We start from the raw sequence: 124,132 nt of genomic DNA, 5'->3' as shown, positions 1-124,132 counted from the left end.
TTAGCGAAGGCCAATTTCCATTAGCCTTCTTTACACTTTTCCAGCTTCTGAAACCTGCTGATGCAGGGCTCCTGTGGCCAGCCATCCCTGTCTCCCAGCCAGTTTGGTAATGCTCTGTGTCTTCTGCCAGAACACACTATCTCTTTTTGGGAGATAGGTATGCTTATCTTCAAGAAATGAACTGCAGTAGAATTAAGAGAGGGTTTGATTCTACAGTTGCAATGAAGATAATAAATATTGAACTCTGAAAGACAGAGGTGGATGTGAGGATGATAAAAGTGGTGTGCAAGACTGATGTAACAGGTGCTGAATACCTCATGAAGAGGATTCTGAGTTTTAGTAATGGCAATGAGAAATTTAATGTCTTGCATGAACTGTTCCCTGCAAACAGAGAATAAAGTCCCATCAGTTCCCCCTGGTATGAGCACAAAGAATAGCTCCCAGCAGTCTGTCACACTTGGGACAAATGCAGGATTAATATGTTGTGGTTTGTGTTGACCTTTATCGTTACCCTCCTCATTGTCCTCTGAACCTCCAGGGGATGGGAAGGTCTTATTAATTAATTCTCCTAATTCAAGCACCTGTGGCTGATTTATACTCAGTCTATGGCCTGATCCTGCAGGGCAATTATGAGGTGAACTGCTTTCCAAATCCCCAGCAGAGGGGAATTACTGGATCTTATGCTGCAGTGTAAGCAGCAAGAGTATTTGGAAAATGTCTGCTGGCTTTTGTCCAGTGTAGCTAAGGCATGGCATTTGCTGCCCATCAGTGCTGCAAATTCAACTGAGCCAAAATTCTCATTTTAGGGATGGATGTACGCTTGGTTTCGTCCATGGGTGACAGCATGATCTGGAAGAAGTGCAGAGAAAATTGCATCTGGAGAAGGGGATTTTGCTGCTTGAGGAGGCAAAGGATGAATCATCCCTCTTGCCAGGGTAGGCAGAGATGTGATCTTTTGGCAAACCTTTAGCTAGTCCCCACCAAATCTTTAATCTTGGTGTGCCCTTTCCCTAGATCCTCTGCAGTGACCAGCCCGCTTCTAATGCAGGAAACAGTTTGTCCTACCAAGGGCATGCATACCCATTTCATGGACAGGGGCTGACATCATGGTCTTGTTCCTTTCTTTTAGGTGGTACCACAGTGCAGGGCTACACCTGGGAAGCTGAGGGACCAAGCAGTGGACACACAAGTGGGGCCAGCAGCCAGGATTTGGTGGTCCCTGCCCTGTGCAGACAGTGAGGTTAAGTAGGTGTGATGGATAGGCCATTGAGTGGGTCATGGCACCTTTCTCACTCACAGCTGAATCACCAAAAAAATAAAGTACTCGAACAATACGGCAATATTTTAAAATGAATGGTTCCAATAAGCCCTTGTCCTGATGAAATCTCAACTTTTGGGCTCGTTCTGCTGCTTAACCTCTTTGCTGCTGATGGAGAACAGCCCATGTCCAGGCAGGGTCTCTCCACCCCTGCATGCACAGCTTTCCTGCAGGGATGACCATATGGTGCCTCTTCCACCCTGGGGCACAGTCCTTCCACAAGCAGGCTCAGCAAATCTCATCAAAGGCATTTAATGGAGAAGCTGGTCTCCCACTGCCCAGTTCCTTGAATCAGAGCAACACACCTTTGCCATGGCAGCTGTGCTCTGGGATGGATAGCAAAGTGCCCCTTGAACTCCTCAGGACAGTGGCTGAAGCAAATTAACACTTTTATTTATATTTGTTTGTCTAGTGTGTGAGATAGAGAAGTACAAACAGCCATGAAAATGACATTTACTTATTAGTACTAAAACTGACTTTTAAAAATGAAGAGAAATACTGCCAAGTCCCTCAAGTTGAAGGCTTATTCCTTGAAATGCACAGGGAAGTGGTTCAAGACTAATGCTCCTTTTGAATCTATATTGAATCTCTCTTCTTGTATCACAGAGATGCCAAAAAATTCCATGAAAGCCCTCAAATTAAATATTGCAGATAGATAAATTAAGAGATAACATATTTTTTTCTTTGGTAAAGAGGAAGAAAAATGTGCTTCTGGGGTTTTTACTCCCTCCCTGTAAATGTGATAGAAGTGTCTTTCCAGACAGGAGTCTTTTCTGCCAGGATGTATCTGGTGTGTATGTGTACATGCATGCATACATGTGGAGCTTTCTTTTGGCAAAAATAGGCAGTAATTCTCCCTGTCTCACTGCCCACCTCTAAAAATGCTGAAGGCACATATTTATGTCACAGCACCTTCACTCTGTGGTATGTCCCAAGTACTCCAAACATAAATGAGAAGCTTTAATGAATGATGAAAGCCTTGGCTACCTGTGTCCTGGGAATAGGAACCCTTCAGGCAAATATAGCAAGTGTCTTCTGTTGAAAGCCTCTCTCAGAAATGCCTTAGGAGAAGGCTGAAATGCAAGGGGAAGCTTTAAACATGGGTACCCATTAGCGTTGAAGAAAACAAGCCCACTATGCTAAGGGAGCCCTTTAGTGAGATGGATCCTCTTCAGGAAGGCAGAGGAGCACCAAGGATACCATTCCAGGCACTGTGTGCAGGCACAATTAGGGGTTGGGAGCCCACAGAGCTGCTGACACTCTTGGCAGCAGCAGGATTGGGTCACCAAGCCTGACAAACATAGGCAGAGAGTTTTAGTTAAAGACTACAGCTTACCTTCATCTACAGTGACTGTAGTTATTTTTGATAATCATCAAAAGAAACCGGGTGTAGGATTAAAGCAAAGAAATTATCTAGACACATGAATTATGAATTTTGCATCGTGAATTATTGCCTAAAATAGCATGATGCACCAAATACGTCTAGGGCAAGTCCTCTTTAGTTTTGAAGGGTTGGAAATGACACTAGCTTTGGGGAAAAGAAATAGTTTCTTTTTATATCTCAGAAAAAATTGGTTAACTTTCCTTTGTCTATTTGGCATCCTATAGTGATGCCTCTGGGTTTTGGCTGCTCATCTTGAAAGGCTTCACTGGGATTTGCTTTTCAGAAGGTCAGTGCTAAGCATTTGGTGAAACCCAGCTGTCATCAGGGAAGCAGAGAACCAAACACTGAGACACTCAAACCCAGATGGTTACTTTTGGGCAGGAATATGATTGTGTGTTTCCTACCTCTTCTCACTTTCTCACTGATAAATGTCCAGAAACTTGCAATATGATATCATTAAAATTTCTTCACCAACTTTCATGGTTTCCACATCAGAGCTTTGGGGAAGAAGACTTATGGGAGGACTGTCAAGAAATTTGGCTACAGAGAACTACAGAGGGTGAAAAGGGGAAAGGCTTGGGCAGTAGAACGCCAGTAAGACCCAGACACCCAGATCACTGAGTAGTTGCATAAATAACTTTATTAGCCTGACTAGGGCTCTCAGGCTTACCCTACATGGTGTTAACAACAGACATGCGGATGGGAAATCTTTTATAGACTGTGATCCACTTCTGCCCCAGCCCAAAAGAAACTTCGGTCTGCTGCCTGCGCTGCTCCTGATACAAAATGAAATTACCTATCTTGCACATTATCTTTTATCTGGCCTTTTACCAACACGACTGTTGCTGTATTGCTTGGAGGCAAAATTATTCAGACTCCCCACTGGGGATCTGCAGCGTCACCGCTGCAAGGAATGGAGCACACCCAGAGACTGCAAATAGAGATGTTTCCAATATGCATGGAATAGATTTGGGCATATTCAGCTATACAATTACTATCATTTCTGCTTCCTGAAAAACGTTTTTTGACATCTGATCATTGCTAAAAGGGACTGCTTGTTTGTGTTCAGTTCAGAGTCCGGAGACCTCCAGAATGTACCTGTTATCTTCCTTTGCTTTATGTGATGGGAATATAATGAAGAGTGACAGACTTGCTGCTGGGGTGTTTCCCACATTTTTGTGAGACCGAGAGAACTGCATTTTGCTTGGTCCCTAAAATGTATTTTAACTTACTTATCCTTCCAGAAGTGATGGAGAGGCTCCCTTTCCTTCAGGTGGTATAGTTCAGAGGGTGAAAGTCCCTCAGATCCCATTTTGTTATCTGTGCATAGTGTTAGAACAAGGTGTTTACTCAGATCTTTTCATTTTGAGAAACTACTCCAGTGAGGGGAAGGAGTTTTATTGGATGTTATTTAACACTCTCAAGCTTTGTTGCTAATTTATGTTGGTTGCTTTAAATATACATGAACGCTGAGGCTAAATGATGAATGGTGGTGAACAAGTAACAGGGAGAAAAAAATCCACAAATACTCCAGTGTTAATATGTTCTCTAAGTCAAGAAGATGGGGGAGATACTACTTCTGTGTCATGCTTCAGTAAAACCCTGACTTACACTCCTGATTCCTCCTGTTTCTTCTTATCCTCTGGTTGTACAGCAATCACCCTATATTATTTAGGCAAAGGAATGAGAATCCCTGCTGTGGTGACCAGCAACTTCATTTAAATACAAATTAAAAATTATATTTAAAAAAATAGAGGGGAAAAAAGGGGACAGGAAAGCCTGAACCATACTTTTTTGTGGCTGTGGTCATACCTGTGCAGATAAAGGGGATGGGTACAGCATCAGAAGGCTTAGAGTCCTTCATTTTGGAAGACAGATTGATTTGCAAGACAGAAGATTGCCTGGTCATTTTTCCTGAACAATTTATTTGGGTAGATTTTGCTAATGCCTATGCCTATATCCCTCATATTTAAATAACCCTGCACTGAGCATATATCAGGGTTTCAAAAGGATTCAATAACTCATTGAAATATATTACAGCTCTTTTTTATGCATCCAGAGCAAGAGCAGAAAGATGTAGGAATGGTATTATAAGACAGTGAACATTTATCTGAAATGCTATTTATATTTCATTGAATTGGCTGAAAAGGATTGTGGAAGGCCAATAATGAGGGAGGGAGGCAGTCAGCCATCCCATTGTGCACAAAGGATGGTGTCTTCATGGATGAGTTAATGGCTTGAACATGTATGGAGGGGCTGGAGATCTGGCAGAAATACTCGGTGGTCAGGGCACAGCTTGGGGGGAGGGGGGAAGGGGGGTGGGGAAAGCAATGTGGTGCCTGCTTTCTCCCTTGTTTAAAATTTGATGGTCCTTGTGCCACTGATTTTGATTCTCCTGGGGCCATTCTGCATAGTGAAGGCAAAAGTCATGCCTACCTTCTCCTGGTTTAAATCTCTTCTGGGATGAATTAATGTGTCAGATTAGCATCAAGCCCCAGCTGCTCACCTTACCACATCCCTCAAGAAGGGGCCTGAAAAAGCACTGTTGTGTTTAACTGAGTATTTTCCCTAACACTCTCATTTCAGGAATGGGCCAGAAAAAAAAAGAAAATACAGCTCTGAGTCTGAAGCTGAAAAGAGAGAAAGCTGAGGGATGCCCAGACAGGGTAAAGAAGCTGAAATGATGAAAGGTGTTCTGAATACAAAGCCATTTTTGGGAGGCATATTTCTGCTTTATGCTGAGGTGGCTATGAACAGTGGTAGATAAAAACTGCTCCCCATGTCATCTTCTCATATATATGCAAGGTTAAACCACTGTTGTCAGACATCAGCATAAAATCTGATGCAAGTAAAAAGACAGACAGGTGCAAATAAATTCTCCATGAATTTTCAGCAATAGAGCTAGGCAAATTGTGACCGGGGAGGTTTAAATTGGGTATTAGGAAAAATTTCTTCATGGAAAGAGTTGCCAAGCATTGGAACAGGCTGCCCAGGGAAGTGGTCACCATCCTGGGGGGGGTGGGGGGGGGTGGAGGGGGGGTGTATTTACAAGGCATGTGCATGATGTGATGCTTAGAGACATGGTTTAGTCATGGCAATGCTGGGTTAACAATTGGACTTCATTATCTTAAAGGTCTTTTCCACCCTAAATGATTCTATGATTCTGTGACCTGAAATGTGAAGTGTTAAAGCGCTGATCCCATGCCTGAGTTTGGCTTGTCTATATAAGACTAGGTCATCAACCTCAGCTTGTTGGGTTAGTGGCTGTATAGTCCTCCCAGTGCTTTGAGTTCTTTCATACAGCCTGAATTCTCCATAAAGCATGAAAACTCTGTACATTGCTGGCTGACCAGTGACTTAATTAATATTTGAAAAATCAGCCTGTGCTGCCTTTGCATATTCACCTATGGATGAGGGATGCTATACCTGCAGGGCCATTTTGCTGATAGAAACTGTGCAGCATACCTGCAGGTCTTTTGTCATCAAAGCGGATCAGTGAAAGGTCTCTTTAAAAAGAAAAAAATAAAAATTCCCATCCCGTTACTAAACTGCAAAGTGCCTCCACAGTGCATATGTTGTACAAGTATCATTTCTGAGTGCAAAGTCCCAGTATAAGCCTCAAACAATATGTTTAAATAATTCTGTGAACTTTAGTATGTGCTAAAAATATCTTCAATAACATTTACCACTTTTTCCTAGCTCAAACACTGGGAATAATTCTCTTTTATTGACCTATGTTTTGCATCAAGATCAAGAGGCTGTTGAGCTGCATTTCTTTTATTTGCGTTACTGGAGGAAAGATCAAATGGAAAAAATCATAATCAAACATTTATTTTTCTTCTTCTTTAATTTTGTGATGCTCCCCTTTTAAGCACTTATAACCTGATAGCGTCTGGGGCAAGCTGTCCCACCACCACTCCCTGCCACAGCTTCAATCAGCACTAAACCAGGAGCCTGATAAGGAGTTACATTTCTGACAAAAACCTGATGCAATCATGATAGCACTCCAGGGATCAATGCAGTAGACCGGATTCTGTCTTGCCTAGCAGGCTACTAGCTATTTATGGCAAAGGAATAATCACACTGAGTTGGTAATGCTGGGATCTTACTTCTTTGGGATTTAAATGAGTACCCAAACTGCAGGGCAGCACAGAGTCTGTCCCAGGCTTCTTGACTTGTATTTACAGCTGGCTCTTGTTGACTCTCTTATCTAAGGCCTCTAACAAGTCTTTCTAATTAGTGCTCTCTCAGTAATATTGCCACACTGCCTTGCTCCTTACTGTCAGGGGTTTTTGTCTAGATAAAAGCAAGAATTAGGTCTTCTTTAGATCTGAAATAGCCCACAGCTGTGCCCACACAACTCAAACTACAAAATCTATGTTGATAAGGTTACTTCTGGATTTGTAGTGTCATCTACACATAGTAAGACCACAACAGCCAGGTTTGTTTTTCTGCACTAATACCAAGCAACTAATCACAGAGTCAAAGAACCATTTAGTTTGGAAGAAACCGTTAAGACCATCAAGTTCAACTGTTAATGCAGCACTGCCAAGTCCACAACTAAACCATGTAAATCACTGTAGGGCTCCACATCGTCAGCAGTGAGAAATGCACTTTGAGGATGCAGTTCATCTGATCTCTGCTTTACAGAAAGGCATCTTTAGTAGAAAATCCAAAGTCACCTCTTTTTGCCAATCCTAACAGCTGGATCCTCTCAGAGATGCATAACCTGCTGTGCACAAGTGTGCAAGGTGATGCAGCTGTATTTTTCAAGGGTTCCCTGTTTGGAAGCCCTAAGGGTCTTGTTCCCACAAATTGTCATACCCAAACTGAAATAAGTCATGCCAGTGATTTACATTCTAAGAGCAGAGATATCAACAGCCCTTGCAAGCTGGGACAGTTAATTTCATTAAAGGTTGCAGAATAAAGGGTAATCATCTCAGCTACAGCTTGGCAATAGTTTGGAACAAATTTTTGGATGTAAGTGTAAGAAAATATTGGTTTAAATGCTTTCCCTGCAGCTTTGAATGACAATGAGATGGAGAGAGACTCTGAAACAGACACATAACTTGAACTGCAAGCAGCAACTGATAAGGAAACTGGGGCAGAGGGAATGACTCAGTTGGCTGTGGTGCAGTCGCAAATCCACATGGGGCTCTGGAAATGTTCAGCCGTGCCAGTGATAACACAGCAACCACAGAGATGATTATGACAGTCAGAGAAATTCGGAGAGCAGTAATGAAAAATAACCAATGCAATAAACCACTGGGAGCTTCAGAGTCAAAGGGCACAGAGGACAATGTCTTGAAAATAAAAAGGGAAAAAAGGGACTGAGAGGATCTTTGATCTAAAGGCTTCTTCCTGCAGGTTTTATCTCTCAAGACACAAAAATACAAGGCTTATGTCTATTCCCTTAAGAACTGAACAGCACGTCAAAGAGGAGAGGGAGAGAAAGCCTTCCAAGATAACATTTAATCATCATAAAAACACATGCATGAAAGTGACAAAGAGACAAAAAAAGCATATATCTTAAAAATCAATATGTAGCAGAAATCTAATCAAAGAGTGGGGAAAAACAGTGCAGTAATATGTGCAGCGACTTGGACAGAATAAGATAGACAAATATACCCTGCCAGCTGATCTCCTTTCATAAGATGACTATTTCGTATTTCTTTTTTCAACCAAATGGTCCCTAATCCTGTCAGATGACATATTAATTCTTACTTTTCCTGGTTTCAAGCTTCTTGCAAGTATTTTCCATTTACTCTTCTTTTTGATTTTTTTTTCTGTGTATTTGCTGTATACATTTACGAGACTTTAGGGACCCATTTTAGAAAGCAGTGTTGAGAATAACTCCAGCCTCCTATCTCATTTCATACTTCTAGTGGCAACCACATATTGTCCCCTATGGGAAAAGAGTGGCTCTTAAATTGTGTTTAAGACCTTATTCAGAATATCGGAAACCCTAACTCAGTTCCATTGCATCTCTGTCAGAGGCAGCAAAGGTAGAGGCTGAAACCTGTCACTTATTTGGCACCACCACCCAAGCCAATGTACATTAAGTGTCAGGAACTAATATGGAACACAAGAAATGGAAGAGTGTTGTGGATCAAACTCCAGCAGTAACACTCCTCTTCTTGGGAACAGCCTAAGCGATTGTATTTCTTCACTAGCTGTGCCTGTGTCCTCATGCTGTCTGGTCTGTCATCATGGAAATTCAGGCTTGGCTTTGCCTGCTTTGCCTCAGGTTTTTTGCAGCCACACCCATGTGCAGATTTCTCACAGCTCTGCTAAAACTGAGAGAGGCCTGAGGGTGTGGCTGGAGAGTGTGAGTTGGAAGTTACCAAGTGTGGCACATCATGGTGCATTAGCCCTGGAACGCCTTTGGTGGCTCCCAGCCAAAGTCCTGTATTATGTGGCGCGTCCCCCACACATCACACTTGCTACTGACCTGTATGTGGCAATATGGTAACTGACATTCAGCTCTGTGGACCCACATGTGTGGCAAAATTCCCCAAGAAACATAGACTGGATCAAGCTGAGTAAGATGAGCAAGCTCCTCGGTATGTCCTGACTTCCCGAGAGAAAATTGCAGAGTTACAGGACTTTCCTCCAGCTGATCATTTCGCTCTAACCCTGCAGAGGGTGCAGTGTACATCCCTCCTTGTCTGTGTGCTGAATGGAGGGAGCTGTGGGCACTCCCATTTCCTTGGTAAGAAGCAACAGTGTGTGGTCTGGTGTATATCATGGATATCTACACATGCATTTATTTATGTATTCATCATTGCTGGTCCAAATTCAACCTTGAAAATGTTCAACTGACCCCACATCTTCTGCCTTGCAGTGCATGAATGACCTGTGTGTCTGTGGAGCTGTGTCACTGCTGGGGCACTGAGGGTTTCCCATCTGTAAGAGGGGATGTTCTCACCACACCTCTGGCTCTACACAGTCCTTGCTTGCTCTTCAAAAGCCATGCATGGAGACCCAGAGAGAGACAAAACGCTGATTGCATTCTCAGCACTATTTAGGTGAGTAATGCTGCAGGTAAGTACTTAGTGGGGCTGCCAGGGGCATTTCTGCAGTTCATTCCTGCACCTGCCTGACTCTCATGGTCCCCAAAGGCAAGTGTAGGGGCTATGGGGCAGTCATGGGCCATAACAGCCCTGACAGCCCCACCAGAATCCCCACCCAGGCACCCTGAGTCCTGTTGAAGCATAGACCTGAGCACCCAGTCCCTACCTGAGCTCTTCCTCCTGGCTGGATCTGCTGCAAGCCCAGGTTGAAAACACATGAAAAAACAATAGAGCTGGGGAGACAGAAATGCTTGCAAACTGTAGGGGGGCTCTGCCAGACCTTTTGGGGCAAAGGACACTCCAAGCATCACCTCTCTGCCCTGGTGCTTTGCAGAGGGCAGAAGTCTGGTGTCCCATTGCTCCTGCTGCGATAGTCTTAGTTTCTAGGTAGGCAGCACCTGCTAAGTCACTCTTGTCCTAGGTCTGCTTCCCTGTGTTGTACAAAACGTAATGGAAACATTTATGATCAAATCCCTTCCTTTGGGACAGATCTAATGCGTTCTTTACCTCCTGTGAACATCATTCGTTCACTTACTGAGATTAAAAGGCGTCTTTGGCCTCCTTCACTCCTGCATCAACACAGCTTTAAGTCTTACTGTCTTAGGGACTTGGAAGTAATATAAAATCTGTTTGGCAAAAGGCAAGCCTTGCTATCTGGTTTGAGTGGGAAGGAGAAAGATTTCACACCGGAGGGTGCCACCTTCCCAGCTGGCCTCTAAATCTAAGCATGCAAATCCCTCATTTGTCTGGCCAGACTGCATATTTTTAAAGCTTTGGGACTTTTCTTTAATTGGTTTAAGAGCTTGGCTAATGCATAAGGTACAGGGCAAACCAGCTGTGTTACACACGATTCTGAGTTATCTCACCACTCTTTCCACAGCCTGAAATGAAAGAAAATAACACAACCTATTACAGGCTTCAGCTACATACTTTGCAGGTTTACATGCCTGGGAGCAGCTTGGAATCTATCTATATACTTTATAAGTGCTGTTGTTTAGATTTGTGTTTTCAACAGATATAAAGCAGAAACCATTCTGAAGACCTCTCTGCTAGGAAGATTTTACTTGCCTATTATTAGCACTCTGCTTTTGCAAGCAAGTGCTCATGAGCCAATATCCAGAGTTTTAAAGGACTTCAAAGTGTCATTGGGAATCAAGTGATATGTGTGTTAAAAAGGGTTTAATGGAGCTGCAGTTGCTGTAGCACAGTGTCTTTTTATAGCAAGTTTTTACAGCATTAAGAAAAACATCCTGCAGATTTCAGTAGGACTGGCATATGGATAAGGTACTTTGCACTACGATTATTGTTTATCTGCTGTTAAAAGAAAGAAAACCATCATTGCTAGCTATAGGAAGAATGATAAACAGGAAGAGTTCTGCAAAACTCAGGCAACAGCTATTATCCCTGTTTTGGTTTTTTTTTTCAAAGAAAAGCATATCTTTGAAAGCCAATAGCTTGGCTTAGAGAATGGAGATATGAAGTGATTTGTATTCATACTGAAGATTTTAAAGTTGGGGGGTTTTTTTCCCCAGAGCAACTGGATTATGTTATCATTAGCAAAAGGCAAATCCTGCTTGTCATAGTTAAGGCAAACTTTCTGGGACTGTCTTTAAAAAGTCATAACTCAGGCTCCCAAGCAAAGAATTGCTTTACAAAAAACATATTAAATACTAAAGTGGATATGATCCCTATGTGATCATGTTGATCTGTCGGGATTGGCAGGAATTTTAATAGAGCCTCCAGTTCTCCTTTTACAGCACCATTTATAAATCTCCTTTAATTATTCCTGGGAAGCATGTAGAGATACCAGGTGAGACAGGTTCCTCATTGTCCTTTAGCAAACCATGTCAACAGCCTGCCCATTTCCGAAAGAGCCAGGCAAGGAGTGGAAAGGAAACAAGTACCCGTGGCCCACTGGGAGGGTAAGAGACTTGCCCAGGGTTGTACAAAAAGACACAGTGTCTGGGATGTAGATGTTTGGACTTGTTCCACCTCTGAAGCAACGTCATTTAAACATGTTTTACTCTCTGCTTTTGCTTCAGGCTGGGGAGCAACTGATTTCTGCCTTATCTGAGAGACTGAAAAAAACAAAGAGTCACGGAAACCTTTAGAGGTTGTGACTGCTGAAGTAGGAGCAGCTCAGGATTTCTCAAGCCTTGCAGGCAGCTGGGGGCTGCAAGTGAATGTACTCAAAGCTGACGAGAACAGGGGTCAGGCCCCAATGCTGCCCTTACACTGGCAGCTCTTCCCCATCCCCATGGCTCAGTCCCAGCAGAACTAAAGCCCCGGCAAAACTCCAGCATGGCACCCCCGTCCCTCCTGCCCCTGTTGGTTTGGCTCGAGCAGCTTCTCATTTTTCACACCCAGTCCTCCCAAACGGAAACCCTGGTCAAAAATCTTACAGAAGCAGCCAGAGAGATGTTTTTTCTTGTCTGTGAAGGCAGGCACAGGAGCGACAGCGCAGGGGGGAAGGGTTTGCAGAGTTGGTTTCTTTTTTTTTTCTTTTTGCAACCCTAGTTGTTCAGGGGAGGAGTGTCTTGTGTTATTAATGCTGAGTGGCTCCCGCAGCTACTGCGGTTCAAGGTCGTTACTCATTCGCTGCTACTGCAGGAGACGTGACAGCGCCGAGCCAGAGCTGTGCATCCAACCCTCTTGGTCCTCCTAGGCCAGCAGGTTGGGAAGAGCTACACGTGGGACAGTGGGGTCGCGTGGGGGAGTGGAGACCAGCCATGGGGTCACCTCCCAGTTTGGTCACAGGGTGTCAGGGTGTGTGGGACTTGCTGGGCTTACTGGGTGGCAGGGCCTGAGAGGGGCTGAGGGGGCATGCAAAGAGGAGGGGTTGGGAGAGCATCTGTGATGTATGAGTGCAGGATCCTCCATGGACTCCCTGAGAGGGCAGAGTCTGTGTCCCCAGCTGGGAATCTGTCCCTGCTTTACTTACAGCTACACAGGCATGCAAGTCTCCTTTCACCTCAAGCTGCAGGAATGTAGGATGCTCCCTGAGCAAGGCCATGTGCACCCTTCCTGCCTGATTTCTTCCTTTTTTCCTTCCTTAGGATGAAGGGCCCCAGGCAAACATTCCGTAATTTATTCTGCATCCTCTGGCTCTTGCTTCTGCCGAAAGCTGCTTCTTCCTCCCCTCTACCCCATAAAAATGACCCACCACCCCCTTCGCTCCCCGTGGGGCTGTACAGAGGACAGACCTGCGTTGGTATGTATCCAGGTTTTGTCTGTCTGCTGGACTTGTTCATTTTTTACTCCACTGGTGAGCTGAGAATTGCTATGCACACCATAAATCCCTTCTTTATCTGTTTCAACAGCTGTACTGCAAAATACTTGTAGTCTTTGGTGAAACAATCACTGAAGATTTTGCAAGGCCATCATGGGGTCTGGAGTTATTTTATGATTTTGTTTTTGAGTGGCTACTTCCCAAAGTTCATGTTTTTCTCTGTGGGGAACAGCATCTGAAAAGCTGGGTTTGATGTCTGTGGGTCTAGGAGATAGAAACAGGATGTTATGAGGTCCTTGTATTTGTTAGGGTTCATGATGCATTTTCCATAACTGCAGGAAGGCAGATTCCCTTCAGACTTGCCCAGGGTCTCCTCACTGACTTCATTGCCTGGGAAACTATTCTTAAAAGTGGTTGGTCCATATATGGGCCAGAGAGCTTTGTGGTCTGGATGGTCATCTCTGAATAGTGAAGTTGCAAAGGCTGTTTCCTCACATTTCCTTTCCTTTTTGTGAGTGCACACATCTGCACAACCTGTACTAAGTGGGCAGCCCCCATCTCATGTGACTGTGGTGACTGAGGTGATCTCCATAATACCTATAGCTGGAGTTGTCCTCAGCTGGCTAAATGTTTCCCAAAACAAGTCTGGTGACACCATAATCAGTTTAAACTTTGCACCAGAAATGACTTTGGCATGGCACTCCTACAGAAAGGTGGGAGCTTATATCTTTTATGTGTGCAAATGTGAAAATATGGATGTATCTTATGCATTACAATAAAATTATTTTGTCTTCATTTGGACTTGTTGATCCTAGAGGGGTTTTCCAGCCTAAATAATTCCATGATATTTTTAGTTTCCCAGGGCACTTTTGTGCTGTAAATATAAACCCTGTCACAGCTCTCCATCCTTCAGAAGGAAATAGTTCTTTTCACTGTGGCTCAAGGAATACAATTAGAAATAATAATCCTAATCTTGATAAGAGCAGATTTTTGCCTTTCCTCTTAGCCATCCACAGTGCCCCTGAAAATTTTGGTGCCAGTGAGGCAGGGTGACCCAAAAGCAGAGTGAAGTCAGGGTGGTGAGGCTTGTGCAGCCCTTGGTGGGGGAAGAACAACTGCTGAAAAGCAGAAATTGCTGCCTTGTTTGGACTGGCAGCCATGCAAGCAGTGACCGAGCAGCTGCCAGAGTGAGGGGAAGTGGTGTGGTTTAATGGTGAGATCTTGTTGTTTAATGGTGAGATCTTTAGGCAGCTACGGTTTTGATGGCACAGGAAGGGCAGTGATCATGCTCGTTTGTGGGTTTTTTACATTGCTGTTTTTCAAATGTTAGGTGTGAGCGTTGTCTGCCCTTTTGATCCTGTTGACCCAGCAAAATTCTAAATTCCTAAACTGACTGCACATTGCATTGAAGTTGCCTTATGCAAGGTAACATGTCCTCTTTTCCCCCTCCTAAATGGATGAGACCTGTGCCAGCCCCATTGCTGGGACATCTCCCCTGCATCTTTGTTCAGTGAAGAGACATGACAAACACTGCCTCCCACACCAGTTTCTCTCTCTAAGGTGTCTCTTCAGCTAAAAACATCCTTGTGAGCTCAACTCAGGACCAAAACAGACTGTGCACACCTCTGTAAACTACAAGATAAAACTGAAGTGTGGAGAGTGTTAAAAGTGCATGGGCCATGCCTGGCAAGGAGAGCTGGTGGCTGCCGGCCCAGATGGCCACCACTGGACTTTTGCTCATTAGCTACTCTCTCAACTAAACTCTTGAAAGTACTGACTGTGTCCCTTTGTTATCTCAAGCAGGAAAGGGGAGGCACGGGGGAATGATGGTTGCACTTGCTGTGACTTAGATCTGGGGTAATATCAGTTCTTGCATCTGATTTGGTGACCAGCCCTCTTAGAAGCGGAAATTAAGCCACAATCAGCTTGTGATTTCCTTCCAACAGCTCAACCCCAGACCCTGTTAGCTTAGTTTGCCATCTGGGAAGACAGTATGAGAGAACCGTAAGAACTTCCTCTGCATCTTCTTGTCCTTATAGATCAAGGCAGAATTTTTCATAGAATCAGAGAGAATCACAGAATGGTTTGGGTTGAAAGGGACCTTAAAGATTATATAGTTCCAGCCTCGCTGCCATAGGCAGAGAATCTTCCAGTAGGCCAGGTTGCTCAAAGTCACATCCAGCCTGGCCTTAAACAGTGCCAGGGGTGGGGCATCCTGTTCCAGTGCCTTCTCACCCTCACAGTGAAGAATTTTTTAATAATACCTGATCTCATTTTTAATGTTAGAAGTGTCTGCTGCCAAACGTATAGGAGATTTGATTGAAGAAATGGGTTTTTTCATGCAAGTTAAATGTGTGGTTATGTGTCTAATCTTGCAAAGTTATCTGCCTTTCTTTTCTGAGGGAAATGAGGTGACTGTGCAACGAATAGTCATTTCTGATCACTCTTGTCTACCACCTGCATGATTGGGATTGCTATGTGAGTAGCCAAAGCCTGTCAGAAAATGGATGGCCTTCCACTAACAAAACTAAGAAAATATTTCCCATTAATCCTTTCCACTGAAACAATCACACTTCTTGAAGAAATACATAGAAATGATATGACAGGAGAGCAAAGTACAGCTCTGGTACCTCATTAAATATGGTACAACTTGGTTGTTTCCTCCTTCTGTTCTCCTTGCTAGCTACGTTGCCTGGGTAGGCACCAGCATCTGGCGCAGTATATTCTGGTCATACTGGCAAAGCAGTTGGATGCTTCAAGGGGCTCCCCTGCCCTTAGGAGATACTTGCCAATGCATTTTGTGTAGGCATCTGTATGCTGATATGGAATAGGGCTGGAGGAGAGGAGCGTATGCCTCCAATGAGGTGCCACAGCAGACTGCACAACTCAGACAACTCATAGTGAGAGGTTGGTCAAAACACATCTGCTTTCAGATGGTTACTTTTCTAAAAAAGGTGACTTTTTAGAGCAAAGTCGTATTAAAAAACATTTAGGCAGAATTTTAATCAAACTCAGTAACTGTAGAAAAAGTCATAATTTTTTTTGCATTTTGTTGCAAAATGTGGCTGCTTCATTTAGGGAAAGTCTTTTTGGTGTGCAAATAAAGCAACTGGAGTGTTCCTCCCTAAAAAGGTATTTAATACTACTGATTTTTTGAGTTATAGCAAAGAGAGGAAAAGCACCCAGTATAATCCTCCCAGCCACAGAAACAAGTGTAGTATACCTAAGGAGTTCCTAACCACCTAAGATAACTAGTCTATGGCAGTTTCTAACCATAACCAGATAAATGGTCTTTCTTTCTCCTTGTCATGAGAAAAACTTGCCAACATCTGACAGTCTGTTTTCAACATCGGTGTTTCCTGCCTCCCCAGGCTGGAAAAATGCCACCTTTTTACATTCTGTGAAATCAGCTCAGCCCTTCCTCTTGGCCTTTCGCATGCTCTGCATGTGATATATTCTTCTCTTTTTTCATTATGGTATATAAAAAGGCTTTTGTAAGTTTTCCTACATACAATCATAGAATCATAGAATCACAGAATATGCTGTGTTGGAAGGGACTGCAAAAGCCCATGAAGCTGTTTTTCTTCATGTAAAGATAGTGAGGTTTGCTCTGTGCACTGCTTTGGGAGCTGGAAGATGGGTCTGGCTTTCCTTTCTGAGTTTGTTACTGACGAACAGTACAGCCTAAGGGATTTATTCAGGATGAGACCTAGAAATTCTTTTGCTGAGTGCAGCCTGACTGTTTCAGTATGGCATCCTGAAAAAGATATTCTGTGTATTTTTCTCTCAAAATTTAAGCAAGAATGAACCCTTCAGATACTCAGGTCTTTGACATTCCCATGTGTTAAATAAGGGAAATACATTTCACAGTGCAAGCAAAGTTTTACTTAATGTTAAGGTACTCAAAGACATTAAAGTCCAACTGGTAATGACTGACACTGGTGTTAATATTTTGTCATACATGAGGTCATGTTCTTCATATTTCTACATTTTAAAAAATAATGTTTCTATTAATTTTAAAAGCTTTTATTCCCTATTGCCTACCACTCTGAGTTACAACAGAGCCCTTTAGGGGATTTTGCAAATTGTTATGTTCTCTAGCAAAGTTGACTGCATCCAGAGGTACCTGAAGCAACCTCAGGAAATGCAGAAGCTGCTCTGGAAGAAGGAGAAAGGGAAGGAGACGGTGAAAGACAGAAGGGAACTTTAGTACTCAGCTGTCTGCAACATAGCAAAGAAGAATTTTGGGGAATGGTAGGTTAGTCAGTTAAACATAAATTCCTAGAAAAAATACTGACATAGTTAATAAAACAATTAAAAAGCACCTTTCAAAAATAGTGTCAGATTAATCTTATTTTCTTTGCAATGAGATAATGGCATGTAGACACAGAGGAAGTAGTAGATATTATAGCTGGACTTTACTAAGGGTTTGGCACTACCTCAGCAGTAATCTTTTGGCTGAGAGGTATGTAACATTGATCAAGCCTCTACAGGGCAGAACAGAGCTAGTGGATAGCCTTGTTCAGAGAGTAATTACAAGTAGCTCACTCCCTAAGCAAAAGGATATACAAAATGATGTCTTCCTTGGATTTCTCTTTTAAACAAACTATCATTCCATATTTTCACTACCCAGGATAATGAAATTTTTGCTATTAAATTGACAGCTCATATAAAGCTGAAATTGTTTACAAGTACATTGAAGGGCAGAATTAAATTCAAAACAATCCTGACAACTTGGAGTACTTGCACCTGAAAAGGCAATTTCAATATGGGAACATTGAAGGCACTTCAGCACAATGACACATGTAGCAGATGAGGCAGGACTGGCTGGGTAGCATCCCTAGGGAAGATCATCTGGGCCTGTGGTGGCACAACGATGGCATGCTGTCATAGAGCACACACACACGGCACACACTAAGATGTGGGAACAGAAATTAGCTTGCAAGACATGTGAAGTAACCTGTTGCCTTTCTCAGCATTGACAAGGCCTCAGAGGAATTTCAGCCTTTCCTTTTGGGACTGTTCATCAAGAATGATGCACAGTGACAGAAGGTTTCAGAGAAAAACAAGCATAAGCTATAAAAAAGTGAATAAATTAGAGTTAATTAATCTAGAGAAGAAAAACTTGAGAAGAGACATATGTGTCCTTGAAAACATTAAAAGGGTGATCCATTCTTGAGTTCTTAACAGCTAGGGCAAGAAGTAACAGAAATGAGTGCCAGTGGGGACATTTAGGTAAGGAAGAAGATTTTCTAAGGACAGTGATAAGTGAGCACAGTCATTAGTTTCTGAGAAATCTGTAGAAGACCTCATTCGAGGCCGTATCTACCCTGCCCCTTTGAAATGGCCCAGATGGCATAGATCAACTGCTAGAGCAGAGGTTGTGTAAGAGGACTTCTTTCAGGCTGGTGTTTTGGGGGTTTGGTGCTGTGACTGCAAGAAACATTTGCAAATAGCAGCATTTATTTTTCTCCCCAGCATCCAGCTGCCCTGCTCTGCTGGCGATTAACTTTGGTTGCCCTTTTTGGAGCGAGGCAATTAGTCCGGGAGCACTCAATACAGCCAGACAGCAATGCTTTCCATCTCCTTTGCCAGCAAGCAGAGATCCTGTGGGTCAGCAGCCAGGGAAGCAAATTTCCCCATCTTTGTGCTCAATATAATACCATTCTCAGCAACCTTTGCAGGTCACTACTTCCATTCAGCCAGGAGCACGTAATTCCTAGCATATGAAGAAACATGTTTTTGAAACATATTTTCAGCTCTGATTGCATTATAGAAGGGATGTTTGTGTGCTACCAGCAGCGTAAAGCGCTCTACCTGTATTGATTTGCGTGGTAGTCATTGTCCCTAGCAGTTTGCCTCTGTCTAGCTGTGCATGAGTGCAGGGATGAAATATGCCCTGTGGAGTGGCAGCAGGACCAGTGGCATTTGGAGTTCCTGATAACTTCACACAATGGAACATGCCAAATGGAGTTGGAGGCTTTCAACAACTGTGCTCAGACAAAGTGGCTGTGCACATATTGTCTGGGGAAGCACCATGACAGAATGTATAATTTACAGCTCAATGACTTCTGTAAAAAGGCCATGCCCAGTATCAGTGTAACACCACAATGTATTTTACTCTGAAAGGCTGGGAATTGACTTCGATTACTGCTAAACCAGTGCCAAACCACAGCACCTCTGTTCAGTTCACCAACATTGCTCAGTTTACTCAGTGGCAAAATTTGGCCTGATGGTCAACAATAAATACAACATTTGACAATGACAATTTTTTCTTATGTTTATACTTAGATAGAAAAGAACAGGCATGGGAGTGATAAGTACAGTAGAGACACTAAAGCAACTATTCAACAACTCATGGTAAAAATGTCATTTCCAAAATTACCCCAAGTTTATGACCATAAAATGTAAATATATCTACTGATCACAACAAAAAGGTATGCTCAGCATGCCAACACATCTGCATTTATGTGTGTGCAAATACACAGTCACATCTGTGTGCATTTGTAGATATGTGTGATCGTGTACATTTGGATCACTCATGCTTGCCTTCAGTATAATTTTCTTTAATAATCTTATTTATTGATTGTCTATTTGGATGCTGATTGCTATGTGTGTGCCTCTCACTCTTTTTTGTATGTTAACTCTATACAGAACTTCTGCTTATCTTTAAGGCAATCATTTTTACTGGGTTTAGGAACTTATATATGAAACAAGCTTTGTGCATCCAGAATCCTAAAATGGTCAAACCTTTGTGACAGGATGAAGTTATCCACTTACATTAACCTCCCCTGCCAGCAATCAGGCTTCATTAAATTTTCAATACCCTTTCCTGATTTGGAAAAGAAAAATTTGTTAATGGCACACATACATACATGGGTTTCTCTCCTATTAATTGAGAAAACATTTCTATTGGAAATGCCTGGGGTTATAGATTTTTTTAAATAGGGCTCTTAAAAGTGTAATGTAGGAAACACTAGGGATACATTTGGCTGGCAGGTATGGTACTAAAGTCTTCCACTTGATGGAAACTGAATTTTCTGTACTGTCATACCTCTGTCAGAGTCTTTGTTGAATGGCTTAACAAAACAGTATTGAATGACTAAAGCTGTAAAGTTCAGGGGCCTGAGGTAGCTCACTGCTGTTGCATGAACAACAGAAATGCTAACTGGTATTCCAGGGTTTGCTGGTTTTGTTACTGATTTTGTTACAAATGTACTCAAAATACCACTGCATTGTTATTAATATTTTAAAAATTTCTTTAGCCAATATACTATACATTATTTTAATGCCCATTGGCAGGTTTGTTAATAGTGTACCATTAAGTACAGGATATTTTATAATACTTAGAAAATTAAGGGTGAAAGGGTCATGTATACACCAACATATTTGAATGGATACCTATAATTATATTCCATTACTTCGGTATGTCTATAAAATACATTAGCCCTGTAAATGAAATAGGAAGCAAAGTGTGAGTTAAAAACCTTTATCACTCAGAGCCATTTCTAAATTACCTTTCAAATAAATCCTCTGGCTATATATGGGAAGATAACTGTCCTAACTTTGCATATACAGTTATGTCATTTGAGCTGAGCATTTCCATGCTGGAATGAAATCTTGAAGTTACAAAGGGCTACCCTTTGAAAGTATCAGCTCAGTGCTGAGAAGCAGTGCAAAAAAAAAACAAAATAGAAATTGGAAACTACTAGGAAAAGAATATATAGTGAGTTAGATGCTGGAACAGGTTACCCAGAAAAGTTGTGGCTGTCCCATCCCTGGCAGTGTTCAAGGCCAGGGTGGATGGGACTTTGAGCAACATTGTCTAGTGGGAGGTGTCCCTGCCCATGGGAAGGAGGCTGTAAGTAGCTGGTCTTTAAGGTCCTTTCCAATCCAAACCATTCTATGATTCTATGAAAAAGAAAACTTTCTTGTATTGCAACTTTGCATAACCATGGTCTGCCTGCACCTGCATCTCACGTAAATGTTCCCATCTCAGAGGAGAAATCCTGATTTGTTATTAGCTTCCCAGGTGAATGCTCTTATTTCAAACAGGAATTTCTTGTCCCAGGTTGAACTGGAACTCGATGAGACGAATTTGTAAAGAGGTGTTTTTATGCCTAACCAACAGCATCTGCATGAGAAGTAGCAATATTGTCTTTTGCTGACAGACTGTGGATTCTCCTCACCTGTAGGCTTTAAAAGATGCCTTGGAGCTTAGGATCATCTATAAGTGGAAGAAGCAACACTGTGTTTTGGTAAAGTCTTCATCTTCTATATAAAGCCAGAAATGTGATAGATGGATTCATTTATACAGAGGCTTGCTGCTGCAGATAGATTTTTGAGGAAGAGCCTTTCTGCTTCACCAAGCAAGGCTCCAGCTCCTGCTTCACTGGGAGCAAACAGAGTGGCCACCACCTGACTGTCAGGCTTTGCAGAGAGCTATTTGTGTCCAAGGCTGCTTTTTTGTACTTACTTCCTCCTTGTGCTTTGTGGGTACATTCAATTTATGGCTGAGGAACAGTGATATGGCTGGAGGGGTGAGAAAGAAGTCCAGCACCCATAAATGTAGCAAAGCAAGGCAAAGAAGGATGTGTCAGGTGCAAGAAATCCAATTTAACAGAGAACCCACAAATCTGAAACTTAGAGAGGCAGCTCTCAGTACCCAGACGTTTTTTGACATCCCTGGGTATAATTCTAATTATAGAGCCTTTCAAACTTGTGCAGCAGAAGTGGATTAAGTTAAATAGTCTGCTCAAACTGCCAGAGGCTTCTCAGCTAAGAAATGAATTCCTCTAGCTTTGATTTTATTATTGGGGTATGATTTTTTTCCCCCGAGCTTATTGGAAATGTCATTTTATTATTACACACTACTTTCAAATACATGGAGAGAAGTACTTCCTGACATGTGAGTTTTCACCTCAGTGCTGCTGAGCAAAATGGTTATGGTCTTGTCTTATCTCTTCCGAAATTAATAGCAGATGGCACAAACTATAGCTAGAAGAGACAGGCACTTTATTAATACCAGAGTCTAGTTTCTGATGGCTGGTAGGTGTTGGAAGTTCTTCCAGAAAAAACATTCTTCAGCCTGTCAGGGTGTTGAAACCCATTATTGAAGTAAGACAGCAGAGTCAATTTATTGAAACTTGTTTCTAAAGAAAATCATGTGCGACTATAAAAAATTTAGAGCTTTTTTCAATGATGAAGCCTATTTACATTGGCTTATATCTACCCAGTTCATGATAAGAAACAAATCATAGCTAAATATCAAGTAAATTAAAAGCAAGCAATAGCTGTAATGATTGGCCAGCTCTGGACATGCTTTTCTACTGAAGCCATAGTACTAAAAAGCTTATATTATTGCACATATCATAAGTAATTAAAGCAGTGAGATTTTGACAGTCAAAGACATTGGATTTCCCCCTGCCCTTTTTAGCTAACTAATTATTTTCCATTTTTAGCCAGAAGAATTAAAACCCATTAAAAGATAGGATAACTGGTTACTATTTCTTTCCTGCCACTAAATCCAGAGGAAGATGATATATTTAATTAAAAAGAGAGCAGGCTTGTAGTAGGAGCGAGGATGATCTGAGTTAACTTGAATTTATAGACACTAATCTGTTGAAGTTTTACCTATAGCCCAGTACCTGAGGTAGCTTCCCCTAGAGGACAAATCAGAGTTACTGAGGGGGCATTTTTTTATCAAAAAAAAAAAAATGGGGAGTCTAGGTGGGTTAAGCTCCCTGGACCATAATTACCCTTAGACATTTCTCTTCTCTTCTCACAGGATTCAACCTTTTTCCCTGAATAGTTTACAGTCTCCAGCCCAAGAGCTGCTCCTGATGACATCACTCTAAATCAAAGGCTTTGGCACAGCTCATGGCAGGGCAAGAAGAGGTGCCAGCAGACCATGAGGAGTAAAGAGAGGTGGACCAAGGGCAGTTGATAAAAGCCCTGGTAGAGAGCAGATCAGCCAATGGCTCATGTTGGTGCCATGTGTTCCTGGGGAGCACCTTTTCCAGAAGAGGGCAGGGAGACTCCCAAATTCAGGTCCAGAGACTTAGCTGTGGTGTCTGAGGATGCCCCAGCTGGACCTGCAGACCCTTTTGAAATACTTTGTTTATCAGCTTGTCCCATGAAGTGCAGTGGGTTTTTGTCTGGAATAAATGCATTTGGGGGGAAGAGCATTTGAATAATCAGGGTGTGGTCTGCAGGTACCCAAGGTGGGGAAGGTGCAATAGCATGAACAGAAACATCCTCTCTGTGATAGTGAATGCAAGTTTATGAGAGCAAACATTCTGAAGTTCAGCTCTGTGGGTTTTCCCAAGTAGTCAGGCTATAATTATTGTTATTTGTATTCATATAGCATCTAGTAGCCCAAGGTACTGAGTTAAGTACTGCACAAACTCAGCGATGGCTCCGTTAATCCTTGTGTGAAGCAGTTCTCCCTTTGGGCCTGGTTCAATAGACACAAAGGTGTCTATCTGACTTAATCAACCTGAAAAATTTTCATCTAATTGCCAGGAGGCTGCTCTTTGAGTAGTGTTACCCACATGATTGTGTTTGTGATTAATAATTCTGTTTCTATTTGGCAAAACTGAACCAAAAATAGCCTTTTTGTTTCTCACTCCCTCTATGGTACTTTGATAAACATGAGAGAGAAACTCACATCTTCAATGGAGACCGTCTCCTTGTGTAACAGAGAAAATGGAAACACCAAGAATATTTTTATCCTCAGCCCAAGTTTTTTTTGATTGGAGCTGTTTGTCCATAAGCCCCTTTTTCTACAGACCCTGGATGAAGGTGCAGGAGCACCGGGTTACCCAGCACAGACAAAATGGGAGACACTTCCTTCTGCTGCAGTGGGTGAGACAGCTCCAGTCTAAACAATTCTATGACAAGGAGATCATTAGGTGAACGCCTGACCTTGCTGTGAGTAGAAAGGAAGGCACAGAAAGTTTTATGGTTGAGTCATCATTGAGGTAATTTTCTGAGCCTCCATCCTCATAAATAAAACAGACATAGAAGTCAGGGGAAGGGGAGTTTTTGTTGTTAATTATATAGCCTTATAAGAACTAAGTTATGTAATGCCTTTTAGACGTGTTACAGTGTGTCTCGAGGATGTGCCCTGCCATCTCAGTGCTACAGGATGGAGTCAGTCCAGCACGGCTATGCCCATGCTACCACAGCAAAGGAGCCAGGGTCTGTTTTCTGTCTCTGAAGCCAGTGCAGGGCATGGTTTGCACCCCAACAGCTGAAGTATCTTTCACTCCTCAGCTTCCCCCTTCTCCCCCAACTCACTGTCAACTCACTGAACTCATCAAAATGTGCTCTGGGGACTCTTCCTTAGCACAGGCACAAGCACCACCTGGGCACGGGATAGGACAAGGGGAATGGTTTTAAACTAAAAGAGGCTTACTTTAGATATGAGGAAGGAGTTTTTTACAATGAGAGTGGTAAAACACTGACACAGGTTGCCCAGAGAGTTGGTAGTTGTCCCACCCTTGGAAATATTGAAGGTCAGCTTGAACAGGGCTCTGAGCTACCCTATCTAGTTGAAGATGTCCCTGCTCATTGCAACAGGGTTTGGACTAGGTAAAGTTTGAAGGTCCATTCCAGCCCAAACAGTTTTGTGATTCTATGATAAGGCTGTGCTGAGGCACCTGCTAGTGGTTAAAACTGGTCCAGATGGTCTGGTTTTTGAGCCCAAGTCCTGAGCATGCTTTACCCTTCATCTTGGATGTCCTTTTATTTTTTGTTTAGGTCTTTATTATTGTACTCTTTTCTTTATGAGTTACTGTTTTCAGTGAGCTCTTAATTCCTTGGGCCAGTTAGCCTCTGGCTATTTGGAGGGGCAGGAGGTGAGGGTGGATAGAAAGGAGGGGGAGAGGGAAGAAAGAATTTCCTTGGTTTTTTCTGTCTCCATTTGTTCTCTTATTCTTTTAGTCTGACTGGGGGTAATGGCTCTTAGCATGCTTTATAAATCATTCTGCAGAAGATCTTGAATGAGTATTTTATTTAATAACTATGGAGAAGTGGGCTTTTATCCCTGCAAAAGAGGTGACAAGTTCACTGTAATTTCCACTGGATTACTGTATTTGAGGTAGAAGAAGTAATAGAAGACTCAAAAATACTGGTCTTACAGTGAGTTTCAATTGTACTACCTCCTCTTTTACTTGCTACTGGATCCACAGAAGCATCAAAGTTATTTATGTTGAAAAACAGCACTTTGATTTAATAGCATATAGCTGCTTGGATGGAATTTAAAAGCTTGCTTTGAAGAGTTGTGCCAGTCTGAAAATCTGAACATTCATGCTCTTGAGCTTTGGAAAAAGGTGTGTCTGCAGCCACATCAAATTGCTGCAGCTCACCTCCATTTCTGGACTGTGTCAGAGCAAATCTGAGAGCTGAGATTTCTTGCAGAAGAGAGAAAACAGACTTCAGCTACAGGGATTTCAAAAAGAAATCTTTATCCAGGCTGCTGGAAACTGGCATCCTATCTGCCTGGGATACCCTCCTGTCTCACACAGCCTCTGAGTCTAGGAAGGGACCTCACTCTGGCTGCCAGGTCTGATTACAGTGGGTAGACTTTGCATCACCAAAGCTGTCTTCCTCATAAAACCGTGAAGCCACTGCACAGAAAGCACAATGCTGGCCTTCAGCATTTTAAAACTGATTTGAAGTGAATGCTTATCATGTGGATTTTGAATGACTGTTGTGTGGGGATCACATGGAACATACTTAATCCCCAAAACAGCAGGAAAAGTGCTGCACATCTCAATAAACGCTTCACTAGAGCGCAATTTTGTGAGCCTCAACCATAGCTAGTCCAAGAAGAAATTAGGCTGTAGCCCTGTTCACACCCAGATTAGTGATGAGAAATAACCAGCTCTGTAAGTCATAGGAAGTGGCTTTTTTCCAACCACAGAATCAGAGCAGAATGAACTCTGAAGACATTTTGGCTTTAGCACATGTGTATCTGGGCCCAGAAGCTCTGTGTGTGCTGAGCACTGCTGAGCTCCAGAGGAAAGTCTGTGAAGAAATGATGCCATGGATGCTTTGTTGTGGTGAGCACATACATGTGTGGCATGATGTCTCTTCTGTAGGCAGTCACAACCACTTGTTTTCCAGTTTTGGTAGCTCTCTGTGTGGCTTGTGTGGAGCAGTATAAGAGTTCTATCAAGTACAGACCTGTGCCTTTTCACTTTTGAGAAATAACAAGAAAGCAGGTGGCCAAGCAGGCAGTTGAAACAGTGGCTGTCCCCCTGACTTCTTGATTTTCAGCCTTGAAAGAATGGAGTCGTTCTTCCAGGAGCACCACACAGTGCTGTAAAAAGCCAGGCTATTCTGTGTGCTCCTCTGGCATCAACATCCTCTGTCATAACTTGCAGGGTTTGCATTAAGACTGAAATTCACATTTTTTCCTCTTAAACACTTTCCTGTCATGGAGCATCTCAAGAAATGAAATGCCCAACAATGCCTGAAATAGTTTTGTGGCACAGGGTGCTTCATCACACTTCACAGATAACCGTATTCACTCTTTTTGTTTGTTTGTTTGTTTGTTTGTTTGAAGGATGCGTTCTTGTGGTGTCTGTAATTGAACAGCTTGCACAGTGGCACAACAGTACAGTCAAGGCAGCCATGGAGAGACTGTGCAACTACATACCTGGTAAGTACCAAGTATTGTGCCATGTGTTGGTGCTGCTGTATTTCTCTGTTAATAAAAAATTTGCATGTGAAGTCTGAAAAAAGTTTACCCACTTCTTGTGCAGCATCTCAGATGTATGTGACTGGGAGATAGGAAGTTGCTATTTACAGGAAAGTCAGTGGTGTGGCTTCACATGCTTACAGACCTGGGATTTTTTCCCAAAGTCTGAGTGAATGGGGCTGAATTAGGAACACACACATGTGAGCACCAACACATGCAGACCCCTTTCCTTTCTTTTTCTCCCCTTTGTCTCTTTATTGGGTGCTTAAGAATAGATTCACTGTATGCCCAAGTACTCCTTCTTGTTGATACGGGTCTTTATAACAACTGTGAAGCTGAAAATGTTTCCAGTGGATATAGGAAGCTCCTATTGCAAAATTTTAAATATGAGATGAAGTTGACAGGAATAAGATGTGAGCATTTGGTGTGCACTGAAAAGCTATTGAAGTGTAACTGGTGCTACAAATTAAAAAAGCAATAGCTATTCTATATGAATATATGTAAGACTCCTCTTTTTCTGTCCCTTATTTTATCTGCCCAAAGGAGCTTAGCTGTCCACATGCACACCCCTAAAAAGAGAACAGTTTGAATGCCAGGATAGCTTTCTGCCTCACAGATTAATCTTATAACTATTCAACTAAATAAATCTCACTTTGATGATATCTTTTTAACACTACGAATGTAAAAAGATGGCTCAGAATTCTTCATCAAAAAGTCATTTTTATAGGATTTCACGAATTGTATCTTTGCGAAACCATCTTGCTCTGTAAACCCTAGTTTTACAGGAGATGCGTGTAGAATATTAATTCCCTCCTTTCCAAGAGAGGATTTCCTGATGCAGAATGGAGCAGGGAGCTAATTGCTAGGATTCATTCATTGATAGAATGATGCTTATCTGATTTCTATTCCATAAGTCATATCCTCACTGTTCTAAATTACAGGCACACAACCATGAAGTTACAATTAGAAGCACTGATCCTGCAATTAAAATACAATTTTCTTTTTAAAATTATGACATGCTAGGTCTGTGTTCACAATTCACTCAGTGGACCTTGTTCTGCTGACATGTCAAGATATTTCTTTTCAGCTGCCATCCTTTGCTCACATAAAATCCTATTATCCCTTTAGTTGAATCTGTATAATCCAGTTACCTTCTATGAGATGCATGGATACATCCAATAGAAAATAGCTGACCCTGAACTTGAAAGGAGTGAAAAATCCTATGGATTGTGTGGGAGCTGCAGTGTAACTTGATTTATCCTCTCCTGGGAGGTGTACACTGGAGCCCAGCAGGAATCAACAGCTTCTTCTTGCTGCTTGAAACAGTTCATGAGGACCAAACCTACCAAAGCAGGTCATGCATTTCTCTTGCAGAAACAATTTCATTATTATGCACATGCCTACAATCGATTGCAAGAATAACAGCAACAAATTAAGGGCAGCCTGAGGCCAAAAAGGGAGTAAGAACTCATTTGGGTTTTTTAAGGACCTCCTCTAATTCTGATTACAATCCCGTCTGATTTGAATCAAGCCTTCAGTAAAGTTATACAATGCTCAACAAAAAATGCTTAGAGAAAAAGAGAGAGAAAATTTCAGTACCTGTCAATACCATTTGATCCCATAAGCTGTGTAAAAAACAGAACCACATCCTCATTTAGATGGAAATATTTGCAATTTGTGTATTCAAACGGCATGGCCAACAAAATTATGAAAATAAGAACAGAAATGTTATGAGTGAAGAAGATTCTTGAGCAGAGAGAAAGGCCAGGTCTGGGGAATGGGCAGAATTTACAGTGTAAGAAATGTTAGCAAGAATGTAAGTTTACCTGGATACTTACTGTCTGCTTGATAAAAGAGGTGTCTGATATGTGAATTGTGCTCTGAGACCCTCTGCCTCCTGCATTGCCTCTGAGTCATGCTCTGCTGCTGTGTTGGCCACTGTTGTGTAAACACCTTAGAGCTCAAGTGCAAATGGCAACATGATAATAGCATCTTTCTTGCAAATATTGATCCTCTGGGATTCAGCCAGAGCTGGTGTTTCTAGGACTATGAAGCTATAGATGAAAACCTTTGGGATTGTTTTTATGTAAGAACAAGGCCCATTAGGGGATCTTTTTTACCTGAAGCAGGGGAAAAACAAGTGTACTCTCTTTCTCTAAATTTTCCAGCATTTAGTTTGGTTTCAGCTCTTTCTTGCCCCTGAACACTCACAGTTATTCATCACTTTTTTTCTCTCTCTCTCTCTTCCCCTCATTTCTGATTTACACAACTTTTTCCTCACAGAGGAAATATCTCTGCAATATCTTCTCCACAGAGCTGTAGTTTTGTGAGCTCATGAGTGTAGACTGTTTCTGAGGGCAAGTCCTGTGAGCACTGCCTGTGGCTTTGATCTGTTTTTTTGATTCCAAAGCCTGAATGGCATCTGAATCTTCCAAGAGGACTCTATGTGCCCAACAATAATTTAATTATTAATAATTTATTACTATTCTTTTTACTTCCCATCCTTTGTTACACCATGGGCTAATTACATGTCAAGCTTCCTATATGCATGAGGAAACCAGTGCCTAGAAATCAGTGTGACCAACAAAAACTCTACATCAGCTCCCCAGAGCTGATGGGTAGCCAAATTCTCCTCTCCTCACAGCCACCAATACAGGTTACAGCAGCCACTTGGGTCCTCCAGGGCTAGAAATGTTGTGGAAACCACCTGGTTTGGGAAAACCATATGGAGATCATTGCCTGTGATGCACCAGGGAGGAGTTAGGGAAGACAGCCACCTTTGCCTGTGGGATACTACAGGGAGCCAAGTGCCCCATAGGCAAGCCTCATCAGAGGGTGTTATAATCAGCTATGATACCAAGCACAGGGTTATTGATGTCTGCGATGTCTTTCCTTTTAGGTGAAGAAGAATAAAGTCTAATTCTAGGCAGGAGACCAATTCATACTTGCAGATTGCTTCTAAAGAGCCAATAGAGAGGAGTTATGTGGCAAAGGAGGCAAAGAAATGAAGCTAATAACTTGATTGAAATAAAACACTTGTCATGGGATAAGAAAAATCAGCTATCATAGTTACAGAAGCTGCCTGCAACACTGAATGAGTAGGAGGGTGTTGGGAAAATTATCTCTTCATTCCCTGGTATGTCTTCCTGGTCCCAGTTCTCCTTTCTCAGGTACAGGTTGCCAGGATGCCTGCAGTCCTGTCAGGAGAGCAACTGAGCGAGAAAGAGCTCACCCATGCCCACCAATGGAGTCACTGCCACAGGGTTTTGTACTCTTCCCAGAGCAAAACTGCCCACTGTGTAGGCAGCAGACCCTTGTCCCTGGGCATGTCCAGCCTGATGCTGGTCAAAATTCAATATTTAGCCCAGAGCTGGAGGGAAGCAAATGCTTTGGGGGTTTCTATGGCTTTTCTTTGGGAAAGGTGAGGAGATGCAGTTCTTTTTACCCCAAGTACAGATAGTTATCTGTCTGGATAATGGAGGTGCAAGAGAAAATGGCAACTCTCAGGAATTTAAGAAGCTGCAAGTTTGTGGCCACTGTACTTGCATGAACCTTCCTGTTTCCACATTTCACAACATCACTCCTGCTGAAACTAGGCTGCCACCTCCTTTGCATGGTTAGCCAGCTCTAGTCTGTTCAGGTCAAGAAATAGAGAGTTTTTCTTTATGGGAACAGTCAGACCTTCTTGTACCCCAACCTCTCCCATAGTGTCTTCACTAAGGTGCAGGGGCCACCTTTTTTTTCAACTAAAGTACCTTAAAGAAATCACTGATGGACTGTTTTATTGAAGGCATGCTTCACCCAGATTAAAGAAAACTACCTGAGCCAGCATCCCAAAAAGGCAACTGTGACAGGAAGCCAAATGAAGTGTCAGGTATTTCTTTGAATGCGGTTACTCCTGCATAAGTCTTGCTCTACACAAAGCACATTCTCTCAAATGCACAAACCCCAAAAGCTTTGAGGCAGTTCTAGCAGTAGCATCAAGCCCAACATGACTTTCTGTTCTTTGATTTATCCATTTGTTCTCTTCCTTCTTGCAAACTTGCTGAGCTGTTTGTTTAAACTGCTTAGAAGATGCTGTGGCAAGTATGATTTCTTTTGACGTTTCCATGATGCCGCTCTCAAAACATTTAGCAATGCTAGTTATCCTTTCTATCCTTTATCATGTGGCTTGCCTAAAGCCAGAGGAGAATTTTAGGCAAGGTTAGAAATTCAAGTTTTCCCATTTTCTGGTGCTACATTGAGATCATAGGTTCACATGCCTTCCTCTACGGTAGATCAGCATTCACCTTAATGAACCAACTGCTTCTGTATTTTCACTGCTATAAAACCAGTTTTGCCATACTCAATTACTTAAAATAAATTATGTTTTCTAGAAAAACTGCAAGGTTTCTGTTACTTACTTGCTGAACTTTATGGATCACACATAGCTGAACTGTAAGTATTGCTGTGTCCTCTCAGATTTTTGCTTAATTTGTCTTTCACATGTGCAGATCTGCTGCCAGATTGAAGTGGAGGGATTTCATTCCTAAAATCACATTATTGTTAAAGAAGAGGTGCTTCAGAGTGATTCTAGTTTGGCATTTGGCACAGCTATTCCTGAGTGAATAAACACAGGCTGCAACCAGTAACCATTTTGATACTCCACTTAAATCTCGGATCAGGCCCACCAGATGTAATTGCCTTTTGAAATTCAGCTCATTTGGCTGAGGGAGGAATTTGAATAACCTGTATGTGAGACAGGTTCTATGGAGTCACACTGTTGTAGCTTGGCTCTTGCTTTCCACTCTACCTTTAATCAGGCTTTCTAATTGTCAACCCTAACATGCTCTCAAGCCCTGACCTTGATGCACACTCTTGGTGAAGCCTACTATTTAATGTAAGTGATTAAAAAAATAAAATGTAGGTCATTTTATTCGTCTTTGAAATTTCTTAGTTTAATTAACCGAGCTTTTGGTAGACCTTCCTCCTCCCTAGGGTTTTTATTTTTGTTTTTAAAACTAGCCAAGGGACTGAAAGTGTTCATAGGACTAAGAAATGCTATAATCAAACATTAAATTTAGTTCCTGATAGCCCAGAGGTGTGTCCCAAAATGAAAGAAGCAATCCTATCACTCATGCTTGGTGATTAAAGGTTAAGGATCTTTGAAGGATTTCTGGTTATTTTGTTGAGTTAATGATTGAACATTCATATGTACCAAATTGCATATGCATTAACTTTAACCTTTAAATCTTTGTCAGACTTATGATTGATTTAAAAACTAGTCATAATCTATTTGATTCAGGTGCTGCATATAAAGCATGGTGCTTTTTCGTCATCCTGGGATCCAATTTTAAATGCTGAGTAGGATGTCGTGGCAGAAAATCATTAGAACTCAACACTGTACTGAGCAGTGATAAGGGGTCACAGTGAAGTGAGCTGACATATTGTGTGATGCTGGGGAGATCTAGCTTCCCATGGAAATAGCTTCTACTTTCAAGTGCCCAGAAGAACACAATAATCTTTGTTTATGCACCATTTCCTTCAGCATAGCCAGGAAAATGAATGCTGATGTGGTTTGCCATTCCTTGAAGTTGTGTAAACAGGATCCAGGACAACCACTTTGTCATCTCTACCGTGCTCCAAAGGTGAGTTGGTTTTCCACTTTTTTTAAAACTACTGATTGTGGAATGTCTTTTAAGCAGAACTGAGTATTTCAGAGGCTGCCACTGCATGTGTATTGTCTCAACGTTTTGAGAATGGACAATTTAGAATGAAAAGTACATAACATGCAATAGTTGTGTGGAACATCCTCAGCAGCGTTGCTGCAGCATGAGAGTCACAAGGCCAAATTCTCTTGTACCAGTCTGGATCAGAGTAAGAAGAAGAGTAGAAAAAATAAAATCTCTCTTTCTCTAGACTTTATTGTTAAGCAGTACAATAACCCCAAACCAGATAGTCAGCTGAGTTTCGTCTCTATCACATTGCCTGATCTGCTGTGACAGCCTGTGTAGGAACAAGTTACCTGCTGCAAATGGAGAGCTATTAGCCTTGGAGTAGTCTGCAGTGCGAGAGGTTTAAGCTAATGTGCATGATCTTTTGCCACAGCCTGGAAACATACTTAATTACCACCGCTTCTTTGATGCACAGTTACTTGCTACAACGATGCATGTCCTTGATTGCATGTCCTAGACCTTTGCTATACTCACACACACACACACTCACACACACACACACACACACACACACACCATAGGTATCTAAACATATACCATTTGTTTTGGCATTATTTTGTTTATAGGTTTTTTCTTTCCAGTTATCATGCATGTCCTGTCACACTAAAACCTGTGAGTGATGGTGGTTGTTTGGCAGCTTTGGAAAGCAAGACATCCACACAGGCACCTATTTTTTGTAAATCTTATTCCCTGCATCTGGATGGAGAAAGGCATGTTTGATTCCTAAAGATTTTCATGAGATGTTGCACACAGGGCCTAATCCAACACTCACTGAAATCAGTGTCTTTTTATTGGCTTTGATGAGCTGTGGTTCATCTCCAAGACAGATTTAGTTCTGCCAATAGTAAGATCTGGAGAAACACTTGCCTTCCAAGAATGGCAGTAACATTTGTTTTATAGCAGGTGTGCATCCCATATGACTACTATGCTCCATGATACCCCAATAGAGGGATATAATGGTATGTAACCAGGCAAGGGTAAAAGAAGATGAGTGCAAGTAGCAAAGAGGGCCCACACTAACTTGATTAAACCAGGATGTCGCCCAAACTTCTTCAAACACGTTCCATGAGAAATCTCACATCTTAAACTGAGTGTCAGAAGTGCCAAATGCCTCTTGAAGTGAAAGAAGATGCAGGAAATGAACTGCACTTAGAGGAATGGACTCTCCATGGCTGCAGAGTGAGTTAGGCTAAAAGTCTGGAGAGAGAGGCTGGTTAAGTCAAGGTGACTCCTATGAAGAAATTAGAACACCTGTGTTGAAATTCTTTCTTGATCAACCAGAAGAGAAAGGATGCCACTCGTGGGAGTTGCTGTCACATCTTGGTTGGTTCTTACCCATCTCTCAGAGCAGGTGTAGGACAGAGGTGCTGGCTCTTTCCACCTTCAGCAACAGCTTCAGTGAGTGCACTTTCCCCAAGGAAAAAAAAGCGAATATGTTGGGGCTTTGGTCTGTTTTTTTAAACAAAATTTGGACTCTTGTTTTCATGGGTTGGAAACTATTCATCCAAGTGAGTGGCTCAAACAAATCCTCTCCCCTTCCAAATGGTAGTTAAATCCCTTTCTGTCAAAATGTATTTGCTTCTCATCAGAAATACGGGAACTTTACCAACAAAACCAATTTTTTTACACTGACTGTGCCCTTTTTTGGGGGCTTTTCTGGTGCACTGAGACAGCATGAGGACATAGGAGGAGAAGAGCAGTGCTTAGAGTTCATGCTCAAGTGGTTGATAAATTGCCCACAGTAACTCTGTGACAAGTCAGACTGAGTAAAGATGAATTATGGGTGAAAAAAATTAATACACAATCAGAGACACAGATGCATAAAATGCAGTTTACCTCACATTTGCTTCTTTCATTTGTAATTTGATTGATCACTTCAGTTTTATGAGCCTGCAAATGTTGGCGCAGTCCCCTGCTGAGTGTTTGAACAAGACTTTAATACTAATGACTGTTCTGTTCAACTCTATTGATTTTCAGGTACTTTGCTTATTCATTTAGACTTTTGGATGCCCATTTTCCCAGAATTAGTATCATATTTGTACTGGCAAAGGAAATAAAATAAATAGTTGCCTGTCTTTATAAGGCAGTATAATTTGCAGGTTTTAATTGCCTTTAAGGTAGAAAATATCAATGTGTAACTGATTTTTCAGTCAGTAGTTTATTTTTTTCTGTCTCTGTGGTGTTGTTTTAGTCAGATTGTGTGTCTTGAGGAAGGAAGGGCCTCTGCTTCAGAAACCTTGCAAACTATCTGCTTAATGGAGACACTGCAAGCTGTGTAAATGATATGTGCATCATACTACATACTTCCCTGGCCTATGACAAATTAGCCCAAATTCATTTTTCTTTTTCCAAGCTGCCTGGAGCCATTAGCACTCTGTGATTAATCTAGGAGACTTTTTCTCTAATTATGAATAAAAAATAGTACTCCATTTGCACAGAGCTCAATGCTCTCAGTGCAGACCTGAAGCATCCAATGTGGGCAAGGGCAGCCCTGTAGTGGGGACTCCCCGAGGTTTTGGACAAGGTGGGCTTTCCTGTTGGTGGGTAGTTTCAGAAGCAGACCCCTGATGTTGGTGGGGAAAAGTGGAAGGGGACTTTGTGGCTCCTGGATCACCAGCATGGCTGTGTGACCAGATGTCACTTGTAATGGGGTCCTGTGAGCCCAGTCTTGCCACAGTGGCTCATAGAGGGTAAGGGGTGGAAGTGCAGGTAGATTTTCTTGCATAGGCTTTCCCACTGCATGTTTCTTGCCCAATAAATGCCAACACTGGAGACTCCTTCAAGTAAAGAAACAAACTATTAGGGCATATCAGAATTGTCAAGGTAGCTGAACACTAGACAGTATCTAAAGTTACATCTGTAATATGCCTTGTGGTTTAAGCCACATCAACAGCAGATATTCTAATATGGGCTGCAGCATCACTCTAAAATGCTTTCAGAGGTACAGGCATCCAAGCTATCTGTTGTTGGATGACTGGTTAATGTTTTAGCCAAGAACATTTATCTGCTCAAATGGTGGAGGACTATTTGCACTAGGTCATGTAATGCAGGGATGTTCCTCTAGTGAGCAAAAAAGGCTGAAATCGGGTGAAGGGATTGAGGCACTGCCTACAAAGTTTCTCTATGGGAGCAGAAAGGTTTGCAGATTTTATTCTCAGCTGGTCTTTAAATTGTTTTAAGCCAGCTGGCCTGTTCAGTTAAATTGAACTGATTTTATTGGGGCCAGAGTAATGTTTTGACTTCAGCACTGTATTCCTGCTCTGACGATTTCTAAAATAGTCTGTGTTGGAACAAGCTTGTACTCTTCTTTCTGCCCTTCAGGGTGCCTCTTCTGTTCCCGTCACTTTTCTGCTCCAGATTATAAGAGACTATGTGGCTACATATTTTGGCTTAATTTACGTCAATAGGATTTTGATGGGAGTCATCTTACATCAGCAACAATACACATATTTATGCTATTGTTATTTTATCTTGCAGTCCCGTGGTGTAATGGTGAGCACTCCCGACTCTGATCACAAGGTCGTGAGTTCGAGTCTCAGTGGAGATCGTACCGGGCAGTTCAAAGCCTCCCTGCCATCCGATCCCGTCAGATCTCGGATGCTCAGCAGGGTCAGCCTCGGTTAGTACCGTGTGCTGTAGACAGTCCTGAGGATTTCACTGTCACTGTCCAAGCTCACTCGGCCGTGAGAGATGGACCTTGGGACTTAAAACGGTGGGGTCAGTTCTGCGCACGCTGAGCGTCACCTAAAATCCACTGCGTAGGCTGGAAGGGCACACCCCCACCTGGGGAGAGCCCTTCCCAAATCTTCGTTCGCGAAGTTTGGTCATACATACATACATACATACATATTTTATCTTACAAAAATAAGCACCATTGCCATAAGCACTCATGCTACTTCATGTGCCCTCTATCAGGTCTTTCACTGATTTTGTAAAAGGCAATAACTACATCCCTCATGGACATTATTGTGGCCAGCATGTCTTTGAACAAGTAGGACCCAAGCAGTTCCAGGTGGAAAAAAGAAACCCTTTGAGGTTTAATAAAATAAAACCACTCCTGCTGTTTTCTGTAATTCCTCTCTCTCAGTAAAAATGTGACCTGCTTCCTGGGAGGTGAGGCAGAACCAAACTCTAGGATGGGAGGTCTTCTGCAATCCTGGTAAGAACAGGAACTAGTCAAAGGCAGACCTTATGACTGAGACCTGTTTCCTTCCTTTGAGACAACAGACAGTAAAACAAGCAACTGGGAGGCAGGCAAGGTGCTGTGGAGCAAGATGCCCTCCTTTTAGCCTTTCTTCTTGGAAATAGCTAAAATGTGAGTTGTTTCTGCTGCAGTCAGAACTGAATCCTGAAGAAACTACCTATAGACAAGTGATAGCAGAAGGCACAATTTGAGCACTAGTTCCTCCTCTTTCACTTGTTTCTCAGAATTTCTTCTGCTCCTCTTCACTAGCAGAAAACAAAACAAAATTAACCCTGCCCCAATCAAAAAACCAAACAATCTCAAAAAGCCTAATCACACAACCCCAGCTTCTAACAAAATAAATACAAAGGAAATAGGGTGGCCTGGGATTTGCAGGGTGCTTCATGCAGCTGTGTCATGCCAATGTAGAATCTGTCTCAGGCAGGACCCCTGAAAACAAGTCTCGGGTGACTCAGGGACACAGGGATATTTTGGGTGGGAGGGTGGCAGACAAGAGTGTGAAGACAAGGAAGCATTGCTTGTGAACAAATCCCACCTTTGCTGCTTCACAAGCTGCACAGAATTTTGGTATCTTGGTACTCCTGGTAAAAGGATGATGAAAATGACTTCAAAAGGAAACTTAGAGTGTTTTGTAAATATCTACTCTCCTGGGAAAGAGCTGGCTAACAAGGGTGATGGATGAGGGAGAGTTAGAGTTGGCTCATGCATTTGTTCGCAAAAAAATATCATTGCTGAGAATGCAGCTGCAACTTCACCCATCAGCTGCTACAGCTTGGGGCGCCCCTCCTTGGTGGTGTTCTCACACCGTAGGAAAGAGAGGAGGCTCCTTGCAAGCTGAGATGCAGCAGGAGAGGTTATATGGGTTCTGTGGCCTTTGGTGACAGGCTTGACATGGTAGTGTTAGCCAGGGATTATAAGTGACCCATGAAAGCAGGAGTGTTTTCTCCCAGGTGGGTGTTTCAGCTGCCAGTCTTCCACAGCCCATCCTGGAGTCTTGGCTGAAGTAACTTGTGAAGTGAAAGAAGGTCTTATCCTTAGCACTTCAGAGAGAGACTTTTCTACATGCAGAGTCAATTCAGCCTTTCTTCCTTTGTTTTCTGCTTTCTGAGTGCAATATTGCTGTAGCTGTCTGAAGTGTGCATTTCTCATGTGCTGCTGCTGTGAACAAGCAAGGTCTCTCCCACCCTGCCTAGCAGAAAGGGGTTGATAAACCTCCACAAATTTTTCATCTATTATGCTCAATTTTAAACCATTTTCCTTATCTGTCTCTCAAGTTATTTTATTGTAGAAATGGCAGTAGCTGATATCATACAACATAACTATGGCAAATGTAGGATGCATGATTGGTTTTGGGGACAGCAGTTGACCAGGGGGAAGAAACTAGAAAACAGTGTCTTGTCTCAGTCCTCGCATCTCTCATCTATTTATGACATACCCTGATTTTTATAAGACTATAGACACCATGCATTAAACACATATTAAGTACATATATTAATGTGACACATATGTTAAACCCCAGTAACTTAGAAGTCTGTGTTCCTTGCTGCTTATGCTAATTCTTCCATATCCCTTGTATTGTTCACTATAAATTTTTGACCCTTGAATATCACAGTTAATTAATTTACTTTGATCACAGCCTAAATCAATTATAATGACATGATAAATTTTATCTCCAGTAAAAAAATATTGGTAATGATTACTTTAAATGCAAATATATTCTGCTTTAATATTCCAATCTGGCATGCCTGTTGTTCAGTAAGGTGCCATCAGTTGAGGGGTATTTTCTTTTTTTCCAAATGGTGTAATACTAGCACATGGTGAAGCATACTTTTTGCCTCCATGTTGAGTTGCTGTAACTCTATCCAGATGAATATAAACCTAGTTGGTGCTAAGCTGGAAGTTATTTCTTTAGGTTGGGCTGTAGGAGGGACTGATAGCAGGTCTTTGTTGGACAGAAGTTTGCCCTCACTAAAAATTTTGAGCAGACACTAGGTGTTAACATGTTTGTGATACTGGTTTTTTTCCATTAGAAACACTGTCAAAAGTAATTTATTTTTATGATTTTTTTGGTTGTTTTAGAGTTGTTTTCTTAATGATTCTCAAAGCCTACATAACACAAGTAATTATTCCTTCTGAAAGAGTGCAAAGAGGCAGTGTTTCTAGCCTTCTTCATGCTGAATACTGAGGGAAAGGACAGAAGCCATCGCATAGTTACTGCCTCACAGATATGACTGTTTTCAAAGGTGGCTTAATAAATGCAGGACAGCATATGGGAATTGTCATCACTGAGATACAAGAATGTTGTCCTAAACTGAAAATTGAGCAGCAGGGGGAAGCACACTGGTGTTACCCTGACCCTCACAGACTCCTGTGACCATTTTTTTCCTTCTTTTTCCCTTAACTGAAATTGTGAGATCTTCCTTTCCTATGGGAAGATGTGGCTGAAATTGGAAAGTGCCGTTCATTAGCGTTGTTAAACAGTTGCTAAGTATTTAGGACTACATGAGCATATCTGGGGCATCTCCTCACCTCCACGACTGGGAAGAATCCTTTTGACAGGAGAACCAGTGTGGTTCTTCTGCGCTGTGATGCAAGGCAAATTTCTTCAGGCTGGGCTCAACCTTTGAGAAGCTGGTGCTGAAACAGCCCCTGCTTACTCCCCATGGCTCGGCATTTAGCCAGGCAGAATTCAAGGCAGTGGACCAGGCAGGCTGCAAAAATGTATTGGTTGAGGTTTTTGCAATGGCAGAGCCTTGAGGAAGATTTTGAGAGCAGGACCATGGCAGTGTTGACAATTCCTGGCCATGGCAAGCATCCATCAGTGTGCATTTGACCACAGCCTTGCTGCCCCACACATGGCACATCCATTCTCCTGCTGCCAGCAGTCCTGGACCCTGGATGTTACCCACACTCATAGATGGTGCCCTTTGCACAAAATTCCTCTCCTCCTTTGAGGAGCATGTGTGTTAAGTGATTTGAGGAATTATTTGGGCATCACTAGTAGTTGACTCTTTCATAACCTGTGGCCTTATGATGGCCAACCTGATGATGCCTTTCCAAGGTATTTTCTTGCAATGTTTCTCCCACTTTTCCTTTCTAGGTAGGTATAAGTATCCTCATTATAGAGGTATCTCAAAATGCTTCTTCAGCACAAGCTGGCATGGACCCAATAGAAAAATTATCTTGCCACTGTCCGCAAGAACTTGTCTTCCAGGACAGGTATTTCCAGAATAAAAAGATAACCTTCCTAGATCCTAAGCAGGAGATTTTCTTCCAAACTCTATTTCCTGCTCTGTACCTTCTTGCATGCCAGATGTTCCCGTCTGGGATGAACCTCAGCTGAGTGTAACCCTTATCCATGCATGAACAAATGTTTCATCTGTAGCCTTCCACAGGAAATCAGACTGACATTACATGTATAACCCTCTTTTAGCCATCTAATGGATGACTCATTCTTTAGGAGGAGTCACTAAGTCTGTCCTCTGCAGCTCACACAGTGCAGTCAGGATATGAATTTCAGCTCTTCAGTTGATCTGGACTTTTCCTTAGGAAATAAATGGTGCCCCGGAGCAAAATAAATGAACTCCTGCAACTGGAGTTTCATAGAGGGTGACTGGATAATTGATTGTTAGTCCAATAAAAAGTAACTGATGAGGAGTTTGTGGGCTCATATATCATTTTGTGCTGTGACTGCTACATTAAAATAGGAAAAAAAGGTAGGAAATGGGAAGAAAAGTTGGTAAGATACTGTGAGGCTGATCTGGTTGTTTTTCATTTTGTTCTTGCTCCCCTAGGTGGGACTGAGTACGGCAATAAAAAAGGCAAGAAGAATTATGAAGACTTCCAAGGACCTGGTAAGAAATCAATGGCATTAGGGCATTTTACACTGTACTTGCATTTTATCAGGAGTGAGTTCTTGTTTATTTTGAATGACTGAGAATCCTTCTGAATTGAAAACTGACTCACTCCTACCTGGTACAGGATCTGCTCTATCAGGTGACACTGGGAAGAGGAAGAGGAAGAAATATAGAGAAAATATGAAAGTATGGGAAGATCAGAAAAAAACTCATTAAAACATAAGTTGTTCATAGAGTAGAGATGATCATCTATATCCATATCCATCTAAGACATAAATTTAAGTCTAAAATGCTTGTAGCAGCTGAACATCTCGTCTGTGTGCTCCATAATTTAGCTTCACACCGAGATGCTTTTTATTTTTACTAGCCCAACACAGGAATTTCCCACCCAGCTTTGCCCTGTGTTTTTCCATCCAGAGAAGTGTTCTTCCTTCTTTCCTTCCAACTTCTTGCAGTGTTCCTTATTGCCCCTTCTTGTCCCTTATCATCCCTGCCTTGGCCTTGTAGCTGTAAGTGGGTGCCTCATGAACTGAACCACTCCCTTGGAGCACAGCAACTGCATTTTAGGGCTACTGTCTGAAACTCGAGCAATGGCCTGAATGCAAATTCTGTATTCTTCCTCTATATGTGAAAGACTGGCTGTTAAACTTGAAAAGTGGGATTTCTTTCTGCCTCAAACAGTTTTCAGATTTGTAGAGGATGTCTAAAGGGTAGGAGAGATGAGAGGGGAAGCTTTTATTCTGCTGGATTCACTTAGGTGAGTCAGCTCAGACATAGAGTTTACTTCAAGTTGTCTTCAGGCACTTAATGCAGAGCAAATGTTTTAGCTGTTTGTGAAGAAATTATTGGTATTGGTTCTTCCTGAATCCTTACTGTGAGGCTGCTCACAAAAATGAAAATTGAGGGACCTAATTAGCCTTTGGGCAATTGCCAAATTACCCAGCCAGGGAAATAAACAAAGCACTGGAGAGACTGGTCTCAGCTCCCACAGAACAGAAACCAGCAGGATCTTATTCATTTTCCTTTCTATTCAGTGCTATGCTACTGATGGCCTGAGATTTCTGCTCAAATTACATTAAATTTCTAATCTCCTTTTCTTGGAGCAAGTTCCTGTGTTAACACCTGCAGTGAGATGCTCTGAGTCAAGCAGGTCCTCTCTGTTAGCCAGAGAGCAGCTGCAGGCACAGGGATGCTGGCCCTCAGGACACAGGGCTCCTTTGCTCCCTCTCACAAGATTTTGCCCTTGGCATATTGGGCTGCATCCCTTGCAAGGCCACATTTGGCCTTCACAAGCAGTGTCTGCCAGGTCCTTTCAGGCTCTCCTGGGTAGGGGGCAAGGTTGGCATCAATCCTTGAGTGCAATGGGCTCCCTTATTTTGCCTCTATTCTCCCATATCCTCAAAGCTGCTCAGTGCCCCAGTATCCCTCTCAATCTCCATCACAACCCCCTTGGCCCTTTCCTACTCCTTGCTGCCCATTTACCAGTGGGAAGGACAAGCAGACTGTGTCCCAACTAGAAGCAGCTAAGTAATGGTTTTCTCCAGTCAGTGTATTTATAAACCTCCATAGCTGCACAATACAAGGTCATCTCAAATTAAAAGAAGTATCATGTGCTTGCTTGAGCCTCTCCTGCAGTTATTCTTAGTGTGCTCCTTGTAATGACCCTGACTGAAACTTATTTTAAACCTGGAGAATTAAAAATATCCACATTTCTAGAGGCTTTACTGTACCTCCCAATTTCCCATTCACCCAGATGAAAGTTATTTTCAGATCCAAAAAAATGATGTAGTGAGAAACACAAAGGAGGATCTCTAGGAGAGAGCGCAGTCTGGATCATGCTTGCATAAGCCAAGTATCCCAGAGCAGTGTGCAATGAAACAGTAAGAAAATCACCTGTCCAGTCTGAACGCTGGCATATCATGGTCTGTTTACCTGCATAGGCAGATACACATGCCAGTGAGGTCTAAGCTGCTCTCACTGCCTGGGGAGAGGATCACCTGGCTGAATGTGTGTGTAAGGATCTAAAAAAACCCAGTCTGTGGTAGGACATCACTGCATCCACATCAGTGGAGAGAAAAAAGCATTCACCTGGCCTCTTTTATGGTCTGGCTCATGCTAGACCAAACCATCAAATTTTATCTGTTCAGTATTCCCATACCTGTTATTTTAGTTGCTTTTGCCCCATTGCATGGTTGGGTAAAGCCTTGCATGAAGAAGTTCATGCAAGTTAGTTGTCCTATCTTGGCTTAGCAGCTGTGTGTGACTGTGCATTAAAAAAAAAAGAGATGTGATTATGGATATTGGTAATGAGAATGGGAGGTATGTCTGGATCCCAGAATTTCATATTTACTTGGAATTTCTTAGGGTCATTGTGAGTTTGGAAAAAAAATATATATTTGCCAGATGTAGAGATGCAATGAAAGTGGCTGCAACCCCAAAATACTCTGATAAATGTCTCCATTCATTAACAAAAGAGAACCATCTGTAAGTGACTGGCTTAAACCAAACACAAACAAGCATTAGGGGCTCATTGTTATTCTTTCTAGTAAAACCAATTAAAATAATTACTGAAATGTCATTAGGGAAGGTTAACAGGCAATGAATAAAATATTAGTGTTATCAATCACTGTGAATGCCTCTAGCTCTAAATTTTCTTTTGGGTGGAGAAGATACTAAGGGGCATTTTTGAAGAATAGTGGTGAAAGAATGGTGAATGGAGTTGTGGCTGTAGCATTTAATGAGAGCAGGCGCCATGTATACAGCCCTGAGGTCCCTGCAAGACACAGCCTGGCAACAGGAGAAGTGGGAAGCCATAGAGGGAGCCAAAAGGAATTGCCAGGGAGAGAAGGGCAAAGGTTAATTTCGTACTCATCCACTCACATTACACAGGGGCAAGTAGTCCATCTTCTCTCAAAAACTCATACTGCAATCAGCTTGTCTCTGCTGGAAAGGGCGCTATAGTGTCTGCACATGCAAAGATTGTCTTTGTAAAACTTGTATTTCTTAATGCCTTTTGAGAGTAGCCCATGACACCCTCACAGAGCAGATGAGCCACTCTCCTGCATAACCACAAGCAGAGCCAAAGCATTACCTCCAGACATCACTGTCCCACCTGCAGACTGGGGAGTCAGAGGTTGCTATGCTCCAGAATACTGCTGCAGCTGGTCCTCAGCATCACCCACACCACTTCCAGGTCACCATCATGCAACCATTCTTACCAAAGTTAGGCAATCTCTGGGAATGCAGGATAGTCTTCCTTTGAAACTAATGGAGATCCAGTCAGCAGCAATTTTCAAATTTCTTGGGTGAGAAAAAGGCAGGAAAGATTTTATTCCACTTAGAGCAAAGAGTAGACTTTAAGTGCAGCCTGTGAGCAGAAGGGAAGATTTTATTTAGGTATTTATTTCTTGAAAACCCTGTAGTTTGTCTTTCTGGTGTGATTTTGACTCCAGGTGCTTTAACTTCAAAGGCTTTGCATACCGTGACTTAGGCTGAAGTGAAAAGCTGACAGCTCACATGAAGACACTGCAAATCTTAGCCTGATGGAAAGCTTTAACACACTCTAGTGTTTCAGCAGGCAGGATTAGTCCTGCATGGAGGAGGTGGGGGAAGTGGTTTCTTTCCTCTTTCCAGGAAGGTGTACATGGGTTTGCAAATCTATTTGAGAAAAGTTGTTATCCTGCTTGTGCTCCTCTCACGCTCTATGCCTACCTGACCCTGCACATGTACTCACAGACACAGAGCAAAAGGGAGGTCTGTGTCGCTGCCAAGCTGGAGGACATAACCCCAAAGCAGCCACTAGCTTGAATACAGAGGTGCAGAGGGATGGGGAAGAGCACAGAGTCACAGTGGTGGGATGAGGTTGGACTTTCAGCTCAAGAAGAGACCCCACTCTCTGGCTGCTTTTTGCTATTTCTCTCCATTTCTTCTGTGTTTCCTGGCTTCTCCTTTCCCTCCACCAACACCTCCTCACCCCCAAGTCAATGTGACTCAAGCTCTGTCATTTGAGTAGGTTGGGCAAAGCTTAAGAGAGTTAATCAGTGGGTTTCTTTCAGGTTTCTTGTGTCATCTCCCTAACTTTCCTCTTTTTCTTTTCCTTTAATTTCACTTTTGCATCCTTCAGAAAGTGCGCTGTTGCAGCTTCACCTCCATTGCAGATCTCTTCTCCATGTCCTTTTCAGTGGTAGCTGAAACAGGTACCACTCTCTTTCATCTTCATCTTGCTTCTTGGTCACTTCAGCCACCAGTGCAAATGTTTTCTACACTCGTATTAGTGGCTCTATCTACACTATCTACGCTATCTCTATCTTTGCTACCCCAGCCCTGCTCTCCACATTGAGATCCTGGCTGTGACACATTGCTGTGGCTGACCTCCTCCTCTGGGCAGCATGATACCCTCGTCTCTGCCACCCCTTGTTACCTGTCCAAGCAAACACCTTCCCTGGAGCTGGAAGGCAATTCCCTATGCACCATGGCCCACTGGTTCTCTGCCATGCAATGCTGCCTCAAAGTTCTCCTGTGTCACTCAGAGCTTTATACACTGGGGTTACTGCCCCTCATGGTGAGTACTTTCACTGTCCTCTCCTGAGCTGTATCCAACCTTTATCTTCTGTTTTACGTTGGATTCGAGTGGTAATGTCATTAGAGCAAGGACTATCTTACTCTTTATTTCTGTGTACATAAAGTATGCAACACAAGGCAGTTGGTCCAAGGACAGAGCTCTTAAGTGCTCTGTCTATATAAATAATATCCCTTCTTTGCATAAAGTTGTGATTATGCCCATCTGCTCATCTGCTCTGTATTTACATGCTAAATGTAGCCTTAGTGAATACAGTTAATTAGGTTGTGCACCACTAGCCCACTGTATTTATAGACCACTTGAGTGCACTCAGTGTTTAAAGACCACCTGAACATAGAGTGAAGCCACATGAGCAGCATGTTTGTGGGATTGATTGGCAATGCAAAGCAATGTTTCCGCTTATTAAGGTCTCTTTCAGCTTCTGAAGTTTCCTCTCTACTTGGAACATGAACTGGATTGGCCCATAGCAGTGATCTATTAATGCTGAAAGAGTTTTTCCAGCAATAGCTGTCTTCAACAGCTTCCAGATCTGGCCAAGATAAAGTATAGTTGTGATATTTTCAGGTCAAAATCTCATTAAAAATTCAAGGATATTCTATATGCATTCTGGATCATACAATTTTTTTTCTCTTTGAGGTTGTTGTCTTATCCATTCTTCCCTGAGCATGTAGAAACCAGCCTCATGGCTCACAATATTTATCAAACATGAGACCAGTATTTTTTTTCAAAGAATGAAAAAATAATTTTGATACATGAGAGGAGACAGTTTCACAGGAACTTTTTACTTCCTTTTTAGTTTTGTGGGTCTTTGAAAGAAAGAGTAGTTGGTTTGTCTAGATCTCCTGGCATGGAGCATCCTTAATGGCATCACTGGAGTTTTTAGATGTTTCTAGGGGAAAAGTACATGGTTTAGCTCTGTCATTTACTGACACTGTATATCCCAAGGTACACCAGCTCTGGGAACTAATGCACCCATCTTCTTTTATTTTTCTTCCTCTCCAGAAAAGCTTCATGGGGTTCTCAAGTATATGTGCATTTCCTCTTCTGGCTAACCTGTGTGAGAAGATTCAATAGTATGTATAAAATTTCAGTCCTTAACCACAGATTATGGTAGATTTGTTTCTTTCAAAAGTCATTCTTATTTGACAAAGCTTCCTACACTTTACTTGTGTTGCCTTCCTTCAAAAAAACACTGTCTAGATAGTATAGAGAGAGATTGCAGAAAGTTCAGGCAAGTAAGATTTCTCAGAGAGATCCCTGTGTTTTTTTCAGTACTTAAAGTCTTTGCTTTATTTTAGCATGTCTCAGAGGCCAAATATGTCACACACTCACAGATGTGACATTTCCAAGAGGGATCCACTTTTCTCTTGAGATTTTCTGAGTCCAAGAGACTTCTCCATTTCATTTGTTCACCCAATTGTGGTGCCCATGGCTCAGCACAAGAAGGCCACCAGCACCTAACTCTGTGAGGAACATTAATTTAAAGTCAGTTGTGAAGTGTAGAAGAATCCCAAGGTGTTTAAGAAAGTCAGGTGGATGGCAGTCAGGAAAAACAACTCGTGGCAGTGCTGACTTTGAGTCAGTTTCTGAGAAAGACCAAGGACATGAGCTGGGCTGTTACTCCTAAAGCATATTGTCCAATAAGGTGGAGGAAGAGTCATGCAAATCTAAGATTAAATTGGTATTATCAGCTGTACATTTGACTGATTCAACTGCCAAGACTAACTTGGTGCCTATTCACCTAACTCACCTATTTTTCTGCTCATTTAATTGAAACTGTAAATATCAGGAGTTTACTGGGAATGGGTTGATTGGTATGAAACACCTTGTAAGTGCCTTTGAAACGTTAGTCAGGACACATAAGCTGAGTTTGCGTCCTGTGAATTCACACAGTGGAAGCGGGAATCAACGTGTATCTCATATGTTGGATCAAATGTGTTCAACTCTTCTGACTTCTCCCTCTAGCACGCTCTCTCTCACTCTCTTTGGTTTTTTACTTTCCTCTTTCTGTAGCTACAAGAAAAAATGTTTGTCAGCTGGATTTTTTTTAGTGGTCTAGATTTGTGCCAGTTCCTTGCCATTGAACCTTACTTCAGAGAAGTAGCCCAAGCCATGCGTGGGAATTACTGATTACAGACACAATAAGGGTGACAATGACATCCACAAGTGCATGTCACCAGTCTCCTCGTTATCTTTTCTCATCCTGACACTTGTGCAGCTTGAGGAATCCACCTCCTTTGCACCTATTTGCTCTCTGAGCCAGGTTCAAAATCTCTTATGAGCCCAAAAGGTTGGGAAAACTTGGGAAGAAAGCTTTCCAAGGAAAGGCTAACTAGCATATTATTCTAAGAGTGCTGCCTGCTAGGCTAAATATGAAAGACTGCTCAATGCAAGTGTGTCCCACAGCCAAAGAGAGATGCCACACTTGGGCAGCACCATGTGAAAACAAGCACATGTCCAAGCTAAAATGGGAGGGGCACAGGGCTGACACCACCACTTTAAAACCTGTTTCAGGGACTGCTAAAACATACATGGTTGCTGGAAAGAAAAGTCACAATGGAAAACAAAAAGATGTAAATTTCAAAGGTTAATGTATGTATGTATGTATGTATGTATGGCCAAACTTCGCGAACGAAGATTTGGGAAGGGCTGTCCCCACGTGCCCTTCCAGCCTGCGCAGTGGATTTTAGGTGAGGCTCAGCGTGCGCAGAACTGGCCCCACCGTTTAAGTCCTGAGGTTCATCTGCCACGGCCGAGCGAGCTTGGACGGTGCCAGTGAAGTCCTCAGGACTAGAACCCACAGCACCCGGCATTTCCCAGGAGGTCTCCCATCCAAGTACTAATCCGGGGCTGACCCTGCTTAGCTTCCGAGATCTGACGGGATCGGATGTCAGGGAGGCATTTAGTCTCTATAAGCATAAGACCCATTCTGCAAATCTTTCCCAGGTAGAAGAAATTCCATTAGTATTTTCTATCTGGCAGGTTTGTAAGGTCTGCAAGGGATGAGTATTTATTTCTAAAGAATTATAGTCACTTTTGCCACCGATCTGATGACCTAGTTTGTTTTAGAGGCTGCAGGTTTTACTTTGCAGCCATACAGGAGTCCATCAGCTTCACCTCCAGAGCTCAGTCAGCAGATATTGAAAGAAATCAGAATTTGCAGTTTTGGACAGGATCACTTGCTTGTACTTGCTGAAGTACAAGCACAGAGCAAAAACTGAGTATGAAGCAGTGACTGACATGCCAGTTATTATCTAATCTGTATACTTCACTTTGTTTTTTGCTTTCTGAATAGATTCACTTCCATATGTTAACACTATGTTTGTTGGTTTTATTTTTTACAGCGTTTTGAGAAATAAACTGCCTTTTGAAGATTTTGATGGAGATAAATTTAGTACTTTCCCAGTAAGCAAAGCCTTTCCTTTGGTACAGTAATCTCTTGATAATGAGGATGTCTATGGGATTCCTCCTATTTTCTGCAAAGCCTTATCCATTCCTGTGAAAATAGGTATAGGAATAAAGTGAATGGAGGGGTTTGTTACCATAAAATGTGGGGCTTTTTCCTGGATGAAAAAGCAATCTTTCATTTATGCCACCTGGGGAGATGCAGACATAAAGCTGTGCTCCCTGTAGAAGCAAATTGCTCTGCTGCTGAGTGGTTTGTTTACTGAATTAATAAGAGGTGAAGCAAAGCCATAGTAAAAATAAATAAATAAAATGCCAACTTATCTTATTTCTGCACCAAAGTGTGCAAGGTATCATTTATTAAAGCTTAGGAAAGAGACTCTGAAATACAACCTGTTTACTGGGTTTTATTCCTACACCTTGAGTTAGATTCTCATTTTAGATATTTTAAATTAAAAGTGCAAAAGTAATAATGACTGCCCTATCTTGTGCTTCTCTTGGCCTTTAGACATTGAGGGGCTATCACTGGCGAGGCAGAGACTGCAATGACAAAAACACCACTGTGTACCCTGGCAGACGGTAAAGCTTTTAATTATTTTAAAGGCTTGCTAATAATTGTGGTTTCTTGAAGAATGAGCTCCAGAATTTATTTTAGCCATGCTCTAAGATGGCATATCATTACTTATTGCTTTATTTCACTGTGATGGAGAAAAGAGGGGATGATCCAAATCAGAGGTGGGGCATATTTGCAGAGTTGGTGCACAGGTTTCTTTCCTTTCTCTGAACTGACTGCAGCCAAAATTGGACAGAGCAAAGGTGGGGAGGGAACCATGCTGCTGAGGGTTATCCTACTTGAGCCTTACCCCACTTGAGCTAATGCAGGCTGTGCCTGTTTTAGAGAGCAGCAGGGTGGGTGTGCAAAACATTGGTGCTCATGGCTGGCTGCTGATCTCCAGCATCCAATCCTTGTGATATGTTGATGGAAATGTAGAGCTAAATATGTGTCCTTCTAAGTGAGTACCTTCTGGGTGAATATCTTCCAGCTGCCTGAGCATGGACTACTTCCATGCAGTCCTGGAACAGAGAACACAGCCAGTCCTGTCAGTGTGGCCTCACTCCCTTGCTTTTGCTATTTTACCTTTTCAGAAATAGAGCTCTCCGCTACCATGGGTTTGCTGAGAATTTGTTAACCAGGACTGGTTATAAAGTGTAGGCATTAACCATCTTGTGACTACATAAACTGAGATTAAGGATATGTGCCATCAGCCTGGACTGCACACTTGCATTAGAGGAAATGGACTTAGAGAATCCTGGATAGATGGATAATCAGGGACTGAGTAGATGGAGTTTTCCTGTAAAAGAGGCCTGAACTAATCATATTGTGTCATGGGCCAGAGCAAATCCTCATGACCCTCCACTGAATTTGGAGAGGGGTTCGGTGGATTTCAGTGAACACTTAAAAAGGCCAACTTTTCCAACACCCCCATTCACTTCAGCATATACAGTCTGAAAGATAAGTTTCATTCAGCAACTTCTACTATTAACTTTAATATTGCATTTTACTAGGAAAAATTGCCTCTCTTGGATTCAAAGAAGAAAAACCCCCACCCTTCCATGCAGAAAGGAATTCCTAATTGCTTCTTAGTGAAAAGTGGCACTAAGGATCTGATTTCATCAAAAGACCCCTTTACTTTATTTTCTCTTTATTTTACTTTATTTTCTCTTTATCCTTTTGTAACTGTTTTAGTCCTGATAACTGGGATGCGAAAAGTGACTCTAACTGCAATGGCATATGGGTAAGTAAATGAAGTTGCACCTTCTTGATTGCTGCTTCTCTTTTTTCCTCATTTTGAATTAGTCTGCAAATGTTTCTTTTTTATTTATTCTGGTTCATTAACTGATTTGGATTACTCCTATTTATTTACTGTCTTTGATATTCCAAATAATAGAACTATTAATTAAAATCTAAGCAAACAGGAGAAGTAGTTAAAAGTGAAGTTTGTTTATTGATGCTTATGACTATTTAAATTATAGCTATTATAATTAATTTAAATGTGCATATACTTATTAAAATAATATAATGTAAAGCATCGTTATTATGATGCAGTGCTTCCTGCAGGCAAATATTAAAGAAGAACTAAATTCTCACCCTCTGTTTTGCACTGCCATTCATCAGATGCTACACAGATAATATCATCTTCCCCTTCTCTCCTCCAACAGGGTGTGGATCCAAAAGATGGACTTCCCTATGAGGAGAAATTCTGCAAAGGTATGTCTTCAGAGTCAATACCAGAAAAATGTGCCTTTTGTGTTCATTTTATAAGTATTTTAATATTTTCACAGTCATTGACAAGGCAGGGAAAAGATAACCAGCTTTACAATGTCATGAGAAAGGCAAAATGGCAAAATTATTGAGGTTTTTAATCTTGAGGGTGAGCAAAGATGAATGTGAAAACCACTAGCTGCTGCTAATCTCCTGTTAGAAATCAGTTTGAAGTTGAATACAAAGATCAGGAACAGCAGCAGAGGTCACCTCTGCATCTTCTGTGGTTCCTGAAGCCTAACCCAGAGAACAGCCTTGGGACTTAGGGGAGCAGTTTAACATCTACATTTGTCCATGTGTGACTCATTGGCATAAATACATGCTGATCCTTTTCCAGAGAAGGTCTTAAAGGGATGCAGTGATGGCATCAGCTGATCTCCCAAAGGGGTGAAGTGATGGCATCAGCTGATCTCCCAAAGGGGTGCAGTGGTGGCATCAGCTGATCTCCCAAAGGGATGCAGTGATGGCATCAGCTGATCTCCCAAAGGGGTGCACTGGTGGCATCAGCTGATCTCCCAAAGGGGTGCACTGGTGGCATCAGCTGATGTCCCTGACTGCAAGGTGGGTGGGTGCCTGTGTGGACACTGTGCACAAATAACAGCCACACAAAACAGCCCTGACTGCAGCTGCCACTCATCTCACCTTACTATTTAAATTAATATCCTGGGAATGAACCATTGCCTGGCAAGACTTCTCAACATTTTTAGATGAAAAGCAATCTAAAATTGCTAAGTGACATTAATGATAAACCAGACAGATTGTTCTAGCAGAAATACTCATATGAGTAGCACATCCACCACACAGCTCTGTAATAAGGAGCTTTGAGCAATTTTCTGAGTAATCCGATTTCCCTAAATGTTTAAGTACTTTTTAATGCGTATTCTATGGATAGTAAAAATAAACATTGGCTGCGCAGCAGAACCTCTGCTGAAATAACATACAATTTGAATACAGCTAGGATTTTTTCTGATTAGCAAGACATCTCCCTGTTTTTCATGCCCAGTCCCCAGTTGTTTCTCTAGGGTCGATGGCAAATGCCTACTAGACAATTTTTACTGCAGATGGAGAGAAAATCCTTTCCCAGGGTCTGAACATTTAAGCCCCATAAAGAGGGGTGTAGCAGTCACCCTGTGACTCCATCAGCTGCCAATGCTGTTCCTCTTTAAGCTTTGCTCTCCATGCTCCATTTCAGTTTGCTGCTTCTGCTCATGTGACTAATGAAATGCATCAATTAGGTGCAGACTCGAAAGGGGTCGTGCTGTTGGGAGACTCGGCTGGTGCTCACTTCCACATCCCTCCTGAGTGGATGACCGTCACACAGATGTCAGCGGTGAGGAATCACATTCAGGTTGCCAAAACCACTATGCTGCTGGTTGCCATTTACTTTCTTCCTTGTGCTGCAGGTTGCCAATGGGAAACAAGTGCAAAATGCTTCATTGCACTGAAATTTATAGTTATGTTTCACGTGTATCAGTCTCCTCCCACATCTGCTCTTTTGAAGATAAACACAGCACTGTGCTACTGCTGCTCCTCTGACATCTGTGCAATTGGGTCAGGCAAGAGTTTGGCTGCAGTGGCCCAGTGCTGTGGCAGAGACACAAACCAGGACATCTGGCTTTCCATGCACATGCCTGCGACTTGAGGAGACCTGCGCTGTCTGTGGGATCAGTCCTGCCATTAGCAGGCTTGTTGGTATGGCTCCTTGCTGTGCAAGGTTGCAGAAGTGACCCTGCTGACAGTCTGGGAACTTCTGTTTTAGTCATCTGGCTATGAAATTCCATGCCCTGGGTTGTTGTCCCTCATCTATGGCATATGTGAAATAGATTTGGTAACTCCAGTTTTTAGGCTTTGAGGCTTGTTGAACAAATACATCAGCAGGTGTTTGAGGGTCATCCAGGGATTTATAATAGACTTGTCCTTAAGGGAAGAGTTTCTGTGACCGTCAAAGATTGCTACCACACTGATGTTTATCTCTGGGTGGTATCCCATCATATCCCATTTTCAAACAACAAAATGCAGCTGTCTGTGAATTATGTTGAGCTTGGGCTGTTGCAGTTCACTGTCATGTAATGAAATATTTGGGAAGAAAATATCATTCCAGCAAACTGCAGTCGTGGGGTGGAGATAAATGTGCAGGTATGCTTCTGACCTTCACTGTTGTTTTCTATCCTGAAATCTTGTCGCTCCTCTCTAGTGCCTTGTCCTTCTCTGCTCAAGAGCCTTTTTCACAGGGCTGAGCAGATAGATCATCATTGCCCACCTTTCCTGGTGAAACCCTGCTACTCCTCTGTTGGCCTTTGTAGAAGGATGTGAACATTTTCTGAAGAATAATTCTTATTCCAAAATGTTGGTAGTCACAGTGCTGTGGGAGGTCTGAGAGTTACGTGTATTTTTCCACTTTTGCTCTCAGTGCTGATTTAAATGTTGCAGATTAACAGTTGTTTTTCTTTGTTAAATGCTTATGAGTAGTGATTAGATGAATGACACTGATGACAGAGCTGATGAGGAACATAATAAATTAACACTAATGATAATTAAGATTATCTCATCTAATAAAGATGATAATAATACTGGTGGTGATGATGGTTCTAGCAGTAATGCTGGTGGCAGAGCCATGTAGGCAAGCACAGTTTTAGACTCTGTCAGCATTTTATTATCGCTGTAATGAAGATTTACAAATCATTTTTCCCACTTGAAGCTTGGTCCACTAGCTGGATGGGTCAAGGCCTGGTAAAGCATGACAAGGTAGAAGCTTCAAGGTTGGGAGCTAGAGTGCAGATTACAAAGTGAGTTTTGGTGGCTCCTTGTTACTGTCTGATGGGTGTAGAACAACTTAGATGGGAAGAGAAGTGGTGCTCTCTGTGTAAGGCCCAATGAACACATGCTTTTCCTTCTGACCAGAGTGTGGGGAAAGTCAAGGACTGCTTGGAAAGGGAGAAGTGGGCTACTTTTCTTTGCAGAAGGGGTGCCTCCATGTTAGAACTGATGCCTTGCACTGCAGCAAGAAGGGCAAAGAGAGATGTGTTCCCTCATTGGCCTTTTGTAGTCACTCCCGTGATGGCATGTAAAATAAAAGGAATTGGAGGAATTGGAATTGGAGAAGCTAAATACAATATATGAGTAGAGTATAAAAGAAGCCTGGATTTCACATGCAGACCCCATGCCACCTCAAGCCAGTTCCAGAAAGGGATGGATTAAAATACCACTTACTGGAACTCGCAGAGGAAGGTAAAAGAGGATAGTATAGATAAACCTGTGTACCTTCAGATGCTGGGTACCCTGAGCTGGGCAGTGTGAGACAGACCTCTGACAGGGGCACAGCATAATATTTGCAAGTTTACCTACCAATCTGACAAAAACACAGCAGTTAAATATTATGCAGAGACATAGATAGCTCAGTCATATTAAAAAAACTATTATCTGTGATTAAACTCTAGCAAAGGTAAAATGTTATTCAATTTGAAGTTCACCTTGAATAGGAAGGTTGTCACTTGATCACAAAAGTGATAGCAAAAATATTTCTGAGCTGATTCAGACTTTTCTTGCTTGTCCTTTCTGTCTTGCTTTCTCTGGGTAGAATGTCAATAGCAGCAATTCAACTGCCTTGGGGTTGTGAAGGTGCAATACTGTTGTCTCTTGATGTGTTGTATTAAATGCCACTGGCAAATATCCCTCGTTTGTAGGTTTAATTAACAAATTAATGGACTTCAGTGCTTATTCAGTGCAAGGCTTTCCTCAAGGAGATTTTCTAACCACATCCAGAAATGGTTTTCTGACCAGACACAGTGCAGAGAGTCTATGTACTAATCTCGCAGAAAACATCTTTAATCTGGGATGACAGCAAGAATTTGAAGTTAGGGCTTGGAGAGAAAGGAAAAGGCATTAGCTTCGTGTATCTGTGGTTCCCCTGTGCTGTCAAACTCAAGACACTTTGCTTTGATTCTGCGAAAATTTCTTTAATAAGACACATAAAAATATTAGTTTACCAAATGATTTTATCTACAGTCAATATTAGAGTCAGTTCAAAGCTTTAATTTCCATTTCAATGGAATCTCAAACCTCTATGAGATTCCAAATAGGACTTCCTTGCCCCTGTCCTGTCCAGGTTTTTTATCATGTGTAGGGGGAAAAGGTTGTGTGCCTGTTAATTCAGATTTATTCAACGTAGTATTTTAATACTTTAATGTTTTTCTATACTTTTACACATCCATTTAATATGCTTCATATATTTCACATATTTCTTATTTATATTTATCCTTTTACACATTTACATATGCAATTGTAAAGTAAAATTTACACTTGATAACAATGTTGTGAACCCACCTGTTAATCAACACCACACCAGTGGCAGCTGTTAGTTCGTGTTTTAAAACTAATTAGGTGCAGAAAAAATTCTTCAGGAAAGATGCTGAAAATGTCATCAAGAGGCTCTGCAGAATGGTTGTTTTCTCTGATTATGCTGCACATAGTCTACCATGCAAAGGAGAGGTTTGATGAGTAAGGGAAGAAAAAGAATGAGGAATTTCCTCACTGAAGCAGGCTCAGGATGTTGTTTGGGTAGCTGGATGGTGATCACCCAGGATTGATGAGTATTTGGGCTTTGGAATTCATATGTTTGTGCCATTGACTTGAAGATCATTGTTGGGAAGATGTTATGTGCTGGATTCTGGACTTCCTGATCTAATTAGGAACACATTGCCCCCTTAGCAGTGGCCTTGCAGGGTAATAACCTGCAGTGTAACCCAGGACAAGGGGACATGCTTTAGTTACATGCCCCATGTCATGGAATGCGTCAAGTTGTATCATTCACTTTTCCCATATCAAGTCCTCTAGTGACTTCTGGTCTTTATTTTCTTTAACCTGACCAAATATGGAGACCTGAATCATATTTCTGTACCCACACTGAAGGGTGGTTTGAGGGGCAAAATCCTGCAAGGACCTGAGCACCACCAGCGTGCCCACAGTGATGCAGCCCCAGGCACCCACTTGGTCTGTCACCAAGCTTGAGGCACATACTATATCAGTGGGGAGTCATGTCTTCCACTGTTATTTCCAAAGCCTTTACCTAGGACTCAGGCACAAATACAGTTATCATCCCTCCCAGAGAATGTTCTTCCCACAAAGAACATATGGAGACATTGCTTGTTGTGAAAAATATCCATTACAAGGTGGGCACATCTTTGAAACTTGTAGGCATGTTATTTTTCCAGTTAAACAAACAATCAAAAAACACCAAACAAACAAACAAAAAACCAACAAAAAACCCCCACCCTTCCCTGTGTAGCACTAGGGGGAGTCACACATACCTTAGAGGAAGAGAATTATACAGCTGTAAGAAGGGGATGAGTCAACTTTATTTCAGCTTTTTGCTTGTCTATAGCTTCTGGGTTTGCCAGACTTTTCTTTTAAAAGATTCAACAAGAATTGAGCTGAATGTTCATTCCTCTGACCTGAAAATTCAGACATTAAAAATGAGGTTGCACTTTATGAGGTTTAGTAAAGCAGAAGAAATACTGATGAGGTTTTTTTGGAGGTGGATGGGTTTTGTGGAAAGCTAATGTTGAAAACACTGGTGTGTCTAGCAATGGATATTGTGCTCCTGCTGCTCTGTCCATCTGCTTACAATTGACTTCCAAATAGCTACTAAATGCAGCATTTTTCTGGTATATATCTGGAATAGAAGCAACTTTTGTTTATCATTTTAGAGACAATTTTATATTGAGATAAAAGCACTATATATTTATAAATGTGCTGGAAATAATACCCTTTCTAGAAAGATGCATTTTAAAACTGTGGGATCTCTATTTCATGCTGAATAAAGGGAAAATAAACCTGCATTTATCCATAGTCCAGTAAATATCTATTTGCTTGCAAACTCAGGGGGTTCTTGGACTTCATTAAAGTAAATGTTTCATACTATTTATTTCGTCTTAGTAGAATTCATAATTTCTTAAAATGTGAATTCAGAATGTCCTGAACCCTTAACCCTTATCCCACTAACTTCCCTTTTTATTTTTCGTTGCACCAATGTAAAAAACAGGATCTTGATGTGTGAAATTCTTATTAAAAGCATTCTCTAGCTTCCCTCTAAATGCAGTGAAATGAAGGCAAGTTTGTATTGTGATGACTAAGTTGCTGCATTTTGTGGGAAATAAGGTAATAGTTTTGCTAATCTTAAACCTCTGACCCTTGCAGCTTTACAGATAGAAATGCTATTAATGCTTTTTTAAAAGATATATTTTTTTGTTTCTCAAGAGCTCTAAGGTTTTCTTATGTGTATATTTAGAATAAAAAAGTTGTCTGTGGTAGTTACTACTATCATGAGGATTTGAACACTATTGAAGTCATTATAAAATGAAATACCTAATTTTCCTTGAAGTTAAGGGATATTTCAATGATTTCAGGATTTTCAGGACTAATATTTCTAAAGGTTTGTGGAAGTGTTAGGTTTCCAGTGTCCTTTTGTGTTCTAACTTTGAAAATCTCTTGCCATAGCAACACTGAACCTTCTTCCATTTAATCACAGCTTGGCATGTGTGCATTTAGCATCAGCCATGGCTTTGGCTGCCCCGAATTTCAAGGCAGGACACATCTAGGAGGTGAGGACATCCATTGAAATGAGACCCATCAAGAGCATTCAAGGCTTTAAAGCTAAAATATGGCATTTGAAGCTAGACTGGAATAACTTTCTCCTGATTGTCTGCTAAAATCTGATGCGTAGGCTGAAGTAGGTTTCTCAGCCAGAATAGTCTAGAGAATGGTATTTAAACAAGGCTGTGCTCAAAAGAGTTTTATGCTAAAGGTCAACATAGTGTCACCTCCAGAGTGGGACACATTTGCATCTAAGACGAAGAGAAACACAGTCTGTCAGGCCGTACTTTCCAAACTACACTGCTGTAGAGTTTAAGGTCTAGAATTCTTCTGAAATTTCCATTAACAACTCATCTTCACCCTTTGGACCTGAAATATCTTCAAAAGTCTGGCCCTAAGTGCTTTGTTGGAACAGCATCAATGCTAAATGTATGTACAGTTTTCAAATGCAACTATAATTTTGAGCTCAAATGTTCCTTTCCAAACCAATTTGCAACTCAATTAGGTTTTGGCTAATTCATATTTGAACTAAGTTTGCAGGGGAAAAAAACCCAGGCAATTAAAGATTATTGGGAATTGTCCAATGAAGATGTTGTTTTGGAGTACCAACAGGAAATGAGAGAATTGGTCATAGAAGGATTTGTTTTAAAAATATTTAATATTCTTTATCTCTTTTTATACTCTCATATGCTGTGACTTATAAGAGAGATCATTTCTGCAGGTTTTTTTCTATGCTAAGTGACTTTTTCTGTTGCCTTTAACGCAAAGCTATGAGGAGGGAAATATTGCAAATGGCTAAGCCATACAGTATCCCTCTGCTTCTGCTCATAGCTGTGCCCTTGGATTAAGTGCTTGTTTGCACAGAAAACTGATATATTTGAAGAAGGAAGATTTGAAATTCCCTCCGGCCCTAAAAACTAAGAATTGTTTTATATACATGTATATGCACATATACACAAAGACACATATGTACGTGAGAGAGAAGGAGAGAACAAACTGAAAGATAATTAAGACAGGCCCATTTTCACCTTGGTAACTAATGCAGATCTACTGTAAGTAGGTCAAATGGGCTGTTACATGCTTTAAACTGGCATCTGCTGTGCATTAGACTGCTCAGAGCTTGGCTTCAGGATTTGTTCCCCCACAACCCCCCTTTACTCGGCTTTCCTCCTCTTACGGTCAAAACCCATAGGCACAGACTCAACCCATTTACTCAAGTACAGCTCCCATTCACCTAATCTATTATTTTCTGGGAATGAGAACTCGATGGGGACCACAAGATTTAGCTCTTCTGTGGCTGCTCAGTTACCTCTGACCCTCCAGGATAAAGAATTATCCACCTGCTTGTTGTTTATAGCAGTGAGGACTTAAGGAAACCCCACAATTGCTTGGAGAGAAAATGAAGTTAATAAATTATATTGATTAAACCAGCCTGTAAGTTCTCTGATTTTATGTTTTGACCTTCTTTTGGTTATTACCTTTTTCATCAGCAGTTTTTCCCATATGAGCACACTGGATTTATACATTTGTCTTTGCAAGCAATCCCAGACTAGGAGACACTGGAAATTTACTCCATGATCTCATCCTTCTTAGGTGGCAAAATTTATCAAGGGTATTTTTCTAACCTTTCATGATTTTGGAGTTGGTCAGAAATCAAATTGGAAAGGAACAGGACACTCTGTTTTGGATGTGCAACATGGCTTGCATCTGTAGAGGCTTTCACAGAGGCTGTCGCTTTAAAAGAGCACTGGAGACTAATATGGGCAAAAGCAGAGAGAAGTAAAGGATGCATGTATCTCTCAGGAAGGTTATGTCAGACAATGTATTTTTCTCCCTGGTCTCTTCCATGCTGAGGGGCCTTTCTGACTCTCTTGCTTTAGTGCTATCCCCAAAATCTGCAGTGAGGACCAGGCAGAGGTTTTTAGGGGACTGGATGCTTGCAGCTCATCCTGCTGGAGATGACAGGGGAGCTTTGAGTAAATTTGACATTTTACCTCTGCCATATGCTCTGGGAACATTACACTGTCATCTCTTCTTGAGTCCAAGGTTGATCCACCTTTGGACAGAATGGATGCTGTAGCAAAGAGCTGCTGCCTTGATGGTCTGCACCTGCAGTACATGCTCCACATTAGGAAGAGTTTTGGATTCTTCCAGACTTAAAGGGTGCCAGGAGTTGCAATTCAGATATCTCTCCTGCTTTTCTTTCCTCCATCTCTTGATATGCCTGTCTTACAAGAGTCAACTTTCTAAGCATATGGGTACATAATTACCGCTACTGGCTGTACTTACAATTGCTGCTGTCTGGCTAAAGCTCCAGCTAAGAAGTGTTCAGATTTGCTAAAAGGATTTTTTTGTCTGTGAGGGTCAAACTGTGTTGACTTAAAATATTTCTGTTTCAGAAATCATTTGCTAATCTCCCAATGGCTTTCAGTGATGAGCTTGACTGGCCTCAGTTCTCAGAGATCACTGGATTTCTGAACTCCACCATTGGGTAAGCCAGCAGACAGGGAGGGTGGCCAAGTCATAGCAAGAAAAAACCCCACAAAACAATGCTTTAAAGGAAAGATAAAAATGCTATCCAGCTCTGCTTCTGCTCTTTCTAAAATCAAGATTGACACTGGACTTAGGGGTTTTAAAAAATCTTTTATGTATATAAGCGGGTGTTCCTGAAATTCAGAGTAGGTTTTAGAACTGTTCAGATTGAAATCTAGGAGATAAACCCCAAAGAAATAGAAAATAAGCTTGTTTTTTACAGAATTCTGGGAAAAGGAAAAGAGTAGCATTGCCGAAACTAATAAAAATGAGCATTTCCCTTTTCTTATTTTTTTTTTCTTTCCCTCTTCCTCATGTTTCCTTTTCGCTGCTGAAACAGTGGAATAAGTGGTGACCCCAGGGTTATTTCATGGTGTTTCCTTTTTGGGGGAAAGTTTTCTCCTGCCCTTCCACATTGTTTTTTAACACATTTAGAGTGAAATAGTAAAAGAAGAATTTGGAAGAGTCTGTGACCTAATTTGCTGTGTTAGTTTGGCTCATGTGGATGAGGAAGGATGTAAGAATAGAAATCTCTGCCAGAAGGGAAGAAAAATAAAGCCCAAACACAAAACATCTTGAATTGCCTATAGTTTTAACTGTGAAATTTAAAACAAACAAAAAAAATCTTAATTTTATTAATCACCAATTGGGCCAGCATTAAGAGGCCTTTGAGTCCTGACAGAACTGTAGGATACAATCATTAACAGTGCCTGGTTAGACCTGAGTTTCAGACAATTTTTGTTTTATATGTCTAAGATAGGTCAGGAATACTGTTGAATGCCAAACCACGCATGAGTCAAGCCTAAAAAGGCTCTCTACCAACAGAATAAAATGTTGGCAGAATTATATTCTTTTTCAGGAAAAATATCTGTTGCACCATACAGTTTTTGCTTCCTTTTTCTCCTTGTGAAAGATCCAGGCTCCCAACCTCAGCTACATTCACACAGTGTCTGCTTTAAGAGGGTTTATTACTTGACAAGCCAACAAGGAACATCCGTGCAGGCTCCTCTATCAGACCAATAGCAAAACTGACCTTTAAAAATCTATTACAAGCTCCAGGCACTCAATACAAAGCATTTGTCTGGGCTCCAAAGAATCTGAAGTTCACAAGTGATCAGACCTTAGCACTGCCCCTGAACTTGCCACTGACAAGACTTGGTCCAGTGTTCAGCTTTTAATCTCTTTCACTCCTAAAAGAAATAAAACCCAAATAATTTTTTGGGACTTCAAGGTATCTTGAAGAGCAGCAGCTCAAAATCCCACAGCACAGTAAGTGTGGTGAAGACTGGCTGGCAATGTGCAGTGGGAGAATCCCAATTACTTTGAACCCTCCCAAGCAGAGATACAAACTGGTGCAGTCCATGCCCATCTTTGCCACTCCCTGATAGGCGAGCAGCGACTTCACTTTTTAACTAATAGCCTCTGAGTGAGAAGGTGTTTTTCCTTCTCTTCCTCTGCCTGCCTGCTGTGCAGAAAACCAAAGAGGTCAAGCATTTCTTGTGTAGCCCATTGAATGGTGACTGGCTGATTTACCACATTTTTCTACACAGGTTGTTTCTTTTTATTCCTAGTTTAAAACTCATCATTTTCCTCTGTATCTTTGTATTTATCCAAGTTTATTGTTCTTAAGCCATGATATTTAAGTTATCTGATTCTTATGGTTTCTCAGTTCAAACACAAAATGAGTAGCCCATATAGAGATGACCATGTGCTTGTGACTAGATGCTTGGTCTTCTCATCAACCTTTGGGCTGTTATCCTTTTCATTTGCTTTTTGAATTTTCTGAATAGTGCAAAGGAGAGAACTAATCACAATCAAGCATAACCTGTTTTCAGATTAATCTGTCCAAGATTTATGGTGTTGAGAAATTATTTCCCTGCCAATATTTCCTCTCTTTTACTTACTCTTCCATAACAACCAATCAAAAAGTCAATTTCTGAACAATCAACAGGATTGTTTTGATAAATGATGTATAACAAGAAGGTTTTTAAACACATTCTCTGAAAGACTAGGATAAAAGCATTGTTGCTGGATGGAACGATGTCAAAGAAACTCTCCATTGATTTATAGTTTCTAAGAAGATATCTTGGCTTTATTTTAGGCGACTCTGTTCAAGATTGAAAAGATTTATGACCACAAAAAGAGAGATATGGTAAAATAGAAGTATATACATAACTGGGGTACTGAGTTGTTCAGAGACAAGAGCATGCTTCATTTTTAATACCAACTGTATTTTCATCAATATTATATGAGCTTAACAGTTTGCATTTTCTCAATTTATTTCAGAGGCTGGACAGACTCTCTGTATCTACGTTTGCGCAAGAGAAATCGCTGCAATCACAGAGACTTACAGAATATTTCCCAAAATGGTATGTTAACTTTTTTCGTTTTCGGTCTGTTTATTTTCCTTTAACATTGCATGTGCTGATACTTGATGCTTCATTACTGAACATCTTTCAGAAACAAAGAGAAACCCCTTGCATGTATTTCTTATGGAAAAAGTAGAGAACAGCACCTACTTAACTCAGCACCTTTTCTTCTGGCTCCAGAGGCTGTGGTATGGTCCACACTTGCTTGCACCCCTCTGCTCTGTACTCCTGCAGAGAATGCTGGAAGACCCTTATGCTGCACCCCACGGTAGCCCAGGGGACTTGCAGGATGGCCACACCGGCCAGCAGAGTGGGCACAGAACAGTCATCAGTGTCATAGCAAGGTGTCTGTGACATCCCGAGACATTCTTTGGAGACAAACAAGCAGAGATCCTCCTGCAAAACTGGAGAGGTCAATGGCACTTCTCTTATCTACTCTTAGAACAGATGTTAAATAAGTAATCAAGGACACAAAAAAATTTAACACTGATGAGACAAAGGCGGGAAAAATCTCTGTTATATTTTAATCAATGATTTTGTGAGGTGGGCATAACACCTTATTTCTACATTCCCATATATATGTATGCATATAAATATGCAGAAGACCTGATCTACCTAGAACTGAGGAAAGTGTTTTGCATAGTATCTCAGTGTGCAGTGAAGAAGAGTAAGATTAATACAAGAAATGAGATGGGTAGAGAAACAGATAAGCAGGGAAGAGCAGCAGGTTTGAGAGAGATTCTGTGTCCCTTGTGCATCACTCCTGAGGCTAATGCAGCTTAACATTTGGAGTGGTGACCTTAGAGCAAAGACCAGGGTGCACACTTGACAGCTTCTGTGAATGATGCAAAATTGCAAAGTATTTACCATCCTAGAGCAGGACTCATCCTTACACAGGAATAATTTAGATGAGCTTGGGAACAGCAGTGACAGAAATTGCAGTATATACAACTGCACGAAATATGGATGACAGAACACATGGTGAGCTTTGGCTGTAAATTAGTGGCTCATCAACCAGAGGTGGTGGAGGGACAGAGGCACTGAAGTCCAAACGGAAATTCCAAGAAACCCTCAGGAGTGCAGGATCAACTGGAAAGAGACTAAGGAGGTTGCAAGATGCACCATGGATGGCATTTTCTCTAGAGACAGGGAGACAGTCCTTCCTCATACAAGACACTGATAAGACCTCAGAATTTGGTCCCCTTTGTCTCAGGAGGATTGACTTTGGCAGGTATAGATACAGAGAAGGACTTTGCGGAGGATTAGGGCAGTGGAGACTTCTGAAGGGATGATAAGACACCTTGGCATTTGAGCAAAGCAAAAATTAAAAGGCATTATGGTTTTGAATCTCTTTGAGGCATAAACACCACAGAATGGGAAGAAGGGTTTAAATGGCAGGATAGTTCTGGTACAAGAACTTGGGTTTTCATTAATCCTACCTCTGTTTGGAGAGGGAATTTTAAAGAAAGATTACTATGAAGGAGTGAAAACCTAGAATAACCATCAGAATAGAGGAATGAGGGCAAACAAGAAACCCTGAGTCAAAGAGGTGGTATGAAGGGGTAACAGCACTCTTCCTCAGAAACTGAGGTATATGATGTTAGCTTTTATGTCTTGTAATAGGTGATGTTCCCAGCAGCAGGTTTAAAAGACACTTGATTATGCTATGATTATCCCTTTGTGTTTCCATTGTATTTAATTAATTTTCATGCTTCAGAAAACTGGCTGCAGAATCCTCAGAAAATTTATTCTCCTTGGGTAGATAATTTGGCTTTATGGAAAGCTCTTCCTCTCCAACAGATGACTCATGTTGGCTGCAAGTGAGGAGTACTGCTACCACAAGAGCTACATAGAAACCTGTTAAATGTTTGGAATTTTCCTGCAAGATTTAGGATCAGAAAGGGTTTGCCTCAGCCCCTACCTCTGACAAATAGATACCTATAAGTATCTCAAAGGCAGGTGTCAAGCAGATGGTGCCAGACTCTCTTCAGTGGTGCCCAGTGTTAGGACAAGGAGTAATGGCCATAAATAGGACACAAGAAGTTCCACCTCATCAGAAGGAAGAACTGCTTCCCATGGAGGCTGGCAGAGGACTGTAGGAGGCTGTCCAGTGAGGTCATGGAGTGTCCCTCTCTGGAGATATTCCAAACCCACCTGAACAGGTTCCTGTGTTACCTGCTCAAGGTGACCCTGCCTTGGAAAGGGGGTTGGCCTGGATGATCTCCAGAGGTTCCTTCCAACTCTAATGACTCTGTGATCTTATCAGACAGAAGAGGTTGCACAGACAGGTAGCATGATGCAAGAATCGCTTGCAGGCTCAGGTGGGCATTTTTACCTTAAAAATTGCATTCTGGTGCCAGCACCAGTGCCACTGGCAATGCCTCTCATATGCCTTCCTCCTTCCTGGGGCACACATGGTGCTCCTAAGGCTTCAAGTCATCTGTGAAAGTGTTTTACAATGTGTTTAGTGTCATCAGTTAGGTGTTTCTGACTGTCTTGCCTGTAAGTTGCAGGACACTAAAGCTGATGGCTCTTGCAGTCCCCCAGATGTGCTTTCTCATGAGACAATGAAAAAAAGGGCCAAAATAGAAGGTCATGGATAACTAGGTGTCAATGGTTCTCACTTCTATCCATTTCATCTCAGTACCTGGTACACTAATTACCTTGTTCTGTCCTCCTTTTATTAATGGGGGTGGTACTTCCTGCATTTCCTTTTCCCAATTCCCTCAGATTTTTTTCTTTAAATAATCTCTCACTGTGTGCATTGCTCATTTTCTCTCCCCATATCTCCTTTCTACTTACACTGCAGACATCTGCAGGATATAAAAAGAGCTGAGCCTATGACAGGGCAAAAGACTCTGAAGAAAATTGAAAAAGGAATTTTAAAAAGGGGAAAAACTTACAAGTGAGGTAAAAATCTCAGGATATCTTCCCTACGTGTCTTCTCTAAATCATTGCACTGACACTACACTGTAAAGGTTCACTTTTACTGCCTCATTTAGCTTAATAGTTTCCCTGACGGGGAGGATTTAAATAGCCACTCTCAGTGTCAATAAAGCAAAAAGCTGGCCACCAGCCTGACCTAACCTCACCTGGGACAACTAAACCTTCCTCTGAAAATGATGCTTCACAGCCCCACAGGTATGCAATGAGAGGATGAGTCACTAGAGATGGTGGTGGGGAAGATGTGCAGCCAAGAGCTAGAGCCCAGGGATGACAAGCCAAGTCAGGAACTAAGGACAATGTTCCTGTTCAACTCCTCTAAAAAAGCACCAGCGCAGTGTCAGACCTCAGCATGGAGGGTCTTTCCCCCATTGCCCTTCTCAGGTCATGAATCTTCACCCTGGAGATAGGCTTTCCCAGCCTCTGTGCTAGTGGGATTTCTGCCTTTCCTTTCTTAAGAAATTCCGTTATCCTGTGGAGGTGGTGGACCCTTCCCTCCTCTGCATCTGGCTGCAGGGCAGGATGTTCAGCCAGGACCAGGGAGGGTGCCCCTCAGTTCTGTTACCCGTGACTTGTGAATATACTCACATTAGAATTATTGACATTCATTTTGGATGACCAGTTTTGCTCACCAGGCATCCCACAAAAGGCTTGGTATATGAGATATAAGTTATTAATTCATAACAAATCTGTCCTATTCCACCACTGCTGTGGAAGTACAACTTGTGGTTTCTCAACAAGCTCCTCACAGTCCTAATCAATGTTTTCCATCAAAGTGGCTTGCTAAACAGTTTTCTGCAGATAATTTTTTTTGGTTCACGATTTTCTGTATGGTTTTATTGTGTTTTCTTCCAGCAACTTCACACAAGTTTGTAAACCATGTGCCATTTCTAGATTTTTATTGAGCCAGTGGGATGTCTGGGTGTGAGGGTTTGGTGTGAATGCTCAGGCGAGGAAGTTCTTCTAAATCTTCTCCTGCACTTGTTGAAGATCCCTTGTTTTGATAGAAGCAACCTGACAGTGAAATCAGTTGCTAAAATACTTTTAAATAGTGTTAGATGAATACAGGAAAAGGGAATACTTGGATAATGTAGGCTATTTCAAAGCATGGGTATTGTATGTTCCTTTGCCATTTGTAGTTTGATCTGTCTTTTTGGAATTCTTGCTTTTGACCACAAAATTAGTCCTTTTAAAGACGTTATGGGTCACTGAGCCATTAAGCACCAGTTATTGCATATTGGATTCAAAGTCAGTTAAGAAATAATAATTCCTATTTTTTTCTTAATCTGTCCTGGAAATTCTAGTCTGCCTGGAGTGCATTTAGGGAAAACCACATACCTTTTTCTTTGCACTGTTATATTTCCAATTGCTTTTACAACATAAGGGAGCAAAAGATTAGAAGTCAATAAGGCCTTTTGTCCATGCAGCACTTTTGGTACTATCTGGACCAAGGCTCTTTCAGTGCACATTAGTGCTGTCCTTGTCAGCCATTCAGGGTTTAAGAGCAAGGAAATACAGAAGTGCATCTCAAGTATTCCAAGATTTATGAAATTTGAGGTTGCTCACAAGCAGAAGGAAGCCCAACCTTGATTCCTCAACCAAAACTAGAAACCCCACTGGTGTGAAAATGTTTGGAAAGCAACAGAGAGGGAGATGGGAGAGATCCAGGGATGTCTTCCAGGTCATTCAACAGTGTAAGGGTAACTGCTCTGCCTCATCTCTTTTTCTCTCTTGAATGTTTTCATCCCAGATTGTATCTCATGTCACAAAAGCTTCCTTGAAGACTGAATTTACCCATGAAAACTATTTGCTAAAATACCCCTTCATTTCCTTGATGTTTTGATTTGTAACTGTGCTAATGCTTTCTACAGAGCTGCTTAGAACTACCTATGCTTGTGGAGATAATATATACCCGAGAACAGCTTATTGCTTTTTTTCACAAATACCTTTTTAATTTCTAGAAGTCTCACCAGTTTATTTGTGCTGGAACTGCAGCCCCAGTCTGGGGAGCCATGTTACAGAATGGCTTTAACAGAGGGTGTTCAACTCTATCTGAAAGAAGGGCTATTAAACAAAAAAAAAAAAAACAAAAAAAAAAAAACCAACTGTTGATAATTATGTTCCAAGCTATATTTTCTAAGGATTTTGTGGGGCTCTTATTCCGCTGAAAAGAGCTTCTCAACAGAAGGGCTGTATTTTTGAATGAATCAGCTACCCTCAGGAAAGAAGCAGCAGAGAGATATACTCATTTTTAGTTTGGAAGAACTGGATTACTTAAAACATAAAGGATTCCTTGATATATGTGGTTGCCATCACTGTGAGTGATAATAACAAAGGCACCACTATTAAAATGCAGAGTGTATTATTGCTACCTTAGGGGGTTATCTCTTAGATCTTTCCCCCATACCAATCCAGCAGGGATTTAATGATGTTCTGTCCACAAGTTTTCCCTCAAGAGCTGCAGGGAGGACAGGATTTGCTACTCAAAGCAAGCTTCAGAGGCATAATGCAGAAAAGAGAAGAGAAAGACCAGGGAAGAGCTGAGCTGAGAATAGAGGGACTGTAATACAAGAGGAGAAGGGACGAGAAAAGAGGACAGAGTGATAATACTACAAAATAAAAGCAAGTACTACCTGTAGGGCCTACTTCTCTGAAGTTCATGTTTCTGTACATTGCTGTGAGGTAAGCATCTTGCAATCACAGCATTAGTCTCATCTTGAACAAAGCATACAGTCTTTTTGGCTCCTTGTTTGCTAACACTCTTACACTGCAGGTGATGGAGTTTGATTTGTGTTCTGGGGATGGTTGGGATGTATATGCACAGCCCTTAAACATCTGATAGTAAGTTTAATGCATAAAAGCTTTATTAAATGGGAATGCTTTTCTCATTCAAAACATAAATGAAGGATTACAGATGCTCCCAGATGCTAGGATGTAGACAGCTCTTTTCCTCAAGGAGGAAAGTTTTGCATCCAATCCTTTGAATGAATTGTCATTGAAATGCAGAACTTCTTGTGAGGAGTCCAGCTGGTTAAATACTGTTTTGTAAATGTGACACTTGTGGGGAGAGCAATGCAGAAACCCAAACATTGGTGTCTACAGCTATTTAAGGTGCTTTACAGTACCTTTCCCACTTCCAGCTGCTTCTCCAGAAGTGTACAATCTCTCATGCATCCTGTGATGTATCTGCCAGCCCGGCTGCAGGTGTCTTGGATAGTCTAGGATGTCAAAAAATGGCACTCGATGCCTATGTTTAGGACCTGAATCAGTCCCAATGTGCCATAGCTGTGAGACATTTACTCTCAGAAGAGTGAGAACAGTTCCCTTTGCAATTTATAGGGGAAGTTAAAAGTAGATCAACTGTTGACAAGTCAGGTTGGCTGGTTTACAAGAGACTACTATGTTCAACAGATGGCAAGAAGCTGCCAGATCTGGATTAAAAGCCAGATCAAAACAACCCAGTACTTAAAAGTATTTGATTTTCTAAAATCTGAAGTGTGTGACACAGGTAAGAGGCAGCAGGACCCTGGATACAGCTTTATTTCTTAATGCCAGCACCTAAAAATGTTATAGAGATGGCTTCTTGTTCCATTTTTATTTTAAATTCTTCTACTTTCTTGGAAATATGCAATGAAGTTGGGGGTTGCACTTTGGGGTGGAATTTTTATCACTATAACAATGTTGTACTGTTTTTCTTATTCCCACTATGTGTGATCAGGTGGTTCTTCTGGAAACCTCCTCGATTTAATAAAAAGGTAAGTGTTTAATGGGATTCAAATGCTATGCACTGTAAGGAATTAATTATCCACAAGTATTCTAAAAAACACAGCTTCCCTAGACCACTGTGCTCTGAGGTGCTGGCTGTTTCTTCTCTGACATAATCATTACTCAACAGAAAAAAAACACCCTGTTTTAAAGTGTGGATGTCAACATCTCCAGGGCCTTGAACTTGGCTCAGTCAAGACAATGGGACATTTCCAGTGATTGCAGGGAAGAGACTAAGCCTTTCCATAAATCTGTGCTTTGTGTCCCCTTAATTGTGTGTAGCAACATATATATACACAGGTAGGTCCACTGTTATCTCCATATGGATATAACTGAGTGGCTACTGGATAATGAGAGGCAGCAACTCTCCTTTTCAGATGAATTTTGGTGGGCTGTGGGTCAGCTGGGTTTGATTTAGCTTGCTTTAGTTTGCATCCTAAGGGATTTATTGTTCTCCTCTCTGGAAAATAAGTAAGAAAGATCCTTGCCCTCTGGCACTGAGCTTCAAACCGCATTCTGATTTGACCTTGAGTTCAAGTCTTAGTTGTCAGCCAAACATAGTCTTCCTCTCCCATGTCTCATTAAAAAGTTCCCATTTTGATTCATGTCTTTTCCGCAAAATGAAACTGCCTGGTTTGGCTCCTGAATAATACAAAGAAAATGGAGAGCCAGCAGGAAAAGCAGTGAAAAAGGCAGGTTCATTAAGGGCAAAAAGGAGATGTGAAAAAACCTGTATTTAAGACACTTTACTAAAATACAAAACTATAGTGAAAAAAACCAAACCAATGACCCAACAAAAAAAACCCTCTCCCAAACATAGGGGCATAGTCATTTCAGCATTGGCCATGTCCAACCATACTACTTCCAAATGTCATCTCACACAAGCACAGTGTGTGATTCAGACACTGAGCGTGTATTTCCACATTAATATAGATGCATATTTATCTTTTAGCTTGGCCAGAAACCAGCTGTTGGACAATCCAGCCATAGTTATCTATGCTACAATTGGGAATGATGTCTGCAATGGGTAAGGTGTAAACTAAATGTACTTTTATAGTAGCATAAACTTGACTTCTTTAGAGTACTGCTGACTGCTTGGATATTTGTGTCCCATTGCTTTGCACTTCTCCATGATGGCATTTTTCCTTTGCTTTTGGTATGTCCTTCTTTCTTAATTTCCTGCTGAAAATACTGGTTGTTGCCCTACCTGTATTTGTCATAGGCACTTCCAGTCCTCATTCAGAGCTTGTCTTTCTTTCTTTCTTTTATAAGTCAGTCATAAAGTGCCCAATGGCAATGTCTGAGGTAATCACTTCTAACTTAGCAGAGGAAATGAATAATAACAACAGGAGGGACAGGGGAAAAAAGTTTAAAACCATGTACATCAGTCTTACCCAGCGTGTCACTTCCTGTCAGGAGGGAGAACATGACTGCTTTATCACTTCTGAGGAATGACAACATAGTTCCCTGTCGAGGTCCATTTTCACCCTGCCTCTGCTGCACACTGCCTGTAGTCTTTGCTGTGCTCTCCTGATGAGGTGTTTTGTCTTTCTGGCTTTACTCACGTCATAAGCTCTGCAGGAGAATGAACTGAAGCTTTCAAAACTAATAGTTCTGGTGGCATTAGCCATTAACAATGCTCATGGGGACACCAAGAGGTCACTAGTTGGATGCTTCCTTTCCTCCAGGTAGTGGGAAGGCAGGAAACACCTTGCAGCGAAGCCATACTGCAGTTTTGGTTGTGCAGAAGGTCTGATTGCTGTTGCTAGTGCAACATTATTTTCACCATGATCAATCTTCAGCTTTTCTTGTATGTGGAAGAAATAAATCTGATCTACATGGCTACTTTCAAAACACTCATTTTAAGAAATACCACACATTCAGCTAAGTTTCCTTCTAAAGCTTTTGAAAAGTCTCACCTGCAGGTTGTATAATGAAGTTGGAGCTATTGTGCAGGCTGTCAGACTTGGCCAAGGCTTGGTATGCTAAAACTTCACTTAACAGGCAGTTCAGGGCTTGAAACTTTGCTTGTCAGGTGTTGTTATCCAGGACAGACAGGACTTTGTTTGACACTGCAGCACCTGGAAGCCCTAAGCCAGGGCAGAAATGCTACCATAAGGTAGTCACCCTTTAGGTCCTTTCCTGACATCACCATTGCCCTAGCCACACACAGGCTACACACAGAAACAAGCTTCCATGAAACCATCACCCTCTGGTGCTCATGTTCTCTCTGCACCCCTGCCCAAAACTATAAAATTTTCCCTCTGCAGCCCACTCATGTTAGGAGTAGGATGCACAAGTCCTTTAAAGTAATGCCACTATGTTCTGACTGAGTGGGAAAAGCAGTCACAGGCTTCTTGCTACTTGCTGACAAGACTGTCCAGGGGAGCTGTTTACTGAGAAGCTTATGGAGGTATCATTACATCCACCACCAGGGTGATAAAGCCCTCTCTTCTCTCTGCCCACTTTTCCATCCTCCCCAAACCCCCACCCAAAAATAAAAGAAAAAAGCACCTTTGCTGAAGTTCGTGTGCAGAGCTAGAGTACCCATGGTGTTAAGACATACAGGAGCTGTGTGCACATCCAAGGATCTTACTGTGTAATTGTGAGTTGTGAGGGTCAAGGAGTGCTCCCTAAGCTACTCTGATCCAATGCAGTGGGAATCCTAACATAAACATCTGCTTGCTCTGCTCTGACACAACGAACCAGGGCCAACATCAGCTTCCAGAGGTCCCAGGTGGGCAGAGGGTCTCCTGGGCTGCTGCCCCCTAGGAAGATGAGGTGATGGTACCATAACAGGCCCTGATGCTCTCCTTGAAGTCCTTATGGCAGTGCCCAAATCTAATGTGCCCATAAAATTGCTTTCTTCTCACTTGGTTTTAATTTTATAGCCTGGCACAGAAAGGAAATGTGAAGAAATGCACTGAAATATCTGCATGACTTCAACAGAGTATGACAAGAGAAAGCAGAATTATGAATATCATATTAATTTCAGCTTACACTGACATGTTTACTTGCAGTGGAGGCCTTGCATCAGAGCAGTATTTTGAAATCAAATGCTGCAACACCTGTAGGCAAAATGAAGTAATTTCAGGGCAAAACCACAGCCTTATCTCAAACTGCTTGCTTGGGTGGCTGTCACAAGGATAAACCTGAATCTTAATGCTGTTTCTCAGTTCTTCCTAACCAGAAAGTCTCAAATGTTTCAGCAACACATGCTGCATTAAGATAAACTTCTGTCCAGCAAACTTGCCCAATTACTGTTTTGTGTGCAAAATGCAGCTCACTGAATAATCCCAAATCCTTGTTAGGGAACTTGGTTCTCCCACACAGGACACAGCAACCACTGCCCCCATCTGAGCCCAAATGTATCTAATGCCTTGAGACAGAACAACAATGCTTTGGAAAACTCCTGTTTTCTATGGTGTTCACTCTCAGGGAATCTGACCAGATTCCCCAGCAGCTTGCCTGGCACTTCATGCATCAGGGTTGCCTTTCTCTTACCCATGGGAAGCCATGAAAAAAGATTAAAGGACTTTCACATGGAAAGGACATGGAGGGAACCTCCTGGCTGCTAAGATGATTGCTTCCCTATAAGTCTATGAGGAGGAAGTGCGGGAACCATAAAAACAAGGAGGGTGGACATTAGTGCAACCTTCCTGCTTGGAAGGACATCCTCTGTCCTCCTTGAGCAATGCAGTCATCTTCTCAGCAGCAGCTGAGGCTTTCAGTCTGAACTGCTCAGTCAGCTGAGCCTCACCACTAAGACAGAATGAAAACTGTGACAAGAGCCTGTTTCCCAAGGTGCTTGGTCCATGCCATGCACAGCCACAGATGCTGATGTGCTCCAAATCCCAACTATGGTCCCCTTGCTGCTATGGCTGGGGGCTCTTATAAAAGCTTTGCTTTGTGTGCCCCAAAAGAGCCCATGCCAACCTGGACTGCCCGGGTTTTTTGGAAACATACAATGGTGCCCTTTCCATCCCACTGACTCTTCTTTCAGAGGGAGAGAAATGGAACATCTCCAGACAAAGAGAGACTTTTACCCAGAGTGGGCCCTGCTCTGCCTGCCAGGCAGAGTTGCCAGAATGGGTTCTCGTGGAGCTGGGATCCCTCCCCATACCAGAGACTCATGGATCCTCCCTTGCTGGGATGGAACTGCCTTCTCAGGGCTGTGTTCACCCCCTTGCTTTCAGCCCCTGTTACAAACACGTGCACCTTGAGAGCGTGGTGATAGCTCTCAGAGGGAAAAGTGGCTGAATACTTTTTCTGTAATAAAGTGGTTGTTTTAATAACACTACTAGAGCAGTGTTCTCTAGGCAGCCTGGGGCGGTTTTGCTTTCTTGTTTGTCTTATATAAATTGAAACGTATTTCAACTTCAGGATTTAATTTCTCTCCCCCTCCACCACTCCTGCAGCATTTACAGCTAAATGCAGGAAGGGAAGGATAAACCTGAGCCTGGGACTCTGGCTTGAAGAGGTTCATGCCTGACAGTGAGCCACAAAATGTGTAGTCATAGTCTGCTTCATGGCTTTGATTGCCTCTCTGCACTGTAAATAAAGACTAACTCATTTGCAAACTATAAAATAATTCCAGTAGGAGATCTAAGGCTTTATTCTTTATGAAAGTGTGCTAGGCCTGGTTAGGATGGAGTTAATTTTTTTCATAGCAGCTCCTATGTTGCTGTGGTTTAGATCTTTTGACAAAAACAATGCTAATAACACAGTGATGTTTTAGGTGTGGCTGAGCAGTGTTTGCACAGCCTCAGGGCCCTACCTGTTCCTCACTCTGACCCCTCAGTGAATAAATTGGGGATGCAGAAGAGGCTGGGAGGGGTCACAACTGGGACAATGACACAAATGGGCTGAAGGGATAGTCCATGCAATGCTATGTCATTCCCACCCATGTGAAGGGAGAAGAGTGTATTTTAGGGGAGGTTAACCATCTTTTTCTCAGCAGCTGGCTGGGTATTGGCCTACTCATGGGAGGTGATGAGGGATTGTCTTTGCATCATTTTCTTTGCTTGCTCCTCTCTCCCTCTACTTTTTCTTCACTTATTGAACAATAACTAGTTTGGTTTGGTTTTTTATCTTGACCCCCAAATTTTCTTCCTTTTACTCTCTCTTCTTCCCTTGTCTCACTGGGTGGAGAAGGGGTAAATGAGTTAGCAACTATATGATGCTTAGCTACCCACTGGGGTTAGCACACAACAGGTGTCCACTCTATAAAAAAGGGATGCATCTGTTTTTAGCAGAGAGACAGATTACACCAAGAGGGAAGTTTCTGTATCACATCTGATTTTGGCAATAACAATGAGAGACCAAAACACATTGCATAATTTTTATAAGGTTTTATTTAGCTGACTGAATGTGGAAGCGCAACAAGAAAAGCAAATGACACAGTTGCAGGTGCCTTTTTGGGGCCATGGTATTGCCTGACACAATGTACTGTTGTCACCTTCTTCTTTAGGAACCGTGACACACTGGCCCACATGACTACCCCCAAAGAAATGCTCTCCAATGTGGTGCAAGCTCTGCGATACCTGGACTCTCGTCTCCCAAATGGCAGCCATGTGATTCTAACAGGCTTGGTAGATGGTCGCTTCCTCTGGGACAACCTGCATGACAGATATCATCCTCTAGGTAAATATAAGGTGTTGCAGGGTTCCTGCTGGTTATCTACCTGCCCATGTTGTCTTCTCTCCCTAAACAATCTATGAATCTATTGTGAATTTTTAGCAAACCTGACAGAGTGGTGGAAATCCAAGAAATATGAGTCAGATATTGGCTGTGCAGCAGAAGGAGGAATGACAGCTCCTACCATCCCCACTGCAGGACAGGGCAGATCCCTATCCTGCCCGGTTTCCCCACAGCCAGACCCACTCAGCTCCAAACCAGGCTCAACACATGCTGTGGATGTGGGAACAAGCTGTTCTGCCTCAGACTTGGCCCAAATCATGGCCAGCCTGCCTGAACTTAATCCTGGTGGTTGTTACAGATGGAGCCAGACACTTAGTTAACAACTCCATTCACTAAGTGGTGGATGTTGTGGTAAAATTGGATGCGGCCCAGGACACAAAATTAAGTCAGGGAGTTGCAAAAGACTGGTTATATATTAGAGAAATAATTATTCCAGCTGGATGCCTGCCACCTCCTACACTACCTATAGGTGTGACAAGTGAAACCTCACACCATGTGCAGGCATCTTTGGGGGCATTCCCTCAGAGTGTACTTGCCATAAAGTGTTTTGGGGCATTTTTTCCAAAGTTTTGGAGGCTGCCTTTGGGAGCTTGTCATTTCAGGGTCTGAATGAAACCATGCACCTGACCATTAGCAGATCACTCACTCCTTGGCTTCATCCTGTGCCAAGCAGCAAGGAGCAATGTCATCTCAGGGGGTTGCATTTGTTTGCACTGAACTGTGACATCCATCCTTGGTTAGTCTGATAGCTGTGCCTCTAGGGAGAGTGTGGAAACATTTCCCTGGGGTTGCAGGAGGTTGTGGAGTGGGGAAGCTTGTAAGCTTGTTGCAGAATCCCTTCTCTACAAGTTCATACCACCTCGCAGTAGATAAAGAATGTGAAATACTTTATTCAGGGAGCAAAGGAAGTTTTTATGCAAACAGTTGAAGCAAGTTCCCTTGGGTTCAGTCGAGAGTGTGTAAAAGATGGACATTCCACTGCCAAATGTTAGACCTAAAGCAGATACTTATTTGTATTTGTGTAAAAGAATCTCTTTTACATCTGACAAGTGGGGAGTTCTTTTCATCTTATCAGCAAAGATAGAGAGAAGCTAAATTACATCATTAAAATGGTAGATTACAAATGCAGATGTTTTGGCAACCACACCTGTCATCAGACTCTCTGCTGTGGCTTCCCCAAGCTTCCCCAGTCATTGCCAGTGGGCCAGCCCATGTCTTTCCCCTTTCTATTCCTGATACCTTGTATTTTTCTCTTAAAAGCGCTATACTGCTACCAATGGGGGGGAAAAAAAAATAAAGGGGGGAAAAAGGAAAACCTCTTGCCTCTTTTGGGGCAGAGAAAACTTATGATAATTATTTTTTTGTCTCATAAACCCATTTCTTTCCTTGAGTGCATGTTTATCACAGGAATGGTTCCTCTACTGGATATCTAATTATCAGAGACAGCACATAGTATTTTTTGGCACCAGCCAAATCAGGAGTGATTAAGTACAGAATCAGTTAGGAATTTTTCAGAGAGACTGATTTGCCTTGGAGGGACCCAATTAATCCTAAGCAACACGTTTTGCAGCAAGGGATCCCTTCTGGCAGATTCTCTGATGCGCTGTGAGCTGGTTTCCCCATTTGGCTGCCAGTCAGGCATGACCAGACACCAGTCTGGCTTTCTCCCAGATCCGTGGTACCTCTCATAGCCCATCTGAAGGCCTGGTGCTTCAGGCTACAGGGGTCTGGGGCATTCCTAATATTCAGGAGTGACACTAGGTCTTTGAACTCACACTCATTTGGTCCCTGTGCAGCTGGTACTGCTGCTGGATGATGGGCAGCTGTGTGACAGGCAGGAATCACATTTGCATCAGGGAGCTACTGTAAAGCAATCTGAGGAGCCCATTTAACCTGGGAGAGATGATACTTTGCATTTCCTAAAACAACAACAAAAATTTCATATTTCAGCACTACAAAAATATCAAAGCCTGACAGAATGATCAGTGCGCTACAAACTCAGACAACTGAGTGGCCATGTAATTCCCAACTTAGTTGTAGCTACCGAAGAAGCAAAAAGATGGAGAAAATGGAGAATTTTCTCAACAAGCCAGGCTACTGCATAGCACAGTAGATTTTAGGGAATGTCAGCTGAGTGTTTGGCTTGGTGCTTGAATTTGCTCACCCACACAAACATATCCACTTCCCTCCATGACAACAAAATTGTTTCTCCCTTTTAAGGCTAACCTCTGTGAGGTAAATGTGAGCGTACACAGGCATCCTTCTACTTTGCAAACCCTGCATTTCCTTGGCAGGTGAAAGACATATTAATGGAAAAAATATCAGTCACACACTTTGGAGATTGGCACAGGCTGTGATGACTAACCCCACATGCAAGACAAATCACCTATGAAAGGCGGGAAAGGGATGCAGGAGAAGACAAAAGCATCTCTGCATGCTGTGGAGGACATGGGCACCTTAGTGGGAAGGATGCCTTGGTGCCACCTCTGTTGCACCCCAGCTCTGGTGCTGGGAGGGTAACCTGGGAGTGGGGAGTGGGGTGGTGCTCCTGGAGTGCCTCTCCCCACCCAGGGATGTAATGCATGGGAAAGCACAGACCTGCAAAATGAAATTACATTTGACAATCAGGCACATGAAGTCTCCCTCTCTCTGTTTTGCAGGGCAGCTGAACAGGGATGTCACATACAGCCAAATTTATTCTTTCCTTGACTGCCTCCAGGTAAGGTGTACAGCTATAGTTTACTAGTCCCTTATCCTCTTGTCCCCCTGCTGAAGCTGCTCTCTCCATGCCTGCCCAGGTGAGCCCCTGCAGTGGCTGGCTGACCCCCAATGAGACCCTCAGGAATTTGACCTCAGAGGTAAGTCTCAATGATGTTGTAACAGGCTCACCCTCTTGCACAGACACTATTTCAGTTTGTCCTTGTGTCTGAGGATATAAGCCCAATTGCCTCAAAGGCAAGTGTCAGCACACTTTTTTCTTCCAACAGTGAGGAGAAAATGCAGAAACATCCAATGCCTCTCAGGCTCTGGGAGGCAGCTTGCTCAAGTGAGGGGATTCATAAAAGGATTTCTGTTATAATCCCTCAGCTGCTCCACATTTATTCTCAAGGGATGTGATCTCCCTGAGACAAAACTGTTCAGGTTCATGTTCTTTAAGAAGAAAACATACCTGATAAGGAAGAAAAGGCTTGTGAATCAAGTAGCTGTTGGTAGACAAGCTAGCTGCATAGATTTTGCTGGCAGCAGGAGCAGGTCCTGAGAGCAACAGCCTTGCCCTTTTTTCATTTGGGATTTGTGCTAATCTTCCTCAGACACATTTCTGTGGACTTAATCGCCAGATGGTGTGACCAGGGAGCATCCAGGCTTAGTGCAGGAATGGGAACAGACAGAACAGAGATGTCTTAAAACTCACCCTAAAAATCTGGCTGTAGAAGTGAATGACACATAATACCAGCCACTTATTTTCTTATGGTACAAGCTGATTTTTAATTCTAGGAATGCCCTGCAGCCCTGTAAAAGAGCCAGTAACCAAATATTATCAAAGATGTCATCTCTGTGTATAGTTGTATTGATATTTACAATCACTGAACAATGAAATATGGCTCTAATTTCACCAAAGCCTACATATGTATTTCATTTTATGCCCTGTCCCTCTTGACTTCAGAGAAGGCAATTAAGCACATTCCTAAATCTTTGCAGGATTACAGTTTATATATTCATACCAACAATACAGAATATAGAGTACATGTAACTTCTGTCCATGAACAATGCATATGTCTGCAGGGTATGAATTAATCTCTCTGAGCCCCTGTCTGAAACTAATTGTCTATGTTATTATCCAAACTGCACAATTTAAATATTTAGGAGATCCTGATCTCTGTTATGGCTGTAGAAATTACACTGGATGTATCAGTTAGGCAGACAATGGAGGTAATTTACTCTGCTGAAAGTAAGGGTGGAATTTGGTCTGCATAGATAAGCATTAGCATCCACAATATAGATGCAGGAAGGATAATAGGAAAAGAGAACATTTCTCTTGAAGAAGAGTTTTAGGTTTCTTTAAGAGAAATGAAAGTTACTGGGCTGCCACTTATCAAGAGGCCTCCAAACCAGAGAAATTCAGAATATTTATATTATCATAGGGACACTACTAAAAGAGGTCTCCGGTAAAATAGGCATATGCTGTACTAAACTTGTGAAATCAGCTGAGGCCTCAGTGTCACCTGAAAAGGTGTGTTGTACGATGAACTGGATAGCCCAAAGGATGGTGGTGCTCATGCAAATCCATGTTATGACGAAGAACCCCATTTCACCTCCTTTGCCCCAGGTGAAAGGGCAACATTAGCTTTCAAATTCCTGTCTGTGTATCAATGACAAAAGCTGAATCATGCAAAGCAGCATGAATAGCAATGAATAGTCATTAAATCACTTGATTTTTGCAGAGGGCGTTACAACTTTCCAATGTTCTGAAAGAAATAGCAAGGTCTGAGAAATTTGCCAACTTTGATATTTTCTACATGGATTTCCCACTGAGACAAAGTAAGTTGCTTTTTTTCCTGTCTTTTTCACAAAGCATTTAGTCAAGTGCTAGGCTGCTAATATGATCCTCATATTTTAGCTCTGTACCAGGAAAAGTGCAGAATAACCAGCCAAGCCAGGTGACCCTGCTGGCAGGGCTGTGGCCAAGGGAGGACCCTTAAAGCACTTCCCATCTTCCCTGAATGGGGTAACCATGGACCTTTGCTGAGACAAGACCTCACCACTGGTTTGGGAACCACAACCTCCCTGCTGCTTCCAGCTGCTGGCACCCACAACCCCAGTAATGCACAGCTGGCAAGGTGACAGGGACAGCAGATACGCCTCTGCTAAAATCCCTCCTGCTTGTCTACTGCAGTTTTTCAGGCTGATGAAGAAAAACTTAAATTGGTTTCTAAGATTTGATTATATTTTTGATCATTGCTGTTATAGTGGGTTGTCTAGGCTGAAGATGTGTACCTGCAGTGATGAAGGTGGTCTTCATGAGCTGTGGTTTTTTATATCACTGACTGGGCTTCTTATTGCCTCTGCTGGGATGAGCAGTGCATAAGGAAGGACAACTTTTATCAGCAATTTTCCTGCCTGAATAACACAATCACCCTCTTTTAACTCACTGTTCTTAAAAGTAGAAGCACCTCTCCCAGGAATAACTGGCTTTTTCCTGTGTTTCTTTAAACACTTACTTTTGACTTGAATAGCTTAGAAAACTTGTCCTTCTATGATCTTTAGTGACATTAGGTAAGTGCAGTACCTAAATCATTCTTCTGCAACAGACATATAAAAATAAAAAGCCATGAAACTGTTGTTGTTACCACAAGCATGAGTGGACAGTGTCTCTGTGGGGCTGGGGACAGAGATCTGTCCCTGGATCCCTCTCAGCTTGGCTTCCCTTTAAGAAGCACAGGGGTCCAGCTTGAGGCAGCACCCAGCACCAACACAGATTCATTACTAGGAGAAACATACTCCTTCTTTTTGAAAATAAGAATCAGCATGAGGTGAGGGATTGAGCTGGACAACATATTCAAGTAGTTAGTGATGGAAAAGTATGAAAAAGGCGCTTTTTCTAGCCTGACTCTCCCATGTTTCAACTTATGCCCATTGTTTCTCCCTCTCCCACTGTGCACCCCTGTGAGGAGACTGGCCCCATCCTCATCACTCCTCATAGGCTCTTTCCCAGAATGGATCACCCCTGTCCCTCAGCCTCTGTTCACAGGGCAGGAGCTCCAGCCTTGGCCACCTGGGGGCTCTCCCCAATGGCATGAATGTTTATGTTTCAAAAATGGCATATAATAATTGGAAAAAAATCTTGATTTGTATTTCCCTGTTTTTATATCCACATTGAAAGTTCCATATTGGTCCTTACTGAAAAATTTTAGCTGGGTATTGTATTTTAAATCCCAGCATGCAGACAGCTAAATCTGGAGGCATGAAAGGACTGAAGCACCCTGTCAATACTTTAAAGTGTACACCTCTAACACCTCTCCCCATCAGTGCCTGGCTGTCCTCGAAAGCACAAAGCTGCCAAGGCACCTAAGATTATTAAAAACTCACTTTGCAGCCAAATCCTATCAAAATTCACAAACTTATTTTATCCTACATGACCCAATTCAGGAAGCTGATTCTGGGTCTCATGAAGACCATATGGAGAAGGAGGAAGTAAAGAAGTAAGGTAGGAGAGGTAATCTTTCCGTCCAAAAGTTCCTCTCATAGAGATGGGGCTCCACTGCCAAGTTCATTATTGAAGTACAGAAATTCAGGGTGTCCAAGCCTCTTTGAAGCTTTCCCCTCAGCTACTTAATATTTAACAAGTCATTAGGATTTGGAATGAACTACCTGCTGGGTAGGCAAATTACTTTAATAAGTTCAATTACTAACTTTAGATAATTTATTTGCTTTCACAAAAAGAAACATCTTAATATAATTTGCTGTTCTTGATTACATCGCATTAAATAAATGAAGCAAACAAAATCACACATGCATACACAAACACCACAACATTTGAAAGACACTTTGCAAAGTTTCTTGCAGCCCTGAAGCCAACGATTGGAGCTTACCATCAGGAAAGCTGTCAGATCCTGAGTGTCCTCAAAAGCCAGCTAAGGCTGCTGACCTACTTTTCTGGTCTCTCGCTGAAGAAAGCATAAATCCTCCACAAAACTCTCCAGACATCAAATATTTAGCAGTGGTTGCACACTGTGATGAGTACATTGATTTCAGGCTGGCTTGAGTATATATATGTACATAGCAGGTCCCAGCTTTGCCAAAGTAAAATTTGACTACACTATAATTTGTCCTAGATTTAAAAGGACATTCAAGATCACATGTTGCCCTTGGCTGCAGAAATTAAGGGTTCCTTTAAGAAGCAGTTAATTAAATAGGGGGATACACGTTGCTTGTTCTAGCTTTTTCTTGGTGTGGATGGGAGCAAGCTCTATTCTAGTCTAGCTAAAGCAATAGGCACTTTTAACACCAACTCTGGACGTACTCAGTGGATATTTGCTCAGCTGCTCTAGGATTTTTAGAGGTCAAGTATAATGGTCTAAATGGTAAGTAAGGTCTTGATACAAACCTTACTTACCACTCTGCTGTTTCTGGCACTGGAGCAGTAGGTGGTCTACAAAGCAAAACACACTGCAGAAGCCTCATACTCCATGTAGAATATCATATATATAAGGAGTTGGGCAAGTTCCCTCTGTTCATCTATATGGATGCTCTGTGGTGTAATCTAAGGTGAGTACGTGTTGTGCAAGTTGCAAACAAAGCTCCAAATCCTGTGTCTTGAAACAACTTATTTTGGGTGCTGAGTGAAGCATCCAAGTGGCCTACTTTAGTCAAAGCAGGAATGTCGCAGTTTGTGAGGGACCTAGACAACAGTTTTGACACAATAGCCAGGGTACAACAAACAGTGGTGAGTCGAGATCAAAACTATAGTGCTTGAATGGAGAACATTTTCCTCCTGACAGAATGCTTGCATAATGCTATTAGGAATTCTTAATCTGTCATTATAAAAGGAATTATTGAATTTACGGCCTGTTAATGCCATACCCACTAGTTCCATGTTTGATCACTCCACAGCCCTTTTGAAAAGAGAAAGCTTTTTACTTCTCTAATGGCTCCAGGGCTTACAGCACAGCATCATTTGCATTGAATGTCACACTTATGTAATTCAAAAGGTTATTTTGTTGGAGTTGAAAAAGACTGCTCACAAGAGAAGTAACAGAAAATGACAGTCATTCCTGCAGACTCCAGCCCATGTGAATATTCTGTTGCCATCTCTTTCTCTAAAAAGTGTTGTTTATCTCTTTTTTTTTTTGCGCTGCTGAGGATGTAACTAATATGGGAAATGCAGAAGTATTAAATCAGTATTAAATAATTTACAGCTTTACTTGGTACAGCATCCATCTTAGTTGGGAGGGAAAGCGAAATGTTTTACAATCATTTATGTTCAAAGTGCTTTCTTGCATAAATATCTCAGGGAAAAAAATTAACAATAAAGTCTTAAATACTGCCTCAAGGAAAGGGGATTGTACACACTATTGGCTCTGACAACTTTATGTGAATTATCCTCATCTTCATGCAGAGCTGTCATGTGCATAAAAATAGCAGCGGTGCTTTGCAGAAGAGGGGGGCCCATCTCCAAGCTCACTGGTGATAACCCCTCTGCTTACATCATTTGCAGCGGCTGAGGAGTGGCGCAAGATGGGAGGTGAGCCCTGGCAGCTGATTGAACCAGTCGATGGCTTCCATCCCAGCCAGGTAAAAACCCAGCCCCCAGGGTGGGAGCAGGCAGGATGTGGGAGTATGCAAGATGCTAGTGCCCATTGCTTTCCCAGGCACCCACCTGGCATGCAGGTTTGAGGTATTTCTCTTTTAAAAGAGAGTCATAGAATCATTTAGGTTGGAAAAACTTCTAAAATCATGGAGGTCAACCTTTAATCTAACACTGCTAAGCCCACCACTAAACCCTGTCCCTAAGCAGCACTTCTCTAAGGGTCTTTCAAATACCTCCAGGGATGGTAATTCAGCCACTTCCCTGGGCAATCTATTCCAATGCTTGGCAACCCTTTCCCTGAAGAAATTTTTCCTAATATGTTGTCTAAACCCAAATGAAATCTCACTTGCATTCTGTAGCAGTCAGGGCTCACACGGGTGGGCACAGCCTGGCAGGGCTCTCTGCAGGGCTGCAGCACCATCATGTCCAGCCAGAGAAAACATGGGGTGGTGGGCAGGTCCCAGAACCAAAGACCTATGCTTTCCAATCTTGACACTTTGGAGCAATTTAGACTGGGCTAAATTACAAAGAGGACAAATTGCCAGAAGTGGACATGATGGAGAGGGACAGCAACAACAGCAGAGCTGATTTTTTCTGCTCTGTTAGAGAGCTCTGCCTGGCATCAGCAGTGGCTGCTCTGCATCCTATATACTTAGCAATGGGCCCAGAAATGTCTTGCTACCTGCTGCTATGAGTGAAATGTGCCCTCCAAGCAACCAGCTCCTCTCCCAATAGTCTTGCCTTGCCCAGATGTGCAGGCCTGGGTCACAGCTAGAAGTGACGTTCCTCAGTGATGTTTTAGTGGTGGATGGCACCAGCTTTGTGCCATGGTGAGAGCAGTTTGGAGAAAGGTCTTGTGTAGGGTATCACTGCCTTCCCCCACACATCCAACTGCACACTCCCTTCCACCTTGGAATGTCCAAGCCACACAAGCAAACCCCACCATGCTGCCCAGCCACTGGCAGTGCTGCTTGGTAGCTTCCCCTGTTCCTAAGTGTGTGGGGATTTTCTGGAGCAGTTTTATGTTGTGACCTAACACCCTGCATGCATTGACTCTCACACCCCCATCACCATATAAGCCAATGCAATGGTGTTTTCCATGCTGGAAAAGAGCAGTCGATAGAGAAGCACTTCAGCAGGAGTGCATTGCAAGCACTGATGGATTCCAACATTTCAGCAGCTTCCCCGTTGACTGTGCTGTCAGTTTAGCTGGAGGAGACCTGCAGGGGGAAGTCCAAATGGAAAATAGCTGCTCTAGTTTCTATCTTTTACACCCATGTCAGTCAGATGGAGCAACACAGTGCCTGGCTTAGCCTTGCCAAGTTGAAAGAGCCTCCTGTTCGAAGAGGGACTCCTTCACAGCAGAAATGCCTACCACAGAGAAGCTGCATGAAAGTATGAGATCACAGCCTGGGGATGTGGAGAAAGTGTGCCTGGATTTTTTGCTGCAGGCCTTTTGCAAGAAAGCAATTAGAGAATACTTGGCAAATGAAATGAGAGTGAAAACAGTGATGAAGCAAATCCCATTCCCAACCCTTCCACCTGGAAAACTGTGCCATACAAAGACTGTGGAGTGAAGCAGAAAAGGTCTTTACATCACTCTTCTGTCTTACCCTGAGGCTGGCCTGAGGTTTCTTATCACCCCAAGCACCAGGCCAGCATGGGAGCCAAGCTTGCTGTATTTACCGCTTTTCATCCAGGCTCTTCCCCACATCCTGTACCCCACCAGCAGCTGCAAGGCACAGAGCTGAAGGCAGGAAAAATTAATCTTAGCAGGATCCTTCCTAAGCAAAAAGAAAATTACAGAAGGACATTGAAGGGCAGCTGCAAACCTACACAGAGTCCTGGAGTGCTGAGCTGCAGGATCCAGCTCTTTTATTTCACTCTCTCTGGCCCTGGCATCCTGCAGTAGTTGTGATCTCCCCCTGCTGCTGTTAGGATGATGTTAGTGCTTTTATAGGTACATTTTCCCTTACAGTCAAGGTGCCAGCTGTAGATATGCCTCACTTCAAGTGAGTTATTGCCCTTTTGGGATTTATTAATTAGCCTTATCCAAACATCCATCGCTTTAAATCCATTTTTGTTTTCCTGTTAGTGTACAGAAGTCTGTTATCAATATAGCACTACTTGGACTGAGATGTAGCACTCTGCCTTGAAAGAGTGGCTCTGTTAATAAAAAGGAGAAGTGTTAGCAGAGTGGTATTTGAGAAAGATGATAAACAATCCACTCCTCATACAAGTTTTATTTAAAATGTTACTTTCTACCAACATGAATGCCTCTGGCCATGTATGACTTTTGTACCATACAGAGCTGGCTAGTTGGAGAGGATTGATGCCATGCGGCTCATCAAGTAAACAGAGGCACTTACTTTAATCTCTGCAGCTATTCCCCACACCTCAAGTACAGCATGACAAAAAAATACAACAGAAAAGACCTAACCGGGACATTTCTACTGAATTTTCCCTCTGTACATCTCAAAGCACCTGACAAGTATTCCCAAATTTTTTAATTAAGTGGCACTTTAAGGAAAGCATAAACACTTTAGCTCTTGCCTTCAACACAAAGAAAATTTGGAGTTTGGGATAAAAGATCCATAGTGCCCCTCTTTGCCAAGGGTGAGTTGGCAGTGTACACAGTGATCCCTCATCATGGTGATACAATAGCTTGCAGGATAAGCCAGCATTTGTTGAATTTCATCTGCTGTTTATCTACTGTGTATTTAATTTAAAAAATCATCTGCTGGTATAACCATGGTAGAAGCAGGTATCAGCATGTATATCCAATAGTCCATGGTCCAGACATTCAGGAGGGATGTGGGTGGGAATTGAAGCATCCTAATTGAAGCTTGCATGCCAACAATTACAAGGAGATGGAAAGGAAAATAAGAAAAAAGGCAACACTCACTCTGTCCCATTAGAGCTAGTGCAATTTTTCATGCATTGGAAAAGGCACACAGGCAGGAGGAACTAGCCCACATAGTCCCCACTCCAGGCAATATTTTATATTTTAAAAAACTTGAAAGAAGAGATAAACATGAAGTACTGATTTTTTTTAGCCAGGCCCAAACCACATTCCCTTTCTGCAAATTTCTTCTGCATGCTTTTAAGTTGCAAAACAGGAGGCTGCAAACACACTCATTATTGGCATATAATTGCATTCCACTAAAGTTTCAAAGCTAAAATTTTCTTCCATAAGTTTTTTCTGAAACACCCAGCTCAGGATAAATGTGGAGGAAATTCAGAGCATGTACTTTTGACACCTAAAAGCAAAGTACATCATTCAGTCCTCCATAGATCCCTCTAGAACTGTCTTTGAGACACCATTCTCCAAGTCAAGTTTGGTTGTCCTTGGAAGAAATCTGACTTTCCAGTAACTAGAGAGGAAGCCCAGCAATTTTCTTCAGCATCTCTTCCTTACTACAAAATTTCACTGCAAATCCTTGTGAATGCCAGATGGCTTCAAGGACATTGCTTCTCTCTAGGAGAGCCTATTGCTTTGTTTGGATGACAGGGCCATGAATTTCAACAGGATCCTGAGCAAACAGCTTCATTTCTTGCTATTATGAAGTTAGCAGGGAGAACGTGAAAGCCCTGAGCATCACAAACCGGAACCTGAGACGCTTGGGAGATTCTTAATGTTCATGTATAGGCGGGAAAGCACAGCTTGAGTGTGATTAGCTTCTCCCTTTTTCTTCCTTAAGTCATAGCAAAGCACATTCCACCCAGAAATACAGAGAAAAAGCTGAAGTGGTGCATATCAGATGAGTTGAGTATTTACACTTTGCTGAGAAGCAAGCCCATGGCCAGTTTGGTGCAGAAGGAGAAAACAGATAGCCTGAAGTTGCTGAAATAACACAGCTGCCTCCCAGTCAGTCACCCAGAGCTCTGTGAGGAATGGGTAATGTCTCCTTCTAAGAACTTGCTTAGAGGTTGTCATCTTCACAAAAAAAATTAATTGCAAAACCCATACAAATTGATTGCAAAATCCATACAAATTATGGCATGTCTCAAAGCACAAGAACTTTGGATTTAAAAAAAGACCTGTAAGAAAAGCAATTTCCAGAATCACAAACCCTTCTCTGTCCCATGCTACTCATCTAAAGTAAATTATTGAAATCATCAGGACTTCAAGAAGTGATGAGTGAGCAGGACCTAATTTAGGTAATAATTTAGGGCAGTTTAAGCACATATGTCTTAAATTACAGTTAACAGTAGTCTGAACTCTGTAAAGCATACCTCCAGTGATACCTTTGCAAAGGGTGCACCATGCAAAGATAGTAGGGCTTTTTAAACTAACCAACCCATCTTGCTAAAAAATATATGGCAGGTTTAGGAGCTTGTGAGGGAGGTTTAGAGACTAAATGTCAGCATGGACCACTCTGACAGGGATGAGTCTCAGCCCCCTGGCTGACATAACATGTCCCAGAATAAACATTTGTCACTAGAAACTGCAACCAGGAAAAAAAATACTCTATTGTACAATCTTCTCTATCCTTCTCCCCTGCCCCAATCCCTCCATTAACTTAAGGAGAGCTCTGCTGACCAGAGTCTAAGAGCTTCCACACTACAAATGTGCCTTGTTGTATATGAGTCCTGAATAAAAGTTTTTGTCTCCCATCCCATCATTACAGCTTCTTTCAAAAGTACAACCTTTAAAAAGAGGTGCATAAAAATTTCCCAAAGGCTTCTGTCTGTTCCCAAACTCTGAAACAACAGCATTCAAACCGCTTAATTGCATAGACCCTTCTCAGTCCTTAAAAAGAAGGAGTCTTTGTTAGCCTTTTTAATTGTGATCAATGTCAAAGTTTGGGTTGAAAATAAAGTTACCATATAAACCAAATATAATTGTAGGTCAAGCATTAAAACAAAAATGCTGGTAAAATTTGGTTAAAAGAGAATCAGGCTGTTCTCTCTTTCCTTTTTCTACTACCCTTGACGTCTTTCACCCTGGCAATACAGCAGATACAATTTCTCTTTAGTGGGCAAAAATCTCTATGAAAGTTGGACTGATATTGAGGAGAAAAGCTATTCTACCATTTCTGTAGGTCTCATAGGAAAAAGCCTCTGAGGACAACCAGCAGCAAGTACAAACTTAGAGCTGCAGAGCTGGGTAGTTTTGAAACTAGATATAATTGGCCCTCCTTCCTCCATACCTGTGGTTTCCTTCCAGGAGAGTAGACAGAACATTCACTAGAATGTACCAGGGCATTTAGGAACATGGATTCATTTCGGCTTGCAAGAGGTCTGTGCATTATATCCAAGCAGTGCTTTGGACATACTCTCAAAATGTTCAATAGAGGAAAAAATAAAAATCAGACTTTAAGGCTTTTGAATAGCAGTTTATGGACTAGACATCATAGTCATCAGAAAGTGGCTAGAGACAGACTACAATTAGACAAACAACTGGTCAGAGGTGCAGATATATGGTCTTCACCCTATTTTTACTGTTCAGAGAGATTTTGCTCTGGTCAAGCAGCTAAAATGGGCTATTTCCTTTAGTTAGAGTTTACGGTCCATCACGTGGCTATACAGTGGAGTCTTTCTTATGGTGGGGTCTCCTAAATGCTGGCATGAAACTACATGATAAAGACAGAAGAAATTGATAGTATTTGTGCTGTTTGCAGATTGCTGCAGCCCTTGGAACAAGCATTACCTGGCAGAAGGTGCTACACGAATGGCCTCAAGTGCTTGGAAAGGAGAACCCATTCAATGGCCAGATTGAAGCTATATTCAAAGATCAAGGTGGACACTGACTTCCAGACTGCCAGGGCCTTAATGTGATTCATGGCGATGTTTCCCAGCATATTCCACGAGTCAAGATGATTAAAGGCACACACAGAAAAGGGGAGGAGAAGTTATCAGAGCCAGTAGCAGTGGACATAGCACAACAGCATTCTTTTCAGTTTGTATCTCACCTGCACAAGTAGGCTATGCTTTTTCTGTGGAGCTACAAAAATAAAAATCAAAGGATATCTGCCAGCTAGACTGTTTATTGTGCTGGTTTGCAAATCCATAATTTTTTTCCTATGTATAGCAAACTTCTAACCTTACCTCATTTTTTTCCCCCTGCAGAACATTATTTCTTGACTTTCCATTTGTCCTGCTCCAGCGGTTCATCTGTTCCAAAAGTAGTGGGGGGAACCTCAAACTCATTATGTTGCTATAAATTGTGTGTATGTAATTGCCCTGACTATCAATACATTATTTAGCTGCTGTTTGCTTATTAAAGTGTGCCAGGAATAACAAGGCACTACAATTTTGATTTGCCTGGCAGCATTAGCACAGGCTGACTGAACACAGGTTCTCTTCCCCTCATGAATAAGATACTCACTTGACAACCTTTCATGTATTTCAAACAGCTTGCTTTTCAACCTGTAGTAAACTTTGCTCTTTTGCTTCCTAACGAATAATATGCCCAGTCCCGTGTCTTTTACGGGAATGACCCAGGGAATCACTGACAAGACTAGGCAGCCTTGAAGGTAAAGAATTAATGTATTTTTTCACTAGCTTATCCAATGCTCTTAGTAAAATAAATATTTAAAAATTAGAGGCGGCTCTTTTTGCAACCTTACTGATGATAGAGGGACCAGACAACATAAAATGGCATTAATTACAGGCAGAAAAAATCTGGTAAATAGAAAGCATTACTGTGACATGAGTAAAACCCACCCTGATCAGCCAAAGCTCAGGCAGCCCTGCTCTGCTCTGAGGCTGCATCACCCCTGAGGCAGCTCTTAAGGCTGTGGCCCACACCAAAGGAGATGCCTGGCTGTAGGAGATGCACCTGCTCAGCATTTTGAACAGGCAGAGGATGGCTTGGCTAATACTATTTTGATTGAAGCGCATATTATTGCTTTCCTAGATCCTATTCCTTTTTTAGAGTGCCGGCAATGTCGCGTCTTTTATTAAGACAGAAACTCCTTTGGGATTACTGCTAACACTTAAGTAAATATTCACACGTCACCTACTTTAGGAAACCAAAAGGGAATACATTCCTTAATTGAATGATGCTTGTTAATAAGGCCCCAATTCGTTCAAGGCATTTAGATGTTACCAAAATATCCAGTCTCCCAAGAAACAGTTTCAACTCCAGGGAGTCATGCCTGGGGAAATTATTTAGCATTAGAAGGAAGAGGAAATCTCCCTTTCTGTACAAATTATTTCCAAACAACATTCCATGCACCCTGGGCAGGTAGAACATCCTCTATTTTTTATTCCTGTTCAGGCCTCTTATCTTTTACTAAATACAAGACAAACACAGAAACAAGTGCATCAACATGATTTTACTGTAGACCAAGTACAGCACTGGCAATAATTACAGAATATCAGATGATTTCCTCTACACCAACATAAGGAAGTGTAGCAATTAAAAGGGGGAAGGGAATTGTGTTTATAAGCCTAATTTTCAAGGCAATTTCATTGCAAATTATTGTATTTCATTTGAGGTTTAATAACACCAATTAGGAGTTTTACAAACTAGTAAAACTGAAATTTCCTCAGTGAAAATAAGCTTCATTGCCCAGAGCAAAGTGTTTTGCACTTAGAGACTTTGTTATTAGTGAACATCTTCAATTTCTGAACAATGGAAAAACTCCGTTTCTTATACAATTTGAACATCTTCTCAAAGACAACCTGAAACCACAGGTGAGTCCCAAAGCAAAGCCATCAGGTGTGCCCAGTACAACTGCCCCATGCTGGAGATAAGGGATCTCTGAGGAACACCAAGGAATGGGCTTGCCTCTGCCTAAAGATACACTAACCAAAGCATATGCCCTTGTGCCACAGAGCATTGCAGCTCCAAATTAGGCTGTATGCAGAAACTTGATTTGCAATGGATTAACTGTCTGCAAATAAAGATGAATTTTGGGCCTATTATGCCATCATTACTACCACTGTGTCTATTATTTCAAATGCAAAAACCAGCTGAAGATCTGCACCCCCAACCATCAATCACTTACCCATACCACTCTAAAAAGACATGTCCTGTATTTAAAAAAACTGCTGCTGAGAAAATTACTACACTAAAAGGGTAATGAACTATGAATTCTAGTCTATTCCATTAGTTTAACTGTCTCCTCGTGCTTACATTGGTTGAAGGTCACAAATACAAGGGGAAGAGAAATAAATAGGAAACAAAAAGTTCTCTTGGAAAGCTAATTATACTTCCATACAATTCAAACTTTACGCTTTTCTAGAAGGAATGGTCTGTCAAGGTCTTTTGGGGAGAGTCAGAGCACATGAATATAGCAGGGATTATGTCACTGGCTCGTCCAACACACTGCAAATGGGAAGGGTTTTTTGATGTTACCCTACAAACGGTTTTTACAAAACTTAAAGCTGTTTGAAATCAGACAGTAGGAACTATTTCTGAGGTACAGAACATCTAAAGCTACCTAAAGCTATCTGAATTCACAGTCTGTCCTCTTCAAACAGAATGGTACAAACATGGAAAATATACATCGCAATTTTTTTGCAAAATCTTCCTCGGCTCGCCCTTAAAAGAGCAGAGGAACATGGGGAGGAGGTGGCGAACAGCAGTGCAAGTCAGTCCAGCTGTGAGTGCAGGCTCACACCTAGGCTGGCACCCCATGCTTCTGCTGGCTGCAGCAGCCCATGTGCTGAAGGCTTGTGCCCAGAACACAGGTCAGCTTTTCTAAGTTACACCACGTGTTACACTTTTGACCTGTCCTTGATGAGGATTACTTCTTTTTGGTCAATGAACAAACACAGATTGGTTTCCACAATGGATAATAGCCCAATAAACCTGAATAAAAAAATATGTTGTTCACTTGGATATATCTGGTTCAGTTCTTAACACCTTTCTGCGGACTCATTTTATAATTCCATATTTAATGACTTTAACATCACCTTGGAACTTTTAGAAGACAGCCTAATACACCCAGCATGGAATTTGCTCCTGCACTGCTCATGTAAGTGTTACTCTGTTACTCTGCTGCCATGTCTCTGCCACAAAAGAAAAGAACAATCTCTCCTCTTCATATGTGATGATGAACTGCTGCACAAGGACAACCTGACCTCGCCAATACAAAATTTGGTGCTAACTACATCCAAGGCATCACATTATCTTCTCAAAGTGGAATTTTGTGGAATACCTATACAGAATAGAATCCTTTCTTAAACCTTAGCTTTTCTTCTTTAGCCTACAAACCAGTGTTTCAAATGCATAGAAGACGTTATGAATAAAGCAGGAAGTGTTTTATTTTTTATTTTAAATGAATAAAATAAATCTCAATACATAGTTTGGAAATATTTAAAAAGACATAAAAGAAAAAGAAATCCAGATTTAAAAGCAAGTACAAAAGCGGCAGATGAAAATAGTGTAAGCTAACAGAGTTTAGTGTTTGGAGTGTGAATGTGTAACAGCAATAGCAATTTTAAGTATTCCACTACTGCATTTGCAACAGTGAAGTAATGAGCTGTATTGCAACAGACCCAGTGAAAAGCTGCGAAAACTGTGAGTTTGAACTGAGAAATGTTGCCATTTTAATGATGGGTCTGAAGTACTGCTTTTATATATATTTGTGCACATCTGTCAAGAGGAGGAAGACCCGTACTGTTGGCCAGCGGAGTATTAGTTGGTACATAGCAGCATTGTAGTCTTATTATGTAAAAAATAATTAAAAAAAGCACTTTAACAACCTATTAACCTATTCCTGGTTCTCAAATGAAGAATTCTAGCTTGTACAAACCGCAAGTCCCAGGAAATACTGATGAATACAACCCTAAACCTTAATTTTTCTGTTTGATTTTTTTCTTTATATAACAGTCCTAAGAAAAATATTCAAGACCTGTTATTTCTATCAAAGTGCAATATACTGCATACATAATCCCACACCTGCAAATCACATAGTGTACATGCCATGCACTTACCCATACTGGTTTGTATAAGGAACTGCAAAAGTAGTATGAATATATTGTGCATTTCTTTTGTTCTGACCACAAGGATGCTGTACAAGCAAGAAATATCTATACTGCATGTTGTACAATAAAACTATTAACTTCTATACCTGATCGTTACAAAAACCTCCAACAAACACATCAAAACTAAATCTTGTCTTCAGCAGCATCCTTGTTAGAGTATTTTGAGCTATTGTTTCTTTCAGGGAGCTGAATTATCTAGAAAGCTTGTTTTTCACTAGCTTGTGCCTCCCTTCCTGCCCTTAAGTGTGATTTCCTGAAATAACTTAGTTGTTGTTTAAAGGAGAGAATGTACCTAGGTAAAAGGCTTCCAAAAAAGGAGTTACATAAATATTTAGAAACAGCTAATTGCTTCCTACCATACTCAAGTTAGGAAGTAAAAAGGTTTTAAAATTTTTTAAGTGAAATAAAGATACTGCATAACACAGTCCTATATAATGTTAAATACTCTCTCAAATTTAAAGCATAAGTGACCCAGAGGACTTCCCACATTTTCACTTCAGTTCTTTTCTTGTGTAGTTCATGAAAATTTTCACACACACATTTTCTTCCTATTTCCCTTCCAGAGTTTAAAGCTTTCCAATAGGTTTGTAGCAGGCATCAGGCTGCCACATGCGAAGGTCAACAAGGACTTGGTTGAGCTTTTGCATCCAAAGGTTACGCTCGTCTTTAGTATCAGCAGACAGCCAGTTCCTGAAAGGCAAAGAACCCAATGGATCATTCTCCACATCCACTTAGATATTATGAAAAATGTCAAGCTGATCAATCAAAGAAGCCCAAATAGCAGGGGAAAAAACTAAGTCAAATATTCCACAACCCTGCTACCAAGCCACCTGGCATCTGTACTTCTAGGACAGGAGAGTTCTTTGTTCTCAGAATACTGAATTGGGACAGAAAGACAAAATAGGACTAAAAGTGAACCAAACAGTTCAAGTGCCACCTGAAAATCCTAGCATTTAAATGAGCTTTGCACTGGTATGACAAAGTTGCAAAGCTCCTACATTACCAGAACTATCACAGAAGGTAAAACACTGTCCCATACACATCCCATAACCTCCAACAATCCCCATGATTTTATGCACTCACTTTGTAACACAGAGTGTGTCTCTGCATTGGCTGACCAGAGTCTCTCGATCATCTTCCCTCTGAGGTCTGACAGTTATTAGTTCAAAAGTGTTGGGACGGGCACAGAACTCCCTGTTAGCAGGTTCAATCTGATGATTAGTGCAGTTAGCCAAGTTTATCCGGCCCAAAGGGTGCTGAAAGTGAAATCAATCCATCAGTCAAGAACACTGCAATCCAGAGGCATTCCAACAACATACACTTTGACAATTAATACTGCCCTATGAAGTGAATAAACCTTCCCCCCTATCAGTCCATACAAAAGGATGAATTCTGCTCTTTGCATTTAAGGGCTGCAGCTGAAAGCAGGTTCACACAGGCAAGGGAACATGCCCAAATCAGCCACATACAGAACAGTTAACACATCCATCCCTTACCAAAGGCTTAGGCTACAGAAAGATGTATCTCCTCTTTATTCCTTAAAATCCTCAACTCTCAATTTCAAGAGAACTTCATGATAATACCAAACTGATGAAAGTGAATCCTGTCAAACTCTATGGAAAGCACATACTTTAGGGATCCTTACATCATTCTTGTCAAAACCTATGAGCATATATGGATTCATCTTCAAACATCCATTCTAAGGCACCTAAGTGCTGAGTCCAGCTGCTTTAGCTCCCTCTGGAGTCAAGAGCTAGACCTCCTCAAAGAGCCTTCTAAATTTCAAAGCATCATATATAGGTATATGCTTACTATAGGCAGCAGCTCAGTTGTATACCTAAATTTAGTTACAGACCTTGGCTCTGGTTCTTCACACCTACAGAATAAATACCTCATCAGGGAAACATCTCAAGCTCCTCTTAGCTTGGAGACACTTGCTATTTATTGGGCATGCCTCACTATACCATTTCATTAACAGTTAAAATTACCCAAGTTACAGGGAAAAAGAGGGCACCGTCATTTCAAGGAACATTAGAAAGAGTTGCATGTTGGTAATATATGTCAGGAAATCTATTTAAAAAAAAAACCTTTTCATGATTTAAAGCAATCATGGCCCAATAGTGATATATCTGAGCTACATCTATGCATGATAGAACAGATGCAGTAGGAGTGAGGGGAGGTATTTAATGAGTTTAATATTGCTGTACATAATAGTATGGCATAAGAATACATCTGATCCTTTCTCAGAACAGTAGTCAAACGAGTATAGAAGATTTCCAAGAATAGAATCTGGAAAACAAACCAAAGCTTATTTCTTGCAGACAAAAGCAGAAGAGGAATCTTTTTCTTGCTTAATTCATGTATTTTTTACCTCTCTTCTATTATAGTAGGCAGAGATTTTTCCCTTTCTTCTGGAATGGGAAGAAAGCACATTGATATATTTTGGCAGTGTTAAATATCAGCATATGGTCTTCCTCTGTTAGCAGGGAAGAAAACTAAACTCAAGCATCTGGATTGGCATAGAAGACCCAAAAGGACCAGAATTTGCCATAGAGTTTGGGAATGAAAGCGCTCTGCCAATAAACAAGATATTGTTTAATGGTAAGTAACTTCAGTGAATCAGAAAAACCCTCTTAAAAGCAGCCCTTACAAGGATCTGGAAATATTTTGGTAGACACTGCAAGAACAGGCTAAGGAGACAGGAAGGTTCACCTCAGTGGCAGAAGAAACTGCTGATTTGTCTCATCAGCCAGACAATAACTTGGGTTTCAGTGAGAACCAGTTACCAGTTAAGAAGCACCAGTTCCAGCTCTAAGGTGGAACTGCGAGAAAACAATGACTGCCAATGAGGTAGTCCACAATTACAGCTACACTTCTGCAATATAGAAGGATTGCCCGCTCTAATTCTTCATCATATTGTTAGTCATATTTTGTCTAAAACGTAAGGCAACTAGATACAGTCTGCTTATTCAGTTGTACAAATCCCATCAAGTTCAATTATATAATCAGCACAATGAAAAGCCTTAAGACTAAAGAGGAAATATGGATTTTCCTTCACTTTTTCCCTTTCTGACTAGACAGAGTGGTCACTTTCTAGTTCTGCCCCAATCTAATTTATAGATTTATAAAGACAATTCCCCTCCATTCCCTGAGGAAGCTTTATGAGCTTGAATCCCATGCTTTGAACATCTTTTTCTGTTATAAGCCTTAAAAATGAACAGCTAGTTTTGTAGGGTACTACAAAACTTTAGACTTGAGCTTTAAAAAGCGGCATTACCTTTCGTCTCTCATCATCTGGGTAAGTCCAATAAGAGATACAATTTCCAGACAGGACACACCAGCGTCTATGCCATGCTCCAAATCCACTGACATCTTCAAACATCGTCTGAAAAACAATCACAATAAAATATTAAAAGTGGGGTAACATTATACCTTGAGCTTGGTTTGTACTGGACTATTTTGCTACTAGAATGGTTCTACAAGCACAATCTATTATAGGAGTAAATGAAAGTCAAGGAAAAAAATTATGCTGGGAGAGACTTCTACTAGTACAGTATATTTATTTTGCAGATAGCAGAGAAAATGGGCTTACATTATCATTCTCAAGTTCGCAGCCTTTTGCTCAAAATGCACCTATCACTGCTCTTTGAAACTACCAGGGTTTCACGTTGACAGTGGCCAGCACTCCTAAGATGATGAAGGGTCACTTATAGTAGATAGAGTATGAGTGGTGCACAGAATTTGTATAACAATTTAATATTATTATTAGATAATTTCTGATGTACAATTCAGGATTATAAAATAATTGACTCATCAACAGGCCACACTCAGGAGTCCAGTCAGTTTAAAAGAAATTAGAAATTGATTTTTAAATATTTGTGTTAGCAGTTCTTTCACTGGATGCAGGATTATGTCCATTTCAAGCCCAATTTCCTCAGTACTAGACTGGAAATTGAGGATCTGACTTGTATCCCTGATCCCCCTTGATCTTGTACAGAACTTTCTTTTTTCCCAATTAATTTCTGTGTTGTGTTTTTCACTCTTGAGTTTATAATTTTTAATGGTGCAGGGAGTTTCCAAACCCTTACTCTAGACAAATTTAATATGCATGTACACCATTCTTCCAGTTTTACATATTGTATAGTAAAGGCAAATATGGACTTTCTTAACTTACTACACAGAAACATGGGACAGCAAATACCACAGGCATGTGAAATGTTTGCATCTAATAAAATCTGTTCAACTTCAATTAAGTAAAGAGAAAGGAGACAGAAAGAGTCTGAAAAGAGTCTAAAGAAATGCTCATTTCTGCAAATACCAAAATAAAAGCAAATGATGTTTTGCTGAAGTATTTTCATAACACATTTACTGCCATCTGCTGGACATCTCAACAGTTCCATCTCTTAGCCCTAAGGATCAGCTGCATTTTCTTTTAGAGAGAGAACTGCCTAAGATGTTTCCTAAAAAAATACTGTCACTTCCTTGTCATTTCCAAAGGCTGTGAACACAGTGGAAAAAAAAATCTTGTTTTTACTAGACTCAAAAAAAACCACACAGAAAACCAAACCAAGATGTCCTGTAAAATTTTCTGCAAGAGAAATTAAAATTTCATCTCACATCACAGATTATAGAAAGAGAAGGCTAACTGAAGTTCAAAATAAGAAATGAACAGTATTTAGAAGAGAGATACATGAAGTCTTAAAAGGCAGCTTAACTTAGTCATGTTTAGAAGATAAACTAGAAAACATTTATGGTCTGGTTCAGAGAAGGAAAAAAAGATCAACCCAGATTTAAGCTTCAAATACAAGTGCAAAGCTATAAAAAGGGCCTACATTTAATAGGATCTGTCATTCCCAAGGAAGGAGTTTGAAGTGAATACCTTACCAAGAACCCTTTTTCCTCCACTGAGGAGTCCACTTGGCATTTCAGTTTCAGATAAATATGACCTTCCAAAGGGGACAAAAAGGGAACCTGCAAAAAGTAAACCAATTAATCATTCAATTTTGTCACGTCTGAACTCTTACTGGTTCAAGCAAGCCACCTGCCCCAAGCACTGTCTTGTTCTTAGGATCTTCAGCCAGAAAACAGCAGTCAGCCTCAAGCAAGACAGTAATAATCACTTTTTGTTTCAAGTTCATTTTGAAGCTTTGTAAGAATTATTTGCTTATTAGTTTGCTCAGGATGTATGCACAAACATGCATTCTATCCATAAAAACAGGCACTCCAAGCATGGTTAGAAACAACAGAAGGCTCCAGTCCACACCCTGCAAGCTTCTGCCTCAGCTTGACATTAAGATGTTTGGAAAATATCAAAGTGAGCTTAAACAGGAATGGTACTTGGATACCATAACTATTTTTAGCAGATACTGATGTAGCAGTGCCTACTCAGATAAGTCTTTGTATTAAACAGAACTAGAAAGTGGAAAAGTAATGAAAACAATTCTTCTCAACCGGCACTCAAGGTATTAAAGACCTGTGTTAAATAATTTCTAACAGAAAGGGTTCCAAGCTGTATCTTCTGCCACTGAAAAAACCAAATGGCAGCTTAACTACTGTACTAGAGGTTGGTTAAACAGTTATTTGATAGTCAAGTTTTGAGGAATGGCCATGCAACAAGTTCTGCCTCTGGACTTCTCCTAATCCCTTCACACACAGTACCCCATTACACTGACCACTCCCACAAAAATTACATCCCTTCTATTTCCCCCCATAAGGAAGTTAAGAGAAAAATTGCTAATACAACAAATTATGATCTGCAGGGCATTTTACATACCATATTTTGTTGGTAATCTAAAAAAGCAGTACCTTTAAGAATCTTGCAAAAAAAGAAAAACAAACAAACAAACCAGAAACATGACTGTTTCTGATAATAAAAAAACAATCAGAAAAATAAATAATACTAAAATAATATAAATTACATAATGTATTATTACATATATAAGTAATATTAAAAAATACCAGAAATGGTGTCTTGTCTTATTAGAAAAACTAGAAGAGTTGAGGGTGCACACAAAGAATCATATGCCAGGGAATTGACATGAGTACACAGTAACAAATTAGCTCTTAAAGCCACAAAATCAATCAAATAGCATTAAATTTTGGTAGTAGTTAAGATGAACAAGAGTCACTGTCAGCAGTTGAAAGTGCACATATGTAGTCCTCAGTGAATCCTGCAGAACACCAAAGTAGGTGTTATGGTCAGCAGTCAATCCCCTCGGCACTGCAGATATCCTGCAGCTTCTCCCCAAACATGACACACACGTGCATGAGCAGGTATCAAGTCATTTTTATGTGTCAGATCTACTCAACGAGCCCAGCATGCATGGCTGATGTATTCAGCCCAACAGTACAGCACAGAAAAACTCTTAGTATCAGGCAGGAGACTGCATGACCATTTGAAAAGCAAAAAATAGTAAAAGTTTTTCCACGTAGTAAGTTGAAAATAAGTTGCATCAAGTCCTGGATTTTTATCAGCAAAGACAACGACAACCCTACATGCTACAGGAGGGAGCACTGCCTTAGATCCCACCACACCACAGCACAATCCATTTCCCTATGAGGGCCTTGAGGACATTTGGCCATTCCCCAATTCAGCTTATGGGTTCTGCATTCCTTTCTGCTTTATGTCAGACCAGAAGAATCTACTTTATGGATTGTGAAGTTTACCAGTGAAGAGCTGTGTGCCATGAAAGCAAAGAGGATGTGTAACAAACAGAACATACAGTTTTGCAGAGCCTACACCATCATTATTAATTACTAAAGCAGGTCTTGAAACACCCTCCTCTACACAAAATGAGAAAATATTACATTCTAGTTAACAATCTATTCCTTTCAAAGGAGGGGAGGTGATGAAAAGAAAGCAATTTGTCAAATATCCAGGTAGATGAAGAGAAAACTAAAGTTCATGACTAGGCTGGCTTGCATTCTGGTGTGGGTACTCAGGTGTCTGCAGTAAGAAGTTGTCTTACTGTCATAGAAGATCATCTGTAAAGGTATTCAAGACAACTCAAGAAGTTTTTAAGAGACTTGATTCAAAATAGGAGATGATAGGTACTAAAATTATCACTTGCTTATTTTTGAGCAAAACCACATAAATTTATCTAAGACACTTTCTTCTAATAGATTCAAAGTAAACTACTAACTAAACTATTTTCAGAGGTTAAGCATATTAATTCATATAATTTCTAGAGCCAAAAACGTACCCACCAAGCAACATATTTTAAGCGCACACTTATGTACAAATAAAAAACTCACATTTTTGACATGTTTAGTAATTTTAAAACTTTAGTTCTTTATGATCACTTCTTGCTGAAAAAACAAAGGTCTTGCTACACCTTGCCAGAACAAGGTCTTGTTAGAATAAGAAATTAGATATTTAGGTCCTGAGTGATTTTAATTTTCTTCAGCAGTAACAAGTAAAACCAACATTTAGGCTGCCAGTCTTTTGTTTCTGGTTCTGCTGTCAACAGAGTAGCTGATTCCATGTTCTTTGTAGTTCACAAAGATGCTGGCCCAAATTTCCTGACTAGCAATCTTGAAGATACAACATCGATTTATTGTGAAGTAAGAAAACCCTCCTGTAGTGATCCAGGAAGAGAAGAAGCACATGCTAGTTAAGGAAAAGCCCTAGGCTGCCTAAATAACTGACTTCTAGCAGCATGCTGATTGTTGTGAAAGGCAACGTGGAGAATTCTGCAAGTCTTAAAGGCTCCTCACATCTTGTGTTTAGTTAGTAAATCCTTGTAAGCCTTTTCTTAGAAGAATTTTTTCAGTAAAAGCAACACTGCAAAAAGGCAAGACAGAGATAAGCAACATGCACTAGAAAGCAGTTTCCTATTTTAAGTTATGAACTAAAGGATCATAGCAACCTTGTCCTGGAACATATAGCCCAATAGTTCTTTTTCCTCCCCTTCAAAATTTATCTAGGGAAAAAAGAAACATGCGCAATGCAATTAGTGTAAAGTTAAGGTCTAGAAGAAAAAAGGACACAGTTATACATGAGTATATTTTGGTCCTTTCCTACCCTGAATTTTAACAGTATTTATAAAAGGGAGGGATGAGAAAAAAACAACCAAACAAACCACTGCAGCAGCAGTTTGTTCCATATTAGAAATGCATGAAGCAAACTAAAAAGCAGCTGTTTGCTACATAGGCCAAGTCAAAACTGAAGATTTATTGACATGATAATTTAGAAAAAAAAACAAGTGGTGAATAAGAATTTCTCCTTTTGTCAGATAACTGAATATAATGCAAAGGCTTATTCCATTAACTCTAAAACAAGGGGTTTCCAATAAGCAAGCCAGACAGAGTTCTACACATTGTTCTGGTTAAGAGGAACACATGCTGAAGAACCAAAGCTGCTACTTCTGAACTTCATATAGCCAGTAACACCAGTGCAATTCAAGTGTTAAGTACTGCCAACTGTTCAGTGACAGAGTCTGCTTCTATCTGCAAAACTTCTAAAAAGTGATATTTTAAGTCTTATGCACAAACACAACTAGTTCTTGTCATCTCATCTCTCATCAGAAGCTATAACTGCAATAATATTATCATCACAATATGACTTAATTAGCCAAGGAAAAAATTATTCTGGTGCTGCTGTTTGGATAGATAAAGCTGTGATTTAGTACTACTATAAACTGTAGTAACTCTTGAATTAATTTAAACTAGCTTAAGATAGCTGCTGGCATAGACACCTATTAAAATGGGCTTTAGGTATTACATATTACAAAGTTTGAGATTACAATGAATGTAAAAATGTGTTTTTTAAACTTCTCATGGTAAAAGCTAATAAACATTCTGTTTAGAAAAGGAACTAATGGTATAAAACTCAGTAATAGCTCTCTCAATATTAGGATAATTTGCTTCTACAAATTTAATTGGGATATGAAAGGAAAAACTCATACTCCTATATTCAAATAGCAATTTTTAGGTAAATTAAATGAAGAAAAGTTTACATACTTTATTATCATTAAAACACTAATGTCTTATTTAGTGCAAGCCTAAGAGCAAAAAACAATATGAAGACCATGTACAGAGATGTCAACCACGCACATCAATTTTTTTGTCAGTGAAAGCAGATCAGTGCCTTTCATTGTCTTTGCATAACCAATACCTTACACTGAGCCATAGAAACAAAAGAGAATCTGGCACAGTAATGTAAATCTTGTTCTTTTGTATCTCAAAATTACATTACATTCATATGAAATTAAACATAAGTAACAACTATATATAAATTTTTAATATATATATAAATAACATATCTATAAACCTATATGTTTCATTTCTAGGATGGTAATTTTGCCTGAAAACAGTAAGCCCAGACTCATATTCATTTTTCCAGTAGTATGCAACTACCTTGGGATTAGTAACCAATAATTTCCATTACCTTGTCCAATGCAAACTTGGTATTTCCTACAGAAGACAGCGATAGCTTGTGGGATCCAACGAGGATGAAATTAGTGCTGCGTATGGCATTTGGGCCACCCGGACTGGCCATGGCTGGGGGGGAAAGACAAAGTGAAGCTGTAACACAACTCACAGCCAGGATGCTGCTGCAAGGCTTTAAAAAAGGCTTTATTTACAGTGCTTGTAGGTGTGCCCTACTCATGCTCCAGCAGAAGCCCCCTGTGCAGTGCAGCCCAGGAGTACATGCAGAGAGAATCTTGATGCACACTTTTCCTTCCAGTAGATCTTTTCTTTCAGAAAGAATTTTTGAAATGCCCACAAAGGAGAAAAAGCAATTTAAGATGTCTCAGGACACAGAGCACGGTTGGGCTTGCTAAAAAGCACACATGCCCTGCAGTAACAATGAGCCTGTTAAATCTCTTCACCTCTTCTCAAGTGACATGCTGCAGTCCTCCAGAATTTGTACACTTATTCTATGTAATTATATCAATAGAAACACACACTGTAGCTCAAGCACAGGAATCTTACTAGTTGCAGTAACAATGCAGAAATTCCAGAGTTAGTTCATGAGCTCTTTATTGCTACAATTTGTACTAAAGCCAACTCAAGTATCTCAGACTTTAGTCAGACAAGTGTATAACACATTTTATGTAGTCAGAAAACCACTCAGAGATGGTGTTCTTCCCCCATCCCATCAAAAGTCAGAATTACATAAATGTTTATACATGTTATTATATATAACACTACACACAAGCAATACTTCAGATCTGTTTGTAATTTCAAGTTATTATGTAAAACCTTGTTGACATCAGACTCTAGTTTAAAATCTTAAAATAAGCTTGAATTCACATTTTCAGGAAAAGAATGCAAACTATGGGTATCTGATACCAGTTTTTGATTTTGTGAGGACCTCTTCCACTAAATGCAACAGTAACTCAGATATAAACACAGGACCAGTTGGGTACTTATTACTCCCAAATTGTCATCTGTTACAAGTATTATTTATTGATACACTGGCTTGGACAGAAAGCACAGATTATTCAACTTGGCATAAAATGTTTGGACTTGACTTACCTGGAGTAAGAAGGGTGCTTTTCTAGAAAGAGAGAGAGAAAGAAAAGCTTAATGGAAAAGTAATTCTGACAATTTCTACAGAAGACAAAGGTAGTGTAGAACAAAACTAAACATTTTAACTGCTTTAAGAAACCCAACCAAATAGAAACAACTTGAAAAGAAAGTCCAAATAAATGTGTACCACCCACATATTTCCAGCATTACCAGTTTAGAGCTGTTACCTATTTCTTCAGCTGATGACTGAAGACTTTGGCAGAAAACTGGGCAGTTTAGTTTTAAGTAAGGGACAGACAGAGCCTCCTATGGGCACAGTGTGAGAATATGGCCTTTGGAAGGGTCATAATCAGATCTTGTTACAGTATTACATTCATACTTACAGAGGTAATAGATGTTAGTAATCTCTTTGGAGTAATAACCTACAAAAGAATGCAAGCAGATAAATGCATGTGTTACTGAATTTGTCCACATTAGCATGAAAATTAGACAGTGAAACTACTGAAGGTTTATCTATATAAATTTTGAGTGACTATGCATTGCTGAAATGAATAAATCTTGGGTTTTGACTGGATATAATGTACTTCAGTGGAAAGAATGCTACATGTCAAAGAAATATAGAATCACAGAATCATAGAATCGATTGGGTTGGAAAAGACCTCAAAGATCATCAAGTTCAACCCTTGGTCCAACTCCAGTCCCTTTACCAGATCATGGCACTCAGTGCCACGGCCAATCTCACTTTAAAAACCTCCAGGGATAGTGAATACACCCCCTCCCTGGGCAGCCCATTCCAATGCCTGATTACTCTCTCTGGAAAGAATTTTTTTCTGATCTTCAACTTCAATTTCCCCTGGCAGAGCTTGAGCCCATGCCCCCTTGTCCTATTGCTGAGTGCCTGGGAGAAGAGACCAACCCCCACCTGGCTAGAACTTCCCTTCAGGTAGTTCTAGACAGTGCTGAGGTCACCCCTAAGCTTCCTGAAGAAAACTTTACTGAAGAAAACTTTGGGCATGCATTAGCTTGGCATGAACAGCATATGTTTGATGAAACAATCTTAGTAGGCCTTTTTACTTCACGTAATGTGGCTTCAAAGCTACATTTGCTTATTATACGTAAAAGTTAACAATAAAACTTAAAGAGATGTTCCATATGCTACTGTTGTACATTAGCTATTATTTTCTAATTAAAATCTCAAACTTTAAGCTAAACTGTATATAAAAACATGAACTGGAATTATGTACTCATCTTTTCTTGAGGCTGAAAGAAAAGTCTAAGAAGCTTGTCAAAAAGCAGACATAGGACACCACTGGCAAACCCTACATCAGAAACTTAACCACAAAACCATTCAGTTTTAAGTAAAAATTCCTCTAAACGTCTGCAAGTGAGAGCAGAAAACCCTGGACTTGAAACTTTTATTAAATGATAGATGGAAGCATGCACTGACTGTGCCCAGTGAAAGTAAAGAATAAAGAAATTTCCTATTTCTCTTTGCAGAGGCAGGATTTAAGTACTCATTCGAAATGTTTTGAAAGATACTCAAGTTTCTTTCTTTTACTAATTGACAGATACCTTGACAAAGAGGAACTCAGACCTGGAGTCATTAATTCACTGTGTGCCCAGCTATTGGAATGATGAGAAGAAAGAGATACCCCTGCACTGCTGCCCAGCAAAAAAACCAAACCCAAGAGAAACAACAAATCACCACCAAAACCCCCCTGTCAACCTCCAGAAAGCCACTGGCTTATTTAGGGTTCCATATCATTGACAAAGCACAAACATTTGATATTTACACCCTATCCAAGCTGAAATATTTTGTCCAAGGAGTTATTAAAAACAATGGTTGGTTTAAAAAAAAGAAGCATCTACTGCTTTTACTTAACACTGAGGAGACAGAAAAGTTTTCAGTTGATCAATAAAGTCTTTACAACAAATCAAACTCCAAGGCAGGGCATATTGACTGGTGCAGTTTAAATAAATAGGAGAAAAAGGGCACTAAATCACTATCAGAGGCCCTACACCTAATAAATAAAAGTTTGCAAAGCATGGCATTTTGAACAACTAGTTAGACGACTTCTCCTTCCCCTTCAATATATTTCAGACTCAACCGAATGCTGCAGGTCCCATCTACTAATTGCTGCAGGTCTCCACAATCCATCTGTCATTGCAGGTGTTTCAAAAAAGGAGAGTAAAAGCAAGCAACAGATTGTCTAAGACTATTAGTCTGTTCTTCCTGAACACTGCACTCTTCCTAGTGCACCTTCTGTTGAGACATAACATACTGATTTTCATGTTTCATTTACCTTAGATTTATTTGCCTTTTTCCTTTTATCAGTGCTTGCAGCTTCTTTTCTCTGTACCTGCAAGGAAAGAGGATATTAAGAAAGTATAGCACATCATTGTCCCTTGCACATCCTCCTCCCAGGAACTGATACATACCAAACTGTAAACTTCTACATCTATTTCAAAGTCATTTGACACATCATACCTAAAAGGAAGGAAGAGGAAAAATAGGTTAAACAGACACTGAGTAAAAACGGTTTTGTTTTGGTTTGTGGTGGGGTTTTGTTGGGATTTTTTTTTTGTTTGTTTTTGGGGTTTTTTTAAGTTACTCGCTAATTTTTGCCTCCTTCTGCTCTTTAAAACTGTTCATTGAGCAGCTCTGTTCTACACAGCTTAGTCATAGTGCTGACTAACAGCTTACTTTTAATAGTAAGTTTAAGTTTGCTCCTGCAGGGCAACGGGGCTGTTTGATGTCCTTTCACTTCTACAACAGTGCTCTTCAGTGCGAGCAGCGCTGCTGTTTTTAAGACTTTAGTGTATTACTGTTTAAAAATACTCTGCAAGACTCAAAAAAAAAAAAAAACAAAAAACCAAAAGGGGAGAGGAAGGCAAGGGGCAGAAAGTGCATCTATCATTTCTCAGATTGTACCATGCAGCGTACTCCTGGCACACACTGCCAGAAACAGATTGGGTCTGAGGAAATAGCTTTAAGTGAAAGTTCTAGTTTGATTGGACCTTAAAAACAAAGTTTTTGGAAGACTTCTGATCAAAACAGCCATTTGAACTCGGAACACCTTTTTAGCTGACATGAATGTTGAAGTTTCAGTTGTAACAGTACTATTTTTCCAGTTACTAAAAACAAATAGCTACATAAAAAGTTAGTTGCTGCAAAAGAGGAAAACACATCATCTCAAGCACAGTAATCCATCTGTCTTTGCAGGTACTCCAGGAGAGAACAAATGTCAAATAAGCAAGAGATAAAATAGCTGATGGATGGTAGAATAAGTCAAGTTTGCTCTTCTGAGTGAATTGCATTCCAGCTATTTCTTGAAGCAAGAAATACCTACCTATACAAAATCTCACCATATTTGTTTGAAGAATATGACACCTTTGTATGAAGATTTAAACATTTGATTGCATGCTCTACCACCAGAGTTGAAACTGGTTCAAAAAATGTTCTTATACTTACATAGTAAATGTCGTAGTAAAAGTAAGAGCATCTCCATTCAGGGAGCTGGCAGTACTTGCTAACGGAGTTGCAACCATGTTTTCTGCTCCAGATTTCAGTATTATTACATAGTAGTAATTTGATGCATCTGTAAATACACGAGGTGGTTTTGTTAGCCCAAGGAGTCCAAGTATCTAAAAAATCCTCAAGTACTGAATTATCATTAAACATGTATCTGCTGTTTGACCCCACTTAAATACTTGGTTACAATCAAGACTTGCTTATAAACCAAGTCTACAACCAATTTTTTTATGCTGTTTACTAGTAGGACTGCCTCCACAGGATGCACAAAATCCACATTATTGCCTGCAGCATCTCAGCCCAGACTTACACTAACCAGTGCACGAGAGGGAAGAGGAAGACCTTTCAGTCAGATTCAGGGGCTAATATTAGTTCCTTATACTCTTTAGGTCTGCCAGCTCAACCACAGAGCAGCTCTTGCTACTGCCCATTCTCATGTTTTTTTCAGTCCTGTGAAGGAACTGGTTATCCACGCAATTCACTTCCCTAACCTTTCAAGTAAAGGGAAAACAACTAAGACAACCACAAGCACACATCTCAAAAGAGTGTCATGAGATAATCTGTCATTTGTGCAGCAAATTGCCCAGTGCTCTTGCTTTACTGTTCAGCAACATGAGACCTTATTAAAAACAAACAAACAAACCAAAACAATAAACAAAGCAAAGCCACCCACAGTTTGAGTGCTCTATTGTATAGGACAAGTCACAGCTTTCAGAACAGCTGTTGTAAGCTCTAATAAGCATTGATTAGTACTCTCTATATTTGATGCTCTCTTTAGAGATGGAAGTCATTGAGCTTCTGGTGCACAATGTACAGCAAATGATGTGCTTCCAAAATAAAGTTTTTATGACAAATAGTAGATAGTTTTTTGTTTAGATAATTTGGTTTTCAGAATTACTGATAGAAACAAACCTCATATGTTTTTGAACATTAGAGATGTTTTCCTATAACAGAGGTGAATTGCCTCATGCAAAAAGAACAGTAACATGTTTGTTAAATGACTTTTGTCTTCAAGTTCTAGTGAGACAGGAAGTGGAAAGCTCTCCATTCACAATCATAGTTTGTGGTGTTATATAAAACAGCAATGATTATTATGGGCTTGCAGAGTCTCTAAACAACTACATGCCAGAAGTTTGCTGTATTCCAGGATGGGTCTCTAAACCTACAGAGAGATATTGCCAGATGTTCTTCTAGAACAAAAGAAACAAATCCACATTTTGACACCTTAATTAACTATAACAAGATGACAGAATACTAGTACTTGTAAATTAAGTATTTTGCAATGTTAACAGAAGGACTGAAAAAAATAAAGGCTTAATGAGCATTTCACAATACCACAAAGGTCAAAATTTATGTAAAGATCTTTAGTATTAGATTTCCATCCATTAAAAAAAAAATCAAACACAGCAAGAGAGAAGACAACCTGAGATATAAAATTTTACTTCCTCCCTAACAGGTTACAGAGAACCACAAAGAACTTTAAGACTGGCTCAAAAGTCTTGATAAGTTTATTGAGCCTCACAAGCCAGAAAAAAATGCCATTAAAACAACCATGGAAAATACTGAAAACTTCAATTAAAACAACAATGGAAAATATTGAAAACTTATTCAAAAGCAGAGTAAGTGAATGTAATTGCTAAATCATCACTGTGCCTGGATTTCTGAGAACATCAACACAGAAGACAAAAAAACCAAGGGGAACGAACCAAAAATAAATTGGGAGAATGGGGGAAGAGGGAAAAAGATAGAAGCTTTCACTTGATAGCTTTACCTGGCTTTTGAACTGTACCACATACAAAGTCTGCTTTTAGAGGTAGCCGCATTTCTGAAATGGAAACGGATCCCCTGGATGGAGCAAATTCAGTGGATGTAGAAGCACTTTTATTTCTTTTACTATGAGGTCCCTCACTCTTCAGTTTATTCAGTTCTTCCAATAAAGCAGTTCTCTTCTCAGCTGCATACAGAAATTAATTATAGTTGTAACAGGAAAAAGTAGTACTGAATCATTTTTTTGCCATAAATATGTAAAATGCAACAGAAATGTTAATGATCTTTCAGAATAATATGAATATTAGGGTCAAGAAAGCCACCAAAAATGTACTCTTGCCTACAAAAGAAGCAGAAAAACCCCCAGATATTACTCTCTTTTGTTTTCCACATGAAGAACTATAAATAAGGGGCTACAAGAATGCATAATATGTGCATTTTACCAGAGTTCCTTGTCAAGTGTTCATGACAAAGAATTGAACTTGTGTTTAAAAACTTACTTGCAAGGAGAAGAAGTCTCTCTGCTTCTGCTTCTTCTTGTGACCCTTTTCCATGTTCCTCATCAAAACAGCAGTTCAGAGCTTGACTGGCTTGATAAATCACTGTCTGCTGCATGTTAATCTCATTGTTCAGTTCCTAGGGCAAACCAGTAGTAAAAATAATTAGCAAGAAGAGAGCTATTTAGCATTATATTCATACAAGGAAATGTCTCAAGATTGGCATTTCTGGGGCTGCACTTCAGAAGAGATCAGATCACTTAGACAGAAATCTACAAAAAGCTTGCAGTTTATAATTAACTTCTGCAAAAGAATATTGCAGTACAACTTTTGTTGACCCCAGAGGAAATTTAAATATGGTGGGGAGTGAATGATTCCAATGTTTGTATGTTCCATCTCCAGTCTAGTCTTTCCTTCATCAGAGGAAGCAGCAGCGAAGCAGAAATTCAGCAATGTAGGTGAACAAAGCACTAGTAAAGATCAGAATATGGCCTACTGAAAGTATGTAGTTATAAATCCTGCCTAATTAAAAGGCAGTGATAAGATACAGACTCTGTCTCCTTCTCAGAACAACGGCTTGTTCTCTCCAGACTTACTCTAACACAATGCTACTAAAAGATGCATTAGGTGTTCAAATCACGCAGTGTCATTCCCTACCACCAGATATTTATGTTAAACAACCTCATTCCACAGTTCTAAGCAGTATGTTAATGTCCTAGGACATTCACTGGGGCAATGGTGTGTGGAAACAATAGATTAGAAAAAGGATTTTTAAGAAGCATATTAGATACCTGCATTTTCTTCTTGATATTGACTTGGTCAGACGGGCCATTCTTTTTCATTTCTAGTTTGGAAGTAACATCTTCTTTGCGAACAATGATTTGCTTTATTGAAGGACGATCAGTTTCTTTAAATCTTTGAGATCTGTACGCATCAACACTTTCAAAAGAGGAAACCCCATGAAATGTTTCACACATGTGCCAATATTTTTTTTTAATGTACACATGTATATATCTTACATTAATGTTTCCCAGCTTGTCTAATTTGCTTCAAAAAAAGCACGCTATCAGTTCATTAAGTTTAATCAACATGAAAGACTACACTGAGACAATCTTTGATAAAGGCTGAGATCCTGGAAAAAAAGCTTTGCTTGTAGTCAAAAAATCAGCGTGTTAATTTGTACACTTACAGAATCAGGTGAGGGGTTTGTGTTTATTACCTGTATGGGAGGTTGCGATCTTCTGACATAGAGCCAATACTGTCTCCAGATTCTGCTCTTGGAACTTTAGTCCTTTGGAACTTCTCAGACTTCAGACTCACATCACTGATACTGCTTCCTTCCCCAGTTGACTTAGAAGGAGAAACAAAGGCCTGGGGAAAAGAAAGGGTTGTATTACCTGTCCACATTAATAATTACTTGTTTTCTCTCACCTTGACTTGTTTTGTATATAAACAATAAACTTGGAGGCTGCTTAATACTATTTAACAGATGACATTTTACAAATGTTTCCTAGGACATGGAGCAAGTTGATTTCTTTATTTTAAGGATACCAACAAATTATTGAACTCAGTGAAGTGCCAGCCTGCATTTCCAAACCAGTACAGTTACATTAATGATATAAAATATATAAATATATGTATAAAAGATAATTCTATTTTATATTTATATTATATAATTATATAATTACCTTGGTACTTTCATTATCAGTAACCATTTCGTTGAATGCATTTGTATCACTGCAAGTTCAGTACAAGTAATAGGTATATACCCAAGTTTGATTTAGCAGAAGGCCCCGTGTTTAGCAGAGTATCCAATATGCTACACTACTTTCAGACACAAATAACTTTGCTTCCTTATGTTTTCATCTGCAAAATGTCAGTTGCAACTTCTCTTCTTCCCCAGATATTCTAATACAACAAAATGTCCCTGCTCACAAGCAAATTGTACATCTTTGTGGTAAACAAGTCATTCCCCACCTCACAAGAATTCTCACCTCTGAACCAACAGATTCCACTAGAGGGGTTAACAGAGACATTGATGAAATATTCAGTGACTCTTCCTGATCATCCTCATCACTTTCACCTTCCAGGCTCATGCTCATTTCTTTCTTCAGCTTTTCTATGTCTGGACCATTCTCTTGAAGAATTTCAAAAATCTCATTTATCACTTTTGAGCTATTCATCTCGTCATCCACGCTCATTTTGACTTGGTATACTTCATCTGAAGGGTGACATTTTTAAACATATTAGTCACATCAAGACTAAACTTTCCCTTACATGACAGTGAAAAGATGTTAACAGATAAAGGAACTATTTTTTCTTTTCAAGCAAGCTTGATTGAAAAATATTTCTTATAGTCAGGCATAAAGTACACTTCCATGATTATTTTAATATACTATTTCCATATATGCTGCATAATCCATACAGAGGGAATGAAAAGATGCACCTCTTAAACAAATTTCAACCCTTTAGTTCCAATACATCTGAAACTTAACTGCAACTCCCACAGTAGAGCAATCATTTCTGTCCTTTTCGAATGAACTTTTAATATCAGCTTCTAAATATTCCTTCAAGACTTGAATGTCAAGAGAGAAAGGTTACCATAAAAAAAGTTTCCTGATTTGTTTTATTTAAACCTCATTACAAAACCCACATGAGGGTCAGCATATGTGTGGTGAATTCACTGTTCAGACAAAGTATATTAACACTGTTCTAGACAAGGGGCAACAGAGAGCTAAGTGCATTAATAGACATACACTCAGCACAAACCTTTTGGTTGCTCAGCAAGTTGTTCGAGTTCAGAGACAGACATCGCTTTTACAGGGCTCTTTGACTCAGTGTTCTTCCCAGGACTGGGTTTATCAGTCTCTTCACATTTAGAAGCATCTAAGTGGTTTATAAAAAATGAAGTAACCAGAGATTATGTCTAGTCTTTCCATTTTTTTTTAATTATTGAATTTTAGAAGTTCTACTAACAAAAAATCACTATATTAAGTGTTCATAATAGCTGGCTGTCAAAGAAAGGCATTAGAATATATACCATCCACAACCTGTACATATAGACTTCTATCTTATAATAAGAAAACTGATATCACAAGAACCAACGCTAAAACCATAGCAGAGTGCAGTCCCTCAAGAGCAAAATGGGAAAATTTAAAAGAAACAAAAAAAAAAAACATTACACAGAACCTTTCCCAACAAAACCCAGCCCAAGAGCAGGATACTATGCTGTTTTTCTAGAAGTACATTTAATAACCTGTTTGCCCATGAGATCTATATAAGAAGTGTTAACTAAGTTCATGCTTTTTGCACAGAAAGCTGGAGATTCTTCCACTCAGTAAATAACAGAAAGGATGTCACAAGCATCTCAGAATTTTTTCCCACTTCCTACTGTAAGAATTAATATCATAAAGAGATACTGACAGGGGAAGGGTTCCTTCTCATTATATTATTGTGGAAATTTGGATTCTCAGATACAGCATAGATTAAATATGTAACTGACAAGTCTCATTCACTTCCCTACACTTAATGTATATGAAAGTATGAGACATATGTTACCCCACTGAAAAAAAAAAGGCAGTCTTGCCTTGCCAGCCTTTCACGTGGTAGAGGAGTGCAGAGTACTATTATCATACATGAAGATTTATCTCAATCATTAAACAAATAAGGGTCCATTTCCATGTGTCAGCACTGCAAGCCTCTATCTGCTCACGGAGGTCAAGCACAGCACTTCTGTCCAGAACTAGCATAGGCAAACTGTGACAGTCTTACCCGAAGACTCCTTGCTGGGAGACTTTACTGGCCCATCAGCTGCTGGTGTGTCGTCTGCTGAGCCTAAAGCAGTGGCATCTGAACCAGGAGGGCGTTTTGGACTAGCCTGAGACTGGCTTTCCTAGCAAGAATAAAAACATAATACATTCAGGTGGTAATGTACAAAGTAACTAAATAAAGAAAAATGCCAGAAAGAAACACATTTAACACCTGCTAAGAAAAAAAGGTTGCCTATCCAGTACCCTATTTTTGCAGTGACTCAAAGCAGTATCACTTGTCTTAGTTGATTTTGCAAGAGGTAAAACCCCAATAATTTGTTAAAAATCATACAAATCACTTTACAAGTAGCCTTGCACAGTCTGGACATTTCCAAAGCACAGGTTTTTTATCTTTTACACACATTTGCATATATATCCCTGCATTCAGAACACGTTAAAGCAATTCAGACTACCATATTTTGATTCATGCAGGCAACACATTACCATTTTAGCTTCTGGAAGTTTCCTCCTTGAACTGTCACTTTTCTCTGCACTCCACAGATTGCCCCTATCAAACCGGCCACGAAGGCACGCAAGTTCTCGTTCACGTTCCTGAGCAAATAAAGGGGAATGGGGGAAAAGCTGACAGCTTGAAGATGTCACATTTCAAATTCCTCAGATGTGTGCAGAACAGTAAGAATCTTCCCCAAGCTTATAAGCAAGCTATGAATGTAACAAGTCTTACCTGCTTAAGCTGAAGAGCTAAACTGGCAGTAGAGGAATTTTCATTTTGTTTGAGCAGCTTTTCCTGGATTGTCCTTGTGTTTGGGGTAACAGTAGGTGTTCTGCACCCGGGAGTATTCGCAGCAGGGCTGCGCGCACTGCGCTCCTGACAGCGCTCCCCAAAGCGTTCCAGGAAGGGCTTAATTCCTGATCCCCCTAAAAGAACAATTGTTTGGCCTTGAAAGAAACTCTCAAAAACACAGAAAGAAATCACTGCAATTTTGCATCCCGATGAAGGTTCTCAGCAAAGCAATTAAGCTGTTTGCTCTACAGCTTTACTCCATTATACTTTATGCAAACTGTACCTGAAGGGCAAATCACAGAACACTGAAGTTAATAAAGCAGCAAATCAGAGCAAATAGATTACTATCTCTTACTACAGTCCACATGTGATATACCATTGGACTCGATGATCCTTGTGGGTCCCTTCCAACTCAGTATAGTCTGTGATCTGTGACCAGTTATTTAAGCAGGTCGCTTTTTCAACATTTCCTCTACAAGCTTGTATCTTTCATGAAAACGAGCATTCCAGTACATAAAGCAGACACACTGTTCGGCATCGCCCTACTTTATTCAGCTTGTCTTTTATTGTCAACCTATCTAGAGACACACATTTGCTTTTCTGGTCATTATTTCAAAGAGTTTAAGCTATTAGTCCAAGTTGCTTACACAATAAGCAGTTAAATTTAAAACTGGGGATGCTCACTTGTTTTGATATCAATGCTATCAGTTGAAAGAAAGACACTATGCAAGGGTAGTGTATCTATGGGGCATCTTTGATTTCTTGTAACATATGCAGACTCTTAATATTGATTGGATACACATACTATCCAATAACTTGAAATGAACTTCGAATAATCTCAATCAACATGTTAGCATGATACATATTTACATCAAAAGAAAAGTTAGACTGACTTTGCTCTTCAGTTACCAAAGCCATGTCTAAGAAAATATCCCTGCAAAATATGGAAGCCGTGCAATTTACAATAATCAGAGAACTTCTCAGGATTTTACTCAATTTAAAGGTGGAAAGAGGTATTATCTGATACATTACCTTAAATTCTTAACTGGTATGCAGTTTTCAACACAGAACACAAACTGAATTTGAATGAATGTTTACTGAAGCTGAAAAACAACTTACCTGGTGTTGTGGGTTTACACTTAGGTTCAAGTTGTACATGTGTTCCTTTGACTGGCTCTTCTTTGGACTGAACTGGTTGAGGCAAAGTTGATTTTGCAGTTTGTTTATGCTCTTGAGTTTTCTGAGGACTACAGGGTTTCTCTCTTAGCAGTTGTTGTACTTCAGTTTCGTTAGAACGGGGAGCAGTGGCTCTTGAGGATTGTGTTAAAAAATTGTTTGGATCCTTAACAAGGGAAAAAGGAAAAACATTAAGACAAGACTTACACTCTTATTCTCTGAAGAGGAAAAATAAAAGCATGAAAGTATTTTGCACATCTATTCCATCAACAACAAAAAAAATCTGAGAAAAAGTGTTAAGCTTTTCCTTTCTTTCTCATTCAGTATTTCAAATTGTTTCAGCATTTGATTCCAGGTGCTTATGCCAGCTACTTCAGATATTTTCCCACGTTTCCCTAAACAAGACTGCAATGGCAGATATTATCATTGCATAAATGGCATAAATCAAACAATAGGTGTCTGATAGTACTGATTTCACCATTCTGATCAAGACTTCATACAGCAACAATAGTCACAACTTCAGTCAATCAACTACATAAAGTTACAGAATGAAACCCAGTGTCTCTGCAAGAAGCCTCCTTCTGATGGTCAAGAGCAGCAATCAATTACATTAACATCAACTTTCACAAAACATTTAAGTTACTCTCAACTTTAAGTCTCAATAAAAAGAATTCTAAACTGTTTCAGATCTGAAATTAGGAAAAGGGTGTGTGGGATCGCAATGAAGCAGAAGTTGTAAACAGACTAAGATTGCTCACACCAAATCTTTAAATTCAGATAAAACAGTTATGTGTTAACATTTGTATCCCCCCAATACTCATATCAATTTTTAATCAGCAGCTAAATCAGACACTCACCGCTCTCTTTGAGTTTGCTGGTTTATTAATAGAAGCCTCAACAAGCCTTTGAGAACAGGATGCAGCTTCCTGCTTTACACTGCTACTATTGATTCTAGCAGATGCTCCACTTGTAGTGGACAATTTGGATAAACAAGTAGTGCCAGGCTGTTCTTGTGCATTGTTTTGCTTTGCAGATGGATGACTTAGGTCATCTTCCCAGGAACCAATGGTGGCAGCAAGGTTTGCTAAACGGCCTCTCCTCCCAATAGGGGTTTCACTGGTCAGGGCATTAGATGTCTGCTTAGGTGGAGAAACAGACAGATCTTTTGACTGGAGAGGAGACAGAGGAACACATTCAGAGGGATCTGGAAAAAAAAGAAAACATTTATTTTGCTAATAAAATATACTGAGACATATTTACATCTTTTGCATTGTACTGCGTATTGAGTTTATTAACAGTTAGATGTTCCTGCCATCAACAGAATCAAGCTACTAGCCCTGAAGGCATTGAGACTAAACAAATTAAACATTTTTAATCAAGAAGTTTACTAGTTTTATGTCACTGTTGTGAGGAGCAAGGCATCAAACTAGTGGGGAAAAAAAAGTATAAAATCAAGCTGTAGTCAACGAGTTCATATTTTAGGCCCTCCCTAGTGCTGTCTTAGAAGTCTTTATTAAAAGATTAGTACTCACACACAAAAAATTATCTTCTACTGGCAAACAATCATCAATGCAAACACCGAAAGACACCAACTCTGCTTAGCAAGTGAAACATACCCTCACTATCCCAGCAGCGCCGCTGTTCTGCCAGTTTCTGCATACGTGTTTTGACTGAAAGGGCTGCAGGAGTTTCTGACTTGGTGTTGGGTTTAATTTTCTCAAGAGGCTGAATCAATGAAGTCCTGTTAGGAGCAGTTTCATGCAATTCTGAAGTCAACTCAGGAGAGTCACGGCTTGTGGAACTTGAACAAACTGGCTGTACATTCTCTGAACTGGAAGCTGGAGTCTCTTTATCATCAGGGCAGAGCCTCTTTGATGGTGATGGCTTTGTATCAGGTTTTACTGTACAGATCAGATATTCATCAAATTAGCATTCAAACAATCTAAAATATTTTCAGAGACAATAAAAAAACTACAGTGCAAATAAAGTTATGATTTTTGAATACCCTGACATGCCTCCCAAAAAATGCCCTTCCCAAATCTACCAAGCACGAGGCACTATCATTGGCATTTTGCAATTATTTCTAAATAGCTTACTAATTCCTTAGTGCATCTCCTCCCAGGTCAAGCTAAACATGAGCTAGTCCTACTGGTCACGTAACTGCATCCATCACTGTTTAGTTTAAGATAAACACAGGGAGTTCTCACTTGCCCTTAGGGAAAATGATAGGCCTTGTATCAAAAGAAAATCTTTATTAAACCTGTTGACAAATACCTTCTTCACCAGGAACAGAAGCCTGGTTACCAGTTTCTACCAAAGGCTCTCTGACCCTCTTGGTCTGCATTGTGGGTCTTGCTCCCATCTTGGGCCGCTCTGCCATTTTCTTCTGCAGGTTCTCTCGCCTGGCACGGGTTCTTTCAAGGAGTTTCTGAGTAGTCAATAAATCATGTGTTAGTTACCATACATTGCAGTGTGTTAACTACTAACAACGCAGATTAAAAAAAAGGTAGAATTCTATATCATGGTGGAAAGGAGAGCACTCTGGACTTTGAATCCCAAGGACCTGAGTTCAAGTCTCAGTGGGACCATCCCCTGGCAGTTAAAGCTTCCCTGCCATCCCATCCCGTCAGATCTTGGATGCTCAGCAGGGTCAGTCCCGGTCAGTACCGGGGGCTGTGACAGTCCTGAGGACTTCCCTGTCACTGTCCAAGCTCGCTTGGCCATGGCAAATGGACCTTGGGACTTAAACGGTGGGGCCAGTTCTGCACACACTGTGCCTTACCTAAAAAATCCACTGCGCAGGCTGGAAGGGCACCTGGGGAGAGCCCTTCCCAAATCTGCATTCACAAAGTCTGGCCATACATACACACACATACTAAGATCCACAATACCAGAAGGCAGCCATAACTGCCAAACTTCCAATCATTAAATCAACGAGTGTCTCCCATTAGCCTGTCTATAAGAACATCAAAACTTAAGAGGGGCTCATTTGGAGCCTGAAATAGTCAAGAATGTTTAAAAGTAATTATGTTTTTTTACTGAATCACCACATGACAGTCTTGATCTGTCAAGTCTTGCTAGAAGGTTTTTCTGACAAGTTGCTAAAGAATCTGGTCAAGTCACCTGACTGCCACTAACAAAATAAACAACAGTGAAGCAGTTGTCAAGTGATCACAAAAAAATTGAACAAATTAAACATATGGCTCTCAAAAAAAATTGTTGCTATTGCAACTTCTAAATGAAAAGGTGGATTTTTTTGCCTCAAGCTTAAATTTTAAGAATAGACTGATGTTATAACCAGTTATGATAAATAACCTGTTTATTAAGATATCAGAAAAACATATAGAGATACCAATTAAACTACCTAACAATATTATCTTTCGTTCCCTACCCATTGGAAATTTGAGTACTCCGATCATACTCCACATAAAATAGTTGTTTTAACAAATGCTGCACCCTTCTAGAAAAGTGATGCTTTATGCATCCAGGTTTAAAAGAAGTTGTGGTTTGTTTGGGTTTTTTTAAATACAGCATTCATAAACCATTATCACTCAGTTTAATTACATCTAAAGGACCCCTAATTCTTCCTTTGATCGAGGTTTTAAGGTTCTTTGAGACAAGAAAATGTGAAAGTGAACTAACAGCCTTTAAAGGGAAGCATATAAAAACTGCACTTGTTTGGTGGCACATAAATTATTGTGAGAATTGTGCCAGCCATTATCCATCCTGTTGCACAGCAATTAAATACACATTTCACATTTTTAACTGTCTAAGGCTGAAGCCTCAAACAATGATCCCTTGTAGGGCAACAAAGGACAAACAGAATGTCAATCTCAACAGTTTTCTTGTGAAAGCAAATCTCAGCTTCTCTAACTTCCATAGAAGAGAAGGATCTGGAAATAAACAAAACCAACAAAGCAAAACCAAAACAAACAAACAAGAGATAAAAAGGACGCATGAAAATCCATGAGTGCCTTCAATGGAGGTTCCATGCTAGTTGCACCCACGAGTCTTGTTATTTCAACTTCCAAGAGGCAGAGCTACAAGCTGCATATTATACCCACAAAATTTAAACAGCCTTTAGGATATATATTTTTAACAGTTCTTCTTGCACAAAGTTGAACCCAGAATCATAGAATTGATTGGGTTGGAAAAGACCTCCGAGATCATCAAGTCCAACCCTTGGTTCAACTCCAGTCCCTTTACCAGATCATGGCACTCATTGCCACAGCCAATCTCACTTTAAAAACCTCCAGGGATGATGAATCCACCACCTCTCTGGGCAGCCCATTCCAATGCCTGATTACTCTCTCTGGAAAGAATTTTTTTCCTATCTCCAACTTAAATTTCCCCTGGCAGAGCTTGAGCCCGTGCCCCCTTGTCCTATTGCTGAGTGCCTGGGAGAAGAGACCAGCCCCCATCTGGCCAGAACTTCCCTTCAGGTACACACCTTCCACAACAGTATTTCCTACAGATCTATTCAAATGGAGTCACATTCCTTTCTGTTTTGTTAGTTCAGTAAAATAGAGTTTCAGTTGTTACAAACGGAATGTCACTTCCCAGGAATGCACACCTCTGTTGTTCAACTCTGGCTCCTATTGGCTCTTTGTATCTCAAATTTTCCATGTAACTGCTGTAATTCAAATGCTGCTCTGACACACAATGAGTAAGTCACTCTTCAGAACTTAGGACTTACTTTCCAAGTTTATCAGCGGAGTATTTGCTACAAGTACATTCTTCAAGTGTTCTGAAGACAAAGTTTCAGAGTATCATAGAATCCTAAAGTCACAGAATATCCTGAGCTGAAAGAGAACCACAGAGGCCATCCAAGTCCAACTCCTGGCCCTGTACAGGATGGCCCCAAGAATCCCACCAGGATCCTCAGAGCACTGCCTATTTCATAACGTCAAGGAATCTCAGTCAAAGGATCACTGTTTGTCCTACAAAAGCACTTGTAAAAATCAGAAAAAAACCTTCCCACTTTAAACGTTAATGGACAAGCTCAGTTATTCAAAAACTAAAGTATACATAAGAGAAGATATTTGGGCCCCATATCAGATTTCAAGACTTTGTTCTAACTACCCTGCTTTACTACCAGAATAGAGCGAAGGGAGCAAATTTATCCATGACACTGAAGGAACAGTTAACTGCAAACCTCACACTTGCAAATTTTCCCCAAACAACCGTATCACTTAGTTCTCTGTGCTCATCCTCCATTCTAGCAAACCATACTTGGCTCTATGAATTTAATAATTACTTCAAAGTACAAAACCACCTAGATTATTTCTAACATTCCATAGCAACAAACATAAAACATTCTATGCACAAAAGGTGAGTAACAAAATCAGCCAGGAACAGAAAGTTACAAACAGTATGTTCATTGTGATCCTGAAAATGTACCCACTGTACCATTTCCCCAGCACCATCTGTATTAATAATTTGGTTGAGAAGGTTATTAGCTTTCTCTTGCAAGACTAATCAAAAGAGACATTATTTCAGAACTGCCTGATTTGAAAGCCTTCCACTGAATCTTACAGCAAGATTTATTTCAGCTTAAATTCATTGAGACCCAGACAAAATTTTCTACTGCAAAGTGATCAAGGTACAACAGTGGAATGTTCTCCACAGCAGAAACGTCCTGGATAAGTCAACTTTTTAGACACTCTGCAATACCAGCTAACACTTGAACGAAGTTTACTCTGGGGAGTTGGTCAGAGCTTTTCAAAAGTCAGTTATGTGCAAGAAAGGGCGTGTCGAGGTTGGAATATCTCCCAGCATGCAAAACCATTTTAAACTTGATTCAGTAGTCCGGACTTGAAGTTTATTTAAGACTAGCTGGATCATGTCACTCACTACCAATTAAGGAAGGAGGTTTTAGATGTTTACACTTAGCAGGACTTTACATGGAAGTAGGGTAGATATGCCTTAGCATAACACATTTAGTAAATCTGTTTAGATCACCCTTTGGTCATTGTTTTAAAATCAGATCTGTGCAGTCACCTGTTTTGGGCACTCAAATTGTTTAAAGTATGTCAGTTTGATAAATAGATTGTTTACAAAAGGATAAGAGAGTAGAGAGCAGTCCATCAGTATATCTGATCTGAATTTTTTATTTAAGTACTTCAGGTTTGCTTAGGCAGGTTGGGGATTGAAGGCTGTTTTTACTATAACATTTCTCAAAGCAGCCACAAGACACTTTCAAATCTTCACACTCGTGGCACATAAAATACACATTAAGTACAGCACAGCACCTTTAACAACCTCTCCAACCTTCATACAGATTCAGGCTGGTCAATTCCACTCCTTTTGCTACTGTACAACTCCACCACACACAGAGCAAATCCACACTAACAACTGACGACTGAAAAAGGAACTTTTTTTGAAAAAAAGAGGAACTGTGCCTGCCAACGAAACTGACAATAATGGCAAACCAGGCGGCAACAGTGGCAAACCAGACGCAGTTTTTGTCAGACAGTGGCCGCTTTTTTGGGCAGCCTTGACCCCCACCAGGTGTGGCCGCACAGTGTGTGCCAATCCCACTCCCATCGCCTCCCGGGGTCCCGTTCCTTCCGCCCAGCTGTCTTATCTGCCAGATGCGGATGGACAGCAAAGCCCTGGGCTGGGAAAGGACCTCTCCCCGAAAACCCTTGGCTGAACCACCCTTGTCCTCTCCCGCAGGGCCCGACGCCAGGGCGGCTCCAGGAGCGGAGCAGCGGCAGGAGCAGGACGGGGTGGGAGCAGGGAGGGCCTGGAGCTGCAGGGACAGCGGGGCGCTGACAGGGCCGGGCAGGAGTCGGGCTGGGAGGGATATTCCGCCCCGACAGCGCGGGGCAAGGAGCGGCTCCCTTTCCCTTTCCTTCCTATCCCTTCCCTTCCTTTCAGACCCCGACCTGCCTCTTCTCTGCCCGCCACAGTGACAATTCTCCACCTCTCCGGCCGGGTGCGGGCCCTCCATAGCTGGCAACGTGGTGCCTGGCCCAGGCTGTGCCCTCACCTCGGTGAACGGGTCCATCGCTGCTGTTGCTGTTGCTGTTGCTGTTGCTGTTGCTGTCGCTGTCGCTGTCGCTGTCGCTGTCGCCACCCGCGCAAAATCCACTCCTGACCCTCCGCCCCAACCGCTCCCGGCGTTTGAATTTCAGCGCCCGCCGCGGCACGACGGGAGCGGGCGGGGGCGGACGTTGACTGACAGGAGCAACATCCAATCCCACGGCAAGAAGCGCGCGTGCCGGTCTTGATTGACAGGAGTGCCACCCAATCCGAAGGGCGTCCCGGGGACGCGCGCCCTCCCCCCGGGCTGTCCGTGGGAACGCGCGCCCCTGGAGGAGAGGCGGGATCGGCGCCTTTCCCGGTGCTGGGAGCGCGCCTGGATTCCTGTGCTGAACCACCCCCGGTCCCGTGTCTGACCCGCCTTCCTCGTGTTGCATCCAGCCATGGCTGCCCACTTACACAAGTCAGAATCAAGTTGGAAAAGGCCTCTGAGGGCATCGAGTCCAACCCGTGACCGAACACCCCCCTGTCAAACAGACCATGGCACTGTCACGTCCAGTGTTTCCTTAAGAACCTCCAGGGACTGTGACTCCTCCACCTCCCTGGGCAGCCCATTCCAGTGTCCAGTCACACTCTCTGAATAAATCCCTCCACGCGAGCCGCCTGAGGCTGTGTCTTCTCATCCTTCCCCTTCTCTACACTGACAGCACCTCCAGGCACAAATTGGGGGTTCTTGTAAAGAAAAGGCTTTTACCTCCTTTATGGGCAAGTAGAGCCTGGTTGACCTCACACCTCGCTGCAGCTGCTCCGTAAGAGTGTGCCCTGAGCCTTTTCCATTGGAAGATTTAACTTTTCACCTGGCACTGATATGGAAACATCAGTGGAAAACACGATTTTAATGTAAGAGTAAAGGAGGGGATCCTCACCCCAGTGTGGGTGTGAAACTCACAACTCCTTCTCATGGCTGTTGTGTTTCTGACCACGCTACAGGTCCCGTGGTGTAAAGGAGAGCACTCTGGACTCTGAATCCCAAGGTCCTGAGTTCGAGCCTCTGTAGGAACCATCCCTGGCAGTTAAAGCCTCCCTGCCATCCCATCCCGTCAAATCTCAGATGCTCAGCAGGGTCAGCCCCAGTCAGTACCGGGTGCTGTGACAGTCCCGAGGACTTCCCTGTTACCCCATCCAAGCTTGCTCGGCCGTGGCAAATGGACCTTAGTCTTTAAATGGTGGGGTCTCACCTAAAAAATTCACTGCACAGGCTGGAAGGGCACACCCACAGTGGGGGAGAGCCCTTCCCAAATCTTCATTTGCCAAATTTGGCCATACATACAGCCTGTGGGTCTCATGAAACCTCACCCTCAGTTCCCACCACTGTTCCCTTCACCATTTCACTGGTAGACCTTTCCAAGTGGACATGGAGTTGGCAGAGATCCATCAGGTGCTCATTCCTATCCAGGCACCATCTCAAACTCCCCTACTTGTGCTGAATTCAATAACAAATCTAGCTTGTTTTTTCATCTCTGATGTTCCCCTTAGGAGCTGCTATAGGCCTGACTGCCCAAATGAATAAACCTTGTCCAATTTCCCGTCTATCCATACATATTGGCACCCCATTACACCTTTTTGCCTGTATGCAATTAATGTTCATTATCTTGCATGAATGCCCTCCTTCACTAGTGCTGTGCTTCTCACCTCTTTGATTATTTATAGGCAGCAGTCCTTTCTTCCTCCAGTCTTTAATTTGCCTTACTAAACCAACCAACATTTCTAATTGTCCCTCATTAGAAAATTTTTCCAGTGCCTTATTTGCAAAAATCATGGCATTAGTTTGCAGCAGAATCTAAACATACAATTGCAAATAATAATTTTCTGAAGAAACCTTCAAGATTGGGCACTCTGCCAAACAAACACTTGCACTGTTCTCAGATAAACCTGGGTTGGAGCAGCCCAAAAATCAGCATCAGAACTTGCTCACACACCAGGCAGAAAATTAGGACTTGGCAGATGGGACTTGTCATTTATTCATAATCTGTGAACCAGCTTCTACAATGGTAAGAAAGGAGAAGCTTTATTTCTTTCAAGAGAAACTAGGCATAGCTATCACTGGCAAATAACAGTAGAGAATCAATGCAGGAAAATACCAGAAGACAAAATAGCCAATATGTAGGTCTGTGAGATTTATACAGTGCAGTTCTGTCT

The 124,132-nt window shown here is 41.1% G+C and overlaps 2 protein-coding genes across 7 annotated transcripts; one reads left to right on the top strand and one right to left on the bottom strand.

Annotated features, from left to right (window-relative positions):
- Window positions 1-9,361: 9,361 nt before the first annotated feature.
- AOAH (acyloxyacyl hydrolase) lies at window positions 9,362-88,981 on the top strand. 4 transcript variants are annotated; one of them, XM_071561413.1, is made up of 23 exons: window positions 9,362-9,414; window positions 9,547-9,730; window positions 12,832-12,986; window positions 26,578-26,673; window positions 31,089-31,149; window positions 32,240-32,339; window positions 40,425-40,484; window positions 46,069-46,139; window positions 48,411-48,471; window positions 48,980-49,050; window positions 50,219-50,267; window positions 50,692-50,740; window positions 52,030-52,124; window positions 59,785-59,876; window positions 62,204-62,286; window positions 68,948-68,984; window positions 69,947-70,021; window positions 74,465-74,637; window positions 77,355-77,413; window positions 77,493-77,552; window positions 79,137-79,233; window positions 82,910-82,986; window positions 88,627-88,981. In XM_071561413.1, the coding sequence occupies exons 2-23, from the start codon at window positions 9,621-9,623 to the stop codon at window positions 88,753-88,755; spliced, it is 1,860 nt and encodes a 619-aa protein (XP_071417514.1). In that variant the 5' UTR covers window positions 9,362-9,414; window positions 9,547-9,620; the 3' UTR covers window positions 88,756-88,981. The 4 variants fall into 4 exon arrangements, with proteins under 4 accessions (XP_071417514.1, XP_071417517.1, XP_071417515.1 ...); XM_071561414.1 differs by lacking the exons at window positions 9,362-9,414; window positions 9,547-9,730 and adding an exon at window positions 12,223-12,448; XM_071561416.1 differs by lacking the exons at window positions 9,362-9,414; window positions 12,832-12,986 and having other exon boundaries at window positions 9,458-9,730.
- A 3,222-nt stretch (window positions 88,982-92,203) lies between these two features.
- ANLN (anillin, actin binding protein) lies at window positions 92,204-122,091 on the bottom strand. 3 transcript variants are annotated; one of them, XM_071561411.1, is made up of 26 exons: window positions 122,016-122,061; window positions 121,941-121,979; window positions 117,221-117,374; window positions 116,563-116,847; window positions 115,804-116,150; window positions 114,890-115,112; window positions 113,711-113,904; window positions 113,470-113,577; window positions 112,988-113,108; window positions 111,986-112,102; window positions 111,211-111,437; window positions 110,436-110,587; window positions 110,008-110,155; window positions 109,220-109,355; window positions 108,724-108,906; window positions 106,893-107,019; window positions 105,860-105,908; window positions 105,724-105,780; window positions 103,804-103,842; window positions 103,427-103,448; window positions 102,333-102,445; window positions 100,813-100,866; window positions 97,829-97,915; window positions 96,222-96,329; window positions 94,028-94,200; window positions 92,204-93,634 (listed from the first exon to the last, which is right to left on the bottom strand). In XM_071561411.1, exons 2-26 carry the CDS (start codon window positions 121,956-121,958, stop codon window positions 93,511-93,513), a joined length of 3,366 nt encoding a protein of 1,121 aa, XP_071417512.1. In that variant the 5' UTR covers window positions 121,959-121,979; window positions 122,016-122,061; the 3' UTR covers window positions 92,204-93,510. The 3 variants fall into 3 exon arrangements, with proteins under 3 accessions (XP_071417512.1, XP_071417511.1, XP_071417513.1); XM_071561410.1 differs by having other exon boundaries at window positions 121,941-122,090; XM_071561412.1 differs by lacking the exon at window positions 100,813-100,866 and having other exon boundaries at window positions 121,941-122,091.
- Between the last annotated feature and the right edge of the window lie 2,041 nt (window positions 122,092-124,132).

Source organism: Pithys albifrons, chromosome 7, assembly GCF_047495875.1.
Source record: "Pithys albifrons albifrons isolate INPA30051 chromosome 7, PitAlb_v1, whole genome shotgun sequence".
Taxonomy (NCBI): Eukaryota; Metazoa; Chordata; class Aves; order Passeriformes; family Thamnophilidae; genus Pithys; species Pithys albifrons.
The sequence above is the reverse complement of the archived record's forward strand: the minus strand, read 5'-3'. Positions and strand labels throughout refer to the sequence as shown.

Bases quoted from the DNA above. Each gene is read 5' to 3' on its own strand.
- ANLN (XM_071561410.1), bottom strand. The intron at 113,109-113,469 runs GTAATGTGTTGC...TATTCTTGCTAG, and splicing joins AACTTCCAGAAGCTAAAATG to GAAAGCCAGTCTCAGGCTAG. The intron at 100,867-102,332 runs GTAATGGAAATT...TTTTTTCCCTAG, and splicing joins CCAAGTTTGCATTGGACAAG to ATAAATTTTGAAGGGGAGGA.
- AOAH (XM_071561413.1), top strand. From the start codon at position 9,621: ATGTTCTCACCACACCTCTGGCTCTACACAGTCCTTGCTTGCTCTTCA. The intron at 52,125-59,784 runs GTGAGGAATCAC...TTTCTGTTTCAG, and splicing joins CCGTCACACAGATGTCAGCG to AAATCATTTGCTAATCTCCC. The intron at 79,234-82,909 runs GTAAGTTGCTTT...CATCATTTGCAG, and splicing joins GGATTTCCCACTGAGACAAA to CGGCTGAGGAGTGGCGCAAG.